Below are 144,179 nucleotides of genomic sequence, written 5' to 3'. Positions count from 1 at the left end.
CTCTCCGGTGTGAGCACATAAAGTCCGCTGTAAAAATCGCACCAATGAACAGTTCATGCCGAAATGTTCAGAAATAGAAAGTCCTAGCACATGCAAGTGGACCATTCCTTTCAGAGCCCCATTTAACTTTTTCCAGGGGTATCTGCGCACAGTGTCTTGCTCCCCTGAAGCTGGGATGCATCTGGGGCTTAGCTTCGCATGCTTTTTAAAATTCTTCTTTAAGATAGAGTTTCCTGCCAAGCTAACATGCATCGCTTTGAGGCTGAGCTCAGCACCCTGGCCATGGCCCAGAAGGAGGTTAAAATAGGACCAAGGGCAAGCCGGGCTCACTGTCATTCACAGGCATGGGCCCCAGGGCTCACGCCACCAGCACAGGGCCGGGCAGAGATCCAGAGAGGCAGCTGGTGGGGGAGGAGGGGGGTGCTACCAACTGGAACAAACAAAAAAAATTACATCTCTGATTTATATATTCAGGCCATCAATCAGCCCCTGGCATCAAGAGAAAGTGGTACCTGCTTCCAGGTATACCCTCATAGTGTCATTTGTGACTCCTTATCCCCAGCTCTGCAGACTTTATCTTAAGCAAAAGTTCTTGGGCTTTTTTGTTGCACGGGCCCCAGTGGCAATCTGGTGAAGCCCCTTCTTACAATAGATACATAAAATAAGATATACAGGATATCAAAGAAAATCAGTTATGTTGAAATAGCTATTATAATGTTAAAAAAACAAATTTACTGTAGAGTAAACCAATGTTCTTCATTATTAACATATTAAACAAGATCTAGCAGCAAGTCAGATAAATAACTACTATAACTTGAAGTAGTGGCAAGTGGAAATATTTCAAGATATCTGCAGCAAATGTAATATAATATCGTAAATCTGATTTCTGTGGGCGACAAATCCTGCTAATTCTACTGTGGCTTGTTGCCTGCATTCCTGTGGAAGAAAATGCTAACTTTCAGCCAAAGGTTAATTCTTTAAAAAAAATAAAAATAATTTTTCCCATCCAAGTTCAGGGACTCCCTAACCCCAGAATAAGAACGCTGTCCTATGACATTATAAAGATGTACTTCAGGGCATGAGGTTTTCTATACTTTCTTCTTTCAAATTATATAGTCTTAGGACCACAGGGAACTTGGACTATGCCATTGTGCTTTGTAACTGTCTTGCGTGATTACTTGTAGCAATTTTTAAATCTACTTTCTCTATTTAAAAATAGTGCATTGACTTTTATTTAAATCAAGAAGAATAAAAAAAAAAGAAAAATCATTCTACCCACGCCAGACCCCAGGTCCACCTCTATCCAGCACTCTCAGTCTTTTTTCCCAGGAGCAAACACTGTTACCAGATTGTGTATAGTTCCAGAAATATTCTATTTATCTGTAAGCATCCATATACATTGTATGTATGTGTAAATATTTAAGTGTGTATGTGTGTGGAATGTATGTTTACATCCTGTTTATTTTTACAAATGGTATCATTTTATAAACACTATAGTGGAGGTTACGTTTTACACTCAACGGCATATCTTGGGCATAGTTCTGTCAGAATGTATAGTTACTGCTTTCCTTTTCATGGCTGTATAGTAATCCATCTATGGAATATCCTATTTTATTTAACAATTTCCCAGCTCATTGACATTAGGTTATTTTTGGTTTTTCCATACTAAAAACAATGCTGCAGTGAGTACTCTTGTCTATGTGTCTGTGCCCACATATTCAGGATAAATTCCTAGGAACAGAATCACTGGAGCAAGAAATATTTGATATTTTAGGTTTAACCTGATTATGTTCAATTTTACTAAATAAGGAATTTTAAATATATTAAAATGTAAAGTTGTTAAAATAAATAGGTTAAATCTATCGTGTAGGAGGGTTGTCATGATATTTATGTGAAAAAGACAAGTCAGGGTTTTATATAATCCTATTTTTAAAAGCTATTAGTCACCTGCAGGGGTAGAGAGAAGTGAGGAGGAGTAGGTTATTAACTTTTTTATACACCTCTGTATTTCATATTTCACAATATTTCACGTGTGTGTGTGTGTGTATGTATACACAAATTACATCACCTAGTGCTTTTATCACTAAGTATCAAGTGTGGACTTCTTGCCGTTTCAATGAAACTGAATCATTTCAGTTTTGTTTTTTGGTTTTTTTTTTTTTTTGCGATACGCAGGCCTCTCACTGTTGTGGCCTCTCCCGTTGCAAAGCACAGGTTCCGGACGCGCAGGCTCAGCAGCTGTGGCTCACGGGCCCAGCCGCTCCGTGGCATGTGGGATCTTCCCAGACCGGGGCACGAACCCGTGTCCCCTGCATAGGCAGGCAAACTCTCAACCACTGCGCCACCAGGGAAGCCCTGTATTTCACATCTTTTAACTGATGTATTGCAATCCATAATAGAAGGTACCATAATGTATTATATATAACCAATCCACTTATGACAATAGTGGTCATGTTTATGTAAATAGATAAGACACACACAAGGTATCACATTCACAAGGCCCAAGTGTAGAATGAAAAGAATGTCCCTCTCAGTTCCTTGGTCCCCATGTATCGAATTCCCCTACCTGGAGGCAACTATTAATACCAGTTTCTTGCACATCCTTTCAGAGATATTCTATGCATATAAAAATATACGTTCTTTTTAACAGAAATAACATGCTATTCTGCACTTTGCTTTTTTCACTGAACAGTGCATCTTGGAAATTTTCCACTTAAGTATAAATAGAGCAACCTCATTCTTTTTGATACTGCATAGTATTCCTTTTTCTTCCAAAAAGACTTCTATAGAAGGACATTTAGGTTGTTTCAAATCTTTTATTATTACAAACAACACTGTAGTGAATATTCCTGTACATACTTCACTATTTCCCATGTTATACAATTAAAATCCTGAAAGTGGACTATTCTGAGTAAATTTTTTTTTAATTTTTATAAATACTGCCAAATCATCCTGCACAGAGATTGTACCAATTTTCATTTCCTTAACTGACATTTGAGAGTGCCCACTCATTCCCTAACAGTTTGTTATCAAACTTTTTGATCTCTGCCAGCTTGATACGTGAAATATCTGTGAATGAGGTTAAGCATCTTTTTGTATGTTTGATAATCCATCCCTTCTTGATGTACAATTGTTTTGAGTTTTTAGCTGTGACAGATTTTCTTATACATGCACTTTTTTCTTTAATGTCTTTTGTACACTTGCCCTTTAGGATTGCCTTAGGATAAAATCCACTTTGAATGGTTAGGATCAAAAGGTAGACTCATGTGAAAGGCCTCAGACACCTATTATCAAATTACCCTCTGGGAAGGATATAGCAATTTACACTCCCACTAAGCATGTTTCAGCACAGCTGAAGAAACCACTTTTTATGCTGACAGTTCCTCACTGCCTGGGGAAGTTTCAGACATCTGCGTGACAAGTCAGCTTCCCCTCAGAGGTGATAAGATGGCTTGAAAGCTTCAAATCCTTCCAACTAATTTGGTGTCAGCCTTCCAGACTTCAGGGCTAGCAAGCTGCCCTCTTGGAATGCAACACCCCATCCATCAGGGGAGCCAGAGCAAGCAGCAGCCTTGGAATGTGTGTATGTTACCCAGGATCTGAGAACAAAAAGCAGTCACCCACAGTGTGTAAACGGATTTGATCTTTCACATGGCTGCCAGCGCCACCACGATCCACATCAGTGGTTCGAGGCTCTGGGGCTGATGTACTGATTAAAAACCGTAACAAAATAAGATACTCCCCCCGCCCACCCCAGGAAAACAATCAACTTTGAGGCACTCAAGGATGAGTTAATAAGGAAGGATTCCTCTGGGCATCCAAGCTTGCCGCACCCGACCATGGGGGCCTGTGCTGATCCAGGGAACTCAGTGGACAGTCTATATTTAGACAAGGGCATGGCAAATGCACCACATTTTAGTTGCAAAATTCAAATTGGCTCGGAAGATGCCAGCCTCACGAATGGAAAATTTAATCGAGCACTGCTTAAGAAGCAAGGAGATGGCATGTTGAGCAGATTCTTCTGGGGAAGGAGGCTTTTTTGAGAGGCAGGCAATGAGCCCTGGTTAGTCAGGGTGGTAATTTAATCCCGACCTTGAACTGCTAGTCAGGATGGAGAGGCAGAGTTATTTTCAGACTGTACTTAACCTAGAGGTGTTGGAACCAGCATCCAGGACAGGGCAGGGAAGAGATGAACTCTGACCCGCTGCCACCAAGTTGAGAGATCAAGATCCTAAGCCAGGAGCTGAGATCAGCCAGGGAGTCTCAGCACCTCAGGAAATCCTTTCCTGCCACCTCTCTCTGTCACTGCCATCCCACCCCACTTCATCCAGTAAAGAGGGCTGGTACCTTCCCTTTTCCTTTCCTTTCCCTTTCCTTTTTTTCCTTCCTTCCTTCCTTCCTTCCTTCCTTCCTTCCTTCCTTCCTTCCTTCCTTCCTTCCTTCCTTCCTTCCTTCCTCCCTCCCTCCCTCCCTCCCTCCCTCCCTCCCTCCCTCCCTTCCTCCCTTCCTTCCCTGCCCTTCACAGGTTCTGTCTGGCTGGCAGCTTGGAGTACTAGAAAGAACAGGGACATTGAAATCAGGCAAATCCAGGTCTGAAGTCCTGGCTCTGCAGGTCATCTCTCTAAGCCTCAGTTAATACATCTGTAAAACGAGACTGAAATCATCTGCTCATAGGATTGGAGTGAGAAATAAATAGGAAAATGGATGAAAATGAGTCAGCTGGGTGCCAGACACGAGTAAATAATTCAAAAACATCAGCTATTAATGTATGTGAAGCCTCTAATATAATATCACCTTTGGAGGATACATTTAATAAGGATCTGTTGATAAATTGGGATTATGAGTAATTCTATAAATGGACTATGTCTTTGGGGGAAATAAAAATGGGACCAGTTCCTTCTCATTAAAAGGTTGGGGGATTGGGCTTCCCTGGTGGCGCAGTGGTTGAGAGCCCGCCTGCCGATGCAGGGGATGCGGGTTCGTCCCCCGGTCCGGGAGGATCCCACATGCCGCAGAGCGGCTGGGCCCGTGAGCCATGGCCGCTGAGACTGCGCGTCCGGAGCCTGTGCTCCGCAGCGGGAGAGGCCACAATGGTGAGAGGCCCGCGTACCGCAAAAATATAATAATAATAATTTGAGACACCCATGACTTGTCCACCCAGATTTAACCAATGTTAACATGTTGCTGAGTTTGCTACCTATCTTCTTTCTCCTCTTAAATAAAATGTTGCAAATACACCTAAAAGGCCCCACTCCTCATCCCATTCATCTCTGTCCTTCTCAGAGGCAATCACCAGGATGCATATGATTAAGCAGACGCTCTTCTCTACATTTTCCTAGATGTGTCCTCTTAGAAGGGCTGAGGGGAGTGGTGGTCCAAAATGAGGCCCTGGATTATGTCAGTCCTGAGTTCAAATTCCGCTCCTGCTCCTTTACTAGCTGGGTGGTCTTTGGCAAATTGCTCAACCTCTCTGTTCCTCCTCTCCCTCACTCTTCTCTAAAATGGGACAAATAACACCTACTTTACTGGGTTTTGTGAGAATGAAATAAGATTATTCATGTAAAGCAGTGGTTCACAGTCAAGGATGATTTTGCCCCGCAGGGGACATTTGACGATGTCAGGAGACATTTTTGATCGTCACAACTGGAGTGTGCCCCTGGCATCTAGTGGGAGAGGCCAAGGATACAGCCGAACATCCTACAATGCACAGGAAAGCCCCCCACAGCAAAGAATAATCAGTCCCAAGATCTCAATAGTGCCAAAGTAGAGAAAGCCTAGTATAAAGCACACTGTCACAAGGGCTTAAAAATACTTATTCAATAAACAATAAAAAATTATGATTTTTTTATTTGTTAAGATATTATGTTAGACCCTTCCACGTGCATTATCTCACTAGTATTCCGTGAGTTGCCCCTTCTTGGTAAAAAGAATGATAGAAGGCAAACACAGTTGCTTCTGCTTGTGTGAGACTATCTGTCCTGCTTGTTAACGTGGTAAACTTATTGAAAATATAAAATTTCAGGCAAATAGATTAATTGGAAGTTGTTACTTAGAGCCTAACCCCTCCTTGTCTCTGTGAAGAACAAATTGTATCAGCACTTTCAGCCATAAAATGGATTCATTTAAACCACAAATATCCCTTCAACATAAGCAGGCCCAAGGACTGGCATGGCAAAAAATTAAGGCATCATAATTAAGCCTTTTTGACCCCTGTTCACAAGGACTGGATCCCAAAACCTCAAGAAACTACAGAAGCGGGGTAGAATATGGGGGAAGAGGAGAGAGGCCAGAGCTCTGCTTCTCTGATTCACTGCAGGCTCGGATGGACTCCAAATGTTCTGTCCAGGGATTAGAGCCACTGTTAATGCACAGAGAGTACCCATTATGAAGGGCCTTTGCACTGAGTCTCTAAGTGTGGTCCCCAGCCCAGCAGTATCCACATCACCCAGGAACTTGGTAGAGATGACACCCCAGACCTACTGAGTCAGAAACTGGGGGTGCAGCCAGGCAATCTGGGTTCTCAAGTTCTCCAGGTGATTCAGATGCACACTCAAGGTTAAGAAGCAATAACCTAATAAGCCCAGATCTCACTTTCCCTGTGGGTCCATTTCCTGTTGCCCATGGCCCTGCCTGCTGTAACCACACAGCTCACCAATACCTATTCCGAAGTGGAGGAGCCACTCCTTACTGGCATTTCCCCTGGGCTGGAAGCTTCACACATATTCTTTAACTTCCACAAAAATATAAGGAAGATACCATTATTCCTTTTTCCAGATGAGAAAATCCCAGCTGAGAAACCTTAAACAGCTTGCCCAGGGTCACACCTAAAGAAAAGGGCTGGAATCAGGATCTGAATCTAGGTCAGCCTGCCACCAAATCCTATCCTCTTAATGATGACATCACACTTCCCATTTTTTGATGAAGAGAGACAGAACATGAACAGATCAGCCCTGCTGGGGCCAAATTGTAAGCCTTGCCAAGTTAGTCTTTAGTGCCCCTCAATCCTCTGTCCTGGGGTTCACCTGCCCATAGGTGATCCCCTGGAATGCTTAACCCCCAGTGACCTGATACTGCCCCCTAGAAGCCAAGGCTGCCCACACTTCAGTGCTCTTCTAGCCTTTGTCTGATGTCCTGGGACTTCAAATCCCCACTCTTCCTCTTACTAGCTATGTGACTTTGAAGCTGACTCAAACTCTCTGTGCTCCTGTTTCTCATCTGTAAGTCAGTTATAATAATACATTCATATCAAGGTTATTAAAAGGATTAAATGGGATAATAAATATGAAAATATCTAGCCCGGTGCCTCGTGCATAGTAAAAACTAACTCTTCATTTGTTTGTTTTTTCCCCCATGCTTTACACACTAACAAATATCAAAACTACTCAGTCCAGGGTTGATTCTACTGCAGTCTCATTTATTGGCCATTAGCTAATATGAGGAGCTAATCTTCACTAAGGTATTAATTCATAATAATGGTTTTCTGTGTTTGCCTCCAACATACCATTTGCACTTCAACCAGGGGACCTAAGTCCTTGAAATTGTACAGCTTGGGAGGGATTAATGATGGAAATATTAAAGAATATGGAAGGCCAGTGGAAAGCCTTTCCCCATCCTTCGTATTGTTCCAATTCAACTCTAATAGACAGGGAATCCCAGAGAAATGGGAAAAATGGGATAAGAAAGGGAAGTATGCCTTCAAGGTTGCACCTGGCTTTGAAGAGAAAAATGAGCTCCTGGCATCTGAATATCAGGATAGGTGGGAACAATGCAAAAAAACAAGTGAAATCAAAGACTAATGAGCCGGGGCTTCCCTGGTGGCACAGTGGTTAAGAATCCGCCTGCCAATGCAGGAGACACAGGTTCGATCCCTGGTCCAGGAAGATCCCACATGCCGCGGAGCATCTAAGCCCGTGTGCCACACTTACTGAGCCTGCGCTCTAGAGCCCGCGAGCCACAACTGTTGAGCCCACGAGCCACAACTACTGAAGCCTGTGCACCTAGAGCCCATGCTCTGCAACAAGAGAAGCCACCGCAATGAGAAGCCCGCGCACCGCAACGAAGGGTAGCCCCCACTCACCGCAACCAGAGAAAGCCCGCAAGCAACAAAGACCCAACGCAGCCAAAAATAAATAAATAAAATAAATAAATTTATTTAAAAAAAAAAGACTAATGAGCCGTTTGCCAACATCTAACACAATTGCTTGGTATCTGCATAGTTGAATGTAATAAAGCTTCATTAAAAAGTAGTTATAACAACTAATAAGACTCTAATTAAATTACCTTTCACTGGGCAAGCTGCTTGTGAAGTCCTAATTAGGTTATTTGCTGCCATTGGCCTAGCCTGGGAACAAAAGAAGATTCTCTTATGTCTTCAGGGATGCCTAGAAAGCCAGATCTCTAGACTCATGCAAGAATTGCTAAGAGGCTCTAAACCTGGGGGCAGCTGGTCTGAGACTGTCTTAGCTCTCCAAAAACCATGATGTGTGGCCAGAGTGAAATCCCTTAATAGGTCCCACTGCTCTTAGGAGCCAGACAGTTTAAAAGATGGAAAAGATATTTAAAGACGGAAATTCTAAGAATTTCATTTTACAGAAGAGGGCCTGAGAAGTGATTTATTCAGGGTCTTCCAGCAAGGGGCAATGTGCCCTTCCCCCAACCTCCTCCCACCATGGTCTGGAAAAGACACAGAACTTGGGCTGCTAGCATGGATTTTCATTTGGGAAGGGAGAGAGAAACAAAAAGCACTGGATTCTCAGGGGCTCCTATCTTTGAAGCCGTGTGTGTGTGTGTGTGTGTGCGTGTGCGTTGAGAGTGGTTCAGTCCAGGTAAACTGAAGACCTACTTACAGTGTGGGTTGAGCTCTCTCCAACACTGTCTTTGCATTGGTGCCACAGTGTCTTCCTAAAACATAGATCCGGTCACGCCAGCCTCCTGCTGAACTACCCAGCAGGTAACTTCTGAGTTCCTGAGTGTGGCAGAAAAGTCTCCTCACAACTGGGTGCCATCCTCCCTCATCACTCAAGACTGAACTTTGTGCCCAACAAACGGGAACCCCAGCTCTGCCCTCACTAGCTGGGCAGCCTTGAGCAAATTATTTCATCTCTCTCAGCTTCCACTTTCTGCCTATAAAATGGGGATGACATTTTACTTATCAGGGGAATAGGAGAATAAAATGACAATAAAGCAGGTAAGCCACTGTGACCTGTGCTGTTACCTCTCCAGCCACACAGGAGCACTCTCCCTTCCCTGAGCACACCTGGCTCCCTCATGTCTGAAACCTTTGCACACGCTCTTCCCTCTGCCTGCAACGCCCCTCACCCTCTTCTCTGCATCATGAATTCTCCCAATTCAGAGGTCCAGCTCAAATGTCATTTCACGTTTGCAGTCTTCCACAGCTCCCCAGGCAGTAGCTACTCCTGTCCTGTGCTTTCCCTGGCCTCGCTTCACCCCTATCAGAACCTTGTCACACTGGGATGAATGTCCTGCTCCCCCAGGAGTCTGTGTCTCACCCAGCACAGGCCTGGCACACAGTGAGAACACAGTAAGTGAATAAAATCTTATCACAGGTACTATGAGAAGGGACTGTGAACAAGGAACAAGATTGGTTCCACTGTCAGTGTTGCTCCTGTCCTCAAAGCTGAAATATAAATAAATTCCATGTATGTGCACAAACACACACACACACACACCCCTCAAGATATTAAGAGTCGGGCTTCCCTGGTGGCGCAGTGGTTGAGAGTCCACCTGCCGATGCAAGGGACACGGGTTCGTGCCCCGGTCTGGGAAGATCCCACATGCCGCGGAGCGGCTGGGCCTGTGAGCCATGGCCGCTGAGCCTGCGCATCTGGAGCCTGTGCTCCGCAACGGGAGAGGCCACAGCGGTGAGAGGCCCGCGTACCAAAAAAAAAAAAAAAAGATATTAGCAGTAACTACCTGTAATTGTTTTTGTTTTCTTCTCATGCTTCTCTGTGCTGAATATGTATTGCTCTTGTAATAAGAAACTAAACACTTCTTCAAATCGAGTGAGCTGAAAGCATAAAGGAGGTACACAAAGGGCTGATTTTCCAAACACATCTCTGAAAAAGTTGGGAATTTCCTGAATTTCAATGTGGTGTGGTTCTGATTTAAGGATTTGTGGTCTCTGAATTTCTTCTCTGTGATGTCTGTGACAGGAGCTAGTTTGGAGCTGTGAGGTGCAGACCAGAAGGCAAGTCACTTTCTCAGTATCTTTAAGGTGACCTTTTGGGGAACAATGAGTTTTTACAGACAGGAGAGAGTAAGTACTCTGCTGTCCAATATAGTAGCCATGGGCCACAGAAGACGAATCCAACTTATTATTCATTACAATTAAATAAAATTAAAGATACAGTTCCTAAGTCACAGGAGTCACATTTCAAGTGTTCAGTAGCCATATGTGGCTGGTGGCTACCATACTGGACAGCACATCATTGCAGAAAGTTCTACCAGACAGCACTAAATTAGTGTGTTTCTCAGCTTGCTCCAAACATGGTTGGTGATGTCTCAAGAGAATAAACACATCAATTTGCCCTATGAATATGTTATTTCTTGCTTAAATATACATAGATATAGATATTCGTGGCAGTGTAAAATGATGCAGTGACTTTGGAAAACAGTTTGGCAGGTCCTCAAAAAGTTAAACAGAGTAGCCTTAGGACCCAGAAATCCCACTTCTGATATCTACCCAAAAGAATTGAAAACACATGCTCATACAAAAATCTGTATGTGAACGTTCACGGCAGCATTATTCATAATAGACAAAAATTGGAAATAACTCAAATGTCCATCAGCTGAAAAATGGATAAACAAATTTGATATATACATACAATAGAGTATTATTTAGACCAAAAAAAGAAAGAAGTAGTGATATATGCTACATGGATGAACCTTGAAAAGCATATGCTAAGGGAAAGAAACCAAACAGGTCACATATTTTGTGATTCCATTATACGAAATGTCCAGAGTAGGCAAATCCGCGGAGAGAGAAAGTAAATTAGTGTTTGCCAGAGGCTGAGGAGAGGGGGAGATGGGAGTGACTGCCAGTGGGTACTAGGTATTTTTTGAGGGTGATGAAAATGTTCTGGAATTAGCTGGTGGTGATAGTTGTACAACTCTGTGCATACACTAGAAACCACTAATTGTACACTTTAAAAGGATGAATTTTATAGTGTGTGATAAGTCTCAGTGAAGCTGTAATTTAAAAAAAAATACTCTTCTAATTGGGAAACAACCTAAATAAATGTGCATCTATAGGCAAGTGAGGAAAAATCCCTGACACATCCATACAGTGAACTTCAGTGCAGCAGTTAGAAAGAATGAATTAGATGTAGGTAAGAAAGATCTTCAAGACAAATTGTTGCAGGGGGAAACAAGTTTCAGAGAGTTGCATAAAGTATAAAATGTAACATTAAAAAAAATCCCAAATATTCTATTTCCTATGAGTGTATGTATGAAAATACAGGCATCTCGTTGCATTTCTCTTTATTGCACTTCACAGATACTGTGTTTTCTGCAAACTGAAGGTTTGTGGCCACCCTGTGGCAAGTCTGTGGGCACCATTTTTCCAACAGCACTTGATCGCTTCATGTCTTCATGTCACATTTTGGTAATTCTCACAATATTTCAGACTTTTTCATTATTATTATATCTGTGATGATGATCTGTGATCAGTGATATTTGATGTTACTATAGTAATTCATTGGCGGGGGGAGGGCACAAAGTGTGCCTGTGTAATTAAGACTTAATCAATAAATATTGTATGTGTTCTGCCTGCTCCACCCACTGGCCACTCCCCCATCTCTTTCCCTCTCCTCAGGCCTCCCTATTCCCTGAGACACAACAATATTGAAATTAGGCCAATTAATAGCCCTACAGTAGCCTCTTAAGTGTTCAAGAGGAAGGAAGAGTCACACGTCTCTCACTTTAAATCAAAATCTAGAAAAGATTAAGCTTAGTGAAGAAGGCATGTGGAAACCCAAGATAGGCCAAAAGCTAGGCCTCTTGTACCAAACAGTTAGCCAAGTTGTGACTGTAAAGGAAAAGTTCTTGAAGAACATTAAAAGTGCTACTCCAGTTAACACAAGAATGATAAAGTGAAACAGTCTTACTGCTGATGTGGAGAAAGTTTTAGTGTTCTGGTAGAAGATCAGACCAGCCACAACACTGCCTTAAGCCAAAGCCTAATCCAGAGCAAGGCCCTAACTCTCTTCAATTCCATGAAGGCTGAGAGAGGTGAGGAAGCGGAAGAAGAAAAGTTTGAAGCTAGCAGAGGTTGGTTCATGAGGATTGAGGAAAGAAGACGTCTCCATCACATAGAAGTACAAGGTGAAGCAGCAAGTACTGATGTAGAGGCTGTGGCAAATTATCCAGAAGATCTAGCTAAGATCATTAACGAAGGTGGCCATACTAAACAACAAATTTTCAATGTAGAGAAAACAATCTTACGTTGACAGAAGATTTCACCTAGGACTTTCATAGCTAGAGAGTCAATGCCTGGCTTCAGAGTTTCAAAGGACAGACTGACTCTCTTGATAGGGGCTAACGCAGCTGGTGACTTTAAGTTGAAATCAGTGTTCATTTCTCATTCCACAAATCCTAGGGCCCTTAAGAATTATGCTAAAATCTACTCTGCATGTGCTCTACAAATGTAACAGCAAGCCTGGATAACAGCACATCTGTTTACAACATGCTTTACTGAATATTTTAAGCCCACTGTTGAGACCTACTGCTCAGGAAAAAAGATTCCTTTCAAAATATTACTGCTCATCAACAATGCATCTGGTCACCCAAGAGCTCTGATGGAGATGTACAATGCGATTAATGTTGTTTTCATGCCTGCTAACACGACATCCGTTCTGCAGCCCATGGATCAAGGAGGAATTTCTATTTCAACTCTTACTATTTAAGAAATACATTTCATAAGGCTGTAACCAGCATAGATAGTAATTCCTCTGATGGATCTGGACACAGTCAATTGAAAACTTTATGGAAAGGATTCACCATTCTAGATGCCATTGACAACATTAATGATTCATGGGAATAGGTCAAAATATCAACATTAACAGAAGTTTGGTACAGCGTGGTATTGGCACAAAAACAGACATATGAATCAATGGAACAGAATAGAGAGCTCAGAAACAAACCCACACACCTATAGCCAATTAATCTTTGACAAAGGAGGCAAGATTATACAATGGAGAAAAGACAGTCTTTTCAGCACGTGGTGTTGGGAAAGCTGGACAGCCACATGTAAATCAATGAAGTTAGAACACACCCTCTCACCATACACAAAAATAAACTCAAAATGACTTAAAGACTTAAATATAAGGCATGACACCATAAAACTCCTAGAAGAGAACATAGGCCAAACATTCTCTGATATAAATCATACCAATGTTTTCTTAGGTCACTCTCCCAAGGCAATAGAAATAAAACTGAAAGTAAACAAATGGGATCTAATCAAACTTACAAACTTTTGCACAGCAAAGGAAACCATAAGCAAATGAAAGAAAGGACAACCTACAGACTGGGAGAAAATATTTGCAAATGATGTGACCAACAGGGCTTAATTTCCAAAATATACAAACAGCTCATACAACTCAACAAAAAAAAAACAAACAACCCAATCCAAAAATGGGCAGAAGACCTAAATAGACGTTTCTCCAAAGACATATAGATTGTCAATAGGCACATGGAAAGATGCTCAACATTGCTAATTATTAGAGAAATGCAAATCAAAACTACAATGTGGCATCACCTCACACCAGTCAGAATGGCCATCATCGAAAAATCTACAAACAATAAATGCTGGAGAGGGTTGGAGAAAAGGTGACTTTAAGTTTACATTCTCACCCTCTTGCACTGTTGGTGAGAATGTAAATTGGTGCAACCACTATGGAAAACAGTACGGAGATTCCTTTAAAAACTAAAAATGGAGTTGATGTATGATCCAGCAATGCCACTCCTGGGCATATATCCAGACAAAACTATAATTCGAAAAGATACATGTACCCCAATGTTCACAGCAGCACTATTTATAATACCCAAGACATGGAAGCAACCTAAATGTCCATCGACAGATGAATGGATAAAGAAGATGTGGTCATATACATAATGGAATACTATTCAGCCATTAAAAAGAGAATGAAATAATGCCATTTGCAGCAACATGCATGGACCTAGAGATGATCATACTAAGTGAAATAAGTCAGAAAGGGAAACACAAATACCATATGGTATCACTTATATGTGGAATCTAAAATATGACACAGAGTTATCTGTAGAGACGTGGATGGGCCTAGAGTCTGTCATACAGAGTGAAGTAAGTCAGAAAGAGGAAAACAAATACTGTATGCTAACACATATATATGGAATTTTTAAAAAATGGTTATGTAGAACCTTGGGACAGGACATAAATAAAAACACAGACGTAAAGGATGGACTTGAGGACACAGGGATGGTGAAGGGTAAGCTGGGATGAAGTGAGAGAATGGCATGGACATATCTACACTACCAAATGTGAAATAGATAGCTAGTGGGAAGCAGCCGCATAGCACAGGGAGATCAGCTCGGTGCTTTGTGACCACCAAGAGGGGTGGGATAGGGAGGGTGGGAGGGAGACGCAAAAGGGAGGAGATATGGGGATATATGTATATGTATAGCTGATTCACTTTGTTATAAAGCAGAAACTAACACACCATTGTAAAGCAATTATACTCCAATAAAGATGTAAATAAATAAATAAAATATGACACAAATGAACTTACCTATGAAAGAGAAACAGACTCACAGACATAGACGGTTACCAAAGGGGAAAGGGGGTGAGGGAGGGATAAATTAGGAGTTTGGGATTAGCAGATACAAACTACTATATATAAAATAAACAACAAGGCCCTACTGTATCGCACAGGGAACTGTATTCAATATCCTGTTATAAATCATAATGGAAAAGAATATGAAAATATGTATATGTATAACCAAATCACATTGCTGTACATCAAAAACTAACACAACATTGTAAATCAACTATACTTCAATTTAAAAAAAAAATTTTTAAACCCAGAAGTTTGGAAGAAGTTGATTCCAGCCCTCATGGATGACTTTGAGGGGTTCAAGACTTCAGTGGAGGGAGTCACTGCAGATGTGGTGGAAATGGCAAGAGAATTAGAAGTGGAGCCTGAAGATGTAACTGAATTGCTGCAATCTCATGATAAAACTTTAATGGATGAGGAGTTGCTCTTATGGATGAGCAAAGAGAGTGATTTCTTGAGATGGGATCTGCTCCTGGTGAAGATGCTGTGAAGGTGGTTGAAATGACACCAAAGGATTTAGAATATTATGTAAACTTAGTTCATAAAGCAGCAGCAGGGTTTGAGAGGATTGACTTCAGTTTTGAAAGAAGTTCTACTGTGGGTAAAATGCTATCAAACAGCATTGCATGCTACAGAGAAATCCTTCATAAAAGGAAGAGTCCATCGATGTGGCACACTTCATTGTTGTCTTATTTTAAGAAATCGCCTCAGCTACCCCAGCCTTAGCAACCACCACCCAGATCAGTCAGCAGCCACGGACATAGAGGCAAGACCCTCCACCAGGAAAAAGATTATGACTCACTGAAGGCTCAGATGATGGTTAGCATTTTTTAGCAATAAAGTATTTTTAATTAAGGTACTGTATGTACATTGTTTTTTAGACATAATGCTATTGCACACTTAATAGAGTACATAATGTAAACATAACTTTTATATGCACTGGGAAACCAAAAAATTCGGGTGATTCACTTTACTGCATGTGATACTCGCTTTATCACGGTGGTCTAGAACCAAACCTGCAATATCTCCGAATGCCTGTACGAAGAAAAAAAAAAACTAAGGTTATTCACCAAAAAGATAACAGTAGCTACCTGTGAAGGAAGGGCCTGGAATTAGGGGCAGTGTTCAAAAGATAAGTTCTGAATTTTTACAAAGAAAAGTTATTCATTTATGTGTGTAATTAACAATTGTTAAAGCTCTCTTTATTAAAAATAAAAGCATAAATTAGATCATCCCTGTAGGAATAAAGAAAGATATAACAAAGAGCATGCTTCGAAGGAATAAGCTACCTAAGTATAATCAGATACTTTGTTAATTGACCTCATATATTCTCCCAGGAATACAAACTTACTCTTAAACTTTGCCTATCCCTGAACCCTCTAGAGCTGAAAATACTCCCGTGGGGCTACTTCCTCTGGTTTCCCTGCTGAGAGCTCCAGACCTGAAGGGCCTGAGCTCCAACCTGATTAAATTTGTTAGTTGGATGATTTCCTCTCTGTGTCACCTGTCATCACCTCTCACTAACCAGCTCTAGCTAGGTAAAACCTTGAAATTCTTTTATGCTTCCTGTAGCCTATGCCTCTGCTGAGATGGTTAAGACATTGCATGTGACCTATTTAGCAGATTTTTTTTTTCAGGGTTTGGAGAGAAGAAGAGATTTGCTTTTCACTTGATTTTTTCCAAATTTTTTCGATCTTCTCTTCACCAGATCACAAGAAAAAAGATAAAATGAAAAAGAGCACAAAGGAATACTTTCTCATTTTGTAGCTAAAATTCTGTGATGGTTTTCTTCCAATCAGTATATTATTACTGGGTGACTGACTTACACCCATGATTGGCTCTCATTCTCATTCATTCTCTCTCTCTTTCTCTCTCACTCCCCAGTTTTATTTTTCTGGGTCTTCTGTTCCTTTCGGATCAGTAGCTGTATATCATTCAATGAGGGTCTTTACCCAAGATTTGCCCATTTATTTACATCACCATCTTATAGAGACCACTCTTACCTTTGGGAACTTCTTAAAACAGACAGGTCCTATTCCCTGTGAACCATTCAAGCAGGCTTTTTTTTTTTTTTTTTTTTTAACAAAGCACTTCTAAAGATACCAATGTACTCGGGATGCCCCAGGAACAAATGATCCCATTTTTTACAGTGGAGAGCCTTGGCAATCTGCTTTCTCACCAGCCAACATTTCCTGGCCTGAGTGTCCTGCTCCTGTGTTTCCATTTCTTATATGTCTGTCCCTGGCGCAGTGTCCCACAGGCTGCTCATTCTTCTAGATACAAATTTCATCTGCCCTGTCTTTTGAAGAATGATCGGTAGCACAAGATCTCTGTTAATCAGTCAGTTATTGATTGACATGGAGAGAATGGCTAACAGCCATAGAAACATCAGAATGATGTTGGGAAATCTGGTCTCTCGACATGCCACGTTACAATTTTGTCCAAGTGTCCCTAACAAAAGATGATTGCTTGCTCATGATAAATGAATCAGAGGCCTCTAGTAGGTGTAAGATTAACAAAGCCCTGCAATTAGCACCCAGTGAGGACAGCCACCATTTGTACAACATTCTGGGTGCTGTGCTAAGTGCCTCACATACATTATCTCCTGCAATCTCCACAACAGCCCTAGAGATGAGAGGAGAGACTTATTATTAGCCTTATTTTACAGACATAGGCATTGAAGTTCAGAGGTTGAGAGACTGACAAAGATCCCATAGATAACATGTTAAATACCTACTACATGTCATGGTCTCTTCTAGGCACTACGGCTCCAAGAGTGATTGAGACAGGCAAAGCCTCCACTTTCGTGAGGCTGCCATTCTTGGGGGGTGGGTATGGACAAATACTCGATACATAAGTGAAAATGATATATAATTGCATGTACTAAAGAGATGGTGTACTAGAGGGGACAAGAAAATGGCAGCCAGAGTGCTGGAGTGAAGAGAAAGAGGAGAGAGATGACAAAGGATGTCAGGCAGAAAGATAGCATGGACATTCTGTACGGCCTGCTGGGTCATGATAGTTTACGGTTTTCCCTGAGTGCAGTAGAAAGTCATTGGAAGGTTTTGCAGGAAGTAATATAATCTGATTTATGTTTTTTAAAGACCTCTGTGGGTAAGTGGAGAATGGATTGTAGAGGCTCAAGAGTGGGGGCAGGGAGGGCGCTTGGGAGGCTATAGAAGTGGTCCAGGAGAGAGGTGATGGAGGTTTGGGATTGTGCTCTGTCCTTACATATAAAAAGCGAAACCATCCAGGAAAAAACATGATCTAGGCTTTACAGAGAACCCAACCTTCCTTACTAAGCTGACGTGAGATATCTTCAGGCCTTGTCCCATCTCATGCTGAATGCGTGCGAATTATGTGCCACTTGTTTTTCTTTAAACTTCTTATTTAAGTCTGACATACATACAGAAAAGTGCACCAATCATAAGGGTAGAGCCCTGTCAGTTTTCACAAAGTGAACACATCCCTGTAAGCAGCACCCAAAACAAGAAAGAAAAGATTATCCACACCCTGAAGCTCCCCTCATACCCCCTTCCTATCAGTCTCTGGCATTCCAAGTATGTTTTTCCAGAATGACGTTCTGTAAATCACTTTTCTCCATCTTGCTTAACCCATGACCCCTTTTTCCAAACTGAAAGTTGCATGCCCTCTGCAATCAGAGATTCTCTTATACAACCAGCCAAGAGATTTGAGCTTTGTATTCTGTGATGGGTAGTATGAGAACAACAAGTGTATTCATATTAAAAAAATCTAATGTAATGTTGAATGTGCTTTTTTCAAACTTGATATAAATTCCCACTCCCAGATTCTGTTAGGCCCCCCTCTTAAAAATCACGTGTGCAAATTCTGGAAAGACTGCAAGTTGCTGTTGTCTAGAAGAACAGTCTGGAAATCTAACAGCACAGACAGTAGGACTGGGATACACGAGTCTGTAATAGTACAAAGCCATGATTTCCGGGCTTTGTTCAGGGGACAAGACACTGGCAGAGAGCTAATATTTACTGAGCACTTATCATGTCTCTGTCACTGAGCTAAGGTGTTTCAGTATGTGATCTTATTTAACCTTCACAACCCTTTGAGGATACCATTCTCTTCATTGTATAACTAAGAAAACCAAGGCTAGGAAAGGTGAGATATTTGGCCCAAGTTCTCAGGACTCATAGTGACCAGACTTGGAAACAGCTCTGTCTGTCTTCTTATCCCAAGCTCATTTCACTCAACCAAAGCAACCTCTCTCATGTTTTTCTTCCTCTGATCAGTACTTAAGAAATTGAAAATGTTGGTCTCAACATTTGGTTCCTACAATAAGCCGCATTTCTGCTAGTGGTTTCCCATTTGCATTTTTTTTTAATGCACGGACTTTCAAATTCATGGTAAAGCTATTCATAAATGAAATGGGGAACCTGGCTATAACTTTGCTTCCTTCCAGAAAGCAAAGGCTCTTTAAGCCTGATGAAGTTTAATGCTTGCTGTAAATCCAGGGAAAAAATAAACAGGCACCATTTAAATCACCCAACCCAGAGCCTGGCCACGTGAGGGACACGGAAGCCACACTGTGTCACCATATTATCCATTATTGAGAAGGGAGCCAGCAATTAACAAAGCAATCTAGATTAACCACGTTAACATCTCTGGCAGAGTAAGTCATGTTCTCCGGCTTTCTGGAAGCTCTTCCAAGCTCAAGCTGTCCCTGGGTTCTTTGGCTTTGCATCATGAAGGGAATTGATTTGATTAATTACATTTCTGCTGCCTAATTAGTAAGCGTGGCCACACTTGCCAATCAGTTTCACAGAGATGAAACTTGGGATCCTGACTGCAGACCAATTTTCATAGCTGAAAGTCGCTGTGCCTTGCATCCTCTATCCATACCAAGTTCCCCAGAGTTGATCATAGCAGGACTTCAGTCCAGAGCCAGGGGCAGGTTTTCAAAGTTCAGACAGCTGGGTCTCTGGGGCCCTCCTGCATTTCAACACAGATTATTTTGTGAAAGCTTCTCAGGTTAAGAACCCCTGCCTTTCTGCACATGCCAGGTCTCACCCTACACAGAGCACATCCACCCTCACCCTTTCATTTGGGTTTCCCAGTTTCTCAAGAAGAAAGAGGTACAGCTCTCATTTTAGACACGAAGAAAGGAACCTTTGCAGAAATGATTACCCAAGGCCAAAAAGCATTTCTCAACTAAGATTAGTCATCCTTTTTTATTTTTTTGAATTTAATTAATTTTTTTATACAGCAGGTTCTTATTGGTCATCCATTTTATACACATCAGTGTATACATGTCAATCCCAATCTCCCAATTCATCACACACCACTGCCACCCCCCGCCACTTTCCCCCCTTAGTGTCCATACATTTCTTCTCTGCATATGTGTCTCAATTTCTGTCCTGCAAATCGGTTCATCTGTACCATTTTTCTAGGTTCCACATATATGCGTTAATATACGATATTTGTTTTTCTCTTTCTGACTTATTTCACTCTGTATGACAGTCTCTAGGTCCATCCACGTCTCTACAAATGACCCAATTTCGTTCCTTTTTATGGCTGAGTAATATTCCATTGTATATATGTACCACATCTTCTTTATCCATTCGTCTGTCGATGGGCATTTAGGTTGCTTCCATGACCTGGCTACTGTAAATAGTGCTGCAATGAACATTGGGATGCATGTGTCTTTTTGAATTATGGTTTTTTCTGGGTATATGCCCAGTAGTGGGATTGCTGGGTCATATGGTAGTTCTATTTTTAGTTTTTAAGGAACCTCCATACTGTTCTCCATAGTGGCTGTATCAATTTACATTCCCAGCAACAGTGCAAGACGGTTCCCTTTCCTCCACACCCTCTCCAGCATTTGTTGCTTGTAGATTTTCTGATGATGCCCATTCTAACTGGTGTGAGGTGATACCTCATGGTAGTTTTGATTTGCATTTCTCTAATAATTAGTGATGTTGAGCAGCTTTTCATGTGCTTCTTGGCCATCTGTATGTCTTCTTTGGAGAAATGTCTATTTAGATCTTCTTCCCATTTTTGGATGGGGTTGTTTCTTTAACATTGAGCTGCATGTTCATATATTTTGGAGATTAATCCTTTGTCCGTTGATGCATTTGCAAATATTTTCTCCCATTTTGAGGGTTGTATTTTCGTCTTGTTTATGGTTTTCTTTGCTGTGCAAAAGCTTTTAAGTTTCATTAGGTCCCAATTGTTTATCTTTGTTTTTATTTCCATTACTCTGGGAGGTGGATCAAAAAAGACCTTGCTGTGATTTATGTCAAAGAGTGCTCTTCCTATGTTTTCCTCTAAGAGTTTTATACTGTCTGGTCTTACATTTAGGTCTCTAATCCATTTTGAGTTTATTTCTGTGTATGGTGTTAGGGACTATTCTAATTTCATTCTTTTACATGTAGCTGTCCAGTTTTCCCAGCACCACTTATTGAAGAGACTGTCTTTTCTCCATTGTATATCCTTGCCTCCTTTGTCATAGATTAGTTGACTATAGGTGCGTGCGTTTATCTCTGGGCTGTCTATCTTGTTCCATTGATCTATGTTTCTGTTTTTGTGCCGGTACCATATTGTCTTGATTAGTGTAGCTTTGTAGTAGAGTCTGAAGTCAGGGAGTCTGATTCCTCCAACTCCATTTTTTTCCCTCAAGACTGCTTTGGCTATTCAGGGTCTTTTGTATCTCCATACAAATTTTAAGATTTTTTTGTTCTAGTTCCGTAAAAAATGCCATTGCTAATTTGATAGGGATTGCATTGAATCTGTAGATTGCTTTGGGTAGTAGAGTCATTTTCACAATATTGATTCTTCCAATCCAAGAACATGGTATGTCTCTCCATCTGTTGGTATCATCTTTAATTTATTACATCAGTGTCTTATAGTTTTCTGCATACAGGTCTTTTGTCTCCCTAGGTAGGTTTACTCCTAGGTATTTTATTATTTTTGTTGCAATGGTAAATGGGAGTGTTTCCTTCAATTCTCTTTCAGATTTTTCATCATTAGTGTATAGGAATGCAAGAGATTTCTGTGCCTTAATTTTGTATCCTGCAACTTTACCAAATTCATTGATTAACTCTAGTACATTTCTGGTGGCATCTTTAGGATTCTCTATGTATAGTATCATGTCATCTGCAAACAGTGACAGTTTTACTTCTTCTTTTACAATTTGTATTTCTTTTTCTTCTCTGATTGCAGTGGCTAGGACTTCCAAAACTATGTTGAATAATAGTGGTGAGAGTGGACATCCTTGTCTTGTGCCTGATCTTAGAGGAAATGCTTTCAGTTTTTCACCATTCAGAATGATGTTTGCTGTGGGTTTGTCGTATATGGCCTTTATTATGTTGAGGTAGGTTCCCTCTATGCCCACTTTCTGGAGAGTTTTTATCATAAATGGGTGTCGAATTTTGTCAAAAGCTTTTTCTGCATCTATTGAGATGATCATATGGGTTTTATTCTTCAATTTGTTAATATGGCGTATCACATTGATTGATTTGTGTATATTGAAGAATCCTTGTATCCCTGCGATAAATCCCAGTTGATTACGGTGTATGATCCTTTTAATGTGTTGTTGGATTCTGTTTGCTAGTATTTTGTTGAGGATTTTTGCATCTATATTCATCAGTGACATTGGTCTGTAATTTTCTTTTTTTGACATATCTTTGTCTGGTTTTGGTATCAGGGTGATGGTGGCCTCATAGAATGAGTTTTGGAGTGTTCCTTCCTCTGCAATTTTTTGGAAGAGTTTGAGAAGGATGGGTGTTAGCTTTTCTCTAAATGTTTGATAGAAGTCACCTGTGAAGCCATCTGGTCCTGGACTTTTGTTTGCTGGAAGATTTTTAATCACAGTTTCCATTTCATTACTTGTGATTGTTCTGTTCATATATTCTATTTCTTCCTGGTTCAGTCTTGGGAAGTTATACCTTTCTGAGAATTTGTCTATTTCTTCCAGGTTGTCCATTTTATTGGCATAGAGTTGCTTGTAGTAGTCTCTTAGGATGCTTTGTATTTCTGCGGTGTCTGTTGTAACTTTTCCTTTTGCATTTCTAATTTTATTGATTTGAGTCCTCTCCCTTTTTTCCTTGATGAGTCTGGCTAATGGTTTATGAATTTTGTTTATCTTTTCAAAGAACCAGCTTTTAGTTTTATTGATCTTTGCTATTGTTTTCTTTGTTTCTATTTCATTTATTTTTGCTCTGATCTTTACGATATCTTTCCTTCTGCTAACTTTGGGTTTTATTTGTTCTTTCTCTAGTTCCTTTAGGTGTAAGGTTAGATTGTTTACTTGAGATTTTTCTTGTTTCTTGAGGTAGGCTTGTATAGCTATAAACTTCCCTCTTAGAACTGCTTTTGCTGCATCCAATAGGTTTTGGATCGTCGTGTTTTCATTGTCATTTGACTCTGGGTATTTTTTTATTTCCTCTTTGATTTCTTCAGTGACCTCTTGGTTATTTAGTAACGTATTGTTTAGCCTCCATGTGTTTGTGTTTTTTACGTTTTTTCCCCTGTAATTGATTTCTAATCTCATAGCGTTGTGGTCAGAAAAGGTGCTTGATATGATTTCAGTTTTCTTAAATTTACTGAGGCTTGATTTGTGACCCAAGGTGTGATGTATCCTGGAGAGTGTTCCGTGCGCAGTTGAGAAGAAAGTGTAATCTGCTGTTTTTGGATGGAATGTCCTATAAATATCAATTAAATCTATCTGTTCTCTTGTGTCATTTAAAACTTGTGCTTCCTTATTAATTTTCTTTTTGGATGATCTATCCATTGATGTAAGTGAGATGTTAAAGTCCCCTACTATTATTGTGTCACTGTCGATTTCCTCTTTTATAGCTGTTAGCAGTTGTCTTATGTATTGAGGTGCTCCTATGTTGGGTGCATATATATTTATAATTGTTATATCTTCTTGGATTGATCACTTGATCATTATGTAATGTTGTTCCTTGTCTCTTGTAACATTCTTTATTTTAAAGTCTATTTTATCTGATATGAGTATTGCTACTCCAGCGTTCTTTTGATTTCCATTTGCATGGAATATCTTTTTCCATCCCCTCACTTTCAGTCTGTATGTGTCCCTTAGGTCTGTAGTGGGTCTCTTGTAGACAGCATATATATGGGTCTTGTTTTTGTATCCATTCAGCAAGCCTGTGTCTTTTGGTTGGAGCATTTAATCCATTCATGTTTAAGGTAATTATTGATATGTATGTTCCTATTACCATTTCCTTAATTTTGGGGGTTTGTTTTTGTAGGTCCTTTTCTTCTCTTGTGTTTCCCACTTAGAGAAGTTCCTTTAGCATTTGTTGTAGAGCTGGTTTGGTGGTGCTGAATTCTCTTAACTTTTGCTTGTCTGTAAAGCTTTTGATTTCTCCATCAAATCTGAAAGAGATCCTTGCCAGGTAGAATAATCTTGGTTGTATGTTCTGCCCTTTCATCACTTTAAGTATATCATGCCACTCCCTTTTGACTTGTAGAGTTTCTGCTGAGAAATTAGCTGTTAACCTTATGGGAGTTCCCTTGTATTTGTCGTTATTTGTCATTTTTCCCTTGCTGCTTTCAATAATTTTTCTTTGTCTTTAATTTTTGCCAATTTCATTACTATGTGTCTCGGCGTGTTTCTCTTTGGGTTTATCCTGTATGGGAGTCTCTGCGCTTCCTGGACCTTGGTGATTATTTCCTTTACCATGCTAGGGAAGTTTTCGACTATAATCTCTTCAGATATTTTCTCGGGTACTTTCTCTCTCTGTTCTCCTTCTGGGACCCCTATAATGCAAATGTTGCTGCGTTTAATGTTGTCCCATTGGTCTCTTAGGCCGTCTTCATTTCTTTTCATTCTTTTTTCTTTATTCTGTTCCCCAGCAGTGAATTCCACCATTTTGTCTTCCAGGTCACTTATCCGTTTTTCTGCCTCAGGTATTCTGCTATTGATTCCTTCTAGTGTATTGTTCATTTCAGTTATTGTATTGTTCATCTCTGTTTGTTTGTTCTTTAATTCTTTTAGGTCTTTGTTAAACATATCTTGCATCTTTTCGATCTTTGCCTCCATTCTTTTTCCGAGGTCTTGGATCATCTTCTCTATCATTATTCTGAATTCTTTTTCTGGAAGGTTGCCTATCTCCACATCATTTAGTTGTTTTTCTAGGGTTTTATCTTGTTCCTTCATCTGGTACATAGCCTTCTGCCTTTGCATCTTGTATATCTTTCTTTGAATGTGGTTTTTGTTCCACAGGCTGCAGGATTGTAGTTCTTCTTGCTTCTGCTGTCTGCCCTCTGGTGGATGAGGCTATCTAAGAGGCTTGTGGAAGTTTCCCGATGGGAGGGACTGGTGGTGGGTAGAGCTGACTGTTGCTCTGGTGGGCAGAGCTCAGTAAAACTTTAATCCGCTTGCCTGCTGATGGGTGGGGCTGGGTCCCATCCCTGTTGGTTGTTTGGCCTGAGGCGACCCAACACTGGAGCCTACCCGGGCTCTTTGGTGGGCTCTTTGGTGGGGCTAACACGGACTCTGAGAGGGCTCACACCAAGGAGTACTTCCCAGAACTTCTGCTGCCAGTGTCCTTGTCCTCACGGTGAGACAGAGCCACCCCCCACCTCTCAGGATACCCCCCAACACTAGCAGGTAGGTGTGGTTTAGTCTCCCCTGGTTTCACTGCTCCTTCCCCCAGGTCCCGAGGCGCACACTACTTGATGTGTGCCCTCCAAGAGTGGAGTCTCTGTTTCCCCCAGTCCTGTCGAAGTCCTGCAATCAAATCCCGCTAACCTTCAAAGTCTGATTCTCTAGGAATTCCTCCTCCCGTTGCCGGACCCCCAGGTTTGGAAGCCTGACGTGGGGCTCAGAACCTTCACTCCAGTGGGCGGACTTCTGTGGTATAAGTGTTCTCCAGTTTGTGAGTCACCCACCCAGCAGTTACCGGATTTGATTTTATTGTGATTGAGCCCCTCCTACCATCTCATTGTGGCTTCTCCTTTGTCTTTGGATGTGGGATATCTTTTTTGGTGAGTTCCAGTGTCTTCCTGTCAATGATTGTGCAGCAGTTAGTTGTGATTCCAGTGTTCTCGCAAGAGGGAGTGAGAGCACGTCCTTCTACTCCGCCATCTTGAACCAATCTCCAGTCATCCTTTTTTTTATTCAAGTAACTTTTACTGGGTTTGTTTTGTCTTATTGCAAGAAGTTATATATGCTCATTATAGAAAAGTTTAGAAGATACAGAAAACAAAAAGAAGGTAGTAAAAAAGCCATCCTTCACACATAACTACCGAAATGTTTGATGCATATTTATTCAGCCATTTTTCTATGGGAGTGATATTGTACATACTATTTTGTAACCTACTCTTTGTCTTTTGATATATTATGAACACTTTTCAAATCGTATTCACTAATTTAATCTTTAATGGTTGAGATATATGGATCATTAAACCAATCAGTTATGTTGGATATTTGGATTGTTTTAAAATTTTAGTTATGATAAATAATGTGGCAATAAAATCCTTGTATCTAAATCATAATAACTAACATTTATTGCGTATTTATTACTCAAGCACTGTACTGTTTTACATGTATTATCTTTTTTATTTATTTATTTTTTAATTGAAGTATAGTGGATTTACAGTGTTGCACCAGTCTCTGCTGTACAGCAAAGCAACTCAGTTTTATATATATATATATATATATATATATATATATATACACATTCTTTTTTTAATAATCTTTTCCATTATGGTTTATCCCAGGAGACAGGATATAGTTCCCTGTGCTATACAGTAGGATCTTGTTGTTTATCCATTCTATATGTAATAGTTTGCATCTAACAACCCCAAACTCCCAGTCCATCCCTCTCCCCCTTCCCCTCCCCCTTGGCAACCACAAGTCTGACCTCTATGTCTGTGAGTCTGTTTCTGTTTTGTAGATAGGCTCATTTGTGCCCTGTTTTAGATTCCATATGTAAGTGATATCATATGATATTCGTCTTTCTCTTTCTGACTTACTTCACTTAGTGTGATAATCTCTAGTTGCATCCATGTTGCTGCAAATGGCATTATTTCATTCTTTTTTATGACTGAGTAGTATTCCATTGTGTATATATATGCCACATCTTCTTTATCCATTTATAGGTTGATGGACATTTTGGTTGTTTCCATGTTTGGGCTATTGTGAATAGTGCTGTTATGAACATAGGGGTGCATGTATCTTTTTGAATTAGAGTTTTGTCCAGGTATATACCCAGGAGTGGTATATGCCTATGGAAATTTTACTTTTGGTTTTCTGAGGAACCTCCATACTGTTTTTCATAGTGGCTGGACCAACTTACATTCCCACCAACAGTGTAGGAGGGTTCCCTTTTCTTCACACCCTCTCCAGCATTTGTTATTTGTAGACTTTTTTTATTTACATCTTTATTGGAGTATAATTGCTTTACAATGGTGTGTTAGTTTCTGCTTCATAACAAAGTGAATCAGTTATACATATACGTATGTTCCCATATCTCTTCCCTCTTGCGTCTCCCTCCCTCCCACCCTCCCTATCCCACCCCTCCAGGCGGTCACAAAGCACCGAGCTGATCTCCCTGTGCTATGCGGCTGCTTCCCACTAGCTATCTACCTTACGTTTGGTAGTGTATATATGTCCATGCCTCTCTCTCACTTTGTCACAGCTTACCCTTCCCGCTGCCCATATCCTCAAGTCCGTTCTCTAGTAGGTCTGTGTCTTTATTCCTGTCTTACCCCTAGGTTCTTCATGACATTTTTTTTCTTAAATTCCATATACATGTGTTAGCATACGGTATTTGTCTTTCTCTTTCTGACTTACTTCAGTCTGTATGACAAACTCTAGGTCTATCCACCTCATTACAAATAGCTCAATTTCGTTTCTTTTTATGGCTGAGTAATATTCCATTGTATATATGTGCCACATCTTCTTTATCCATTCATCCGATGATGGACACTTAGGTTGTTTCCATCTCTGGGCTATTGTAAATAGAGCTGCAATGAACATTTTGGTACATGACTCTTTTTGAATTATGGTTTTCTCAGGGTATATGCCCAGTAGTGGGATTGCTGGGTCATATGGTAGTTCTATTTTTAGTTTTTTAAGGAACCTCCGTACTGTTCTCCATAGTGGCTGTACCAATTCACATTCCCACCAGCAGTGCAAGAGTGTTCCCTTTTCTCCACACCCTCTCCAGCATTTATTGTTTCTAGATTATTTGTAGACTTTTTAATGATGGCCATTCTGACCGGTATGAGGTGGTACCTCATTCGTATTATCTAATTTAACCCTCCCAGGAGTCCTATGAATAAGTAATATTACCTCTATTTTACAGGTGAGGAAACTGAGGAGTAGAGAGGTTGAGTAATTTGCCCACAGTGACATAGGTAATGACTCCAGAGGCAGCACCCTTAATCACTAAGATAAATTCTTAGAATTGTAATTTCAGGATAACTAAATACATAAAATTGTAAGGTCTCTGAGTCCTATCGTCCAATTGCCCTCCAGAAAGCATGTCCCAATCAATATTCCCACCGTCAGGATATGAATGCCCACTCACTTGCATCATCGCCAGCACAGGACACTATTAATTTGTATTGTCATTAGAGAAATGAAGCTCAGACTTCTGATAGCTTATTCATGCTCTTTAGAGCATGCGTGCAACCCAGTTCCCAACTGAAACATTGATTTTCTTTAAACCAATTGTTCTTATCCTTTTTTTGGTACATGGGCCCCTTTGAGAATCTGATGGAAGCTATGAAGCAGCTACACAGAAAATGCACATGTGCACATCAAATAACCCCATATTTTTCAGGAGTTCACAGACACCATTAAGAACTCCTATGCTTGCTAGAGGATCGATATATCAACAATACTGAAACTAAAACTAAAAACAGGGCTAATGAACCCAGTCAAATGCTGGTTTCACCAGACTGTTCTTTTTAACAATCCTGCAGTGTAAGGAACCAGATCAGAAGACGCTGGAATAAAATGCCTAGGCACTAAAATGGTTCATTTGCCCTGTGGAGTGGAGTTACCCGGTCAAAACTCTCTCCTGAGGTCATGCTGTCCTCCACCAAACCAGTAAGACCTCCGAGCAGATGGACAGGCCATCACTGGACCTGACCCCATTGGTGCGCTTCAGCAGCCTCCAAAGAACAAGGCTCCCTCTGCCAAATGCTCTTCTTCACACACTAGTGTCTTTCACGATCTCCCCTCGCATCTTGCTCCGTTATGGTCTGGAAAGCCTCATCCCAGATCAGTCAAGCCTCCGCCAACCCTACCCACCCCTCTCCTATCAGAAGCATCAGATGAAGACAAGAGGGGAGGGGAGCATGAAGGCCAGGACCTTGCCCATCCATCTGCTGTGATGCTGCTTTGCCAGGAAGATTTTTCTGGGAACTTTCCTTGGCCTGAGCGTGTACTTTGGGGGCCGTGTTTAATAATGATCCATTGAGGCTCAGTGGCATTTTCAGAATTGGGGGTGGAACATCTGGTCCCAGCCTGAGAGGAAGGAGGCGGACAGAGGAATTAGCACTCTGGAGTGAATTGCTAATTCACTGGGTCACCTTTTGGGTGACCCAGTGGAGAATTCAGCTCCATCTGGATAGACAGGCTAGGGCTACCAGACCGCGAGACACACACAGAGGATGCAGGCAGCTCCTCAGGCTGGAAGCTGAGCTGCCCTTTCCTTGCTGCCCATCCATGGCCACCTTGGGGTCTCATTTTGCACAAGACCACCACATCCTTGTCAGAAATGTGGGGAGGGGTGGTGATGGGAAAGGGGGCTGTTCTGCCCTTTCATTGTCTGGCTTAACTCTATCTTTTGATCTCTGTTTATTAATTTTTCTCCATCCTATGCCCTGTCCTCTCGCTTATGTTCTTGGCATTGCCCATCTACAGATGATGGAAGGATCTGTGAGTTAAGCATCCATTCTCCTCCCACCTTCTTGGGTCCCTGGGACTTACATTCACAAGGCCAGGAGATGGCAGACGATGACTTTTCAATTCTAAATAATTACAGTTCCTCCTGGATCTGGCTGGGAACATGAGTCATCTGAAAACTAGTATATCCACACCCAAACATGGCTCTTCTGTTTCCCCCTGCACCCTGTACTCCCTTGTGGAATCTGCTCAGTGTTTTTACATGTCCTTTTAGTCTTTGGTGTTTTGATGGCCTTCCTCACCAGGTCCAAATAGCAGAAGATGGGAGAGCAGAAACTCTACTACTTAATATCTCTGTGACTCTGAGCAAATTACTTCTAAGCCTCAATTTCAACATCTGTAAAATGGGGACAGTAACTCTACCTCCCACATTGAAATGTTTTGAGTACAGAGTTAGATAATGTATGTTAGGAGTTTGATACAGTGCTTGCCTCCTGTAAGCTCCCAGTAGACGGTAACTGCTATTATTGTTGTCGTTATTAAATTCAGATCACCACCATCTTCTGTATTTTCTTGGGCACCATCATAAACGTTGAGTCCATTTCTAACTATCACGAGAGTCAGCACGACTTCTCCACCTTCCTTGTGATCAGAACACTGCACAGGAAGTCAGGCCTCCTCTCTCAGGCTCTAAACATCCTGAGGTCACCAGCTCTCTGAGACACATTGCCCCACTGCCGTTGCACCCTCATGCACAAAGGGGATGCAATTCCCTGCCTTTCCAGCTCCTGTCTCCTCAAAATGTGCAAAGATGAAATCGTTTTTGCAGGAAAGTTCTCTGAAAGTAGCAAAGTCAAGTAACTCCTCCTTCCCAAACTATCACCCACACTTATCTCTCCATCCCAGCATGTAACCAGCACCTCCTGGTTTTCTTCTAGGTGCCTTCACACAGAACGTTCCAGGGATATAACAAGTCCCGAGTCTGTGGGAATCAGCACTGAGGTGCAGAAAGATCAGTTGCTCCAGGGTCAGACCTGGAATTGAATCCTGTCTCCACTACTGTGTAATCTTGAGCAATTTCTTTAATTGCACTAAGCCACAGTTTTTTTCATCCATAAAATGGGCATAATAATTGTATTCACCTCACCGGCTTATAGGTATGAATAAAATAATTGTTGAAATCTCCTTGCTTCCCCAGTCAATGTTAATCTCCTAGATTAAATTCTCAACCAGTTCCAGGTACCTAAGGGATGTTCGATAAAGACTCTCTGTAAAGTGGGACAAAGCTTGGGGACCTCCCACTGCAAGCAATAATCTAAAAACCTGCATCAAACTGAGAATATATTTCATGTATATTTACATGAAAGAGGTGAAGAAATTGTATTTTCTGAAAATCTAGTAATTTGAGGAAAGGAACTGTCTTTAGGAAAAATCTTAAATAGAGCTGAAGGTAGAAAGTGAAACCCATTTCCCCCTGTCACAACCTCCATGCCCCTCTTCCTCGCTGCCCTCAACAAGGCTGATGCCAAAGCTACCAGAAGAGAGAACAGAAATTATTGCCTAAAAAAGCAATAAGAATTTGGAACTCTTGGAGCAATCTGCGAGGAGAGGAGCTGAGGTGAGAGAGGACAAGGAGGGGGCCAGGGAGCCCAGCACTGAGTAGTAGTACCTTAAACACTTGGTGCAGGTAATTTTCCTCTTGTGGAATCACTGCTTCCAGGTGGTATAAGCAGAGCAGGCATCAAGAGAAATAGAGCCCAAGAAGCAGAGTGGTGGGAATGAAGTTATCCCCGCTGCCCCACTCCAGGAATCCAGAGACTTTGAGGGAGGGCTTTGGACATCCCAGGGTTATGGAAAAGGGACATTCACAGTCATCTCGCCTAGCTTTCAAGGGGTGGAAAGGCCCCCAGCTGATGTCTGGGCTACACATATATAAACAGCATAGGCAGTAAATACTGAATTACATCTTGTCCCTTCAGGGAAACTCTCAGAAAACATTCTCCCATGGCTACAGCAAGCCCAGCCAGCTCTCTGTCCTATAGGCCATCTCTGAGTTGAGCAGTAAATTGTCCCTCGGGCACTTGCATCTGCAAATTTCCCAGCAATGAGGAGCCTTTGAGCTATGAGAAAGGGTAGCAATTTCAGGGTTATTTTATGGCATGTCTGTGGACCTGGACTGAGAAGCAGAAGGCCCTGCTTTGCCAAAATCTGGACAGCGGCACGTATGCAGTGGCAAAGACTAATCATTTTCATCATACAATATTCATGACACCAGCGATGTGCCTGGCCCTCGGGATAAAGAAAGGCAGGCAAGGGCTCTGGTGAGAAGACAAGACGCCCTAGAGACAGCAGGCTGGCATCATTCACTCTAAGGGCTGCAGGTGACAAGGCAGGCATGACGCCCAGGTGTGGCCCCCAGAGGAGGAGTGCATCGCAGACCAGGCCTGACAAGTGGAGAGGAGATGCAGAGCTGTGCAGGGGTCCCAACCTGAACCTGGCAAGCCAGTGGTTATAGGAAAAAGTTTGGATTACCACCAGCCAGAGGACAGATCAGAGGGATGAGTCAGAAAGTGGAAGGCAGGGGAGTCAGTGGACAGCTGCTGAGAGAAGGGATGAAAGGTGTTGCATGGTGCCTAATGGCTTAAGTGGTCCAATCTCAGCGTTTTACCACCTGATTCCCCAAAGCCAGTAACTGTCCCTGTTCTCTCTGGAGCCTTTCATCCCAAGGTACCGAGCTTCTCAGCCAAGCAGCAGGCTCATCTGCTCCCTCTGAGGGCAGCATCCAGTATTGCACAGCCTTTTTGTTACAGGCTCAAAGACACTCTGGCCACAGGTATATCTGTAACTTTTCCCCTCATATCTGTTCCACCTCTGCAATGGAGTGAACACAGCTGACAATCCAAGAAGCAGGGAGCCCCGGTAGCTAATGCAACCCCCTCGTTTCATACATGAGGAAACGAGGCCCAGAACTGTGATGACCCTGAATAAAGGTCGGCCAGCTTCTAGCCCTAGGCTGGGTCTTTCCCCCTATATTCTCAACCACTCTCTCTCTCTTTCTCTCTCTCTCTCATTTTCCTGCCTGCCTCTCTCCCTGTTTCCCTCTAATTACAAAAGCAATGATTGTTCATTGCAAAAAGAATTTTAAATAAAAAATGAAAATCTTCCCATACAGCCATCCTCCAGAGATAACCATTATGAACAGTTTTTTTCACATTCACCCAGATTTTTTTCTATGAACACTCACACACGCGCACACACACAAAAAATGTTTTTTATAAAAATCAGATATTAGACATTCTCTCCTGAAATTTGATTTTTTTCTACTTAACTCTGGCATGGGCCTCATTCCATGTAGACCTAGCTTACCATTTTAATAGATGTATGGTTTTTCAATGCGTGGATGCTACGTGGTTTATTTCATAATCCCCTATGGCTGGAATTTAGGTTATTTCCCATTTGGGGGGAACATTACTGCAGTTTCCTGTACTTTTATCTTTGCTCCCTTTTAAGAGTACTTATGTAGGATAAATTCCTGGATGTTGAGTACTTACATCAAAAGCTAAAGTTGTGCTCATTTCAATTGTATCAGATAACACCAGTTTTCCACCCAAAATCTGTAGCCCCACACAGAATGCATGCAAATGTCTGTTTTCTCATACTTTTGCCAAACTAATAGACCTGAAATATTTTGCTGCTTTTTAATTCACATTATTTGCTTTGTAAATGATTTCATGAGGTTTTCATTAATTCACTGGCTGTCCATTGTACTTATTCTTATTTCCTCATCCATATGATTTGCTTTGTTTTCTATTGAGTTGCTTTGTCTTCTTGATTTGAAAGAGAGTTTTGTGTATTAGAAATATTCCTTTTACTGTCCTTTAATTTACAGATGTTTCTCTCAATTCTGATAAGTTTGTTTTCAAAGTTTATGACCTTATAGAATTGTCTAGGCAAACGCAGCAATACTTTTCTTTATGGATCCTGAACTTCTGTCATGCTTAAAAAGATCCTTCCTATTTCAAAATCATAAAAAATATTCACTTCCATCTTCTTATATCTTAATAATCTTTTAATATTTAAAATCTTAGATCCATCTGGGTTTATTTTAATGTAAGAAAGTAGAGATCCGGCTTTATTTGTTTCTAAATAGCTAGAGACTCTTGTCCTAACACCACTTAGAGAATAATCTGTTTTTTCCCCACAGGCATTGAAATGGCATATAAAATTCTCATGGATATTTGGTTCTGTTTATAAACTGTATAATTTCATTGATCTATCTGCATTTTCTTGCACCTCCTGCCCTGGTATTTTTTAATTACTTTTATGGTATGATATGATTTTATGATAGGTTTTACTCTCCGTATGGGTAAGTTTCCCCATCTTCCCACGCCACTCCCACCATTCCTCTTTATTTATTTTAATTGACCTGGCTATTTTTTCATGGTTATTCTTCTATAATCTATATTATTCCATATATTTAGTTTGGGATCATTTAGGTTCCCCTGTCTACCCCCCCCCCCCGAAAAAAACCTGGTGGTATTTTAATGAGATTATCTTGAATTTCCAGATGAATGTGAGGAGAACTGAAGTTTTCTTGGAGGCTTTCTATACTAAAGCAAGCTATGTCTCTCCATTTATACATGTCTTCTTTTTATGCCCCTTCATAAAGTTGTATCGCTTCCTTCACATATGTTCCCCCCAACACTCAGTTTTAAAAGGGTTCTATGGGGAAATTGCCATTGAGGTCAAAGCATGGAACACACTCAGTTTGGCATCAAAGATAGACCCTTAAGTGCTGCAGAAACTCCTCCATCCCATCTGCTCCCAACTCTGGGCCTAAGCCAAGAGGTCGCTTCCCTCTTTGAAGTTGGAATGGGTCCATCAAGTAACCAGCAGGCAACTGATGGCACGGACCCCATGCCCAGTCCTGTGCTAGAAGTACAGAACACAGACTCCGTCTTCAAAGAGCTTTGATGCTGCCTAAAGAGACAAGTGGCACATCTCTTAAGAATGACATTCCATATGAATCCATGTGGTATGGCCTTTGTTTTGATGGGAAATATAGGAGAAGAAGCCTGGAGCAGTCAGGAAAGATTTCAGGAAGAAGATGAAAACTGACTGGGCATTGGCCTGTGGTTACCATTTAAATAAAGAAGAGGAAGGAAGCACATTATAAGCAAGAGAATCACTCCACAACCATTTACCTAGCACCTACTATGAACCAGATACTGAGCCAGGCACATGAAGAGGAGGTTATGTGCTCAACAAATAGTTTTACACATTCACTATAACCCAAGCTCTGTGTTTGGTGCTAGAGAAACAGGAAAAGTAAGGTTGACCCTGGCCTTGAGGAGCTTGTAAACAAGGGAGACAGACTCTTAAATAAATAAGTTCAACAGCTGTTGTGATAGAATTCTGTGGAGAGAATAGCAGAAGACTCTTAATCTGGTGACTGTGCACCTCCTGGGTACCCATGGATGGGATTCAGTGAGTCTGTGAGCCCCTGAAATTATATGATGCTAAATTATTTGCATAACCAGCATTTTCAGGTTAAGAACCATATAGGTAGAGTGCCACAAAATTCTTGGCTTCTGTGTTTTAATGACCATATAAAATATATAGAAAGACCATTATAAATAAGAAGTAAATAATTCTAGCCTTCCCCCAACCAGAACTATTCTAAGAGTTGAGAGGCAGTATCATCTGTTGTGAAAACTGCCCAGCTTTGAGACCAGGCAGATTTGGGTTTGAATACCAGCTCTACCATTTAATAGCTGTGTAACATCGGGTGAGTTCCATACACTTGAAGACTTTATTTCCTCATCTGTAAATTGAAAATTGAGAATTACAGAACCCAGTTCTCCCTCATGCCTTATTGTGGGAGTGAAATTAGCTAAGGTGTGTCGGGTTACCTGGATCTGAGCAGGTCTTCACAGCCTGCTCACTCCTTCCTTCTGCTTTCACACTTCACAGGAAGCTCTGCATCATGGGCTGTGGTTATGACAAGGAGGAATCTGAGCCAGGCCTGGAAGGGATGGAGAGGAGGAGGGGAAATGAATGGGCATCTCAGACCAGTGGACAGAGTAGATACAGGGAAAGGAGCCGGAAAGGTCAGCTCGTGTTGTGAAGAATCAGTCCGTTGCAGCCAAGTTGAGCAGGTCTTCAATTCCAGCCGAAGCAGTTTGAACTTTATCCTATAACCTACAGGAACCACTGGAGGGTTTGGAACAAGCAAGTCAATCCCATGGTGAGGTGGTTCTGAACCCAGCCTTTGCCCATCATGAAGCCCAAGACACCCAGGAAAACAATTTTTACAATAAAATTATAATGTGGACTAAGGCAATGCTTCTCACCTCAGGATTTTGTTAAAAAGCAGCTTCTGATTCACTGGATCACTGAGATTCTGCATTTCTAACAAGCACTCTGGTGATTTTGATGCTGTTTACCAATGAACCTCACTTTGAGTAGCCAGAGGCTAACGTATTTTTGGTTTTGTCATTTTTATTACTAATATTATTCTTGTAACACATGTTGGCTGAGTGCCTGTCCTGTGTCAGGCACTGTGCTAGGCCCTGAGCAGAAAGAGAAGAATCAGACATGAACTCTTTTTTCTAGAAGCTCACAGTCTAATCTGAGGAGATGTGGCATGGCCCTAAGCAACTGTAATTCAATATAGAAAGTAATAAATGCCATATTTTAGCCTCAGATAAAATACTATGACAATTTGGTGAAGAGAAAGATTGTTCCCAGTTGAGGGAGAAATTGCCTGGTGCTTAAGGAAGTGAATAGTAGCTTCTTTTTCTTATTATTAAACAATGAGTAAGAACCAGTGAGTAGACTTCAGAGTAAGACTTTAATCCTAACTCTACCACTTACTAGACATGTGACTTCATTAATGTCTTAAACCTCAGTTTTCTCATCTGTAAAATGAGATATATTAATAGCAAGGTTCTGGAAGGATTGTATGAGAGAATGTTTATAAACATAGTACCTAATAACTGGTTCCTAGTTCATTATAAATGGTAGCTCTGGTGATTATTATTGTTTTCAGTATTTGCTGTAAATCTTAACATGTGTCTCTTTGGCCCCAAGGATATTGTATTTGTTAGACAATTTTGTGATCTCATTCCAGGGTTAAGCAGCAAATGAAAATGGAAAAACCTCGAAGGGAATTTCCAAATCCAAGGAAACTTCCTTCACAAAGCCAGTGCTGAAAGAATTAGCAACTAGTGTTTTCAATTTTTGAATTGTTTTTGGACCAGACTGTTTCCACTGGGGAGACTTGGCTTGGCTAAAGGTGTAGCCAAGTGCTCCTAATAACAGCCACATTGAAAGGGAGCTCCACTCTATTTACAAGCTGATCGAAATGGTTTCACCACCCACTGGCTCCCTTGAGATGTCTGCTTGTGTGATGCTGACTGTGAAATAAGTCAAATCAAATTTATAATCCTACAGACCCAGAATGTCAGAGCTCAGAGGGATGTTACAAACCACCCAGCCCTGGGGGGACCAGATAAATGATGCTTTACATCCCTCTATGCCTTGCTGCAGTCTCCAAGCCCACCCACTGGTCATTCCTTCAACCGGTATTTAATGAAGGAATATTAAAGAGCCCTATAGTAAGAGGATAAGGCACATCAGGGAACCGACAGGCACATCAGGAACTAACAGAGGAGGCTGCTGGGCTTAACAACAAAAAATCTCATTTCCAACCTCTCTCTCTCTCTTACCTGTGGAGGACCTTGTGCAAGTGTTGCCTTCTAGCTGCAGGTCCATTTCTTCATCTGTAAAGTAGGGATAATCCCACTTTGCTCATAGAACTGTCAGGGGGATTAAATGAAATAGAACATAAGATAGTTGGCTGACATATAACTAGGACCCCATAAACACAGTATCTTTTGATTCATTTTTCATTTTTTAAAATAATATTCATTGGATTTTTCCCAATTACAAAACTGATTCGTGTTTATGGAGAAAATGTTGGAAAACACCAAAAAGCCCAGAGAGGGAAAATTCATGCATAATTTCACCAACCAAAGATATACATGGTTGATGTCTACTTTCATGTATATTTTTCCTGTCCTTTATACACACCAACATGTGTATTTTGTTTCCCCATGAACTGTATTGGAAGTGATTGACAGCTTCTGTTAGGGCTTCCTGGATTCATATTCAAACTCTATCCCCCACTAGGTCTGTGACCTGGAGCAACTTGCCTTCCATTCCCCCAAGTGTAATAGTTGTGGCCTCCAGCGGGCGCAGCAGGTTGGACCCAGTCACCAGGAACGCTATAGAAGGAGTGCGAAATGGCGCCCCCTAGAGCCGTGTCAGGCGCAGTCATGCTGGGCTGACTTGGGAACAGACAGGTTGAAAGAGTAATGGGCGTAAAGATGTTTAGGCATTTGGCCAGTGGCTGACACAGGATAAGAGCTTGTTAAATAGTAGCTACTACTCCACAAACAAACCTTGGGGTTTTGAAGAGTGTTCAGATCTGTTCAGATCTGTTAAATAGCACCTTAAGGTGACCCATTGGGACCATGGTCCAGCCAAGAAGTCCCTCTCCTTGTGCTGGTCCTGCTCCGCTTTAGCTTTTTTTCAAAAATATATTTATTTTATTTATTTGTTTTTGGCTGCGTTGGGTCTTCATTGCTGTGTGCGGGCTTTCTCTAGTTGCGGTGAGCGGGGGCTACTCTTCCTTGTGGTGCGCGGGCTTCTCATTGCGGTGGCTTCTCGTTGCAGAGCACGGGCTTCAGTAGTTGTGGCTCGTGGGCTCTAGGGCTCAGGCTCAGTAGTGGTGGCGCACGGGCTCAGTTGCTCCGCGGCACGTGGGATCTTCCGGGACCAGGGCGCAATCCTGTGTCCCCTGCATTGACAGGCAGATTCTTCACCACTGTGCCACCAGGGAAGTCCCCACTTTACCTTTTGATCCTTGCACTTCACCATGCCTCTAAGTCGCCCTCAGGCATGCAAAGCCCAAGTGATGTGAGTGGGCTCACTGCACCATCTGCTTGCTGCATCATCCCTCCATTCTCAAGTACTGCCTCCTGCTCACCCCATCCAGGTGTGCAGCTTTCAACCCCTCCAAGCCCTTTCAGAGGTGTTGTCTCATTTGACCTGTTTAAAAAACCTCAGTAAGAGGCTAGCAAGAGGCAACCGAGTGGAGCCATGTGGCCTCCCGCAAGTGGTTTCCCAGGGCTGCACCCATAGTGCTACTCAAAATGACTACAGATCTGAGTGATGTGCAAGATAGCTTGAAGTGACAGCTAGAGATGGCACAAAAAACTCTGAGTCACGTATTCAATCGGTCAGTCGGTGAACAGATATTTGTTTAGCACTACTGTGTGCCAGGGGCTGGGTTCTCCAGTGAGAAAATATCCCCTGTTCACTTCTCTTTCAATCCTTCGGGTCCTCAAAGAGGAATGAATTCCTCTCAGTTTAGGGCCAGCAAGTCTTCAACACCCCTCAACCCCAGCTAATCTCCCTTTCTGAAAAAGGGAGCAGGCTCAGACCCACTACTGTATGGAGGCATCCAGAGGTACTAATATTGTTTAGTTTTCATCTTATTTTTCTCTACCATTGCATTCTGTTTATAGCAAATGATGCAGGTTTTTAAATGATGATAGAAATCTTCCTTTTTAAAAAAAAAATTTAGCTTAGATACCAAAAGTGAGTTGATTTAAAGAAAAGCATTAAGTAACGGGTGGTCCGGGTGGTAGAATGACTGATGCTTAGGAAGCCCTAGACTTGAGATGGGTCTAGCCTAGACTTGAGGCTTAACCCTTTCAGGTTTGCTGACCCAAGCCCATGATGACAGCTATGGATTCTCCCCCAGAAAAATGCATGAACATCACGTACAATTTCATCAAGTTCCAGAACTACCTGGAGTCCCATTCCTGGGCCTGTATTGGAAAGAGCAGCAGGGTGAGAGTTCCGAGGCCTGGTCTGCACGGGAGATCCTGTTTGCCACCTGCCTCATCTTCTTGGCAGTAGTACTGGCAGTGATAGCAGTGTTGGCAATAGTAACAGTAGTTGTGTTTGAAGCAGTCAAACTGTACTTTGAGTACAGCTTTGCGTGCTTTCAACATGCCAGGCACTTACCAAGCCTAAGCTCAACTCATCCATGCAGAAAAGAATTATCACCATCCCCACTTTCTGGGAAACAGAGCTCCAGTAGTTTCCCCAAGTTCACTCATCTGGGAAGTCAGGGTCAGCACTTGAACCCAGCTGTACCTGCCTGTGATGTCTGAACAGGTCCTTAACCACTGGACTCCATTGTCTCGATAAATCTCTGTTGGATCAATTGAAGGACATTTGAACAGGTTCTGGCCATTGTTCTGCCATTCACCAGCTGAGTGACCTTGAGCAAGTTACTCACCCTGACTGACCTTCTATTAAGGAAGAAGGTTTCGGAGTCCTGCCAAGCCATGATGCTAAGACACAGGGCAAAGAGCGTGGGACCATTTCATGAGCAAGAGAAGTGGAGACAGGCTCAGGGACATGCACTGCAAGTTAGTGGCCCTGGCAAAGAGCAGGCATAGCCCTGGCTTCCAGCAGAGAGAGCAGGCTTCCAGGAACCCACATTTCCCATTGGTATTTGCTTCCTCTCCTGGCAGCTTCATTGGCCCCCAAAGGTCTGTTTGGGTGCCCAGAGAAAAAGATCCCTGTCACCAATCCGCTTTCATGCCCCAAGGGCCTCAGCACCTTCCCTAATTAACGAGGGCTTCTTGGCTCCCCCCCCCCCCCCCAGGGCAGGCTGGCGTAGCAAACAGGGCCGCTAATCCATGTGGCTGCTGTGCTGCTGGCAGGTGAGGGAGGAGGGAAGGGTCCAACATATGTGTGGAATCCAAGGCAGCTGGCAGTCCAGTCCCTGACCCGCACTGCCCCTCTGTGGTGGGTCTGGAGATGGGCAGGGCTTCTAGCTCTGGCCTCGTGGAGACTCTGAATGTTAAGGCTGGACAGGACTCAGATCAAACCACTCAACTAAAGGAGAGAAACCATGTCAAATTATTATGTAGTGCACCTGAAACTAACATAATATTGTCCGTCAACTCTAGTTCAGTAAAATAAAAAAATACATTTTTTAAAGGAGGGAAACTGAGGCCCGGAAAGGGAAAGCAACCTACCCAAAATGATACATCAAGTTATCAAACAGGTTTCCTGTAATTAGATTTCCAGCCCAATGAGTGGTTTACAGGAATAATTATTATTTGGTTAATAAGCATTAATGCAGAGTTGATTGAGGCGGCAGGAACCTGGTACCCAACAAGCTAGTAAGAACTTTACATGTTTTACCATGTAAAACCCAGGGAAGGTGGTATTCTTATTAGCTCCATTTTACTGATGAGGAAACTGAAGCTTAGGTATAGTATGAAACTTGCCCAGGGTCATGTGTCTGGTGAGAGAACCAGGATTCTGTCCCAGGAATCGGAATCTAACGAGAAAAGGGCAGTCGTTGTCAGAAGTCACTGAGGGCTTGCTCAGGGTGCGAGAGTCATGCTGGGGTCTGCAGGAGGACGAAGCAAAGTAGAATGCAAATGGAACAAGAGGGTAGGTGAGGTCATTAATCAGCTTCCAAACACATGAGGATTAAGAACTGACCACACCCAGAGTTGTGGAGGTGTAGGGAAAATATCACATTCATACACAGTCGATGGGAGGAGGGTAAACTGGTACGACCAGTTCAGAAGGCAATTTGGCTAGCTGTCGGGACTTAAATGTGGAATTGACCCAGTGATTGCTGGTGAAGGAGGTTAGCCTGCAGAAACACTCAAACGTGCAAAAAGCAAAATGCATGAGGCTTGTCATTACTGCAGTTTGTAATAGCCAAAAATCGGAAATCACCTACTTGACTATCATCAGGAAAGAGTTTAGTGAACTACTATATATCCAGAGGACAGAATGTAATGCTGTGACATGGGGAAATATCTTTTATGTATTCTAAGTGAAGAAAGACATTTGGGGAAAGGTATGTGTATGACGCCATTAAAAAAGATCCGTCTGAAAGGATAAAAACAAAACTGTTAACTCTGGTCCTGTCCACTTAAATGAAGAAAGGATTTTCACTCTATATTATATAGATTTTTTGTAATGTGTAATTTTTTAATTTAGCAGGTGTAAGTGAGGGGTTTTTTAGTTGAAGTATAGTTGATTTACAATATTGTGTTTCAGGTGTACAACAAAGTGATTCGGATATATATATATTCTTTTTTTCAATTCTATTCCATTATAGTTTATTACAAGATATTGAATATACTTTCCTGTGCTATATAGTAAATCCTTATTGTTTATCTATTTTATGTACGGTGGTATGCATCTGTTAATCCCCTACTCCCAATTTATCCCTCCCCCACTTCCCCTTTGGTAACCATAAGTTTGTTTTCTATGTCTGTGAGGCTGTTTTTGTTTTGTAAATAAGTTCATTTGTGCCACATTTTAGATTCCACATATAAGTGATACCACATGGTATTTGTCTTTCTCTTTCTGACTTACTTAGTGTGATAATCTCTAGGTCCATCCATGTTGCTGCAAATGGCATTCATTTTGTTTTATGGCTGAGTAATATTCCTGTGTGTGTGTGTGTGTGTACACACACACACCACATTTTCTTTATCCATTCATCTGTTGATGGACACTTAGTTGCTTCCATGTCTTGGCTATTATAAATAGTGCCGATATGAACATTGGATGCATGTATCTTTTTGCATTATAGTTTTCATCTTTTCTGGATATATGCCCAGGAGTGGGATTGCTGGATCATAAGGTAACTCTATTTTTAGTTTTTTAAGGGTCAGTGAGGTTTTTTTTTAATAGACTTTAGTGTTTTTTATTTTTTTAGTTTTTTGCGGTACGCGAGCCTCTCACTGTTATGGCCTCTCCCGTTGCAGAGCACAGGCTCCGGACGCGCAGGCCCAGCAGCCATGGCTCACGGGCCTAGCCGCTCCATGGCATGTGAGATCTTCCCGGACCGGGGCACGAACCCGTGTCCCCTGCATCGGCAGGCAGACTCTCAACCACTGCGCCACCAGGGAAGCCCAATAGACTTTATTTTTTAGAGCAGTTTTAGGTTCACATTCAAATTGACAGGAAGGTACTGTGATGAACCCATACTGACATATAATCACCGAAAGTCCACAGTTTACATTAGGGATCACTCTTGGTATTGTACATTTTATGGGTTTTGACAAAGGTATAATGACATATATCCACCAATATAGCATCATACCGAGTAGTTTCACTCCCCTAAAAATTTTCTGTGCTCTCCCTATTCATTCTCCATTGTGTCACTTTTGTAATAAAAACATACAAATCTAGAAAGGAAAAGAAAAGAAATAAAGATATGGTTTCTGCCCAGAAGGAATTTACAGTCTGGGTGGTAAACAAGGACTCAGCCAGCCCTGAGATGGCTTAATTAATAGACAAACAATAAAATAACAGAATAAGGTCTGATTGTATATGTTCTGTGGGGTACAGAATGAAGAATTCAGTCTGAGTCGGGTAGGGTTAATCAGAGCAGAGTTCCTGGAAGAGGGCAATGAATGGGCCAGGATATAAAGTATATTTGGAAAATGGCCACCATTTATGAATTTTCAAGGTGCCAGACCCTGTGTCACGTATGTTTACATGGATATTTTCATGTATTCAGAATAACCCTGTGAAGCAGATGTTATCCCCAATTTATGGATAAGAAAATTTAGCCTGAGAGAGCCAATTAACTTTTCAAAAGTCAAACAGCCAATACACCAAAAGGATGCAAAACCAGGCCTCTGTGATCCCAAACTCTGAGCTCAAGTCACCAGGCCACATTGCCTAAAGCGGCTGAAAGCAAAGAATGACCTTCTTCTCAGAGGAACAAGTAACTCGGGGAGCCCAAACTCAAATTGTGGCTGTAAGTAAATGCCATGAGAAAAGTCAGCATCACCCCCTTCCCTTTGGCTGAGCACATCTCAGCCCCATGGTCCTTGGAGAGTGCTTTGTAAGAAAATAAAGACAAAGATCCAGACTGTCTTTATCCCTGACAAGGTGCTTCCGTTGTGATGGAGGTGAAGAAGAACCTAGAAAGAAATGCCACGTGGTACAGAATGATATTTATGCCCCTATCATAAAGCCATGTGTGTTCTGTGGCAATGAACTGTGAATGCATCAGCCTTCCCACAAGCCTGTGGACTGCCACAGGGCAGAGCCCACCCCCCTGTTTGTCTGTATCCCCACAGGTTGGCCTCATGCCTGGCACTTAGCAGAGCTCCGTATTTGTGGAATGAATGAATGAACAAATGAATGAATGAATGTATAAAAATGTAAAAAGCTACGACTCTTATATGCTGGTGTCCTGATCCATAAAATAGGACCAACTGGGGGCTTCCCTGGTGACACAGTGGTTGAGAATCTGCCTGCCGATGCAGGGGACACGGGTTCGAGCCCTGGTCTGGGAAGATCCCACATGCCGCGGAGCAACTGGGCCCGTGAGCCACAATTACTGAGCCTGCGCATCTGGAGCCTGTGCTCCGCAACAAGAGAGGCCGCAATAGTGAGACGCCTGCGCACCGCGACGAAGAGTGGCCCCCGCTTGCCGCAACTAGAGAAAGCCCTCGCACAGAAACGAAGACCCAACACAGCCATAAATAAATAAATAAATAAATTTAAAAATTCACGACATATGTCAATATTAAAAAAAAAAATAGGACCAACTATAGTCCCTTCATCTAGGGATTACTGTGATCATTAAATGGGCAAATGGTGTAAAGGATTTAGTGTAAGATGTGTACAAGAGCACACACAGTGTGATTGACGGTTCTGATATTAGCTATTAGCACTATTGTTATTTGTGTATCCTTTAAAAGCTGGTCCCTCAGGATACACACCTGTTAAGCCATTTATTGACCATTTTACTAACATCTTCAACAGGATTGGCAAGCAGAGTTACAAGTTTGTCTTCAGCAAGTATGCTTTCCTGCTCTGGATCCTGCCCACCTTTGCCACAGCTGTCTGTGCCTCCCCAGCCTCTATCCCAGGCCTTAACATGTCCTCATGGGTGGTGTGCCTACCTGTGCACACGCTCACCAGCATTTACCGTCCAGGGCAATTCACAAGGTTTCCAAGTGTTACCTCCCTCTCTCCACTTCCCCAAATTTATTCTCCAGTTTCCCATTTTTGTCAAGACCAGTTTAACTATGCCCTTTAGACTCAGTGACAGAAACAAGACCATCCCCCTGGGCAGAAACAACTCACCCCATCATGGGTACTAGGTGTTCAAACGTCATATTTGCATTTCCACTGGGGCCTTCTGTCCAGTGTCTTATTCCAAAGGAGAATCTGGGACAGTGGGACAAAAACCTAATGGTGCAAGCCTTGTCACAAATCAGACCACGAGGTGGCGCCCTCATTGGCTCCCGCCTAGAGCTAACCCACAGTTGAGAAGAGTCAGCATACTTATATGTATAGTTAGCACTTACCCGGATTATGGATAACCTTCTTTCCAAGTTAACCCCTCTTTGGTTTAACCCCGCACCAGGAACTCTGGCCATCTCCCCCCAGCCACCACCCCTGCATTGCCAAGCAGAGAAGTTGGAGGCTCCCTGTAACAACAAGCTGAAGCTCAAATAATCAAGAAGGGCAAGTGCTACAGGGGGAAACTCAAGGGCAATACAAAATAGGGATTCTTGTGGCATCTGTGCCACAACTGTGGGATCTTCAGCCACTTTCTGGGTCTCGGTGTCTCCATCTGCCAAGCGAGGAGGTTGGACTTCATGATTTGCTAAGATTTCTCCCATTCAGATGTTCTTCCTTCAACAAATGGATTCAAAGGTGATCCCAAAGACCAGGCCCTCAGGAAGCTCACAGTGTAACAGAGGAGATAAGACAGGAATACAAAAGTCACTGTACTGCAGGTGGATTGGCTGGCTTAGGGCCATGGTTTGAAATTACGAAATGTTCTGTAAAGTATATTTGCATTTTTTAAAGCATTTACATACATATATACAACAGGAAAAAAATCTGAAAGTTTATGTACCAAAATGTGATGTCTCTGCATTATGGGTATGTGTGCTTTTAAAATATTTTTTCTTTCCTTTTTGCTTTTTAATAGTTTCTCATTTTTCCACAGAGGGTATGATTAATAGCATTAAAAACAGAAAAACAGAATTGTGTTTAAATCCCAGCTGTATTACAAACATGCTGCATGGCCTGGGGCAAGTCATCTAACCTTTCCAAGTCTCAACTGCCTCGCATTTAAAATGGAATTGTTTTTAACTTAATATTGCCATTAAATGCTTTGGGACCTCAAATTCACAGGGATGAGTTAATCATGTTTCCCAATTCATAGCACCTCATTGTCATCGATCTAAGCCAGGCCTCTCTCTTACTTTATTGATTTATTTCCTTTTATTCCCATCCCTTATTCCCCTTTCCCTCTGCCTCACCCTTAGGCACCCATTTTGTATTTGATATGTATAATATTTTTTAACTTGAAAATGTTTTTGAAAATGTGTGTGGTTGTATCTTATAACAAAAGATATTACGCTATAAATCTCATTGTTTCCTACTTTTTTCACAAAGAACAATGTATTTAAGATCTTTCCATATTGCTTTTTGGACATGTCATCCAGGACTTCTAAGTACAGCATAATTGCTGTGCTATGCATGTACTCCACTCTACCTTTCCATAATTCCCAGTGAGGGGCACCCAGGTGTTTTCCAACTCTCTGTCACCATAAACACCACCCTGAGCATAGTCGTACATGGCCCCCATGGACCTGTGTGAAAATTCTTTGAGAGCTCTGCCCTGGAGCAGAATTGCTGGGTCAGGAGGTATCTATATTCCTAATGGGATCAGAAGGTCTTCACAGCCTCTGCCTCCACCAGCAGGAGACTTCCCATGTCTCCACACCCTTGTCTGTACTTGGCACTATCGAGTTTTCTAATTTTTGCCAACCTAACAGATGTTCTATCACTCTGTGGTTTTCACTTTATTTGACTGCCTAATAGTTTGAGCATCTTGGCATATGCTCATTAGACCTCGGGTTTCCTATTTTGTAAATTGCCTGTTCCTTTTCTTTGCCCACTATCTACTAGGTATGCTGTCTTTTTCTTATTGACTTTCAGGATTCCTTATATATTCTAAATATCAATCCCTTGACTGTCTTAGACATTGTAAATAACCTTCTCCCATTCTTGCCCCATAGTTTATCTTTTTGAAGTGTTAAGCTGTTTTTCTTCACCTCTCCATCAATAAGATCATCCTTTACCTTGTCTTCTTTTACCTTATAAAGGTTTACCTTTCACCTTTAGGTCTTTAATACATCTCATATTTGCCATGGAAATACTTCATGGCATTTTGTGAAGGATAAAATAATACAGGTAAAGCACCAGTACAGTGCCTCAGACCCAAGAGCTGTACAATTGTGGGTGATTATTATTATCATTTGAGTAGAAAGTGGTAAGCACTGCCCTAGGAAATCTAGAGATACGGGAGTTTGAATGCTGTTTTAGCTAGATCAGAAAAGATTTTATGGGCAAAGGTTAAGTGATGGAGATTGGCCTGAAAAAAGAATGTAGGAGTCATTTATTTTGAGATGTAAAGGGCAGTATTCCAGGTAGAGGAACTGGCCTGGGCAAAGGCCTGGAGGCAGGAATGCCACAGGTTGACAATGTTTGGGCCGATCCCATCGAAGAGAGGGGTCTGACTACTCACCAACTGCTGTCTGTCTTTCTGCCCATACCCACCCCACCCCTTCCCCCTGCAGGCTCCCTGTTCTCCACCCTGAAGCCCCCCGACGCCGTGTTCAAGGTGGTGTTCTGGCTGGGCTACTTCAACAGCTGCCTCAACCCCATCATCTACCCGTGCTCCAGCAAGGAGTTCAAGCGCGCCTTCGTGCGCATCCTCGGGTGCCAGTGCCGCGGCGGCAGCCGCCGCCGCCGCCGCCGCCTCTTGGGCGGCTGCGCCTACACCTACCGGCCGTGGACGCGCGGCGGCTCGCTGGAGCGGTCGCAGTCGCGCAAGGACTCGCTGGATGACAGCGGCAGCTGCCTGAGCGGCAGCCAGCGGACCCTACCCTCGGCCTCGCCGAGCCCCGGCTACCTGGGCCGCGGCGCGCCGCCGCCCGTCGAGCTGTGCGCCTTCCCGGAGTGGAAGGCGCCTGGCGCCCTCCTGAGCCTGCCCGCGCCCGAGCCCCCGGGCCGCCGCGGCCGCCACGACTCGAGCCCGCTCTTCACCTTCAAGCTGCTGGCGGAGCACGAGAGCCCCGGGACCGACGGAGACGCCAGCCACGGGGGCCACGAGGCCGCAGCCGACGTGGCCAACGGGCAGCCCGGCTTCAAAAGCAACATGCCCCTGGCGCCCGGGCAGTTTTAGGGCCCCGCGCACTGCTTCCTTTCCCTGGGGAGCCAATCATCGTGGGGGGCGGGCGGGCGGAGGGGGGGAGGGGAACGTTGGCGCCCGGTAGACACGGGCCCCACGGGGAAACGGGGGGAGGGGGGCGGGGAGAGGGGCAGCTGCTTTTCTGGCAGGGGCATGGGTGCCAGGTACAGCGCGGAGAGCTGGGCCGAGCATGCTGAGAGCCTGGGAGACCCGACGCCAGCCGGGATTTCCGTCTCTCTCTCTGTGTATATATCTAAACGAGTCCCTCTGTACATGTATTTAACCGTGGGTGCACGTGCGTGTGTCTGTGCGGTGTACGTGTGGTCTGCGTGTGTGCGTGTGTGTGGCCGCCCGCGCGGGGGCAGAGCGAGTGGCTGCCCAGGAGGCACCCAGGGCATTGTTTGTATCGTGACTTCGTACCTCGCAAGCCCCTCCTGTACTTCACTGAACGGTGGCACTTTGGCGGGGTTGGAAGCAAAGTCGGACATTAAAGGTCATTTCTTCTGTGCGGCTTTGAGTAGTTTGTGAACGGGGTGGCAGGCAGATCTTGAGTTGCCTTTTCGTTCACATTAAGGTGTGCCCCTGTCTCTGCCGCCGGCCCTGTGGGCAGTGGTTGTGCCGGCCCCCCTTAACCCCGTTTCTGCCTTTGCCATTCCTGCCCTTCAGGGCTAAACAAATCTGACCCTGTGGCCGAAAGTGACGCCCTGGACTTGTCCCATAAATCCTTCCTGCCTGCTTTTGACCGTTCCCATATCCAAATCTTCCTGCTGTGGGCAACATAGGGCAATGTCTGGCCTGGCCCTGATCCCCAGGACCCCGATCCTAGTTGGAGCTACCAGGCCAGCACCCTAGGTGGGCCTGTCACCTGTGAGGGGACTGGTCCCTTACCTCCTCCAGCATCTTCTGACCAAACACTGCATTATTTGCCTGTGCCCATGGAACCTGAAAAAGAGAGCCAGACTGCAGAATTTTCTGGACAAGAAAAGGATCCATATGTCAATGCAACACCTATGGGCACAGGAACCCTCCTAAGCTCGGCTAACTGGCCAGCCTGCCTGGGAAAGAAGCACTGAGGAAAGTCACGCAGAGAAGAGGAGCATACCTTGAAGAAGGTAACTTCCGTTCTAGTCTCAGCGCTGCTACCAATTTACTCTATGACCTTGAGAAGGTCACATCTCTTCTGGATCTTGGTTTCCCATCTATGTAATGACAAGATTGATTCTAAGGGGCTTCCCTGGTGGCGCAGTGGTTGGGGGTCTGCCTGCCGATGCAGGAGACACGGGTTCATGCCCCGGTCCGGGAAGATCCCACGTGCCGCGGAGCAACTGGGCCCGTGAGCCGTGGCCGCTGAGGCTGCGCGTCCCGAGCCTGTGCTCCGCAACGGGAGAGGCCACAGCAGTGAGAGGCCCGCGTACCGCAAAAGAAAAAAAGGTTGATTCTAAGGTCTTTTCTGCCTCTAAAAGTCACCAGTTTGCTAAAAGAATAATGGATAGGGAACAAAACAGGGAGCATTTTTCTTCCCTGAAATTAAAAAAAAGAACCTAAGAGGAAAACCCCCACCCCAGTCCCTTTCTCTTCCTGCTTTGCTTTTTCTAAGTTGAAATTCATTAATTTTTCAAATGGTGAGAGCTTCTCCCAGTAATATTAGCACATCAGTCATTTATTCTATAGGCGATTGAAATAGAAAATCCCTTAATGGGGGAGGGGCAGTCATTCATTTAGCTGAAAAGTGTAGGGGTATCAGGCATGGCTGGATCCAGGGGCTTAAACAGTATTGTTAGCTTGCTCACTGGCTCTTATCATTCGTCTAGCTCCCATCTTTTGCTCTGCTTATCTTTATATGTTACACTTGTTTCCTTTCTGCAAATAGCTTTCTCACACCATTCTTACAACTTGAGCCCCCTCCCCAAGGAGAAGTAAGATTTCCCAGCATATCTGCCAAAAAAAGAAAAATAAAAAATCCAGAGAAGCTAGATGTTCTGTATCACAGACCCCTTTGAGACTCTAATGAAAGCTATAGATATACCTTCCAGATAAAAAAATGCACATACAAAAAAATTACATTTTCATACAATTTCAAGTGACTCACCTCTGTTTAAGATCCTATGAACTAAACATGATACCCCAGATTCACTAGTTATTTGAAAAAACAATGTTCAGAATTATCTAGGCCAATCCCCTCATCTTTACAGATGGAGAGACTGAGGTAAATAACTTGCCAAGTCACACTAACCTAGGACTAAGACCTGGATCTGCTACATCCCTGTGAAGTACATTTTCTCCTCCCTTGTGCTGCCATCTTGGGGTTGAGTATATCCTCCAACAGAGAGTAGGTTTCTTCTTGCTGCTGTAGAGAAAAGGGAGTCCTAGGGAAGGAAGAGCCTGCACCCAATTCCCAGAGAAGAAGGAACAGTTTGGGATAGTCCTCTGGAAACATTTGCTTAGCAACACAAGTCTTTCAAACAAGTCTGACACAGAATCCTGATACAAGTGCAGTCTGCAGTGAAGTGAGGAAAAGAGGACAGAGCCTTGCCCCCTTGGCCTCCTCCTCCATGTCTTCAGCCCCTTCCCCTCGCCTGCCCCAAGCACCTGAGGGCTCCACGGCGTGAAGTTTGAAAATCCCTGGTGAATGGGACTTGGAGTCAGTAGGACCTGGCTTCAAGTCTTGGCTCTGGGTGACCTTGGGCAATTTACCTGCCTCTTCTCATCTGTTTCTCCATCTATCAAATGGACATGACCTTCACAGCCTAGCAGGAAGCACAGAGGATTCGATGAGATCACTGTGGCATAAATACTGAACTGCGAATCACTGGGCAAATTCAAGTTATAATTTGGACTTCAGATATCTGAAGCCACAGTCACCAAAGGTATTTCCTGAGGTGCTCAGTTACAATGACCTCACACATTACTGATGCTTGGAGGCCACCCAGGCAGCACAAAGAAGCAGTGGCAGCCTCCTACCTCTTTCCAGAAGGAAGGTTGGCCAAGCAGTGGCTCACATCCCTGTAGAGGGCTAGGTTCCATATGTGCCCCCAGCCAGGGCCTGCATTATGCTGACCTCTCCAGGCTGCCTCACTGTGGTCTATCTACCCCAAGGAAGGCCTCGAGTTCCTCAGGAGCCCTTGGAGTGAACATGTCCTCTCTGCTCTGACCTCACAACTGGCCACAAAGCAGCCTACTTTATCATCTCTAACTACACAAATACTGCTGGGTCGTTTGTCACCCCTGAGGCATGCACAGGGATACATCTTTACACCAACCGAAGTAAAGAAGGAAGTGGCTTGGCAAGGGTAGTAGTTAATCCTGCAGCTCTGGGCTCAAATCCCACTCCTGCCATGGGTTCTAAACCTCAGTTTCCTTAACTGTAAAATAGGGATAATAATAGTACTTACTTCATAGGGGCATTAGGAGGATCAAATGAGATCATGAGGGTAAAAATGACACCATGCCAGTCACCTGGAGAACATCCAATACGTGGTAGCTATTTGCAGAGGTATTAGTTATTTAATTCATTACTTTGATATATGAAGTTTAAAAAGTCTGAGTAAAAAGACAAAACAAATTTGGTACTGTTCATCAGATATCAGGGTTTTAGGACTCAGGGTCCACCTTGAAGAAGAAAGACACAAGTTTATGACAGAGTAAAAGAATTTTATGTCTTACAGCATGAAAAAACATATTACTCAAGGTGATGATCAGCCCAAACTAAAAGGAAAAGTGAAATTTAATCAGTAATGTTATAGAACATTCTAGAGTGACAAAGCCAGAATAGGTGTGTGAGAGAAGTCTGGATGTCTTAGGGATAGTGCCTCCCGTGACGAAGTAGTGGGAGGAGGGGACACAGGGCTGCTCTGAGCATGTACCTGAGTTCAAGGCCCAGCTCCACTGTCTGAACCAGCTATTTAGGCCTGAGGCTGATTGCCCTGTGTGGAAATAGGGGATGTGGTTAGCACTGACCTCACAAGGTTGGGATGAGACAACATATGAAAGAGCTTGGCCCAGACTGGGCATTGTTTTTATTACCTGTGGGCTACCTTACATATCCTCCTTGCCCGCAGTTCTCAACTTTCTTAAACCAGAAGCTCCTTTAAGAATCTGGTGAAAACCAAAGAAAAGTAAGCATAACAGCCCAAATGTCACCTACAATTCATGCCCCCCAAATCTCCCAACAGACATATGGAACCCATAAACTTTTCAACAGATTTTACTCCCTTGATATACAGAAGTAGCCAAATCCAGAGAGAAATATACACACAAGATATGCTAGCCCTCAGGGAGCCCAGCCTGGATGAGAGGTGGGCAGGTCACCAGGGAATTTGAGTGTGTGACAGGAGCTGGGCGTCTACCACCACCCTCACTTGGTAAGACCCCAAGTGTCAGGCTCCATCTTCCATTTGGGGCATGGAGGTGATGGATAAGTGCCCTGGGATCTTGGGAGTGGGCTGCATGGGACCCAGGCAAAGTACTGAGCATCACTCCTCCAGATGAAGAACAGGCCTCCTCCTGCCTGCTGTCACCAAGAGGTCCTCACCAGATGCCAAAAAGTAGAACAGCAACCACTCCTCAGCTCAAATTAGGGGTTGACTTCCACCCAGCCCTGGAAACAGACATGGCAGCCTCTAGCTATCCCACCTCCTCTCAGCAGATTCCTTCAGTAAGGTCTTCACCTTACCCCCCCAGTCCATGGAATCTTTATTTAGTCTGGCTAAGGGTGAGAGTCAGGATACAAAGGCATGGCTGGGTCAACTTAGAAGAAATTGCGTCCTTCCACAGCCTTCCCACATTACACCTGGACCTGACTTCTGAAACTTAAGAACAAAGCATTGGCCATGTTTTTCTTTGGCTTCCCCTGGAAAACCTTTCCCTTAATCAATGGGACTAAGCTGGCTTTCCCTTAGTCAATGGGACTGGCTGGCTTGGCTACAGTCAGAGCCTCAGTGTATGAGTTAGTTCGCTGAAGTGTGGGTGTTGGGAGGTGGGGAGGGGACAGATGTTCAATCTGCTCCCATTCCTGCTCTAACCTCTCAGCCCTCTCCTTCCCCGCTCTGCTCCAGCCACACTGGCCTCTGCTGTTCCTCAAACTGGGGAGCCTGGCTCCCCACTCAGGGCCTTTGCACTTGCTGGCCCCTCTACCTAGCTCTCCTTCTCTCCACACGGCTTCCTCCCTCACCTCCTTTGCATCTTTGTTCAAGGGTCACCTCTCAGGGGTCATCTGATTCCTCTGACTGTCCTATTTAAAACTGACCTCCTCACTGCCCACATCATCTAGCCCCTCCTATAGCCCTTTCCCACTTTTATTTTCTCCATAGCACTTATTGCTGCCTAGCATGCTTTATATTTTATCTGTTTTTATGGTTTTTTGTCTGTCTCCCCATGCACACTAGAAATACAAGTTCCATGAGGGTGGGGATTATTTTTCTGTTTTGTTCAGCATTGTATCCTCAGCATCTAAAGTAGTGCTTGCCACCTGGTTAAGTGTTCGAATATTTTTGAATGAACGAGTGTATGTTACCTCACCATGAGTGTGGGAGTGCTATCATAGTAGGAGGACAGAGTGCCAGGGGAGCTCATGGCAGGGGCTCCTACCTCTAACTTGATGATGCGAGCTGGGGCAGGGGGCAGTTCTGGTCAGGGAAGGCTTCCTGTAGGAAGTGGCATCTGAAGAATGTCAGCTGGGCCCTGCCTACCCAACACCCACTGTGGTTCCGTTGTTAGTGCTTTCATACACCACCTGGGTGGAGATGGGAGTCTAAAGGCCAGGTATCTGGTCATAGCCCAGCTCCTAAGTCTCCACCCTCTTTAGGCTTCTGTCTACCGTCTGACAATCAGAAGCACTGAGCCAAAGACACCCCTAAGCTCTGCCGATCTATGATGCCGCTTTTGTTCTCTCCTCAATGCACAATCCCCATAGACAAGCTACTTTTTGGAGACAACGTCATAGTGATTAGTAAGATAAACAGCATTGGCCCTTGCTGATGGCCTCATTCAGAAAAGCAGCATCTATATAAGAAGCTTCCAGAACTGCTCGGGAGCAGAGGAAAGTGCTAAAACCTGGTGACTGCCCTCACATATAGTGCCAGCTGCTTCTGCTGAAAGCATGTTTGTGTCTCCGCCAAACCCCACCCGAAATCCGGCAACCACTTACACCTGTATGTCACGCCCCCGTTTGTTCTTTCATTTAGTCTACAAATGATTGTTGATCTGGGAGCCAAAGAAACAAAGGCAAATAAAACGCAGCCTTTGCACTCATGAACGTTTCAGTCTGTAAGAGGAGATTGGACATTCCCTCCAAACAAGAATTCTGAAGGGACACAGACATCGTCAGTGCCATTGGAGGCATGTAAGTAAAGGGCTTTGGGAATTCAAGGGAGAAAGGATGCAGGTTGAAGCCCTAACCTTCCATGTGATGGTGTTAGGAGGTGGGGCCTTTGGGAGGTAATGAGTTTAGCTGAGGTCATGAGGGTAGGGCCTCCATGATGGGATCAGTACCCTTATAAGAAGACGGAGAGGGCTTCCCTGGTGGCACAGTGGTTGAGAGTCCGCCTGCCGATGCAGGGGACATGGGTTCATGCCCCGGTCCAGGAGAATCCCACATGCCACAGAGGGGCTGGGCCCATGAGCCATGGCCGCTGGGCCTGTGCGTCCAGAGCCTGTGCTCCGCAACGGGAGAGGCCACAGCGGTGAGAGGCCTGCATACCAAAAAAAATAAAAGAAGACGGAGAGACACCAGCGCTTCCTCTCTCCACCATGGGAGGACACGGTGAGAAGGCAGCCACTTGCAAGTCAGGAACAGGGTCCTCACCAAGGACAGGGTCTGCTGGCACCTTGATCTTGGACTTCTAGCCCCCAGAACTGTGAGAAAGAAATGTCTGCCACCCAGTCTGTGGAGTTTGTTTGGCAGCCCAAGCTGACGAATACAGGAGGCTCTAAGAGGTCAGAGATGAGAACCTGGGCGAGGAGGGGTCTAAAAGAGGTGAGAGATGTGAGAGGTGACACGGTGAGTGTGTAAAGGTCTGGCCCAAGCAGTTGCATGTCCAAAGTGATGCCAGAGCACAGTTTTCCTACGACAGGCTGAGCAGGTACGGGAATCCCCACCTGACAGACCAGGAAGCTGAACCGCTAAAAGTTCCTTTCCCAGGTCACATGGCTGATGAAGGGGAGAGTCAGAACAAGACTCCACACTGCCTGGCCCCAGCCTAGAATTTGTTCTCTCCTACTGGATCTGTCTGTGAGATAGATGTGTTTCAAGCCTAGATTCCAATCAAAACATAGCTTGGAAAGTGGCGGTACACCCTGGTCCTTAGGGCTGAGTTCAAACCCTGGCTCTGCTCTTCATCAGCTGTGTGGTCCCAGTGAAGTGATTTAACCTCCTTGAGCCTCAGTTCCCACACTAGAAAGACTGCCATGATAGAATCTTCTTCACACAGTTGCTGTGAGGAATAAATGAGCCAATGCTTGGAACTGAGAAGTGTTGGGCATATAGGAAATGCTCAACTAGTAATAGCGGTTACGCCAGTATCCTCGCTGTGAGGAAACGGGGAAAAACCTAGGGTCTCAGCATTAGCCAACAGGAAAGTTAAAAGCTTTTGTCTGAACCAGGGTTAACAGGTGTTAGAGGGTTCTCTTCTAAAGCTACATTATGTCCACACTCCAACTCTTCTGAGAGAAGTCCTATCTGAGGAGAGCTGAGAATAAAAGAAAACCAGGAGAAAATGAATAGTGCGTTCAGATCATCCGAGTAGGGGCAGATGCTACCAGGGCCTGGTGAGCAAATCTCAGTGGCAGAACTAGATTCAGGAGCTGGACTCGCAAGGAGTCTTCTAGTCTAGGGGCTCTCACACTCTTTGCAACCCACAGGATGGAACACTGCACATTGCAACTCAGTACATGTAGATATAGATATACAGATGTCAAGGTTTCTCAGTCTCCTCACTGTTGAAATTTTGAGTTGGATAATTCATCGCTAGGGAGTGGGGAGGGGGCTGTCTTGAGAACTGTAGGATATTTAGCAGCATCCCTGGCCTCTACCCACTTGATGGCAGTAGCATTTCCTGCCCCCTTCAGTTGTGACAATTAAAATTGTCTCCAGACATCTCCAAATGTCTCCTGGGAGACAAAATTGCCCACAGTTGAAAACCACTAATGCACACAGATATAAGGAACAAAAGTTTCATAAAATTTATCCTTACAAAATGTACTCTGATATTTCTCGTTTTGTATTATTAGATGTCACTTGTTTAAAAGTGCCAATTGTGGCTCACTAACTTAATTTCACAGTGCAAGAACCGTAGTTTGAGGAACACTGTTCCAGGCGAGGCTTTCTGCTTATCCCTGGCCTTCAGAAACTCAGTTGTAACTGTTTTCCAATGTCACCTGTCCTTCCCAGAGGGGAACCCGTATTGAGAATTGGGAAGATGTTTGGGCTGGGAAAGTTACATATCATCTTAGGATCTCTGTCCCACCCTCTGTAAAATGGAGATCAAATGCCTACCTCAAAGGCTTGGGTGGACAGTAATGAGATAATCCCTAGAATAAGCACTATCTCTGAGCAATTGCTATGTGCCGGGCACTGTGCTAGGGGGTTTACACACACATTTTCTCATTTAATTCTCGTAGCATTTCTATGAACAAGGGACTATGTTTACCATTACTTTATAGATGAGGAAACTGAAGCTTGGAGAAGCTAAGGATGCAGACTTTGGAAGATGTGGTGGTTTTAAAATATTTCTGCAGGTTCTTCTTATTAAGAGCTGAAGTCTAATTATTCACTCCTTGAATAGAATGCAGCAGAAGTGACCCCGTGGGACTTCCAAAGTCATGTAACATAATTCAATCCTCATGTCTTTCTCTCTTGGGATGCTTGCCCTTGGAACCTACCTGTCATTTTATGAGGAAGCCCAGGCCACATGAAGAGGCCACAGTAGATGTACCTGCCAGCTGAGGTCCAGCCAACAGCCAGCCTCAACCACCAGACATGTAAGTGACCCTTGAGTGAGAACCACCCAGCTGAGCTCAATTAACACCCAGCAACATGATAGATAATAATGAAGGACTATTGCTGTTTTGCACCACCTATTTTGCTTTACAGCAACAGATAACTTGTAAATAAGGGAAGACCTAAGATTTCTACTTAGACAGTATGACCCTGGAACCCACACTTATAACCATTACCCCTAGGGCCAGGAAGGGTTTGTACTTTGTGGTTTGATTTTTTTTCCCCCCAGCTTTATAGATGTATAATTGACAAGTTAAAATTGCATATATTTAAGGTGTACAACATGATGTTTTGATATAAGCATACACTGTGACATGCTTACCACAATCAAGCTAATTAACATATCTATCGCCTCACATGTTACCTTTTTGTGTGTGTGGCAAGAACACTCTCTTAGCAAATTTCAAGTATACAATACAGTATTATTAACTATAGTCACCATGGTGTACATCAGATCTCCAGAACTTATTCATCCCGCATAACTGAAACTTTGTATCCTTTGATCAACATCTCCCCATTTCCCACACCTCCCAGCCCCTGGCAACTACCATTCTACTCTTTGGTTTTGTAAGTTCAATGTTTTTAGATTCCATATGTAAGTGAGATCATACAGTATTTGTCTTCTGTGTCTGGCTTATGTCACTTAGCATAATGTCCTCCAGGTTCATCCATACGGTTGCAAACGGATTTCCTTCTCTTTCAAGGCTGAATAATAGTCCTGGGTGTGTGTATAAATTGTTTTCTCATTGTTCTGGAAGCCAGAAGTCAGATCAAGATGTCAGCAGGGTTGATTTCTTCTGCGGCCTCTCCCCTCGGCTTGTAGATGGCTGTCTTCTCCCTGTGTCCTCACACAGTCTTTCCTCTGTTCCTGTCTGTGTCCAAATGTCCTCTTCTTCTGAGGACACCAGTCATATTGGATTAGGGTCCACTCTAATGACCTCATTTTATATTGCTGACCTCTTTAATGACCCTATCTCCATATACAGTCACATTCTGAAGTGGTGGGGGTTAGGACTTCAATATATGAACTTGGCGAAGGGGGCGGGCAGCAGCGGGGAGTACACAATTCAGTTCTTAACAGGTATCCCAAGAGCCCTGGGACTAAAGCCAAAATGTTAGAACACATCAGTGAGATAGACATTGTTACTGTCTCATTTTTAGGCTTAGAGTAGTTTAAGTAACTAGTCCAAGATTAGGTGGTTTCCAGGTAGCAAAGCCAGAATTTGAATTGAGCAGCCCCTCTGACTTTGCTCTACACGCCCCTTACCTGGAACAACCTTCTTTGTATGTTGAAGGAAGCACCTCTCACCTTCCTGCTTCTCCAAGCTCCCTACTCCTTCCCTCTGACTCTGTCTGCCCGTCTCTGGTCTTGAGCTTTTAGAAAACAAAAGCCGGGAAACCTTGCAAGCTTCTCCTGCTTCCGCCATCCATGCCTCACTGGAAGGAATGAAGCACAAAGCCTACTGTCTGCTTGAATGAAGGGAAAGGGCAGAAAGGCGTGGGGCAGAAACATGAGTGAAAATCACAAATATCACCCAGTCACTCACGACCCAAATGTCCAATGAATCCCCATCCAAAGGGTGAATCCAGCCACTTAGATGCTCCGCATGCGTGATACACGTCAGGATGAAGCTCACTGACTCCACACCTGGCTGAGGAATCCAGTCCACACAGCTAATCTAGCTCAAGACCATCCCTTATGAGCGTCCGCAAAGCAGGGATTGATGAGGAAGCACCTGCTGCAGCATCAGGGTTGAAGCTGCCTCCTTCCATCCCTCCCTAGCTGACCCCAGGACAAGCCAGCAGGTTTCACAGGAAGGGGCTCCCAGGGCAGAGACTGGTGGCTGTCCTGACACAGCAGAGTCAGCAGGGCTTCCCCTTCCCAACAGGAACACTCTGCTGCCCCAGAGAGCCCGAGAGGCTGGCCAGCCCCTGGCTGTGATGCACCCAAGGAAACACCTGAGCAGGATTCTCCCCCTCACCTGCCCCCCACTTGAAATCACCTACACGGAGATGTCAGAAGGCACTGGATCTTCCCCACTGCAAGGTTCAAGCCCCAGCTATTCCAGCACAGCTGTCCTTGAGCATTGTCCCTAAGGTCTCCGAGGGACCGGTGTTCTTTCAACCATTTGCCACATATTGCTGAGGCCTCCTCCAAGCCAGGCATGCTTAGGATACAGTGGTGAGTAGACAGAGCCAGCCAGCCTCTCTGCCTCGGCGAGGGGGATGTGGCAGGAGTGCCAGCCGAATGGAAACTGGAATTCACAGTCCAACTGTGCCTCCTGCGCCGGTGGCCCAGGGGCCCTCCCCAGCATCTGCTGGGCATGAGTTGACATGCAGGAGATCAAAGGAGTCTACAAGGGCAGTTTTGTAGGTGGGCATCAGGGAACAGAGAGACAATGCTCTCTTTTTCCCAGCATCACTGGTCTCTACCGCTCTCCCTCTGCCGACCTACTTTATTTCCCTTGACAGAACCCCCCTTCGTGTTTACACTCCATGTCTTCACTTGCTCTCCCCCGTTTCCTCTCCCATCCTTTGTAAACAGGCTTTCATCCCCACCACTTCCTGGGAACCATGCCTGTCATGAAGGGCCTCGATGCTGCCAAAGCCAAGCCTTTTCTCAGTCCTCATCTTCCCGCACCTCTCAGCAGCATTTAGCACAACTGATCAGGCTCCTCTGTACTTTTAAGCACTTCTTTTGCACAGTTTCCAAGCTCGCTGACTACTCCTTCTCAGCAGAGAGCCTTCTCATCTTCCCATCTTCTCGGTGTTGAAGGTCCCCACTGCTCCATCCTTGGATCTTCCTCTTCCCTCCCTGGTGACTTTATCCACTCCCGTGGCGTTAAAGTCTATCCACACCGTGATGACTCCCAAATCATGTCACCAGCCCAGGCCTTTCATAGGCAGCTCAAGCTTCCCATGCTCCCAGCTGGCCTCTTGGTTCCTCCCGAATCCCAGTAACTGTATCACCATTCACCTGATTACACAAACCAAATATCCCAGAGTCTCTTTGACTTCCCTGTGGATCTCAAACCCCACATCAACCATCAATAGGCTTGATGGCCTCTTTTGCAAAACGTATCTGGAATCCATCCACTTCTCACCACCGCCACCATCACCTTCTCCAGCAGTTGCCTCCCAACTCAACTCCCTGCTTCCCCCTTAGAAAACTGTCCATCTGTACCACCCTCCCCAGCGGCAAGAATGGCCCGTTGGAAAAGTAAATGAGACCATGCCCCTGCTCAAACACTCCAATGAGTTCCCACTACAAGAAATCCACATTGCATGCAATGCTCTGCTCCCCCATTTCTTCTCCCACCTCCTCTGCTATACTCTCCCCTCCCTCTGCTCCAGAAACACACTGGCCCCCTTGATGAACACACCAGGGATACGCCTTTCTTAGGGTCTCTGCCCTTGCTGTTCCCTCTGCCTGTGCTACTCCAGATGTTTACAGTTTTCACCCCTTTGGGACTCAACTCAGATGTCACCACCTCAACGAGGCCTTTGCTGATCACTGGTTGTAAAATAGATCACCCATCGCTGTAGCTCCTTACCTGGCTCTCCTTATTTTGTAGCACTTATCAAGAGCTGGCCTGTTTGTTTACTTATTTATTTATGGGCTGTCTCCTCCACTAGAAGCTGAACTCTACCTGGGCAAGAGCTTGATCCCTTGTATTTACTTCCGGATCCCCGGATCAGAGAATAGCAACTGGCATATAGCAGGCACTCAGTAAATAGTTGTTGAATGAATGAATGATGTTTTGGTATCTGGTCCCTGGCCAGCCCTCAGGGAGTGTTGTGCCAGTGCCGCCTTTTCCCAGCTGTGACACTGATGATGAGCGCCTCTTTCCAACTTTGCTTAAAATCTGCAGTGATGGGAATATTTATACCACAGGAATCGGTAAACGTGACAAATCAGGGCTTTGATTTTTCTTTTTTGGAAAGCAGTTTACCAGTACACCACTTTTAATCTCTGAAGAAGCTCTTTCCTCAAAGAACTTTGGGACACTGGGGGCCCAAGCAGCACTACCTCTGGGCCCTGATGACAAAATCTGATCCTGAGTTAGAAACGGAAGTATTCTGTTTGGAGCAAAGCTTGGTTTGGGTGCTGTGAGACCTAAAGGGAAGACACCTCCATCTGGCCTTGAGGGTTTGCAGCTTTGGGCGGGTGGGGACTTAACCCCACAGGAGAGGGTGAGCTCTGGAAGCACCAGGTGAAGGAGCCGCACTGGTCACACTTGCGGCTACTCTTTCATGCAACTTGCGGAAAGCAGTTATTACTGAGGTGGGGGGAGAAAAGGAACTCACAGGGGCTCCAGAAATATTGGGGGAGACTCAGAGGGCCTGAGGCTTGATAGATGGGGGTTTACTAGGCAGAAATATTGTATACTTATTTGTATGACCAAATTTGCACCCTCTGACCGGTGGGACTAGAGCTAGCCCAGTTTGGAAGGACATGGGCACTCAGAGGCTGGTTCTTGTATCTGAGCTGCCAGCTTTTAGTACACAGAGCTGGGGCTGTGGTTCTCTGACTCAGAGAGTAGAAGAGCTTCTCAAGGGCTTATTAGAAACACAGACTCAGCACTACCACCTCTGGCCTCCTCCATCTGATTTAGTAAAGCTCCGCAAACTGCATTTTTAGCAAATGATCTAGGTGGTCTGTAGACAACATGTTAAGAAGCACTGTACTTTAACCTGCACCCCGTCAGGAAAAGGATCAGAGTTTACTCCCCTCCAGATCCCCTAGAGGGTCCACTGTCTTCGGGGACCCACTTGGGTAAACACTGAGTTGGAAGAGCCATTCCTCTCTCCCCTAGTCACTGACTTTTGTCTGCCACCTGCCTTAAGCCCAGGTGGCTTCAGAGAAAGGGAACCTCTCATCTGACCCTTCTGCCCCAGATTGTTGACCTCCCCACCCCTGCCTCCAGCGAGGAAGAAGCTAGGCCAGGGGGTAAAAGGGCGATGCTGTAACAAGCTCGGAGACACGGTTTCCAGAAACCAAACAGCAGCTGTTTTCATGCCTTTCCAGTCACACCAGGAAGTTTCAATTTCCTCCTCTTGCAGGCTCATAAACATTTGGCGTTCGGTTTCTGTGTTTTCTGCAACTGCCGGAAGCTACCTTCGCCATTCCGGGCGGGGGCGCAGTGCACGCCCAGGTGCGCAGGGCTCTCCTGCGGGCGCCCGGAGCGGGCGCCGCCGCCGCGTCTCCGTCTGCGCGCAGCAGAAATGAAGCCTTCCGGGGCCTCTCCTTGCCACCCAGAGCCGGCCTGCCTTCCTCTGTACGTGCAGAGACGGGGAAACAGTTCTTTAGACCGCTCCGCTGCCCCTTCCCCTGAGCTGGTGCTGGGAGTGGGGCAAGCTCGGCGCTGAGGAGGACCCGGGCGCCACCTGCCGTCCAACGCGCCTAAGCGACGGGAGTGTGAACGCACCAAGTTGCTTTGCAATTCCCTGGCCTCCCCAGAATTCAAGTCAAAGAGACGGAAGTGCACCAAACACCAAGGGAGTGGATTTACTGAACTTCTTCCCTGTACCCGACAGGTAGGTGTACATCTGAGTCCCTTTCTGGAGAGCTTTGGGACTAGTGAGGAAGGTCAGATTCAGACTGCATTTTTCTCCCTGGGCTTTACAGAGGCGTGCCAGGGACTTCACAAAACTATGGGATAAATGTGGGGCATCTCCTGGAGCGCCAGTTTTATGGGGTGAGACAAGAATTAAAACACTTTTAATATAAAACTAGAATTTTAAGATAAACAAGGGACTTGAAAGAAATTTTCCTCTCCCTATAGCCACTTGCAATTGACCTCCCCAGACATTCTGGGTTCTGCATTCACTCTCTCCTGCTGTTAGGGATTTTTTAGTGGGAAAAGCTGAGAAGCTCTAGATAAAGAAACAGAAGCTGTTGAAGAAGAAGTGGAAAGTGCAGTTAGGTAAGCCTTAACTACATGGAGGCCTCCAGGGAGAAGGTGAGGCAGGGGCATCCAGGAAGACTGCTGAGGAGGGGGAGCTGCAGCCCACGTGGAAGGATTTGGGAAGGCAAAGTGGAGGGGAAGTGAAGGGAGAGGAAGGGAGGGTATTCCTAGAGGGAGAGACAACAGAAACACAACCTAGCTGGTCCCCACTGTCAGTGGAAAAAGTGGGCGGCGTGGCTGTGGTGTTCTGGAGGCCTCTGAAAGCACAGCAGGAAATATTTTTTAAATTGATAATCTGTTGAGAGTGTGAAGACAAAGGCAACCTCATACAGTGCTAAGGGGTGATCTTAGTGCAGACATTTTGGAGGACAGCTTGGCAATATCTGAAATATTTCAAGTAAACATTCCTTCAGCAGAGCATTTGTAGGCCTCTGACCCACAGGGAGACTCTTACAAGCCCCCAGGGATGTACAAGGATGTTTACTGCAGCTTTGTCTGTAGAAGGGAAAAATGGAAATGATGCAACTGTCCATCCAGAGAAAAACGCTTAGATAGATTATGCACATCCCTGCTGTGAAATGCAATGTGGTGGTTAGCAAGAATGAGGTCCCTGGCTGTATACTGACATAGAAAACCTCTAAAATGAGGTGGACACTATGGAAAAGGCAGATTACATGACCATATATATAGTTTCATTCCATTTACATACATTTTAAAGCTGTATGTTTGAATGTATGATTCTCAGCCGGAAATGGGAATGAGAGTATGTACTAGGGAAAAAAAGAGGAACAGAGAAGGTCTTCTCTTTTTATTTCATATATTCCCTATCTTGGCTTTTTTGTATATAGAAAATATATATATATATTCCTAAAGTACTCTAAGGTTTTTTTTTAATTGTGGTCAAATACACATAACATAAAATTTACCGTCTTACCTATTTTTAAGTGTACAGTTCAGTGGTGTTAAATATATTTACATTTCACACTGTTGTGCACCAATCTCCAGAACTTTTTCATCTTGCAAAACTGAAACTTGGTCAACAACAGTTCATCCACCCTCCACCTCCCCGCGCCTGCCCCTGGCAACCACCATTCTACTTTCTGTTTCCATGAGTTTGACTAGTCTAGATACCTCATGTACAGTATGTGTCTTTTTGTGATTGGCTTATTTCACCTACCATAATGTTCATTTTGTAGCATATGTCAGAGTTTCCTTTTTTTAAGGCTGAATAATACTCCTTTGTATGTATATACCACAATTTGTTTATCCATTCATTCATCGATGAACATGTGGGTTGCTTGCATCTTTTGGCTTTTGTGAATAATGCTGCTATGGACATGGGTGTATAAATACCTCTTCAAGACCCAGCTTTCAATTCTTTTACATATATATATCCATAAATGGAATTACTGAATCATCTGGTAATTCTAATTTCTTGAAGAACTGCCATACTGTTTTCCATAGCAACTGCACCATTTTACATTCCCACTAACAGTGCCCAAGGGTTCCAATTTCTCCACATCTTCACCAACAGTTGTTATTTTCTGGTTTTTCTTTCTTTTTTAAATAGTAACCATCTGAATGGGTATGAGGTGATATCTCATTGTGGTTTTGATTTGCATTTTCCTAATGGTTAGTGACGCTGAGGATCTTTTCACATGCTTGTTATCCATTTGTATATCTTCTTTGGAGAAATATCTATTCAAGTCCTTTGCCCATTTTTAAATTAAATTATTTTTTATTGTTGAGTTTCAAGTAAGTTTTTTTAATATAAATTTATTTATTTTTTAATTTACTTATTTTTGGCTGCGTTGGGTTTTTGTTGCTGTGCACGGGCTTTCTCTCTAGTTGCGGTAAGCGAGGGCTACTCTTCGTTGCAGTGCACGGGCTTCTCATGCGGTGGCTTCTCTTGTTGCAGAGCATGGGCTCTAGGAGCACGGGCTTCGGTAGTTGCGGCACATGGGCTCAGTAGTTGTGTCTCACAGGCTCTAGAGCACAGACTCGGTAGTTGTGGCGCACAGGCTTAGTTGCTTCGTGGCATGTGGGATCTTGCCAGACCAGGGCTCGAACCCGTGTCCCCTGCATCGGCAGGCGGATTCTTAACCACTGCGCCACCAGGGAAGCCCCTCAAGTAAGTTTTTAAGTCAGTTTTATTGGGGTATAATTTATATAAAATAAAACTCACTCTTGGGGGAGATAAACTAGGAGTTTGGGATTAACATATACACACTACTATGTATAAAATAGATAACAAGGACCTACTGTATAGCACAGGGAACTATGTTCAATGCCTTGTAATAACCTATAATGGAACAGAGTCTGGAAAGGAATATATATATATATATATATGTGTGTGTGTGTATATATGTGTGTATATATATATATATATATGAGTCACTTTGCTGTATACCTGAAGCTAACACAACATTGTAAATTAACTATACTTCAATTTTTTTTAAATGGTTTAAAAAAAATTTTTAACTCTTTTTTTAAGAGTATGGTCTGATAAAATTTGACAAACGTATGCATTCGTGTAACCAATACCAAAATCAAGATGTAGAAGATTTTCAACAGTCCCCAAATTTCTCTCATGTGCCTATGCAGTCAATCTCTTCCCACTTTCAGTCCTAGAAACCACTGATCTTCCCTACAGTTTTCCCCAGTGTCATACAGATGAAATCCTCCCTGGAGGAACTAAATATGGGAAACCTGAGTCTTAGTCCCCTCATCAGACCCTGTGTCTCTCTCTTTTTTTTTTTTTTGAATTTTATTTATTTTTTTATACAGCAGGTTCTTATTAGTTATCTATTTTATACATATTAGTATATATATGTCAGTCCCAATCTCCCAATACATCACACCGCCACAACCCTACGCTGCTTCCCCTCCTTGGTGTCCAGACCCTGTGTCTCTCAGAGTGGGATCTTGTGAGCTGTTTGGAGGTCTTTCTAGCATCTGAAACACAAAACTTTTTCATATGTATATAACCTTCTGTATCTGGCTTTGTCCACTTAGCATTATGCTTTTCATTCATGATTTGCATGTATCAGTAATTCATTTCTTTTTTATTGATGAGTGGCATTCCATTGTATGGATAAACCACAATTTGTTTATTAATTCCCCAGTTTATGGACATTGGGTTGTTTCCAGTTTGGGGGTATTATTAATAAAACTACTGTAAACATTTGCCTACAAGTCTTTGTGTGTGAATGTATGTCTGTTTTCCTTTCTTTTGGGTAGATACCTAGCAGTGAGATTGCTGAGTTGTATGGTAACTTTATCAAAACTGCCAAACTGTTTTCCGAAATTGCTGTACCATTTGCATTCCTGCCAAAAATGTGTGAGATTTCTAGAAGCTCCACATCCTCACCAACATCTGGTATTGTTAGTCCTTTCAAATTTAGTCATTCTAGTAGGTGTATAGTTTCCCTTGTGGCTTTAATTTGCATTTCCCTAATGACTAATGATATTGAACATCTTTTTTGTGTTATTTGCCCGCTGTACATCTTCTTTGGTCATGTGTCCAAATCTTTTGCTCATTCTTATTGTTTTTTTAAATCTTCTTATTCATTTTTAAGAGCTCTTTATATATCTTAGGCCCAATTCTTTTAATATATACGTGCTTTGCAAATATTTTCTCCCAGTTTGTCTTGTCTTTTCATTTCCTTAACAGTGTTCATGCTTTTTATTGTCCTATAAGTAAATTTTGAATTTAAGAATCAAGCAAACCCGGCAGACAGCTCTGCATTGTTGATGAGGCTTTTGGGGAGGAAAAGTTGGTCTTTGAGCAAAGGAATGCAGAGAAAGGAAAAATTTGTCCTTCTTCATTGGGAGGACTGAATGGAAAAGAGAAAAGACAATTGCTCCAGGTTCAAGCAATGTCCAAAGCTTCGTTGGCTGACTCTGCTCTGCAAGCAGAGTGAAGGTGGAGCTCCCCGACAGGATGAAATAATGACATGAATAAATGTGTAACTGCAGACAGGGGTAGGTGTTAAAAAGGCAAGATGCACAGTGCTCTGGCAGCTGAGGACCAGCCCCCTGGCCTGGTGGGGGGCGGCTTTCCTGAGGAAATGAAGCCTGAGCTAAGCTTTGGAAGGGTGGGAAAGGGAGCATTCCAGGCAGAGGGAACAGCCCATGCTCTGGCAAGAGGATGCTTTCTGAAAGGCCGGGGTTCATGGTGCTGATTGAAAGGCAGACAGGGACCAGACCATGCAGGGTCTGGAGGACTTTAGGTGGGTATTTTTGTCTTCATCCTAAGAGATTGGGATCAAAAAAGTGGGTGATGTGATCAGATGTGCATTTTGGAAAGATTAATTTGGCTGCTGAGTGGAGAATTAATTAAAGAAGAAACGGAGAATTAGTGTTCCATCAAAGTTAGTTAGTTAGTCAGTCCATCTCTCTAAAATGGCCATAATTAAAACAACAACAACAACAACAAAAAAAACCCAGAAAGTAACATGTGATGACAATGATATGGAGAAACTGGAACCGTTGTACATTGCTGGTGGGAATGTAAAATGGTACAGCCCCTATGGAAAACAGATTGGCAGTTACTCAGTAACTTAAACATAGAATGACCATGTGACCTGACAATTCCACTCCTAGGTATATACCCAAAATAATTGAAAACAGGGACTCAAACAAAAACTTGTACATGAATGTTCATAGCAGCACTATTCACAATAGCCAAAAGGTGGAAGTAACCCAAATGTATGTCAGCTGATGAATGGATAAACAAAATGTGGTATATCCATACAATGGAATATTATTCAGCCATAAAAAGGAATGAAAAGTACTATTACATGCTGCAACATGGATGAACCTTAAAAACATCGTGCTAAGTGAGAGAAGCCAGATACAAAAGGCCAGATGTATGATTCCATTTATATAAAATATCTAGAGTCAGCAAATCCATAGAGACAGAAATCAGTTACTGGTTGCCAGGGCTAGGAGAGGAGGAAATGGGGAATGACTGATAATGGGTACAGGGAGGCCTTTGGGGTGATGAAAGTGTTCTGGAACTAGATAGCGGTGATGGTTGCACAAAATTGTGAATATACTAAATGTCACTAATAGTAAATTTCATGTTATGTGTATTTTACTATAATAAAAAATTTTAGTGTGTTCTCATATCCCCTCATCTATGCAAGAAGGAAGTTGATTTCATTACATGCTTCTGGTCCTAACTTTTTAAGATGCCATAACTGCTCAGCTAGTGTACGTTGCTCTCTGACCACCCACAGGATGACTTAAGTAAAACACTGAATAGGCAATAATATTAGACCATAAAATGAGAAAGTACTCTTTTCAGTGTCTTTTAGTCCTTCCCATTACGTCAAATTGAAAGTCTGACTTTGATACTAGTAAAGCCCTAACACCCCTCTAACACTTTCTCTCAACCTCTGTCTCTCTCTCTTCCTCCCCCCCTCTCTTGTTTCAGTACAGAGAAAGCACACCTCAGGCACAGCCCTTTAGATAGGCAGCCTCGGAGCTCAATTTTAATCATATTGTTTTGTTTTCCTTGTATTTACTTCTGTTGAACACTTCTCTTTGGAGCAAGTGGCACTAGTATTTCAACTATGCAGATTACATAAAATTTTTCTTTTAACATAGATTTTAGGGCTTCCCTGGTGGCGCAGTGGTTGAGAGTCCGCCTGCCGATGCAGGGGACACGGGTTCGTGCCCCGGTCCGGGAAGATCCCACATGCCGCGGAGCGGCTGGGCCCGTGAGCCATGGCCGCTGAGCCTGCGCGTCCGGAGCCTGTGCTCCACAACGGGAGAGGCCACAACAGTGAGAGGCCCGCGTACCGCAAAAAAAAAAAAAAAAATTATTAAGTGGGGAAATTATTTTTAAATATATATTTTAAAATAATAGAGGACCACAGAAATAGCAAAAATCATGGTGTGGCTATGCTAATGACTGAAGTCTGGGAAACAGTACAGTGTTCAATTACTGCTGCTACTTCTCAGGATCTAGAGGCCATCAAACCTGTGTAAATTATGGGCTGTGGACAAAGTTCTGGCTAAGACTCGGCTAGTACCAGCCCTCACCCATCTCCCACCCTGTCACTGTGTCACTGTGATGGAGCGAGGGGAGTGAGCCAGGGAGGCCTGTGGCTTGGAAATTAAAGCTGAGGAGACAGGAACTGGCTTCTCATCCAAGGCCCTTGAAGCTGACCTTGAGGGTAACTGGGGACTCAGCTGTGACTCCCTCACAGAAATCCTCAGCAGGGGAAGGGATGGATGAATGGTGAAAAGAATCAATCAACCTGATCAGACTCACTGCTTCTCAAACCCCACCTCATCCTCCCGAAGTGAGAGGATCTATTAGAAACAGGTCTTCATGAGTTGTGCTCACCCTGCTGGTCCCAGTTACCCTCCCAAGAGGATGCTACTGGCAGAGTCCGTTCCTGTGAGAAGAGGTCATAATAGCTCTCCAGGCAGCCTCCACAAGCACTCAGACTTCTTCTCATCATTCATCCTATTCAAGGAGCCCCTCAGAGCAGGGATTACTAAGAAGCCCCCAAATAAGTACTGTTTCTAAATCTAAGATCTAAAGGGCTGTTCATTTTAAGGTATAATAAAAGCAGCTCTCTGTGCTTTAGTTCTTAGAAAAATCTTCCTAGATAAAACATTTTGAGGAGTTTCCAATGTCCTTCAAACTGATGCCTTGAGAGCCCCAGGACTTTAGCATAGACAGCTGGGTTAAATAGCAAACCAGCTCTGTAGCTTCCTGAGGGGAGGGAGGATCTATAAGAGATGCTAAAACATCACTGGGATAAATTAGTGGACAAGTTAATTGGTCTCATTCCTGCTCTAAAAGGCAGTTCTTGATGGGGAGATTTTTTTTAGAATCCACTCTTTCCTAACATAGACCTAACTCTGTACAGTGCACGTGTTTGGTCAGAGTCAACAAAACATTGGTAATCATGGCAAAGAGTATGTTTCTTAAAGCTCTAGTTCTGCCTGTGCCTGGGAACATTCTCATACAAATGTTTCTTCTCCCTTTAAAAACAGAGTTTAAAAAAAAATAGGTATTCAAATGATGATTATGTTTTGGCTCAAAAGGTATCACAAATCAAGATATAACTTTGTACAACTCCCCAGCAGAACCCAGACAAAAGAAGAGCCCCCTTAACTGAACTCAGCTCCTAGAGTAGAAAAGTCCTGTTTACAAACTTGGAAGAGATGGGTGGTAGGAAGCTCAGGGACAAGACTGGAAGGTCAGGCATGGGAGGGGTCCTTGTTGAACCCCGGGACTGTTTGTATATATCCATCAGCACATGGCCTCACAAGCAGCCCTGTCCTGGGACTCCCAGACACAGGAGGGGGAGACCCAAGTTCTACGCACTGATCCAGGAGTGTTAAACTTTCGGTAAGAGACCTCCACCTAGAAAATAGGTCTCAATCTGTGGGTGTCTTCTGCCCTGAAGTCAGGCGAAAGAGGAGTGGAAGGTAGACAGTTGACGTTGCTTCTTGCTGTTCCTTTTTGCCCACGCCAGAAAATAATTAATTTGTTTTCTTCCTAAGTGCCTGGTGGTAAAGAATGATTAATTCATTTGAACCATGCAGATGGGGTAGAACTAAAGTATGCTGAAAATAATTGAAGTTAGCCTCACAAAATCAGTGGGCACCTCACCAGAGGTGAAACTTTGAAACTAAATAATGGACCTGTTTATGAGGACTGGATAATTTGTTAAATAATCTTAATTTTGTACCCTTTAACCTTCCTCCCCAAAAGTTGTCTGATTCAGAAAAATCACAAAAGAGAGTTAAGAGAATAAGTACATGGAACAATAAGAGATGCTCCCCTGGATTTTTTCTTAGAACATTAATAGGCCCTACTGGGTGGTTAATCTATTTCTATGTGTTTTGGTTTGGTTTTTTTTTTTTGGCCGTGCCGCGTGGCTTGCGGGATCTTAGTTCCCTGACCAGAGATTGAACTCATGCCCCCTGCAGTGGCAGTGCAGTCCTAACCATTGGACTGCCAGGGAATTCCCTATGCATTTATATTTGTAGAAAATCTGTTCATCCTCATCCCCACTAAACAAAATCTGAAGGGCAAAGTTTGACAATATACTTTTGGAGAGAATGTTGGCAAACATGTATAGTACTCCTGGGAATGGAAGTAAAGAAAACCGCTTAAGGAGGAAGACACTTCAGCCACACCTGAGCTAAGGAATTGCAAATGCCGACTGCCTCCTTAGTAAGAGGGGGAAGGAAGAAATAGAGAGTTTAAGCACAATGAAATATTTTGATAAATTGTCCTGCCCATATACTTACATAATGAAGTCAGAGTATTAGTCACCCCAGGCGGCCATAACAACATACCACAGTCTGGGTGGCTTAAATAACAGAAACTTATTTTCTCACAGTTCCAGAGGCTGGAAGTCTAAGCTCAAGGTGTTGGCAACGTAGGTTTCTCCAACGCCTCTCTCCGTGGCTTATAGATGACTGCCTTCTCACCATGTCCTGACATGGCCTTTTCTCTGGCCTACGCATCCCTGGTGTCTCTCCCTCTGCTTATAAGGTCATCAGTCTTATTGGAGTAGGACCCTACCATTATGATCTCATTTAATCTTTATTACCTCCTTATAGGCTCTATCTCCAAATATAGTCACATTGGGAGTTAGGGTTTTAATATATGAATTAGGGGGGAAACACAATTCAGTCCATTACAGTGTATGAAAATTTTCTGGAAGGATACACAGCAAACTGTTGCTAATATCACTTCTGGGGAGTGGTGCTGGGATTCCAATTTAGTCTTATTTCTTCTACCGGCATTTTTTTCCTCCTACCTGAATTTTTTTAGTGATATTATTTTAACAGATGATGATAAGAGGATATTAATTGGAAGGGGTGCCAAATTTTAGCCTGCCCAGTACACTTACAGAGGCCCAGGCAGCCCTGAGTGTAGAGAGCCATGTGCCTCGCTTCTAGTCCCCATGGCTCGGGAAGCCTAGTTTGGAAGGCATTAGCATCCCAAGTGGTCCCCAGTCCATCAGTGCTGGGGAAAGGGGTGTCCAAGGAAGGAAAGGACCAGGTGGGGAAATAGCACCGTCCTGTTGACAAGACCATAGGCCAAGAGTACCACCCGTAGGGCCCCAGCTCTGATGGTAAAGGTCCAGCAGAGTGGCCACAGGAGCAGGGTTGAAGGGGTGTTTGGAGCAGGGTGGAAGGGGTATTCACAGCCCCCTACAACCACTCACTTCTCATCCCACATTCTTCCTGTGAAGTCAGCATTGCTGGCAGAAATAACATCTCAAGGGCTTATGCAAGAAATCTGAGGAATAAATGAGAAGTTGCTTTCATCCCCTGAATTTATATAAATCTCCTAACTGCTTCCATGTCTGTGGTTGTTAGCCACTAATTATTAGGTGTTCTGCCTCTGTCAGCATTTTCATAAACTGTTCCTTTCTGTGAGACATGATAAGCATTTAATCAAGGCTGAATTCGAGGCATTTGTACCAGAGGGAGGGGAGAGGGGTGCTGGGGGTAGGTGGGGGGTAGATGGGAATGGTGAGTGTGGTTTTGAAGCTGTGAGCCAATACGGAAGAAAGAGCACTGAACTGCGAGACACTGAAACAGAAATAGTAGCAACAGCTGCCTTTAACTCTGCACTTGAAATTGGGCCAGGCACTGCGTTAAGTTCTACGTATCGTCTGATCCTCACCAGAAAACCTTGGTGTTGCGCTTACAGAGTGAGAAGCTCAGAGACAGTCAGCCACCCAGCCAGCAAGAGCTGTGTGTCAGTGAGGGAGTTGGCTGCACATAACAGAACACAAGTAGCAGTGGCTTGAGCAAGTCAGATTTTTTTCTGTCATGTGAGAAGTCTGGGGGTAGGTGACCCAGGGTTAATGCGGCCGCTGCATACCATGAGGAGAGCCCCGTGTCCCTTCTAGCATTTGCCTGTACTGTCCTTCTAATGTGGACGCAATGTCTCTCTTCCAGGCAGGAAAAGGAAAGGGACACGGGCAAAAGGCACATACAGCTGACTCTGTCCTCCTTTTATCTAAGGAGATTTCCAGAAAGTCCCATCTCTGTGGGCTTCCACTGCATCAGGTGGCCATGTTTTTTGCAAGATGGCTGTTGTGTGCCTGATATTGTGCCAGCATTTACATATATTATTGTATTTACTCTTCATAATAGCCCTGTGAGGAAGGCCTTTTCAACCCCTGGGTTCTAGTTGTTGTTTTTTTTGTGTGTGTGGTACGCGGGCCTCTCACTGTTGTGGCCTCTCCTGTTGTGGAGCACAGGCTCCGGACGCGCAGGCTCAGCAGCCATGGCTCACGGGCCCAGCCACTCCGAGGCATGTGGGATCTTCCCGGACCGGGGTACGAACCCGTGTCCCCCGCATCGGCAGGCGGACTCTCAACCACTGCGCCACCAGGGAAGCCCTGGGTTCTAGTTTTATGCCTGCTATTACATAGCTAAGCAATCCTAAATAATCACTTTTTCTCTCTGGCCCCCAGTTTTCTCACCTGCTTTATGAAGGACTAGACTAGAGAAGGAGTTCTTAACTTAAGGTCTACAGAACCTTGTCGGGACCCTGGATAAAATTCAGGGAGAAGGGTTGTGAATTTGGATGGGGAAAACTATTTCATTCCTATTTTCCCTAACCTCTACTTGAAATTTAGCATTTCCTTCTATTATGACTGTAGGCAATGGACCACAGTAATATTAGGAGAATCTGTGACTTTTTCACCAAAAGAAATCACGGATATTTTAGAGCATATTATAGTTGCATATTATAGTTGTTTCAGACATGTTAAGTTATCATTTATGTTTATCACTACCTCAAAATTATGGTAGTTATTAGACCTGCCATATTTAATGTGTTAATAAAGAGACATACATTTATATAGATCTACCTTACAAATTTTTTCTCATATTTTAGTAACTATATTTCAAAATAATTTATTTTCTTCATAATCCTGTGTATTTTGCTTTATGCCTTTAAAAACATTTTCTAAGAAGGGGTCCATAGCCTTCAGCAGACTACCAAGGAGTACATGGAACAAATGAGACGAAGCTTCTGAAATATGAGATCTCTTTGTCCCTCTGGCTGTAAATGAAACTATGCCACTAGCTATCATGGTCATCCTGAACAAGACCCTTCAGCTCTCCATTTCCTTAGTTTTCTCTTCTGTAAAATGAGAATAATACTTGCCTTATCTAATTAAGAACTGCTAGGAGAACCAGAGAAATCTGCACGTGAGCACACACAGATGCAGAGCTTGTGCCTTTTCAATTATGCACAGTCAACTTCTGAAGTACTAAGTAAATGATAAGGGTTATTAAATTATCCAACCTTAGACCTATTTCCCAGAGATGCTGGTGTTTTTCTATCACTTCTAGACAAGTGTCCTGAGACAGCCGTATATTTTCCTAGTGCCAGAGTGGGATTGAACTGGTATAAAATTCAATAATAAAGGGGAAATTGCACATTAAATGCACTCGGATGGAACTACTTATGAACACAAGGAGATAAAATGAGATTTCTCCAATGGGTCATATAACTCCATAACTTAGGCTCTGAAAAACTTAAGCCAATGTACCATAGTTAAAAGAAAAAAATCATAGATCAGCCAGTCATTTCCTCTATAATCTCTAAATACAGGGATAATTGGACAACTGACAGGAAAATTGAGAAAGTTGGTTTGTTTCATAATCTGTGCCTTTAAAATACCTGTGAATATTTATCAAATATTTATTCATCCAAGAAATCTGCTGAGGTGACCATAATTAATGTTTTTTTGTTTGCGGTACGCGGGCCTCTCACTGTTGTGGCCTCTCCCGCTGCGGAGTACAGGCTCCGGACGCGCAGGCTCAGCGACCATGGCTCACGGGCCCAGCCGCTCCACGGCTTTTGGGATCTTCCCGGACCGGGGCACAAATCTGTGTCCCCTGCTGCATCGGCAGGCGGACTCTCAACCACTGCGCCACCAGGGAAGCCCCCATAATTAATGTTTTAAATAGCAAAGTAAATATCTAGAAATATCTTAACTTGCTAAATCATATTTTAGGAATGACCTCAAATTATGTTTGGGGTGTTACTTAGTGCTTTCACAGTCTTAAACTCAAAGACACAGGATACTGGGAAGTAGTCAGCTTGGCCAAGGAAGATGGTTCCTAAACAAGCTGGTATTTTGATTGGTTTCCCCAAGGATTCATGGAAATACTTTGGGATGTTTTTGTCACAGAGGATGTCTGGTTTGCACAATGGAAGCTGCCCTTTTTTTCTGGCTTTGAGAAAATGTCAGTCTGATTCTGGTGTCTGAGCCTCATAGAGAAGAACCCAGCTAAAAGTTAGGATTAGGGGAAATTTTTATGCTACTAAAAACGAAAAAGAAAAGCCTACTTTTATATATATATATCTAAATAAAAACAGAGAATAAACCCTGGTTTTCTTATGATCCTAGTGAGAGATCATTCATTCATTCATTCATTTACTCATTCATTTGTTTACGAGTGTTCCTTGACTGCTTACATTTTGCAAGGCACTGTGCCAAGCACAACTGATGTGGACTTTGCCCTCCTGACACTTAAGAGTAATGTCATTAACATTAAAAATTTTAAGAGACAGGCTCTGTTCTAGTATTTTACTTATGTTAATTCATTTATGCTTCCCAATCACCCTAGAAGGAAAATACTGTTACCCTATGTTACATTATAGATAAGGAATGGGGAGTTTATTCAAGTTAAGGAGCTTGTCCAAGTTTACAGGACTAGTCGAGGGCTGAGCTGGGATTCAGTCTCAGCCAGTCTGATGCCACAATCCGTGCTCTAAAACAGCGATTGGCAAACTACAGTCACTGATCAAGTCCAGCCCAATGTCTGCTTTTGTAAATAAAGTTTTATTGGAACACACATGTTCTCATTCATTTACATGGTGTCTTTGGCAGCTTTCAGGTGATAATAGCAGTCTAGTAGTTGCAGCAGAGACCACATGGCCCACAGGCCCTAAAATATTTACTACCTGTCCCTTTCCAGGAAAAGTTTGCCAACTCTTGCTCTAAAACTGCTATGCTTTATCTGTAGCAGAAAAGACAAGAAGTAAGTAAAATAATTGAAAATAATTTTTTAACGTGCCATGATTCATGAAATGGAGCCCTGTGAAAGAGAATCACTGGAGTGGTGGGGTGTGGTTAGAGGCATCCTCTTTAAAATGTGAGCCCCCAGAGAGGGGACCTCCAAGCTGAGATCTGAAACCTGGGACAGAGCTTCTTGCTGTGGAATTTGTAGGTTATTTAGCTCCCCCAATATCCACTGGCTCTGCTTTGACCTGAACAAAGGATGACAAAGAAACCAGTCTCCTTTCAAGAGTGAAAAGATTTCCTCCCCCTTTAAATGGGAGCCTGGGAGGATTCAGTGAGGGGAATGACAGATGAAAATGTTCAGCACGGTGCCTGACAACCAGTTGGCACTCAGCAAACAATCCCTTCTTCCCTCTGACTCCCGTCCTTGACACCTGCTGGACCAAAATTGGCCTGCTGCCTGAACTTGCAAAGGTTTATACATCCTGAACACAATGCTTTATGCTTTAAAATGGGCATTGACATTTAATATAGTAAAGTGAGGGTTGGAAGTATGTGTCCTAACTCAGAATAAATTGTTTGGTCCAGCGGATGAGTCCCAGGGGAAAAAAATGTCCTAGCTCAGTCATTCCATTTGTGGTTGGGGCACGAATTCCCTTTCTTGATCCAAATGACCGAGATTGAGGGCAGAGGGGGGTTGGGCAGTAGGGCAAGTGGGTGCAGAATGCTTGCCTTGGCAGTCTTCTGCATGACTCCCTCCAAGACTGTCAGACTCCATTTTATATGGTACCTTCATCCATCCATTACCAGCATTAAAGACCTCATCTTTAACCAGGCTCTGAGCCATTAGCTTGACAATGAAAAACTGCTGAGTTTTCCTGCCAAGTATATATCCATATTTTTTATAGATATAAATCACCTTCAAAGCCACTTCTCCTTTAACAGTTAAGGTGACTATATCTGCCCACCCCTTTTGTTCTTTAGAAAAGCACAGACTTTGTGGTTAGACCCAGCTTTATGTCCTTGTTCTGTTCGACTAGCTGTGTGACCTTGGGGAAAACTTTTAACCTATCTGAGCCTCAGTCTTATCATTTGTAATAATAATACCTATCAATGTCATCCATTTATACAATATTTGAGTTTCTATTGTGCAGCAGGCATTGTGCTGGGCTGTGTGGATTTCACAGCAAAGAAGACAGACAAGAGCTCAATCCTTGTGGCTCTTACAGTCTAGTAGAAGGAGTTATTATGATCAAGTAAATAAATACTCAAGATTGTTACAGATGTGATAAATGGTATGAAGGAGACCGGGTGATGTAATAGAGTGAGCTACTTAAGTGGTATTTAGGCAAGACCTGCAGAATGAGAATGAGCAAACCATGGGAAGAGCTGTTAATGGCATCAGGCAGAGGGAAAGTGGAACAGAAAGGTCTTGAGATGGGGAAAATATTGTGTTTTAGGAAGGAAGAGAGTAGTCAGCACCCAAGAGGGACAGTGGTACAAGATGAGGTCAGAGAGGTAGGTAGAGATCAGCTTACATGGGCCTCATGGGTCATGACAAGGAATTTTAGATTTTATTCTAATCAGACTGAGAAGCCAGTGAAAATGGTTAAGACTTGAACAGGACTCATGTGTTTAAAAGATCAGTCTGGTTACTACTGCATGGTGATGGGATCATAGGAAGAAAGGGTGAAAGTAGGGAGGCCAGGGTTGTTGTAAGGATTACCTACAATTACAAATGTAAAATAATGCGCACACCCCCTGACACACCTAAGTTCTCTATGAATGTTAGTTAGCTGTTTTTCTGGAAGATCTAAGCCTCTCTTATCTGGTACTGTAGACATTAGCTTCATGTGGCTGTTGAGCATTTGAAATGTGACTAGTGCAACCATATTAATGGTTTTATTTCATATTAATTAAATTTAAATTAAACTAGTATTTGACTCAGTCATTTGGGAAGTATTTTTGAAAATTTTGGATATATGAATCTATTTTTTTAACTGTAAATTTTATGAAATCTGAGTACAGATTCAAGTTTTTTTTTTAATTAATTAATTTATTTATTTTGGCTGCGTTGGCTCTCCGTTGCTGTGCGCGGGCTTTTCTCTAGTTGCGGTGAGCGGGGGCTACTCTTTGTTGCAGTGCGCGGGCTTCTCATTGCCGTGGCTTCTCCAGTTGTGGAGCACAGGCTCTAGGCATGCAGGCTTCAGTAGTTGTGGCACGTGGGCTCAGTAGTTGTGGCTCGCAGGCTTACTTGCTATGCAGCACGTGGGATCTTCCTGGACCAGTGCTTGAACCCGTGTCCCCTGCATTAGCAGGCAGATTCTTAACCACTGCACCACCAAGGAAGCACCCTGCTAGAACTTTAAAAATTGCATACATTACCAAATCCAAGCTTGTACTGCTCACCACACAACAGGCCAATAAATCGAGAGACGAGGGGCAAGGAATAGTGACTTTATTCAGAAACCCAGCAGACCGAGAAGATGGTGGACTAGTGTCCCAAAGAACCATCTTACCTGAGTTAGAATTCAGGCTTCTTTCATACTAAAAGGGGAGGGGGTGTGGCTAGTTGTTGCAAACTTCTTATGCCAGAAATCCTTTATTCTTGCAGCTGTCCACATAGATGTGGTCACAATGTTCCTATAAACCTCCAACAAGCCAAATGTTATTCTCTGTTCTGCAACTTTTTAATGGGAAAGGGTTATACCTTTAAAGGTCAGAGCCTTGAGAACGAGCTGTCTGGTCTATCACAGGCTATAGGCAACATTCTTTTACAAAGGTACAGAGCCAGCATGACTAAGCACAGGCGACAGAGCACAAGGGTTAGAGCTAAAGGAATAGATCTAACATGGGGTCAGGTTTGTTCTTCTCTGTTACACATACATGTCTCACATCTATTACTATTGGACATGCTGATCACAGGGAAACAAAAATCTAGAAATTTAAATGCACAGGATGTTAACTCTTGATTATGTCTCCTATCAAGAAATCTCAATTTGAAAATTAGAACTGGAAAAAAAAAAGCCATAGCATCCCTTGGAAACACTATAAGAATACAGGATCTACCTGTTAATTATATATTTTTATATACATCCCTGACTATTCCTGGATATTGGACCCTGCTGTAGCAAATTCAAGCACCCCAACTCTGGGAGAAGGAGCCCAGGACTTAGAGGATACCAGAGTGTAAAGCTTTGTCCCCAAAGCTGGGCTCAGTAGCCTTGTGGTATTAATATATTCACATTGAGCACAAAAAGGACTGAATCAGTGTAGCATAGACTTAAATCTCTAGCTCCAGGGAGCATAGATGCACAGAGCCTCCTAAAGTTTTAGTACAGTGTGTATATAATAAGTCACTGGGAGAGGCAGGAGTGATTTCCATCTCTGCCTGCAGATTCTCCACAAAGCAATTAAAATAAATTGCTTTAATTTAAAATACAGTTAAAGTTTGAGCTGGGGTCTGTACAAAGTGTTTTAGGTTCGTTATCCCATTTAAGCTTCATGAAACTTTCCGAGGTAGGTGTTAAGGTTTAGTGACTTGTCCAAAATTATATCACACAGCTGCTAAGAGGCAGAGCAGGGATTCAAACCCAGGCAGTCTGACACTAGAACTTACACTCTTAACCACCATACTGGGCAACAATCCCGTTGCCATGCCAGTGACCCAGAGGAGCACCCTTGAGTATAAGACTCCTTCTCTAATATCTTCCATCACTTCTACCCATTGCTGAGACTTGCTTACCCCCTTCCTAGTCCCTGCTCTGCTCCCAGCCCAGAGCTAGCTGGCCCAGACAAAGTGGGCAACTCCTTATTATTGAGAGATGGACATGTGCCACTAAGAAACCACCCAGCTGCTCCCCCCCAGGGAGAAAAGCAAAGAGTAAATGATTATTTTACTACTCTCCAGATTTATTGCTATACCCACCACAGGGTCTAGTATGCTGCCTAGCATTCATTCATTCATTATTTATTCATCCATGTTCAGCTTCCATTCTTTCAACAAACTTAGGTGCTCAGTCCCTTGTCTGGGGGGGTGTGAATGAAAACTTCACACATATTATCACTATTAATAATATTATTGGTTATCATTAGTAACACAAGTAATAATTAAATTACTATTCATAATTGGTCATAATAGTGGTAATACTATAATATCCTCGTTAATAATAATGATTACAATAACAGCAAATATTTATTGGGCACTTGCCACGCTAAGTGCTATTAATATTAAAGTATTTTTTTCTATCTTAAGCCCTTCACTTTCTGTGTTTAATTCTCACAACAGTGGTATAAGGAAGTTCCAGAAGTCTCAAAATCTTCTTACGCAACCCATCAGAGCACTGAGTTACTCAGTGTTTTGGCCATAAATTCCTGAAAGAGGTTCATTCACCCATGTGATAACAGGATGTTCACTGACCCCTTACAACTGTAAACAAGACAGACATGGTCTTTGCGCTGGGAAAATAACAGAACTGCCCTCTAGATGAAAAACATTTCTTTTCCTTTTACAGAGGGGTTGTAAGCACAAAGAGACAAAATCTCCATGGTTCCCAGAATTGACTGGTGGGCTTGCATCTCTAAAAATGTTTCTTGCTTTGTGCTCTCTACCTCAGCAACATCCGACTGCTTATCATTCCCCAGAATGCTCCTAATATTTTCAAGATGTCCTTCAGCCTCTCCAGTTTTTGTCCTCTTAATGAATTATTCCTCTTTCAACAGACTAACTCAAATATCTTATTAGTGAAGATCTACCAAATTGGTCCAACTGGATGTTTGTTCTTCTTGATGTTAAAAGAAAAGAATGGATTGCTTCTTCCTTTAGGCTCAGTAGTGCCTTTATCCCCCCCTTCAGCTCCCCCACTAGCCTGTGCGTTCCTTGGGATGGGGGAGGGCAGGGACTGTTTCTTATTAGGTTTCCGGTACACAGCTATTGTCACAAGCCCTGTCACATATTATTATTGTCTCTCACATTAATTAAATATTATGTGCCAAGTCCTGTGGGTCCTTGTCTTCTAGATTATATCATTTCTTTCTGCCAAAAAACTAAAGAGGGAGGAACCATTGTTACCCATCCCAATTTTTACGTATGAGGTAAATTTATATATTAAGCTTAGAAGCATTAAGTAATTTGTCCTAGTGTCACACAGCTAGTCAAGTGGCAGAGCCAGAATTAGAAATCAAATAATCAAATAATCCATCTAAAGCATTTTTCACAGCATGTAGCACCTAATAAGCACATAATCAATCAAGGTTAGCTACTAGAATTATTGTCCAAAGTTGGACAGCTAGTAAAGAAGCTGACATTGTAATGCATTTATTTAACTTATATACTTATTTAGTTTGCTCTGAAATTTATAGCCTTTCTATCACACCAGAATTTATTAACAGGACTTCTTAAAGATCATAAGACCAAACCACTTACCTTTTTATAGTTCTTGCTGTATTTAGAAAATTAAGAAATATTAAAAGGTTTCCAAAATTCTGATATATTTTTAATGTTTACTTTAAGTATATTAAAGCTTTTGATTTACACAAAAATATAACTGTATGCATAACCTCATTTAGACATAAATTGAAGAAATAAATTTGATATCCTTCTGGAAAAAGTCCCTCCCAGCTATCTCTGCAATAGATTCTGTGAATTATAGAAAACTAACTAATACCCTGCTGTTCTTGCTGGTAACATGTCTGGCTACCTTAAGGGATATCTCAATTCTGTATTCCTAGTGGGCAATGCTTGGGGTCTAATAAACATTCAGTAAACATTTCTTGAATGAATGTATAGGCCAACAGTTCACTTCTGGTTCCAGGACCACTTAACACTCTCGAATATTATTGAGGACCACGAAAAGCTTTTGTTTATGTGAGTTATACCTATCAATATTTACTAGTAGAAATGAAAACATTCTAATGTTAATTTGTCCATTAAGATAACAATACACCCATTATAGGCAACATAAATAATCTTTTTATAGATACTGTGTTTTCCAAAACAAAAAAATATATATAGTGAGAAGAGTGGCATTGTTTTACAGTTTTGCTAACCTCTGCCTTAATAGAAGACATCTGGGGTCTCATCACTCCTCCTGCGTTCAGTTCATCGCACTATCACAGGACACCTTTAGAAAAATCCATTGTACGTGCATGAAAGGAGGAGTATGGAAAAAGGAGATAACAACTTAGTATTATTGTCAACACTGTTTTTATCTAGCGGTAGACCCCTTGAAAGACACACTTTGAGAAACGTAAGAGGGAAAACTTTATTTCTGGACAAGGTTCATGCTTCAGGTTCATGCTACTATACACAGCATAGCTGACATGAAAGAGGTCGTAACGGAGGTGTAAAAGGAACATCATAGAAACAGCCTTTCTCTTTTCCTTTTTTTCCTGCAGCGCGTAGTAGCGCGGACTCTTGCCGTAACCCAAGACGGTAACCGTCGCTCATATTTAAGCCCGTACAATGACGTCACACAGCGACAGCAACGCCCTGTCACCCTGAGGTTTTACTACATTTCCCAGGATGCTTTGCCAACAGCGACGCTATTGGTCAGCGCCGACGGAAGAGCATCTGACTGAGCGGAAGTAGAGGATCTCAGAGGCGAAGAAGGTGAGGACGAGAGGAGCTGTGAAGCTGTGAGTAGCCCCACAGGTCTCTTTTCTTGGCGGTGAGGGACACAGCTACGGGACGAACCTTTGAGAAGGAAGGGTGGGGTGGCCCTATGGGGGCCCGAGGCCCCCCACAACTCTGAGGCCTCAAACCCCTGTGTTTTTCCACTAGACCTGGGAGCGGGGAGAAACAAAACGTTGCTGTGGAGGCAAAGTCTCCGTAATAAAATCGTGCTGTTTTAAGTTTTCTTGGGACGAGCTGGAGCGAATTCGGGTTCTTGTCGCAACGCAAGGGTCGTTGGCGTGATTTTACTGCGACCGGAGGGGCGGCGGTGCTGACGATCTGACTCAGCTTCTACAGCACTGGTTCTCAATTGGCTGCACGTGAGAATCACTTGGGATGCCTTTTTAAAGATACAGGTGCCCTGGCCCCACGCCAGAGCAACAAATCAGAATCTGTGGAATATAAGATCTGGGCAGCAGAACTTGCTAAAGCGTCCCAGGTGTTAACGTTGTGCAGCCAGGGTTGAGAGCCACGCTTTTCGTGGCTGATTCTGACCCCCTCGGGAATGCTGATTAGGGCCACCTGAGCCAGGGCCTCCCACTATAATCTGCGTTGGCTCTACCACACGCATGTGGGGGAAGTTGATGATTATTCTTTTGGCACGGATTGTATTTTTAGCTCCACCAGAAACTTATTTTTGAGCTTCGTGTGGTGGTGCTGGAAAGACAGGCCGTGGTTCCTTATTTATGATCTGGCTATTCGTTCTGAATAAAAATGATTAGAGACGCTTCATTTTTCTTGCCATTGTTTTCGCTTCTGCCTATTTTTTGCTACCCCGACAAACTGAGAGCAGTGGAAAGTGGAAGAACCACATTAAAATCGGTGTCTCGTTGCTTATAAGAAGTTCTGAGAAGGGAATCAGTTAAAATTACATTTGGCATTATTTATGGGCGTATGATACCCTTTATATATGAATATATAAATAAATTAGTTCCAGTGAAAGGAAGTTAGGGTGTGATTTGGGCTTTGTTTGTTTAGGTGTGATAGGTAGGATTTGATAGATAGATACCATTACCTAACATGTTTTCTCTTTCCCAGAGTTTCACCTTCACCTCCCTCACTGATTCAGCATGGGGGAGAAGTCAGAAAACTGTAGGGTTCCAGAGGATCTGTTCAATGGTTTGAAAGTAACAGAGCTCCAGGAAGCAGAGCGTGTTGACCCTCCAGTGTCTAATGCCAAAGATCACCATTCCCAGAGCAAGCTGCTTAGCGATGTTGAGGCCCATCCCCAGGAGGACCAAGAAGAAGAGGAGTGCTTTCATGATGCAAGTGCCTCATTTGAGAAGGAAGAGCCAGGAGTGGGCAAGGTTGAGAACAAACCTGATAATGATGTGAATTCCTCTGAACTAGATGAAGAATACCTAATGGAACTGGAAAAAAACATGCCAGATGAAGAGAAAAAGGTAAGTGTTTTGTTTATTGTGCATGATCTGTCATATAAACTGCTTTTTAAAGTGAATAAATGTGACTGATGCTCTATCATAGACTGCTTCATTTGTGGTAAAGAGTGACTTGCCCATCTGTATGTTTATTGTTCTAGTAGTGATGGATCTGAGATAAATCAGTGGCATGGTGGGGCAGCATTGAGTGTGTCTGCATAGCAAAGAAATTTCCTTTTTTTCCTGTGAACTTTGAGTTCTCACGTTCATCTTGTGTAATTGTTTCTAACATATATATATACCTTTTAGCTTTTTTTAATGATCTATGGTTGGCTGCTGAAATTCCTGTAATGGCTATTTTTTTGGTCAGACTTTATAGAATTATGGTATGCTGCTTGTTTATGCTAATCCATTGTTAGCAAAAAGACTGCCTGGATTTCCTGGTGGTGATGATTTGGCTACAGAGAGCAGTGACTGGGACCTGTGTCATTTACAGTTCGTTCTTGAGGAACAGAATTGTGTGTGATGGTAGCTGTCATTTGTTAAACACCAGAAATGTGCCAGCCACTGAGCTTAAAATGTTACTTGCGTTTTAATCTTCACAACATGCCTATGACATATACTGTTAACATCCCTATAAGAGAACAGCTTAGAGTAGTACAGTAACTTGCCTGAAATCACATATCTAATAAATAGCAGAACTGATTCTCAAACCCAGATCTCCTTGATTCCAAAGCCAAAATATGTAGAACTTAATAACAAAAACAGCTGTCTTCCTACAAAGCAGATGTCCTAATAAAATGCACACTTTCCTGCTACTTTGCCCTGGGCTTAGTAACTGAGCAAGCCTTCACTTTGGGAAGGAGAGGCTTAGTGTCCTCCATATATCCTTCCTTCTGATCCCGTAAGCAAGGTCGCATGAAGAGTTACTGTAATATCTGAGTTTGCAAAGAACGTGAATGAGACTTGTGGCTTATGCCTCTGAAGAGCTCACTCAGTGAACAGGTTATGATGGATTGGTGCTGGACTGAGATGGTAAATGTGCAGTGTAAGAATGGGAGTGGGGAGGTAGTGGAAGGTGAGGAAAACCATCTTGTCTGTGTCCTTCCTTAGGCACTTTTCAAGATCAAATCTGTTGGTTTTAACATGCATATGTTAGCTTTTGTGTTAGTGTGTGCTACCAGAAGCGAAGGATAAAGGGCAGAAATGAGCCCAGTTCATGAATGACCTCACCAGAAATGGCTCGGAAAATTAAATCAAGTACCGTACAGTAACACCAGGGCAATGATTTTCCAGAAAGTGAGTGTTTGGTTCAGCTTTCACATCACTGGTGCAGGCTTTTTAGAAACATTGACAAAACGTCAATGTTAAAATGTTAGCAATGCTTTTCTAATACTTTAATATATTTTGCCCTGATATAGAGGATTGCCATCGGTTTGACAATTGAGTGGTTTGCCTCAAAATGTTACATACTCTGCTCTCCATTCCCATTATAAAAATTAAGGTATAATTTACATGTTGTGAAATTGTTTAAGCTCTGATGTGTACAGCTCAGTGAGTTTTTTGTTTTGTTTTTTTTTTGCGGGGTGGCGCTGCGTTGGGTCTTTTGTGACTGCGTGCAGGCTTTCTCTAGTTGCAGTGAGTGGGAGCTACTCTTCGTTGCGGTGCGCAGGCTTCTCTTGTTGCGGAGCATGGGTTCTAGGCGCGCAGGCTCAGTAGTTGTGGCATATGGACTTAGTTGCTCCGTGGCATGTGGGATCTTCCCAGACCAGGGCTCGAACTCATGTCCTCTGCATTGGCAGGCGGATTCTTAACCACTATGCCACCAGGGAAGTCCCGCTCAGTGAGTTTTGACAACTGTGTACACCTGGGTAACTCACCCCAATTGTAGTATTAGCTATTTTTATGCTGCTTTAATAAATATCTTTGTGAAATTAATATTAGGAAACCAGCGAAACAGATGAAGAAATGTCTCTTTGCTGCACATAAGGTTTGGTTTTATGGGTCATTGGGAAAAGGATATGTTTAAGCTTGATTCTTTTAAAGTAGACAAAGTTCAGATAATTCAACAACAAAAATAAACACAAATGGCCACAAAATGTGCAGACTTTCAGCCTCACTAATAATTTTTAAATGCAAATTAAAACATGTCTCATCTCTCAGATCAGAACATTGATCTGATGTTGACAAGAAGAGGAGGTAGGAATTCATGTACTGATATTGGGAGTTTGGATTGCTACATCATTTCTATGGGGTACAGATATCAAATTTTTATATGAACATTTCTCTAGATCAGGGCTACCAGTGGAACCTTTTGCAATGATGGGAGTGTTCTGTATCTACCCTGTCCAGTAATGGTAGCCACCGGCCATTGGCTGCCACATTTTAAGTCATCTGGCTGTTGAGCAGTTGAAATGTAGCTAGTACAGCTGATAAAATGAATTTTTAAATTTTTTATTTCAGTTAATTTAAGTGGTCACACGTGCCTAGTGAGTACCATATTAGACAGTACAGCTTTAAACCTGATTCTCTTCTAGTCACTTATTTTAAGGAAGTTATTAAAAATATGTATAGGTGTATATATAAAGATACATTGCAGGATCATTCATAATTTTAGAAATTTTAGAAAACTAGAACTAATGTTGAACAGAGGGTATTACTTTAAACATTTTTGGCATATTTATGTGGTAGTGTACAATGTAGTCATTAAAGAGATAAATATTAGTATTGGCATGGAGTAATGCCTGAATGTTAAATGTATTAATAAGCAGGTGTGATAATATGATTTATAATAAACATGTATTTGGTGTTTGTCCAGTTCCTGGCACCGAGTTCCTAAAACCTTTGGGATTTCCTAGGTGGAAAGAGATAAAGGTTCATTTTGTTACTCATAACAAGCCTCTTTCAACCACACCTGAGTTAATGTTAATGCGATGACTTTTGGAAAGCCCCTAAGGATGAGGTCTAGTTGTCAGAGTTTGGAGCTCTCAGCCTCACCCCACTCCACCCCCATCTCTGGGGAAGGGAGAGGGGCTGAAGGTTGAGTTAATCACTAATGACCAGTAATCACTAATGACCAGTGATTAATCAATCATGCTTACTTAATGAAGCCTCCATAAAAAACCCAAAGGATTGGGTTCAGAGAGCTTCGTAGTTGGTGAACACATATAGGTGGTGGGAGGGTACACATCCATAGGGCATGGAGGCTCAGTGCCCCTTCCCACATACCTTGCCTTATACATCTCTTCCATCTGACTGTTCCTGAGTTATGTCCTTTATAGTAAAGTGGTAACCTAATAAGTAAACTGCTTTCCTGAGTTCTGTGAGCCCCTCTAGCAAATTAATTGAACCTGAGGAGGTGGTCGTGGAAGCCGCCAACTTATAGCCCATGGGTCAAAAGCAGAGGTGACTGCAACAACATGGATGGACTTGCAGGGCATTATGCTAAGTGAAAGAAGTCAGACAAAGACAAATACTGTATGATATCACTTATATGTGGCATCTAAAAAGTAAAACAAACTAGTGAATATAACAAAAAAGAAACAGACTCACAGATACAGGAAACAAATTAGTGGTTACCATTGGGGAAGGGAAGGAGGGAGGAGCAAGATAGGAATAGTGGATTAAGAGGTCCAAATTACTATATGCAAAATAAATAAGCTACGGGGATATGTTGTGCAACACAGGGAATATAGGCAAAATTTTATAATAATTATAAATGGGGTATAATCTTAAAAAATTGTGGATAACTATGTTGTACACCTTTTATGTAACATATAATATTGTACACCTTTTATGTAACATATAATATTGTACATCAACTACAGGAAAAAAAGAAAAAATATATAAACAGACCAAAAAAAGTAGAAATGACAGCCTGGACTTGCAGTTGGTATCTGAAGTGAGGATGGAGCCAGTCTTGTGGAACTCAGTGCTTAACCTGTGGGGTCTGACCCTATCTCTAGGCAGATAGTGTCAGAATTGAGTTAAAGTTTAGGACATTGGCTGGAGTCCACTGCAGAGCTGGAGTTGCTTGGTGTGGGAGAAACTGCTACACATTTGGTCACAGAAGTGTTCAGAGTGAGTGTTGAGAGTAGAGGAGACACCCAGGTGTTTTCTCTTTATAGAGGGTTATGGAACAGTCAGTGATGATTCCTTTTACGTTAAAAAACCTGTGTGAAAATATGTTTATACATGAAAGTTTGGCAGGATATACACCAAATTATAAAAAGTGAGTAGCTCTAAAGGGTGTGATTATTGGGAAGTTTTCATTTATATTTAATATAATTTTGTAATGTTTGCTTTTTTTATGGTAAGCATGTATTACATTTATGATCAACAACAATAAAAGTTATTCCAATTTGAGAATATAAATAAAAACTTGATTCTTTACAACCAGGGTGGACTTTCTACTAAAGAAAAAAGCACATAAAGCTGACCTTTGAGGATTTGGGAAAGATATGCTATCATAGGATATATGTATTACTAAATGTATCAAGTATTAATAGCTAAAGTCTGGGGCTTCCCTGGTGGCGCAGTGGTTGAGAGTCCACCTGCCGATGCAGGGGACACGGGTTCGTGCCCTGGTCCGGGAAGATCCCACATGCCGCGGAGCTGCTGGGCCCGTGAGCCGTGGCCGCTGAGCCTGCGCGTCCGGAGCCTGTGCTCCGCAACGGGAGAGGCCACAACAGTGAGAGGCCCGCGTACCGCAAAAAAGAAAGAGAAAAAAAAAAAGCTAAAGTCTGTTATTTAAGCTGACTTGACTTGCCCTGTGGCTGAGAAGATGATCCAGGCTCAAGAGGGTGCCGGTTCTCAGCAGATCAAGAGTAACAGAGGAGGAAGGCAGTTAAGATTCATTTAAAACTGGCAAAATCTCTTAAGGAAAGCACTATGTGTGTGTTTGTTTCAGCAGCAATCTTAACTGTTTGTGAAACCTTAAATGTAGCTATGACTACCTAGAGGAATAGGATTTTAGCTTACATTTGAGATGTACTAGATCTGCAAAGCAAATAAGTGATTCTTTTTTTAAAATTTATTTATTTATTTTTGGCTGTGTTGGGTCTTCGTTTCTGTGCGAGAGCTTTCTCTAGTTGCGGCAAGCAGGGGCCACTCTTCATCACGGTGCGCAGGCCTCTCACTGTCGCAGCCTCTCTTGTTGAGGAGCACAGGCTCCAGACGCGCAGGCTCAGTAGTTGTGGCTCATGGGCCTAGTTGCTCCGTGGCATAGTCGGATCTTCCCAAACCAGGGCTCGAACCCATGTCCCCTGTATTGGCAGGCAGATTCTCAACCACTGCGCCACCAGGGAAGCCCCAAATAAGTGATTCTTAAAGGCTTGGCTGAGGAAGACATATCTGGTAGCAGATGAGAATTATTGCTATAATAATATTCTGATACAAAGATGCTTATAGTTTGGGGACCTATGGAATATACTGCATTGTGGTGATATTGATGTAAGAGAATCATCTTTTGTGGGCTGCTTGTCAAAATGGGGTTCTTATGCCTCACGTATAAATTCTCTCATTCTTGTGCACACACTAAAGTTTGAGGACCACTGTCATGGGGCCTTGCACATAGTCTTCCTTCATTAAATAGCTGAATAATGTTTTCTCTCTCCCATGAGGGCCAGTAATTGGTCTTACAAATTACAGAGATTTTATCATTCATTTATTCAAGAAATGTTTGCATTTCTTCCACATGCCAGGCATTGTTTGAGGCACTTAGGAATACAATGGTGAATAAGACACACAGCTCTCATATGTATATTCTAGTTGGTATGGGTGGGGTGGGGGGAATGATAAGATGAAGTGAAGTAGGCATGGGAGTTGGAACCATGGGCAGGACTACTTAAAATTGGTTGGTCAGGAAAGGCCTCTCTGGGGAGGTGCCATTTCGGGAAAGACTTGGACGGGAAAAGGAGTCAAATGTGTATCTGAGAGGAAAATATTCCATAGAAGGGGAGCAGTTAGTATAAAGACCCTACAGGTGTGGCTGTATTCTTGGCATGCAAGGAGTGGAAGGGCCATTAGTGGGAGCATAGTGATTAAGGAAGAGAATCGGGGGATGAAATAAGAGAGGGTCTGATGATGGAACACTTTGTGAGCCATGGTAAGGGATTTGAATTTTTTTCCAAGTGCAGTAGGAAACAGATGGGTAGTTAAGCCAGCGGAAAGATGAAAGTTATTTCCATCTTATTAAGAGTATTCTGGTGGTTGTGCAGAGAACGCAGAGGGTGGGGGCAGAGGGGAGCACGGGGACCAGCTAGGGCCTAACATGGCGAGCTGGGCGAAGATGATGGTAGCTTGAACTGTGGATCGAGTGAAGGTAAGTGAATGATTTCAGGCTGCATTTTGGAAGTGGAGTTGACGAGACATACTGGATTCAGTTGGGAGGGCTGGAGTGAGAAATAAGCTTGATTCCTTGGCTTTGGCTACTGGGTAGCTGGTGATGCCCTTTACAAATACGGAGATGATGGAGGGACTTGGAGTTCGTCAGGGCTCTGGTGATTTAATTCTTGCTTGCAAATGAAAAAGCTTTTTTATTTGTAAGCCCAAATGCAGATTTCGTCCTTTTAATGGATTTGCTCCCTGGTGCCAGTTGTCGGCACATAGTGTTCATTTACAAATGCGTAGATCCAGTTAAGTAATAGATACAAAAGTCTGTTGCTTGGTGAACGTGGGCTCACAACATATGGTTTCTGGGATTTTAAAACGTTTTCCTTAGGTTCTGAAACTGTAAAGGATTGTTTTTTCCTTTAAGGCTGTGTAGTCTTTAAACAGGAGCCATTATTGAAGTATTGGTTTAGTGCCAAAGTTCTGTATCAGTCTTTCCCCCGTCGCTCTCATTTTTCTTAAATCCCACATTACTTAATCCTTTTGATTTCCATGTTTCTCCTGCCTCATTGCAATATTTTCATAATCTTATCGGTGTTGTAACAATGGACATGTTTGCAGGGAACAATTCTCTTGGTTGCTTCCAGAAAGTTTTCAGTAACTTTTCTATAGTGGCCTGCATATTCTGTTAACCTTATGAGAAAACCCTTTCTGATTTGTTTCCCTTAATGGGCATCCTTTTGAACTAAGGTTGCCATATTTACCAATTTCTTAGAGTTTACCAGCATTGAGTTTAATGAATGCTATTGGCAAGTGATTAAATAAAATCCTAGAATTTAAGAACTGGAAAGGACCTTAGATTTTTTTTAATTTAATTTTTTTATACTGCAGGTTCTTATTAGTTATCTACTTTATACATATTAGTGTATATATGTCAATCCCAATCTCCCAATTCATCCCACCCCCACCCCCACCCCCACCCCCACCCCCCCCACCACCCCCCAGCTTTCCCTCCTTGGTGTCCATATGTTTGTTCTCTACATCTGTGTCTCTTATTTCTACCTTGCAAACAGGTTCGTCTGTACCATTTTTCTAGATTCCACATATATGCATTAATATACAATATTTGTTTTTCTCTTTCTGACTTCACTCTGTATGACAGTCTCTAAGGAAGGGACCTTAGATTTCTGATTCTGTGTTTAAACCAGGGGAAGTAAGGGTTGTTTTAACCTAAAACATTTGGAAGTTATCTGCTGATGGAGAAGTTAAAGTGGCATTTACTGTTTCCCGTGTTTATTAAGGAAGATCTCTTTGTGTAGATCAGTGGTTCTCAAACTTAATTGTGTCTAAGAATCACAGGAAACTTACTAAACATGCAAAGCCCTCAGAAGTGTTTGATACCACAGACTTGTGAGGTGGCATCTACTTTGTTAATAAGCATCCTCAGGTTTTTTTGGTTTTTTTAATTGAAGTATAGTTGATTTACATATTGTGTTAGTTTCAGGTATACAGCAGAATGATTCAGTTATATTTTTTCTTGATTATATTCCATTATAGGTTATTACAAGATATTGAATATAATTCCCTGTGCTATACGGTAAATCCTTGTTGCTTATCTCCCAGATCATTTTGGTTCAGGTAGAACTGTGGCCACATTTTGGGAGACAGAGGGCTAGATGGACACAGATGACTAAGCTTCCAAAACAAGAAGTATTGATTAACCTGTATAGTGACTCCATCCAGCATCCGAAGAGCTTAATAATAGGATATTTTCTTTTACCCTGATCTGTGCTCAAGGTCTAAAAAACTTAAAGAAGGAGTTGGGCAGAATTTAAGCAGCACCAAAATAAGAAAATTTATTTCTGTTAAATTGAGTTTTGGGAGATGGGATTTTCTCACTTAAGAAACAAGGAAGTATTTTCAATATCAGTCATCTTTCCTCAGAAGGGTAAGGCTTAATGAGAGTCAGGTTCTAGCTACAACTGAAATCTAGAGATTCTCCCTCCGATCTCCTAGAGGACTAGTAAAAATGACTTGTGGAAAGAGCAAGTGTGTCTATATCTGTAAAGCAAGTGATGTCAGATTTCAAAGAAAACAAAACTGAAGCTTTTGTTCCCTTTTTAATGATAAAGAATTCCCTTCAGAATAATTTGTAGGACTGGTGTCCCTAGGCGTTTCAGTTTGAGGTTTCCTTATCCCACCTAAATAGGACTGAAGCAGAAAGTTTTATTGCATATGCTTCCACTTTCCAGCCTTTTAGCAAGTGTGTAGCTTTTTTTAATCATCCTTTTTACCCAGGTGTGATTGATCTCTGCTTACTGTGCTTGACTAAGTTTGTGCCAAGTTTTATTTTGTAGCAGTTACTTTACAAAGCTGCAGGGGGAAGCAGATAGCTGCTGATAGAGTTACAGTATGGAAGTTAACTTGCTGATGTGAACCTCTTGTTTTTCTCCCTGTTGTCTATTAAACACATGCTCACTGTAGAATTATTTAATTAACACATTATTGACCAGAGACATATTAATACGTTTTTGTTACCTGAATGTTATTGACCAGAGACGTATCAATATGTTTTTAGAGAATGATACAGTTAATTAATATCACCATGCTAAGTTGTTAGAGCTTAAATTGATCAAGGGTTCATTACACAACTTATGATTGCCGTTATCATTCACATTTTCCTCCGTTAGGTTTTTGTTCCAACCTTGTGTATATTATAAATGCAAGTTTATTACCATAATATTTTCTAAAATGACGCATCGTGAAGTTTTGAATGAAGAAGAATTTTTCAGTGAATTTTATGCAGATACTTTCTCTGATTGTCCGAGCGACATATATACTAGTGTCTCAGAAGATGATAGTTCTTCAGAGTATAGTTCTGATTCAGAGGATGTGAGTATTAGACCAATAAAAAGAGAAAAAACCTTAGTGATTGATTCTAACACGGAAAGTGAAAATGAAACTTAGGGTGCGGGAGAATGCTCCGTTGCTTCTACAGAAGAGTGGATTGAAGACAACATTTCACGAAAATTAGAAGACTTTACAGGTGTGTCAGGTGTAACTGTTAAATATAACCAGCCACAAAGTGTTAGTGAAATAACAATTTTTGGTGATGACTTTTTCGAGTTGGTCGCTTCTCAAACAAACTTGAATCACCAACAGAATGAAAAATCATATAAAAGTATGATGAGGCTTTAAAATGGACTGATGTGACCAATAGTGACATGAAGAAGTTTCTTGAATTAATAATTTTGATGGGACAAATAAGAAAGTCACACTGGAAAGAATATTGGTCGACTGATCACTTAACATGAAATACCTATCTTTCCAAAGATTATGACGAGAAGGTTCAAACAAATAATGACGTTTCTTCACTTTAACGATACCTCGGAAACTCCACTTCCTGCAGACAGAATTTCAAAAGTTAAACCTCTTTTGGATTATTTTCTACCAAAGTTCCAGTCAATCTATATACCCAGACAAGAGCTATCACTTGATGAGGCGATGAAAGTGGAGAGGATGATGCAGATTCAAAACCTATAATCCCAGAAAACTTACAAAATAATGGAATTCTGGTCAGCATGGTTAGGGAAAGTGAAACTGGATATATATGCAACCTTGGGATTTACAACAGTGTGTCCACATCTGAAATATTGTTGAAAAATAAAACCAGAGTTTTTGAGGCTATAAGAGAGAATCGTGGTCTACCAAACCAATTAAAGGAGATATCTAAAAACCTAGAGGGGAGAAATGACATTCTTACTGAAGGGAGAAATGATTCTTCTATGGAAAGACAAGAGGTTAGTCTACATGGTGACAACTATTCATGACGCCTCCATGGCATCTACAGGAAAGGAAGACAGGAGGACTGGCTATCAGATAACTAAGCCCACTTGTATATCAGAGTATAATAAATATATGAAAGGAGTTGATCAGCCTGATCCATATCTGGCAAACTTCAGTATCTTCCAGAAAACTTGAAAATGGTATAAGAAAGTGGGTTTCTCTTTGAGTAATTGTGGTTTATTCAATGCGTTTAAGATTTATTGTAGCTTTAATGCACAGAATAAAATGACTTACAAGCAATTTTTGTTAGCAGTAGCTAGGGAATGGGTAACTGACCATGCTGGTGAATGTAGTGGTGGTCCCGCACCTAGTCCTTCTTGTGGCATTTCTAAAAGAGCCCCCCGCAAATATCCACCTTGTCGACTATCAGGTAAAATAAAAGAACATATTCTAGAGGAAATAATACCCACAGGACTGAAAAAAGAAAAATGCTGCCAGAAAGTGTAGAGTCTGCTCTTCCAGGGGAAAGTGCAGTGAAACCCGGTATATTTGTAATAGATGTTCTGTTCCCCTACACAGAGGTGCCTGCTATACTGCCTATCACGCGCTAACAAAATATTAGAATGCTTTAGTAAGACGTACAAAGTTTCAAATAAAGTGCAAAAATTTGTTGATACTTACTCAAATGTGGCTGTTTCAGTGTTCACTTACATAACAAATTGCTGGCCACAGGCGTTAGTTTCTGCAAAAATCCCCCGGTCAGTAACGTGTTAAGAGAAGATTTTTTTTAATGTAAAAAATTTTTTGCAAGTGCAAATTTTTATCATTTAATAATGAAATAATGATAGAAGGGATATACACTTTTAAGTTCCAAGTCAAGTGTGTTTATGTTGTGTTCACTGACCTAAAGTATAGGGAATATCCCTAGCCAGCCACTTCATTGAGTGGGTCTCTGGTGGAGAGTGGTTGTTTTATGATTGATAAGGGAATGGTTGAACACCTGACATTTTTGCCAGGTTACGCCAGTATTTAAAGTTATATCAGTTGGAGTTCTCTAGGATTTTGAGTCACAGAAAGCCATTCCAACAACTAAGCTTAAAAAGGAATTCACCTGTTTTTTTCTAGTACTTATATGGGTTCACTTTTTACATTTAGGTCTGCAATCCACTTAGTGTTTATTCTTGTGTATGGTGTGACATAGCAATCTAATTTTATCTTTTTACAAATGACTACCAACTTCTCCCAGCGCTGTTTTTAAAAGTCCATCTTTGCCTCAGTGATCTAGTTAAATTTTAGTATCAACTAAGACCAAGTTTGTATCCTTTCCGAAATGCTTACCTTCTTCCTGTTTGTCAGATAATCATTTAAAACCTAACTTAGTTTATAGTGGCATTATTTGTCAAAACAGAGAACCTCATTTAGACTCAGACTGGGACACCAGAGATTTGTGTGGTAATAAAATTTCAAAATAACTGGAGAATTGATTAGTATAGAAGTAAGAAGCATGCAGTTGAGATGGTTTTCTGTGATATATTTCAATACTTTCATCTTTAAGAAAGTACTGTTCCCCATGTCATGTGAATTTCTTTTCTTTAAAAATAAATTATTAGTTTGGCTCACAAAATATAGGGAAGACTAACACAAGGGCTATGCCTGTGACCCCTTGGGCTGTACTTCCCTTCCATAAACACCTTTTAGAACCCCAGACTCATGCTGCCAAAGCATTCTCTCACATCTTAACAGCTGCAGAGTATAGTATCCGACCACGTGGGAAGCTTAAACAGACTCCCTGTAAGCGATACAGGGGGTCCCTTCCAATTAGGTCTTCCAGCTCACTTTTGCCGGTATTAGGACAGCACTGGTTGTTCCAGCTGCCCATGTCCTAAAACTCTCATGAATGAACAGGTCACAGGCAAATTACGCCTGCACAGCCCTTATAACTTTTTAAAAGTTTTTAAAAAGGCCTTTCTTAAACAGGAGTGGCTAAGGCCCCTTCGCTATATCCAGTCTTCTACGCCCCAGGCTGCCTGTGGCACCTGGATGGCAACCCCTGGGGGTCCCCCACATCCTAGGGTGGCAATGGAGGAAGGGCAGGCCAGGCCAAGCATGAAGAATAAACAGTCAGTTTTATTGGGCTCAGACTAGGAATCCATGGGTCTTGAGGACCTCTGTGAATTTGTCAGTTTTCTTCTCTATGTTCTTTTCGGCCTGCTTCCGTAGCCTCGTGACCTGCTTCTTTTTCCGGTAATGGATCTTGGCCTTCTCCTTTCTCTTCTCCCCCAGGGCAGCTGTTACTGCTTGGTACTTCCAGCCAACCTCATGAGCCAGGCGCCCTAGGTAGGCAGACTTCCGCGTGGGCGTCAGGCGCACAACCTTGAGGGCAGCGGGAACCGCCAGCCGCTTTTTCTTGTCATAGGCTGGCGGGAACCCTTCAAACATCTTGAGGCGGTCCAGAGTGGCCTGGCCTCGCTTGGTCTTGTGGGGCAGCATGCCTCGCACTGTCTGCCCGAAGATGCGGCTGGGGGCTCGGAAGTGGTAGGGGCCGCGGGAGGGGTTGGTGTTCATACGCTTGCGGAGGAAGGCCAGGTACTTCCACTTGTTTCTGTAGAAATTGCCAGAAGTGTTGATGCCCTCACGGCGCACAGCCACCACCTTTTGACCCAGAAGCACCTGCTCGGCCACGATGGTCGCCAGGCGGCCCAGGAGATGGCCTCGGCCATTGAGCATCAGGACCTGCCCCTCTGCCATCTTCAGCAGCCACCTGGGAAAACATGTGAGTTTCTTTTACCCGATGACGCAAGAAAATAATTTCCTGGAAAACATAATAAAATAAAAGATCCCGGGCATCCCTGTATTTGTAAAGGCAAAGAATAAGTTTTAAACACTTGCAGATTGAATTCATCCCTCTGCAAGGAATCCATTTTGCTAACTCAGTGAAAAATGGCCTTGGATTAACTATAGAAGAATAACCCAAGACCTGTGGTGCAAGTCCCTGATTCAGTGAGGTAGAGGTTTATTTTTAACATAAACCTCTACCTCAAAATGACTAAACATCAGATCTCTGGGACTTGATGACATGTTCTAGAGCAGTGTCATCTTCTTTTCAAGTGCCCTAATTCTTGGTAGCAAGGGAATTTAAAGTCACTTTTTCTTTAAGACAGTGAAACATATAAGCTCTGTGCTTATTACCTTTTTATAGCAGTTCCTGTGCCTTGCTCAGTTACTTCCTCCTGTGAACAATTCTTTATTTCCATACCTGTGGAAGAAAATATAGTCTTGTGGTTAAAAGCATAAAAGGTTAGACAGATCTGTCCTAGCTCCATCATTTAACTTGATGTAAAGTGGGATAATAATAGTACCTGTCGGGCTTCCCTGGTGGCGCAGTGGTTGGGAGTCTGCCTGCCGATGCAGGGGACACGGGTTCGTGCCCCGGTCCGGGAGGATCCCACATGCCGCGGAGCGGCTGGGCCCATGAGCCATGGCCGCTGAGCCTGCGCGTCCGGAGCCTGTGCTCCGCAACGGGAGAGGCCACAACAGTGAGAGGCCCACGTACCGCAAAAAAAAAAAAGCATAATGAATATTACAAATTTTTAGAACTATGCTAACCTCAGTCAATAATCCATAAATTATCCTTCAGGTTAATTTATGAAGAACAAATTGAGTGTTTGGCTGGGGATATGAGCTTGGGGTGAGAGAGAGGGTATTACAGATTTGGAAGGGGCACATGGGAAGTTTCTGAGGTTCTGGCAGTTTGTCCTCTGTGTATTTTGTAACTGCCGTTAAGTGCATATACATTTATAGCTGTTATATTTTCTTGAGTTATTGACTCCTTTATCGTCATGAAATGTTCCTTTTTTGCTCTAGCAATATCTCTTTTTTTAAAAACTATTTTGTCTCATACTTCTATAGGCATTGCTATAGACTAAATGTTTTAATCCTCCCAAAATTTACATCTTAAAAACTAACTCCCAATGTGATGATATTAAGAGATGGAGCCTTTGGGAAATTATTAGGTCATGAGGGTAGAGCACTCATAAATGGGATTAGTGCCCTAATATAAGAGATCAAAGAGAGCTCCCTTGACCATTCTGGCATGTGAGGCTATGGTGAGAATACCCCTATGATCCAGGAAGCAGGCCTTCACCAGACAGTGAATCTGCCAGTCCCTTGATCTTAGACTTCCAGCCTCCAGAATGTTTGTTGGTTATAAGCCACCAGTCTTTGGTATTTTTGTTGATAGCAGCCCAAACTGACTAAGACAGCTACTCTTTCTTTTATGGTTAACTGTTTGCATGATATATTTTTTACATCCTTTTATTTTCACCCTATTTGTGTCTTTGAATCTAAAGTGTGTCTTATAGATAGCATATGGTTGGATCTTCTTGATTCCAGTCTGACAATCTCTGCTGTTTGGTTAGAGTATTTAGTCCATTCACATTGTGCTGTTGACATGGTTATACTTATATCAGCCATTTTGTCTTCTGCATGTCTCTTGTCTTTTTTTTTTTTTTTTTTGCAGTACGCGGGCCTCTCACTGTTGTGGCCTCTCCCGTTGTGGAGCACAGGCTCCGGATGCGCAGGCTCGGTGGCCATGGCTCACGGGCCCAGCCGCTCCGTGGCATGTGGGATCCTCCCGGACCGGGGCACGAACCCGCGTCCCCTGCATCGGCAGGCGGACTCTCAACCACTGCACCACCAGGGAAGCCCCTCTCTTGTCTTTTTTATTCCTGTTTCTTTCACTGCCTTCTTTTGTGTTAATTTTTTTAGTGTATCATTTTAATACTTCTGATTTTTTAACCATCTGTTTCTTAGCCAAAGTTTCCTAGTGGTTGCTCTGTGGTTTACATTACGCATCTTATTACAGTCTACTTTAATGCTACGTAATTCCAGTAAAAAATAGAAACTTTGCCTCAGTATAGCTCCATTTCCTCCCCCCTCCTTTGTGCTACCATCATCATATATTATATCAATATATTTTGTAAACCCAACCATATAGTGTTGTAATTACTATCTTATAAATCTTTCTGCCTTTTAAAGAAATTAAAAGAAGAAAGAAAATAACGTATTTATAGAACCTTTGATGTATTTACCATTTCTAATGATCTTCATTTCTTCATGAAAATTTATCATCTCCTTTCAGTCCAAAGGACTTCTTTAGTATGTCTTGTAAGGCAGATATGGTAGCAGCAAATTCTCTGTCTTTATCTGTGAATGTCTTTATTTTGCTTTTGTTTTGAGGTATGGTCTTGCTAAATATCTAATTGTTGATTGACAGTCTTTTTTCTTTTACCATTTTGAATGTGTCGTTATGCTGCCTCTGGCCTTCATTGTTTTTAGTAAGAAATCAGGTATTAATAATTTTGCTGTTCCCCTATACCTGATAAGTTGTTTCTAATTTCATTGTGTTCAGATTTTCTTTGTCTTTGAATAATTTGACTCTGGTGTCTCTAGATACGGATCTACATACTTGGGGTTTGCTGAGCTTCTTGGATCTTTAGATAACATTTTTCACCACGGTTTTGAGATTTTCAGTCATTGTTTTTCAAATATCTGTTCTGTCTCTCTTTTTATGGGACTCTTATCACATATATTAATGAAGGGTCTGTTCATTTTTTTCCATCTTTTTTTCTGCCTTTAGTTCTTCACACTGGATGTCTGTTGCTCTAACTTCAAGTTTACTGATTTCTCATGCCAATTCAAATCTGTTGAGCCCATCTGTGAATTTTTTATTTCAGTTATTGAACTTTTCGTCTTTGTTTTCTTGTTCTGTTTTTTAAAAATAATTTCTGTCCCTTTTTCATGATTCTCTTTTTTAATCGTTGCCATCATGCTCATTTAAGTCTTTAAACACATTCCTTTTAGTTTTTCAACAAATTGTTTGTAGCTGCTTTATTTTATAACATCAGCATCTTAATTTTTTAAAATTTTTATGGAGTTTAGTTGATATACAATGTTGTGTTAGTTTCAGGTGTACAGCAAAGTGAATCAGTTATTTATTTATTTATTTATTTATATATATCCATTCTTTTTCAGATTCTTTTCCCATATAGGTCACCACAGAATATTGAGTAGAGTACCCTGTGCTATACAGTCAGTCCTTATTAGTTACCTATTTTATATATAGTAGTGTGTATATGTTAACCCCAAACTCCTAATTTATCCCTTCCTACCCCCTTTTTCCCTTTGGTAACCATAAGTTTGATTTCTGTGTCTATGAATCTGTTTCTGTTTTGTAAATAAGTTCATTTGTATCATTCTTTATTAGATTTCACATATAAGTGATATCATATGATACTTGTCTTTCTCTGACTTCACTTAGTATGGCTATCTGTATGTCTTCTTTGGAGAAATGTCTATTTATATATTCCACCCATTTTTTGATTGGGTTGTTTGGGGTTTTTTTGATAGTGAGCTGCATAAGTTGTTTGTATATTTTGGAGATAAATCCCTTATCGGTCACATTGATTGCAAATATTTTCTCCCATTCTGTGGGTTGTCTTTTCATTTTGTTTATGGTTTCCTTTGCTATGCAAAAGCTTTTAAGTTTCATTAGGTCCCATTTGTTTATTTTTGTTTTTATTTTCATTCCTCTAGGAGGTGGATCAAAAAAGATCTTGCTGTGACTTGTGTCAAAGAGTGTTCTGCCTGTGTTTTCCTCTAAGAGTTTTATAGTGTCTGGCCTTACATTTAGGTCTTTAATCCATTTTGAGTTTATTTCTGTGTATGGTGTTAGGGAGTGTTCTAATTTCATTCTTTTACATGTAGCTGTCCAGTTTTCCCAGCACCACTTATTGAAGAGACTGTCTTTTCTCCATTGTGTATTCTTACCTCCTTTGTCATAGATTAGGTGACCATAGATACATGGGTTTATCTCTGGACTTTCTTTCCCGTTCTATTGATATATATTTCTGTTTTTGTGCCAGTACCGTACTGTTTTGATGACTGTAGCTTTGTAGTATAGTCGGTGGTGTCAGTTGTACCTTCTCCTTTTTCATTTCTAATTTTTATATATATAAGGTAATTATTGATATGTACATTCGTATTGTCATTTTCTTAATTGTTTTTGACTTTTGCAGGTCTTTTTGTTTTTGTAGGTCTCTTGTGATTTGATGACTATCTTTAGTGTTGTGTTTGGGTTGCTTTTTCTTTTTTGTGTGTGTATCATAGTTTTTTGGTTTGCAGTTCCCATGAGGTTTTGATATAGCAGTCTACATACATAAAAGGTGGTTTTAAGTTGCTGGGCTCTTATTTTCAAATGCAGTTCCCATTTTCTGCATTTGTACTCTCATCTGCTCGTGGTTGCTGGTTTTGATATCCTATTCGTGTGTGGATGATTTCCTGCTGTTACTATATGTTTACCTTTACCAGTGAACTTTCCCATTTGTGATTTTCTTGTTTCTAGTTATGGTCCCTTCTTTTGTTGTTTCTTTTCCCCCTACCTAGAGAAGTTTCTTTAGCATTTGTTTTAAAGCTGGATTGGTGGTGCTAAATTCTCTTAGCTTCTGCTTGTCTGTAAAGATTTTGATATCTCTGTCAAATCTGAATGAGAGCCTTGCTGGGTATTCTTTTTTTTATTATTATTATTTTTAAATTTATATTTATTTATTTTTGGCTGCATCAGGTCTTAGCTGTGGTACACGGAATCTTTCGTTGTGGCACACAGGCTTCTCTAGTTGTGCGTGGGCTCTGTAGTTGTGGCACATGGGCTCTCTAGTTGTGGTGCTCGGCATGTGAGCTCTTAGTTCCCCGACCAGGGATCGAACCAGCATCCCCTGCATTGCAAGACAGATTCTTAACCACTGCACCACCAGGGAAGTCCCTAGGTAGAGTATTCTTATTATACACATCAGCATATACATGTCAGTCCCAATCGCGCAGTCATCACACCACCATCCCCAGCCGCCCGTGGCTTTCCCCCCTTGGTGTCCGTACGTTTGTTCTCAACATCTGTATCTCAACTTCTGCCCTGCAAACCAGTTCATCTGTACCATTTTTCTAGGTTCCACATACATGCATTAATATACGATATTTGTTTTTCTCTTTCTGACTGACTTCACTCTGTATGACAGTCTTTAGATCCATCCGTGTCTCTACAAATGACCCAATTTCTTTCCTTTTTATGGCTGAGTAATATTCCAGTGTATACAATGAGGTGATACCTCATTGTAGTTTTGATTTGCATTTCTCTAATAATCAGTGATGTTGAGCAGCTTTTCATGTGCTTCTTGGCCACCTGTATGTCTTCTTTGGAGAAATGTCTATTTAGGTCTTCTGCCCATTCTTGGATTCGGTTGTTTGTTTTTTTAATATTGAGCTGCATGAGCTGTTTGTATATTTTGAAGATTACTCCTTTGTCCATTGATTCGTTTGCAAATATTTTCTCCCATTTTCAGGGTTGTCTTTTCGTCTTGTTTATGGTTTCCTTTGCTGTACAAAAGCTTTTAAGTTTCATTAGGTCCCATTTGTTTATTTTTGTTTCTATTTCCATTACTCTAGGAAGTGGATCAAAAAAGATCTTGCTGTGATTTATGTCATAGAGTGTTCTTCTGTGTTTTCCTCTAAGAGTTTTATACTGTCTGGTCTTACATTTAGGTCTCTAATCCATTTTGAATTTATTTCTGTGTATGGTGTTAGGGAGTGTTCTAATTTCATTCTTTTACATGTAGCTGTCCAGTTTTCCCAGCACCACTTATTGAAGAGACTGTCTTTTCTCCATTGTATATCCTTGCCTCCTTCGTCATAGATTAGTTGACCATAGGTGCGTGGGTTTATCTCTGGGCTTTCTGTCTTGTTCCATTGATTTGTGTTTCTTTTTCTGTGCCAGTGCCATACTGTCTTGATTACTGTAGCTTTGTAGTATAGTCTGAAGTCAGGGAGTCTGATTCCTCCAGCTTGGTTTTTTTCCCTCAAGACTGCTTTGGCTATTCGGGGTCTTTTGTGTCTCCATACAAATTTTAAGATTTTTTGCTCTAGTTACATAAAAAATGCCATTGGTAATTTGATAGGGATTGCATTGAATCTGTAGATTGCTTTGGGTAATATAGTCCTTTTCACAATATTGATTCTTCCAATCCAAGAACATGGCATATCTCTCCATCTGTTGGTATCATCTTTAATTTCTTTCATCAGTGTTTTCTGCATACAGGTCTTTTGTCTCCCTAGGTAGGTTTACTCCTAAGTATTTTAATCTTTTTGTTGCAGTGATAAATGGGAGTGTTTCCTTCATTTCTCTTTCAGATTTTTCATCATTAGTGTATAGGAAGCAAGAGATTTCTGTGCCTTAATTTTGTATTCTGCAACTTTACCAAATTCACTGATTAGCTCTAGTAGTTTTCTGGTGGCATCTTTAGGATTCTCTGTGTATAGTATCATGTCATCTGCAAAGAGTGACAGTTTTACTTCTTCTTTTCCAATTTGTATTCTTTTATTTCTTTTCCTTCTCTGGTTGCTGTGGCTAGGACTTCCAAAACTATGTTGAATAACAGTGGTGAGAGTGGACTTCCTTGTCTTGTTCCTGATCTTAGAGGAAATACTTTCAGTTTTTCACCATTGCGAATGATGTTTGCTGTGGGTTTGTCGTATATGGCCTTTATTATGTTGAGGTAGGTTCCCTCTATGCCCACTTTCTGGAGAGTTTTTATCATAAATGGGTGTTGAATTTTGTCAAAAGCCTTTTCTGCATCTATTGAGATGATCATATGGTTTTTATTCTTCAATTGGTTAATATGGTGTATCACATTGATTGATTTGCGTATATTGAAGTATCCTTGGATCCCTGGGGTAAATCCCACATGATCATGGTGTATGATCCTTTTAATGTGTTGTTGGATTCTGTTTGCTAGTATTTTGTTGAGGATTTTTGCATCTATATTCATCAGTGATATTAGTCTGTAATTTTCTTTTTTTGTAGTATCTTTGTCTGGTTTTGGTATCAGGGTGATGGTGGCCTCATAGAATGAGTTTTGGAGTGTTCCTTCCTCTGCAGTTTTTTGGAAGAGTTTGAGAAGGATGGATGTTAGCTCTTCTCTAAATGTTTGATAGAATTCACCTGTGAAGCCATCTGGTCCTGGATTTTTGTTTGTTACAAGATTTTTAATCACAATTTCCGTTTCATTACTTGTGATTGTTCTGTTCATATTTTCTATTTCTTCCTGGTTCAGTCTTGGAAGGTGATACCTTTCTACGAATTTGTCCATTTCTTCCAGGTTGTCCATTTTATTGGCATAGAGTGCTTGTAGTAGTCTCTTAGGGTGCTTTGTATTTCTGCGGTGTCTGTTGTAACTTCTCCTTTTTCACCTGATTTTATTGATTTGAGTCCTCTCCCTCTTTTTCTTGATGAGTCTGGCTAATGGTTTATCAATTTTGTTTATCTTCTCAAAGAACCAGCTTTTAGTTTTATTGATCTTTGCTATTGTTTTCTTTGTATCTATTTCACTTATTTCTGCTCTGATGTTTATGATTTCTTTCCTTCTGCTAACTTTGGGTTTTGTTTATTCTTCTTTCTCTAGTTCCTTTAGGTGTAAGGTTAGGTTGTTTTTTGAGATTTTTCTTGTTTCTTGAGGTAGGCTTGTATAGCTATAAACTTCCCTCTTGGAACTGCTTTTGCTGTATCCCATAGGTTTGGATCGTCGTGTTTTCATTGCCATTTGTCTCTAGCTATTTTTTGATTTCCTCTTTGATTTCTTCAGTGATCTCTTGGTTATTTACTAACGTATTGTTTAGTCTACATGTGTTTGTGTTTTTACGTTTTTTTCCCTGTAATTCATTTCTAATCTCATAGTGTTGTGTTCAGAAAAGATGCTTGATATGATTTAAATTTACTGAGGCTTGATTTGTGACCCAAGATGTGATCTATCCTGGAGAATGTTCCATGCGCACTTGAGAAGGAAGTGTAATCTGCTGTTTTTGGATGGAATGTCCTATAAATATCAATTAAATCTATCTGGTCTATTGTGTCAATTAAAGCTTCTGTTTCCTTATTTATTTTCATTTTGGATGATCTGTCCATTGGTGTAAGTGAGGTGTTAAATTGTTGATTGCCTCTTTTACAGCTGTTAGCAGTTGCCTTATGTATTGAGGTGCTCCTATGTTGGGTGCATATATATTTATAATTGTTCTATCTTCTTTTTGGATTGATCCCTTGATCATTGTATAGTGTCCTTCCTTGTCTCTTGTAACATTCTTTATTTTAAAGTCTATTTTATCTGATATGAGTATTGCTACCCCAGCTTTCTTTTGATTTCCATTTGCATGGAATATATTTTTCCATCCCCTCACTTTCAGTCTGTATGTGTCCCTAGGTCTGAAGTGGGTCTCTTGTAGACAGCATGTATATGGATATTGGGTCTTGTTTTTTGTATCCATTCAGCAAGCCTGTGTCTTTTGGATGGAGCATTTAATCCATTCACGTTTAAGGTAATTATTGATATGTATGTTCCTATTACCATTTCCTTAATTTTAGGGGTTTGTTTTTGTAGATCCTTTTCTTCTCTTGTGTTTCCCACTTAGAGAAGTTCCTTTAGCATTTGTTGTAGAGCTGGTTTGGTGGTGCTGAATTCTCTTAGCTTTTGCTTGTCTGTAAAGCTTCTGATTTCTCCATCGAATCTGAATGAGATCCTTGCCGGGTAGAGTAATCTTGGTTTCTAGGTTCTTCCCTTTCATCACTTTAAGTATATTATGCCACTCCCTTCTGGCTTGTGGAGTTTCTGCTGAGAAATCAGCTGTTAACCTTATGGGAGTTCCATTGTATGTTATTTGTCATTTTTCCCTTGCTGCTTTCAATAATTTTTCTTTGTCTTTAATTTTTGCCAATTTGATAACTGTGTGTTTTGGTGTGTTTCTCTTTGGGTTTATCCTGTATGGGACTCTTTGTGCTTCCTGGATTTGGGTGGCTATTTCCTTTCTCATGTTCGGGAAGTTTTCGACTATAATCTCTTCAAATATTTTCTCGGGTCCTTTCTTTCTCTCTTCTCCTTCCTGGACCCCTGTAATGTGAATGTTGTTGCATTTAATGTTGTCCCAGAGGTCTCTTAGGCTGTCTTCATTTCTTTTCATTCATTTTTCTTTATTCTGTTCTGCAGCATTGAATTCCACCATTCTGTCTTCCAGGTCACTTATCCGTTCTTCTGCCTCAGTTATTCTGCTGTTGATTCCTTCTAGTGTAGTTTTTATTTCAGTTATTGTATTGTTCACATCTGTTTGTTTGCTCTTTAGTTCTTCTAGTTCCTTGTTAAACATTTCTTGTAGATTCTCCGTCTGTGCCTCCGTTTTTTTTCCGAGATTTCGGATCATCTTTACTATCATTACTCTGATTTCCTTTCCAGATAGATTGCCTGTCTCCTCTTCATTTAGTTGATCCTGTCAGGTTTTATATTGTTCCTTTGCCTGAAACATATTCGTCTGTCATGTCATTTGGTCTGAATTTCTGTGTTTGTGGTCTTCTTTCCACAGGGTGCAGGATAGTAGTTCCTCTTGCTTCTGGTGACTGCGCCCTGGTGGGCGAAGCTGGATCTTGTCCCTCTGTTGGGCAGGGCCGTGTGAAGGGGTGTGTTTTGAGGTGGCTGGGAGCAGCCTGTCTGCTGATGGGTGGGACTGTATTCCTATTCTGCTGGTTGTTTGGCCTGAGGCATCCCAGCACTGGAACCTGCAGGCTATTGGGTGGGGCCGCCAGTCAATATTCCCTGCTTTGTGCTGTGTCCCAGCGCTTGTGAGACCTTGTGTGCACCCTCCAAGAGCTCCTGGCCCTGTGGAGCTCCTGCGCTCAAGCCCCACTGGCGTTCAATGCCAAATGCCATGGAGTTCTTCCTCCTGGTGCCAGACCCTCAGACTGTCTTAGAGGGCTATTTTTATGTGGGAGCATCCCTGTGTAGCCTGTGTGGGTTTAATATTTTTTGGTGCAAGGGCTTTTTTTTTGTATGAATGTCTGCCACCTCTTTCCTCAGTGTATGCTGGCTATTATCCCCTTGATAGGAGGTGTGACTGATGTTGTGGTGGCCAGAGCCTGCACTGGATATTGAGCAGGGCCTCCCCTTGGCTCTGTGGTTGTCACTGCCCTGTCAGGGGCAGGGTCTGCTACCCATTTGTTGAAGTAGAAGCCCCCAGATCCATTTCTGAGGTGTGTTTCTGATCTGTGGTGCAAGATAGGCAGGATTGGAGCACTCCCATTGGGAGAGAAGCCACTGAGTATTCCTCCTCTGGAGCTGTTCACCTGTGAGTGTGCTCTGCTGCGTCACCCTTCACCAGTTGTGCGCACTCACAAATTACCCTGTTGTTGGCACTGCTCTCGGCCCCGCCTTAACTGTGGGTATGCTGGCAATTGGCTCTGGTGTCTCTGAGGCATTGTTTTCACCAGGACACCCGCAGAGATCCACTGAAGTCAGGTCATAGGACTGCAGTAATCGTGCACCTGGACCCTCTGTGGGAGCTAGGGAAGCAGCCCAGACTCTGGCCTGGCCCAACCCCTTGTGTGTATGTGCCCACAAAGCCCACGGCTGCTAGAGCTAGACGTGGCTCAGCTGCAGGAGCCCTCGTCTGTTTGGATGTTCTGCAGGCGCTGAATTTACAAAGCTGGCAGCGGGAGATATAAATCCATGGTTCACACAGCCGTGAGGAGAGATTTCAGCTCTTCTTTCGTAGTTGCACGGCCTCTGGGGCTCAGCTGTGGTTTCAGCCCCACCTCTGCGTGTGGGCTACCCACCCACCTGCATCTGCTCTTGAGGCTGCCCCGGGGCACATGAGCCTGCCCAGGCGGGAGGGGGCCAAGGTGGCAACCAGGGCAGCAAGTCCACCCAAGTGGGAGCCCCTCCTAGTGCCTGTGGAGGCAGGGGCCGGTGCATGGGGAAAGGCTGCAGTGGCAGCCCCACCCTTGATGCACCACTCAGCCATGGAGCTGCATCTCTGTGGCGGCCCAGGTTTCTTCCACAAACATTCCACGTTGCGGAGCTCCTCAGTCCCATCCCTTCAGGCTGTCTCTTCGCAGCCAACAGCAGTCCTCTACCTGGGTCTGCTCTCCAGACCCCACATTCCAGCACCCAGCCCCCATCTGCACCAGCAGACACACGTCTCAGGCTGGGGAGCTCAGGGCTTTGGCATGCACCGTCTGTGTAGATCTCACTCTGTCCTGCCTGCCACAGACCGGTTGCTGGGCTCTACCTCCAAGCCCCCAAAGCTCCCCTTCTGTCCCAGCTGATCTCCCCACTGGTGAGGGGGCTTCCCCGGATGATCTGTATATACTCATGTTTCTGTTGACTGCTTTTTTCCCCCTGATTGTGGGTCAAACTTTCTTGCCTCTTTGCATGTCTTACAATTTTTTTTTTGTTGAATCTGGGCATTTTAAGTAATATTGTAGCAACTCTAAAGTCTGACCTTCCCCCACCCCCCAATTATTTTTGTTGTTGCTATTTTGCCTGTCTGCTTATTTGTTTAGTAATTTACCTGGACTTAGCTGTGTGATTCATTTCCTCTGGGATGTATGGCCACTGATGGCTCTGCTCAGTTGGTTTTTGGTTTTGTTCCTGTTTTTATTTTTAAGTCTGGCTTTCTTGAGGTTGCTTCTGTTTCCACACAGTTTAGTGGCCATGCAGTACTGGTCAGAGATTATGTTCAAACATGTCAAATCGATACGGCTTCCACCTGCTGTCATTGGATCTATGTTTGGACTTATAAGTGTGTTCTAAGTTCAGATAGTTTTCAGGTCTGCCCCATTGGACCCTCTTGCATTTCCTCAGCACATGTGCACAGGCTTCTAATAGAACAAGGATGCATGAATAGTTTCAGCCCTCTCCATCCTTCTCAAGTGTGCACACCAACTCCAGTCAGCCAGGATATTTGAAGAGCTTGTCAAGTGCCTCTATGACTGTCTCTTTGTATCTTGTTACATTTGTCTGACCCATGGGTCCCTTATTTGCCCAACCAGGACTGCTACTACAGATTAGTAGAACCCCTGGCCTTCCCTGTTTGCTAGCCACTCAGATTGCAACACCACTGGGCATGGATTATTTCACCTTCTTTGAATCAAGTCAGTGAAACTGCTGGTTATTCACAACCTACCTTGCGGTGTTAGAATTACCACATTGAATGATGGGAGGAAAAAGGGGAGCAGTCTCTAGCAAGTATGCCACAGATTTTCATTGTTATTTCCTAAATGAGTTTTTCCTAAAATAAGTGTTACTCACTTTGTTGTTAATCTTGTAATCAATTTCCAGGACACTGAAATGGTTGTTTTTTATCTTTCTGTCCAGTTTTGTAGTTGCTTTTGGGTTAGAGGGTTTGTAAACCTCCTCATTTAGACACATCAGAAGTCCCACCTAGGGACTTCCCTGGTGGCACAGTGATTAAGAATCTGCCTGCCAATGCAGGGGACACGGGTTCAATCCCTGGTCCCTAGGCATGCGGGAAGATCCCACATGACACAGAGCAACTAAGCCCATGCACCACAACTCCTGAGCCCGTGCTCCACAACTACTGAAGCCCGCGTGCCTAGAGCCCGTGCACCGCAACCAAGAGTAGCCCCCGCTCGCCGCAACTAGAGAAAGCCTCACACAGCAACGAAGACCCAACGCAAGCAAAAAATTTTTTAAATTAAAAAAAAAAAAAATCGTGTCTTTATAAAAAAAAAAAGTCCCACCTAGTATTGAGTTTTGAACTGTTTAAACATTTTACACATTCAAATGTTAAAATTAAATCAGAAAGGATAAGGAAAATTAAGCCTAAAATGGATTACAAAGAGGAACAAATTAATGTAACTATATCAAATTGATTACATGTTAACATAACTATATCAAATTGATTACATAGAGAAGATAATTCCAATAACTTTGGACATAATATTCTGACTGTATACCCTTAGTAGAATATATCCTAAAGTCGGAAAGAACTGCAATGAAATCTTGAACTTTACGTAGTAGGTTATAGGTAGTGATAATCATATAGTAATTTTGAACATTTTTGTTTATTTTAGGATAGAGCAAATGAGTAAATATATTGCTGTTACTGGGAACTAGAGTTTTCACTGTGGGAGTTGGTGTGGTATTCACTTACTTGAATACATACATAGAAGATTTCACTTGTATGTATTCTCTGACTCCTGGGATTTTTGTTTTATTTAAGATGTATTTTCATGGGTATCTTCACTGAGAGGGCCTAAAAGCAGTGACTCCCTAGTAACACCTAGATCTTGGTTTCTAAGTGCCATTCCCCACTAAAAGAATCCAGGACTCCTTGGAGAAATGGCTGATTCCAGGTATGGGGAAGGCAGAGTACAAAGTATTGCACCTGGAATATAATGTACACCTGCAGCAAAGTTCACCCTTGGGGGACAGATCCAAGCAAAGGTTTACGCAGATCCTAGAAGTGGGCTAAGAAAACTTAGGTAAAAAATCTGGAGCATGGTCTAAAGGGGCCCCACGGGAGGAAGGATGCGGTCAGAAGAGGACCTTGACGGGCCCCTCTTGCCCACGCCTAAGGAATGTACAGTGTTCTTCAACCCATGAAACCATCTGAGCATTTTATAACGTTCCAGACTTTTTGCAGTGCTTTTTTTAATTCTCTTATAATTTTTTTTTTTTTTTTTTGGCTGCATTGGGTCCTCGTTGCTGCTTGCCACCTTTCTCTCGTTGCGGTGAGCGGGGGCTACTCTTTGTTGTGGTGCACGGGCTTCTCATTGCAGTGGCTTCTCTTGTTGAGGAGCACGGGTTCTAGGTGCACAGGCTTCCATAGTTGTGGCTTGTGGACACTAGCACAGACTCAGTAGTTGTGGCGCACGGGCTTAGTTGCTCCACGGCATGTGGGATCTTTCCGGAGCAGGCTTGAACCCGTGTCGCCTGCATTGGCAGGCGGATTCTTAACCACTCCGCCACCAGGGAAGTCCTCTTATAATTTTTAAAAATAACCTGTGAGGTAGAATTGAGTTACCCAATTAGAGGCATTATGTACAGTCTACATTCAAAGGAAGATCATGTGGGGAAGGAAGTGAAAGGTAGTCCTGGGGAGGAGATATGGTTTTTGCTAGACTTTGAAAACAGGAAAATTTGTTTTGGGCAGCTGGAAGGGAAATCTAGAAGAAAAACAATGGCATTCCAAGGTGGGTAGGTAAGCAAAAGAATGGAGTGAAGAATAAGAGAGCCAGCTGTCTAGAAGAGATGACTTGTGTAGTAATGGGAGATTAGGTTGAGTAGGTTGGAATAGAAGTTTGTTGCAAAGAATAAAAGATTTCTGAATCTTTTTTTTTTTTAACCTGTAAAATATGTAGATACCTCCATGCCCATCTCTCAGAATTGTCTTGGGAAGCAGATGAGCTGAGCTAATGTATGTGACAGCAGGTGTTAAGCAATGAAATTCTATACTGGTATAAGTTATAGTGAACTTTGAGTGCCAGGCTGAAAAGTTTGCAGTTGTGGTAATAACTGTTGAAATAAACTCCATTCATCAAGGGCATTGTCTTTTTGAGGTTTTCCTTGGCAGTTCCTGTGATGATTTACAGTGCAAGGTAATGTCACTATTTCTCCCTGAGTTTTTAGTGATGGGGAGGACTACTGAGTTAAGAGCCCTGTAAGAATGGTCCCCATTCTTATGCAAATACAATTCTAGAACAGATGTTACCGTGTGAGGTCTCTGCAATGTGTTAAAAGGCATTGTGGAGGAATGTGAGAGGGCTCCTAAACACGTTAGACGAGAACCTGGAAGATTTGCACCCAGTAATGCAGCAGGATACCAGCACTACCAGTTCGCTTATGTGTGAATACTGCTGGCACTTAGCATGCTAAGTAAGACTTACACACGATGAAATCTGTCCTTGGATTCCGTAATATTACAGTGTGCGTGCCATCCTTTGGAAAAAAGAGTATGTTCCGGCAGCAGAATAAATCCTAGTCTTTGTACTGGGATCAAGTTAGTCTCCTGGCACAGCTGGGAGATAGTGCAGCTTTCTCTTCAAAGTGCTATTTTTAGCTGTTGCCAAGGAGATACTCAGCGTGATATTGATACTTGAATTAATCCTCAATTTACACAATCTGTGGAAGCAGCAGCTATTTTTCCGGGGTTTACTGCTTAATGGGTCACTGAGTTGTGATTTATCAGACCAAAAAATAAAATTCCTTCCTTAGAATAATTGGCCTCTGAAATACGTTCTGGAGCTCACCTCTTGGCCAGTTCAACTTTTAGGCCTAGTTATAAAGACACCGTGAGCTTTTCTCAGGCTCCCTGCTCAGGCTGCCCCTTATCAATAATTCCTTCTGGGTGTACCTTGGATCTAGGCTTTTCTCATTGAAATGTTAATGTTCTAAATTTACCAAATAATGATTAAGCTCTTAAAACACACACACACACACACACACAACACAGGCACACACGCACGCACGCATACACGCACGCACATGCATGCGAGCTTCACGAGAGCCTGATCTGGCCGTCTGAAAGACTCATCTGTGTTCATAGAACATTCCTGGTAACTTGGCACTGGATAACAGATTATAGACCAGAAAGTAGCTTGAAATTAGAGTTAAAATAGATTGAAATTGTTAATGTATGGACATTAAATTCTAATAACTTGATGAGTTGCCCTTCTCTAAAGAATTTTTTTGATATAACAGTTTTTTTAAAATATATTCCAGACCTTTAAGACCTGTGATGCATTTATTCATGTGATCCTATAATTTTTTCTTTTAACTTATTAACATGCTACCTTGCATTAATATATTTTCTAATGTGAAAACAACTTTTCATTGTTACAACTTTATTAGCCAGTGATACATGGGTGTGTGTGTGGTTTTGAGTGAATTTAAAATTGATCGAATGAATTCCCTAATATTTATAGGGTTTTGATTTTACCCTAATTGAAATTGTTTTAGAATTCAAAAATGTTTTTTAGTTTTTCTTAAACCCCTTCACCCATTCTCCCACCCCCACCCCACCCCCACCCCCCGGCCCCAACCTCTGAGCCTGGTGTTTTTTGTTTTGTTGTTTTGTTTAGATTCCACATATAAGAGAGATCATGTGGTGCTTGTTTTTCTCTGACTGATTTATTTCATTTAGCATAATGCCCTCTAGGTTCATCCATGTTGTCACAAATATGAAGAGTTCATTCTCTTTTATGGCTAAATAATATTCTGTTGTATGTGTGTGTGTGTGTGTGTGTGTGTGTGTGTAACACCACAGTTTCTTTATCCATTCATCCATTGACGGCCATTTAGGTTGTTTCCATATCTTGGTTATTATAAACAATGCTGCAGTGAACATGGGGGTGCAGATATCTTTTTGAGTTAGTATTTTCATTTTCTTCAAATAAATACCCAGAAGTGGAATTGCTGGATCATATGGTAGTTCTATTTTTAAGTTTTTAAGGAACGTCCATACTGTTTTCCATAGTGGCTCTACCAATTTACATTCCCACCAACAGTGCACAAGGGATTTCTTTTCTCCACAGTCTTGCCAATGCTTGTTATTTCTTGTCTTTTTGATAATAGCCATTCTAACAGGTGTGAAGTGATATCTCATTGAGTTTTGATTTGCATTTCCTTGCTGATTAATGATGTTGAACGTCTTTTCATGTACCTGTTGGCCATGTATGTCTTCTTTGGAAAAATGTCCATTCAGATCTTCATCCACTTTTTAATAAGATTGTTTGAGGTTTTTTGCTGTTAAGTTGTATGAGTTCTTTATGTATTTTAGATATTAATGCCTTATCAGGTATATGATTTGTAAATATTTTCTTCCATTTATTTTGTTGATGTTTTCCTTTGCTGTCCAAAACTGTTTATTTTGATGCAGTCCCACTTGTTTATTTTTGCTTTTGTTGCCTTTGCTTTTGAATGTCAGATTCAGAAAATCATTACCAAGACCTATGTCAAGGAGCTTACTGCCTTAGTTTTCTTCTAAGAGTATTATGGTTTCAGGTCTTACGTTCAAGTCTTTAATCCATTTTGAATTAATTTTTGTGTCTAGTATAACATAATGGTTCATTTTCATTCTTTTGCATGTGGTTGTCCAGTTTTCCCAGCACCACTTATCGAAGAGACTGTCCTCTCCTCATTGTATATTCTTGGCTCCTTTATCGTAAATTAATTGATCGTGTGTGGGTTTATTTCTGGGCTCTCTGTTCTATTTCATTGATCAATGTGTCTGTTTTTATGCCAATACCATACTGTTTTACTTACTATAGTTTTGTAATATAGGTTGAAATCAGGGAGCATGATGCCTCCAGCTTTGTTTTTCTTTCTCAAGATTGCTTTATCTATTTGGGGTTGAAATAACTTTTTTTTTTTGAAATAACTTTTAACTGGATTTGTTATGGGGTTTTCTTGGCCTCCAGCATCAAATCCCCTTTCTCATGTAGAGGAAATTCCCCTGTGCTGTAATGATGTTGAGTGCCAGTCAATCCCCCAATTCCCTCACTCTGTTTTCTGACAGCCAAGGCATGTGACCTACGCTTGGCTCATTGGATGCTTCTGACCAAAACTTTAAATCTGGATCAGGACAAAGAAAGGGGAATGGTTAGGATTTATTGGCTGCTATTAGTCCTATCTTGGCCAGATTTTTCCACTAAAAGACACTTACGTTTTCTTGCTTTTTGACTTAACAGAGCTGACTTGAGTCCTGCCTGTTTTCTAAGTGTGTATTTTAGGCCTCCCTTTGATTGTGTGAGCCCCACAGTAGCTTTCCAGTAATTTTTTTTTTTTTTTTTTGCCTAAGATAGTCCTTTTGCTAGCATCCAAAAATCCTAACCAGTACAATAGAGGATATTATAATTCAAGCACCTCCTTCCTGGGTAGTACTAGGTAAATGTGGCCACATTTTTGTGTTTTGATTGCCATCACCACTACCCATTTTATTTTTTCCTGTATTCCCTTAGAGTAGTCCTTCTTCAGATATGTTGTATCTTAAAATGAATTATTATTGTGTCTGCTGAACATTAATAGATGTCATAAAAATTAAATTCAGTTTATACCTACCTTTTAGTTTCTTTATTGAGATTCATCAAGTGTTCTGTTTCATCCAGAGTATAGTAATAAGGTATTTGGAAAGCACCCTGGTCTCAACAGCTCATTTACAGATCTTCTCCAGAGACATAACATTTTTAGTTTAGTTCCTAATCTTAAGAGTACCAATTGTTTAGGCTCCCAGTTTGTACTGTAGATGAAAAACCCTGCTAACTTTATTTCTTCCCTTTGAAGTTTTTATTTAGTCAGAAGCTTCAAGAATGAAGGAAGAGATTTTTGGAGATTCTCTCTTTTTTAAAAATGCTGTCAAAAGGTGGCAGGCAGGGCTTCCCTGGTGGCGCAGTGGTTGAGAGTCTGCCTGCTGATGCAGGGGACACGGGTTCGTGCCCCGGTCCGGGAAGATCCCACATGCCGCGGAGCGGCTGGGCCTGTGAGCCATGGCCGCTGGGCCTGTGCGTCTGGAGCCTGTGCTCCGCAACGGGAGAGGCCACAACAGCGAGAAGCCCGCGTACCGCAAAAAAAAAAAAAAAAAAAAAAAAAAGGTGGCAGGCAGACACTGCTGCCAGTTCTGCTTCTGCCGACCATATTGCTAAGATGTTCAGGGCTGAAAGCACATAGGGACTCGGCACGTGTCATCTTTGCTCTACAGAATAACATTCACTCTGCCTTTGAGTTCAAAGAGTGCTTGGCCATCTGTGTTAATTTCTGAGTTGTTAGAAGAAGCTAAGAAAAGAGAGGTTTCTCTGGGTTTCTTCAGATTTCCCTGTGTTAGCCTGCTAACTGCATACTGCCTGACCCTGCAAATAAGACTTGTCCTCCATAATGCGCTCTGGTGGCTACTGTATGTCTCCTTTATGACACAAACTGCAATTGTAGCTAAGTAAGTATTACATTATTTATTTTACAGAAAAATAATAGCTCATATTTATTGAGCCCTTATTTGCCAGTCGGTGTATTGGGAGTTTTACATAAATTATCACATTAATCCATAAATCTATTAAAGCCTTAATTTTTAGATGAAGAAACTAGGCTCAGAACGATCTGGAACTTGTCCAGGATCTTCTACAATTAATAAGTAGCAGACCTAGAATTTGAACTTATAATGGTAAGCGTACCAGTGGGTATACTTAGTTTCATTTTTAGTAAATAGAAATTACTGTTCCGTGCAAAAGCTAGAAACATAGAAAACCTGGGTTTTATCTTTAAAACATCAAGAATTCACTTGATGATTATCCAGATGTCATGTGTTTTTTTCTGTATGTTTGAGATTTAGATAAAACTGACCCAGTTCTCAAAAGTCAAGCTGCTGCCTGTTGAATAGCATAATGTGTAATGAAAGCTGACCTTTTTGTTCATTTATCATAATATTGTGAGAATTTATGTCATTCTCTGATCTCTTTCAGAGAAGGAGAGAAGAGAGCTCTAGACTAAAGGAGGAGGGAAATGAGCAGTTTAAGAAAGGAGGTAAGATACCTATTTCAGCACTGATGCTGGGCGTCTTGACTCATTCTTTTGTATATTCTGTGAAGAAACACCAAAGAACATTTGGAAACAATTAGCAGATCTAAACTGCTAATAATACCCTGTTGCCTCCCAACACCTTGGAATTTTGTTTTTTTACCAGGTCCAAATTATTCTCAAGTGACAGTGACCAGTTACCATGTGTCTCTAGGCACAGGCATAGTTTTTCTTTTCTGTAATCTACTGTCTATAAACCCAGAGATTAGAAGGAAAAACTCTTGAGTTTTTGCTTTGGGAAACTCTAAACTGGAATGTTAAAAGGCTATTTTGCTACATTGCTGTAAAAAGAGGGTCCCCGTTACTTGTGACAGTGCTGTGAATACTGGCCCAATGCATCCGGTGTGGCCGAGGGAAGGATTTTCCTTGTACTTTGGTTGCTCTTTCATGTGCCTTTTTCTGTGGATGCCTTAAGTAGAGAGATGTTCCTTCTGCGTTTCCTATATTTGCTTAGGAATAAGTGGGGTTCGTTCTTATAATTTGGGGGAACTATTTGATCTTATGATCAAATTCTGTCACATCTCAGAGTGTGCATGCTTTAGAAATCTAGGAGTAGTAACATCTTCCCCTAGTTACTTTTAGGTTAAAAAATTTTTTTTTCTTATATCCTGGTTTAGCAATCATCACTTCTTTTTTTCTAAGAAAACTAAAGCTTCTCTGAAAGCGTATCTCCTTGTATTTTAGTATTAAATATTTCAAACCTGAGAAAGGAGTGAGTAGGCAATTTTTCTTTTAGTACCCTGACCATAATTCTTTGTGTGGCAATGAATATATAAATTTATCACCATTTTCTCTTTTAAGGTGTTTAGTCAACTGCTGATTTTTACATTGTGCTTTTGGCTCTATAAAATGTCTCTCCAAACATTTCATGGAAGCAGTTTTAGCCGGGTTGACTCCATGAAAGCACAATGTCTTTAATGAAAATATATACATAGAATTTTTTTCTTCATTCCGGGCCATTAATCCCAGATTTCAGTCTCTTTCATCTGTCCAGTTCCCTAATCCCGTTTCAAAACTCTTTACTAAATTGATAAGCCAAATTAAAGGTGAACATATAGAGCATTCTGTTGGAGACCTTTGTCCCGTGAATGGAAAGCGATGCATTCTGAGATCTTTTGGAATACAGTGATATCAGGTATAAAATCATAACGACCTCTCATATTTTACCTTATCCTCAGATTATATAGAAGCTGAAAGTACTTACAGTCGAGCCCTTCAGATGTGTCCATCCTCCTTCCAGAAAGACAGGTCTATCCTGTTTTCAAATAGAGCTGCCGCAAGGATGAAACAGGTATGTATCTTTGACCTTTTCTTTTTAAGAAGCACATGAACTTACAGTGTTTTCATAGGATAGCTTCTCTCCAGAAACAAGCATAGGGGCTCTAAAGTTGCTGCCTCTCTTTTCCTACCCATATATTTCCCTGATTTAAAGGGCATGGGGAAGATAGAAAAAATATTTTGATAAACTTCAGTCAGATTACTGTTCACATTCCTCATTAAAGTGGCTGAGTGAACACTTCCATGGAAGGAAGCCTGGCAAAGTTTCCGCCAAACTAGGGCAGGTTAATGAAGCAAAGAGCCTAGTGCATCTCCTAGAATAGCTACAGCTGCTTATTTTAGGCCTCTGGAACTCTAGATAAAGACCCAAAGGGACAGGAAACAGTGCTTAAAACTGAACTTCAAGATGCTTATCCCTGAGATTCTGATTTTCTGTTGAAAGTGTGGACATAGGGAGAAACGTCCGAGAGTTGGGGTGAGAGGTACGCTTAAATGCAAAGTAGGTGTCAGGGAAAGTTCAAAGGTATTTTATATTTCCAAAGGATTGAGAACCTGGTGTAACAGGGTGAATTTAGGACAGATGAGAGTGTAAATATATTTGTTTGGTATCGTGCTGGATACCAAAAGTTAGATTTGTGATTTGTCTGATATTCCTATTTAGTCAACATAGTAAAACTTGCCAGATTGAAATGATGAGAGCTTGAAAAAAACAATACCACTTGTTTAACTGTGACTACTTGTATTCCAAGCACAAAGGATAGGTTTTTTAACACACCTCTAAGCAGCTACGAAGCAGGCCCAAGACTGGGTGGAGTGGTTTTCTGTTCTTTTAGATCAGGTATCTACATCACTTTCTTTTTTGATGTTGACTGGAATTCTCTAGTGCTTCTACCAAAGGCACTTTGGATGGCCAGGGTTTTTAAAGGTGGGTGGGGGTGTGCTTGAATATTCGGACATGCAAAAAGTTTTATTTCAACCCAGACTCATACGTTTTATTATTGGATTCAGTGTCTAGGGTGAAGTTTTTTAGAGTGATTCATGTGGCATGAGAGAAGGAATAATTCTAGAGTATACAAACAAACATTTTGTATTAGGGGAAATAAAACAACTGTTTTAAGTTTATTTAAAACAACAGTCATTAATATATTCTACCATTGATCAGAATTCACACCTAATAGTTTTTACATTTAGCTGGAAAATTCTGATCTTTCACTTTTGCCTCTTGGAAACATCTAGCCACATTCTTAGACTGGAAATTGTCATTGTGAAGTGAGATCAAGGATACCTTCAGTGTCAGAGAAAACTTTGTACCATACCCATTTGGCTCCTGGGTTTTGGGATTCTTTGTTCCCACAATTGCCAAGTTACTGGCATTGCTAGTGTTGGGCTGGTATGATCAGCTGGTTCTTGAATTAGGAAAATGTATGGCCTTGCTAGTCTTCTGTCTGTCACAGCTGAGGAGAACTCAAAAGAGAGTTGCTCTGTGACTCTTTCCTGAACAAAGGATAGGTTTGTTAGTGGGGTTTTTGTTTGTTTTGTTCTTTTAACTTGCATTCCTAATATTTTTAAAAGATCCTAAAATTATAGACTTGGAGACTTTCAGAATTAATGTACTGAAGTGATTTAAGGAGCATGTTCTGAGTTTAAGGAAGTGATGGGTTAACTGCTTTAAGAATTTCTGAAAGGCAAGTTTGCAGGCTCAGCATCCCTGACTGGGTGTGCCTGGGCAAGCTTTATGTTTCATGTCTGGAGAGGGAAAAGGCAAACTGGAGTTAGGACAGCGTTTCAGCTCTAGGCCTGACTACACAAGAGCAGACAAAGCCCTAAAAAAATAGGCTCTAAAAGTAGTTACTTGGGGGCACAAAGAATACCACCACAGCAGTAGTAAACATAAGTTATAAAGATTTGGGACTTCCCCGGTGGCACAGTGGTTAAGAATCTGCCTGCCAATGCAGGGGACACGGGTTCGAGCCCTGGTCAGGGAAGATCCCACAGGCCACAGAGCAACTAAGCCCGTGCGCCACAACTACTGAGCCTGCACTCTAGAGCCCATGAGCCACAACTACTGAGCCTGCATTCCACAACTACTGATGTCCGTGTGCATAGAGCCTGTGCTCCGCAACAAAAGAAGCCACCGCAACAAAGAGTAGCCCCCGCTCACTGCAACTAGAGAAAGCCCGTGCACAGCAACGAAGACCCAGTGCAGCCATAAATTAATTAATTAATTAATTATTTTTAAAAGTTATAAGGATTTACTCCTATTTCAGTTTAAAATATGAAGTTGTATCTTAGATTTATAGAAATCTAATAAGTTGGGGAAATACTGACTTACAGATTTCTTTACTACAGGACTTCTTTCATGTTAGAGTTTTTAATATGTGAATTGCTATGATAAACACTGGAAGAGATAATATAGTTAGTGTTTCCCAAATGACTCTGGGACCTTTTTTGCTTATTGTGGGTAAAATACACATGCTACAAAATTGACCATTTTAACCATTTTAAAGTATACAATCAGTGCCATTCACAGTGGCACTGGATACATTCACAGCGTTAGGCAGCCGTCACCACTGCCTGGTTCCAAAGTTTTTTTTATGACCCTAAAAGGAAACCCATTAAGCAGTCACTCCCCATCCTGGAACTGTTTCTGATTGAATCCTGAAACTCAATTTGGTAGACATTGCTCTAAAATATTCTGCAAAATATTTGGCATTTCCTACAGTAGCCATTATGGAAGTATTGAATGTTTATTTGAACTCACATTTCTCTAACATTGTAGAAAATTTCTAATTTGGGGAAAATAGACATTTAGAGCTTAGAAAAGTTAAAAAGCAGATTAGTGTCAGAGCTGAAACTAGTTCTTTTGATATCCTGTGTTCTTTCCACTGTGCCATGCTTCGCAATTCAGCAAGTTATGTTAGTTAGATATCTTATTTAGTGAATTGTTTGGTATTTTTGTTTCATCAGTGGATAAATTAAGGTTCATAACTGAGACTACGCGACAAACCATACAGTGTCTGTAGATGGACCATCTATACATTTTCAAGATACCACTTTGGGTGCGATATATAACAGCTAGCCAAAGAGGAGGGTTATTAATTCAGTTATTCATATATCAGTCATTTGCCCTGTTAATTGATCACAAAGTTTTCTCACTGTAACATTCTAATGTAAAGTGTCTTGCAAATATAACAAGTCAATTGCAACAGTCTTTAAAGATACTTTAGGAAGAAGCTACTTGAATAATTTGTCACCAGGAGGCTTTCAAGTTAGAGCTGTGAGCATAGTTTGAATTTTAGCTTGGAAGTAACACGCGTGTTTTGGTGTTATTTCCTTGAAAAGCATTCTGCATCTCCATAAGCAATTATTAATGATTAGCATATGTCATTGAGCCTTTGGGCTATTGAGACAGAATTAGGGTGACACATTAATGATCTATTTCCTTTTAGGACAAGAAAGAGATGGCCATCAGTGACTGCAGCAAAGGTACAGCTTTTTGGTCTTGTTGCATGTTAACATACAAAAGCATTACCTCAGCTTGACAAGCAAATAAGGAGGCTCTCAGTCAGGTGTTTACTTGTACACATGTACTCTTCTTCTGAGGCAGTTAAAGAAGAAGCTCTCGGCCTTTCTTAGAGGTACTGCACAGTAGTTGTCTTAGTGTAAGCATGCTTTTGATGGATAGTTCAGTCCGTTTATCCTGTATTGGTAAATATGTGGAGAATAATTCCAAGCTACCTTGGCCACAGAAACAGAGTTTATTCCCTGTATGTCCAAATTACTCTCCTTTGAAACTGAAGTTGAAGATCTTAGTTAGCTGCTGTTGGGGCACCTGAATCTGTGTGTTTGGAAGGGCAGTTGCTGTTAGGGAATTGGTACTCTCTTCAGATGTAGTACTTAATCCAAACCTCCTTGCCATCATTTTAATTATCCTTTCAGGTTCCACACAGTGAATCAAGCCTCTGCTATCTGAGTTCCATCGTGGTCTTTTTGTTCTACCAACTGATAGAGACAGCCCCAGACATAGGATCACCATTGTTTTTTCCACAGATTTCCTGATAGGTCAGACGGTTGTCTTGTCTTGGTGTGGAGAACACGCAGTCATTTTCCTTGCATCTTGCTACTCTCATGAGTCTTTCTAGCTAATTACTACTCTTGTAATTTGTGGGTTGTTGTTGGTTTTTTTCCATTTTCCTCCTTTGGATAATATTTTCTCTGAGAGAATCATAGAGTTAGAAAGAACCTTATATATTATCTAATCCCACTCTCAGACCAAGCATGAATTCCCTCTTCTGTTTTGTTTTTTAGGTTTTTTTTAACATGAATTAGTCACCCTCTCTACTGGATTTCTTTTCTTTATCCTTGGTATTTCTATAGAGTATCTGAAGGAACTTGTTACTACATTAGAATCTAACAAACTTCTTCTGATCTATTTATCTTGGACTGCAACTAATTCTGAACGTACTGTTTTGTTTGGAAGAAGGTGTTCAACCTTATTAATGTGAGATGTGTGGGTTTGAAGAGTTTAAATTAGGAACAAGATTCTGATTTTCAGTTCTTTTCTCTGTAACCAAACGGTGAGAAAATGCCTTGTAAGCCTGATTAGCAGGGTATACACTAGGAAAGAGAATTCATTTCTAGCTGTAACCCTCAGTGTAGGAGCCAAGAAAATGGGAGGAAGGGGAAGGAAAGTGTTTCCAACCAAAGTGTTTTCCAGATTTGTTTTTGGATTTGGTTAAATCAGTATTCATGTGCTTATACTTAGTTGTTATGGGCTGCATATGGGTTGTTGAACCCATAGGCCAAATACGTTGACACTAGTATGGTTATTTGTATTAAGGACCCTTCTCCTCCCACTAACCCCCCCAAACACATGCCCACTCAGTGCATAAACCCTGGCAAAGGACTTAGCTTATTTCTGAGGTCATATTTGGAGCTCATTACTACCAGTTATATGGAACAATATTTAATGCTAGTCACCTTTGGTCTTTTAGCCTTGGCATAAATAAAGTTTAAGTTAATTCTGTTTATATGGATTGAGAAAGAAAATCACAAGTTACAGTGAAAAGTTGACATTTGAGGTTTTTATAAAGTAATCATGGGGAATTCCCTGGCTGTCCAGTGGTTAGGACTCGGTGCTTTCACTGCCGGGGCCGGGGTTCAATCTCTGGTCAAGGAACTGAGATCCTGTAAGCTTTGAGGCGTGGCCAAAAAAAAAAAAAGTAATGGGAAGAATTCTTTTTCTTCAATACATATTTGCATTGTTAGAAGCTATCCACTAGTTGAGAAGGGGGCAGTATCTGAGTTAAAATGTAAATTAGGGGGTTCCGTTTTTTAAAAGATGTAGTAGAAGTCACTGGAGTATTTTTTTTTTCCTGTGAGTATTATGTAGTTGGGAATATTTTAAGAGAATATGATGTGCTGGACTAAGCGGAGATTGATAGCATGTAAAGTTGAAATGTTGAGGTTTGGGTTCTTTCAGAAAACCTTCTCTTTAACCAGTATCCCCCTCCAACCCCTGTCCCATTTCTCTGGTCTGCTTCATTGAAAGATTGTCTATACCTACTGTGTCTCCTTTGTCTTCTCCCATTCTCTCCTCACACATCCATTGGACTTCTGTTTCATTCATGCCCCTTTACAAGACCATCTTGTAAAAGTCACCAACACCCTCCTCTTGTTCAGTAGTTGCTTCTCTATCCTCATCTTACTTGACTTCCCAAAAGCATTTAACACAGTGTGTCATTCCTCATTTTCTTCTGTTTCATTGGCTATTCCTTTTTAGTCTCTTTTGCTGGCTTCTCTGTCAGCCGCATCATTTTGGAAGTCCCTAGTTCTTCATCTATAGGGCCCTCTTTTTTTTTTCCCTCTATATTTTCTCCCTATGTGATCTCATCTAGTTCTGCAACTTTAAATAACCCATCTCTATGCTATAGTTTATATTTTTGGCTCTGCCCTGTAGTCTGGAGCCCTGTATCCCATTGCAAAGTTGACATCTCCTCTGGGATGTCTAGTAGGCATTGCAGATTTAACGTGCCCAGAGCAGACTCTGGTGCCTCCGCAGGGTCCACGTACGCATGCATGCGTGAATACAACTTGAGGTTAGTTTTTTTCATTCTAATGAATGGCATTTTTATCCATTATTTACTTGCTGAAACTAAAACCTTTGGAGTCATCCCTGATTACTCTTTCTTTCATTCCACATGGCTTAAGTAATTAGCAAATCCTTTGGGCTCTGATTCAAAGACATTTCCTTAATCTGGCCTCTCCTTTTCATCTCCACTGTTAGCAGCTTAGTCAGCATCCTCTCTCATCTGGACCATTGCAGTGACATCCCAGCTGTCTCTGCTTCCCCTCATCCCCTCCACACTGTAGCCAAAGTGATCCTTTAAAACTGTAAATCAGATTATGTCTTGATCTGCTTGAAGACATTCCAGTGGCTTCGTATCACACTTAAGAAAAAGTCCAAGCTCCTTTCCCTGGCCAGCAAGGCCTCCATGACCTGCTTGTTGCGTATCTTCAACCTCATCTCTTCCGCAGCCCTTACCTAGTCACCAACAAACACGTCAAAGTTATTCTTGCTTTAGAGCCTTTACTCTTGTTAGTCCTTTTTCCTGTATGCTCTTCCTCAGCTTTTCAAATGGCTGGCCTCCCTCAAATAATCCTTTTTCATATTTGACCACTCTCTAAAGTTACTTATTCCCCTCTTCACCTGAATTTACATCACCTTGTTTTATTTTTCTGTACAGCACAAAACTATCTGAAATTATTTGTATGCCATCTTCTCTTGCCTCCTAGAATAGCTTAAAGCTTCATGAGAATGTGGACGTAGTCTGTTCTGTTTGCCACTGCTATACTCCAGAGATACACTGCACTAGGTGCATATATTAGGTACTAAATAAATAGTTACTGGAAGCATGAGTGAATTTAAAAATGAGTATATCACTTGAAAAGAAAAAAGTTCTAGAGCCATGATATTGCTTTCTAACAGAGAAAGAAACAACTTAAAAAAGAATACAAGAATGTAGTATACTTGAACCAAAACGCAGGCACTGGATTATTGGAAGGGTTGTTGTTGGAAAAAGGAGAGGATATTATGTGCCAGTGATCTAAGGGTGTTAGAGCAGGAGTTTGAAGGAACAGTGAGGATTTAGCTAAAAATGTAACCTCAGGAGTCAAGGCACGACCGCAGTAGCTGAGGCCTAGAGAAGAGAGAATGATAGCAGAGTCTGCCACCAAAGTTCTCCCTCAATTTTTTAATATGTGCCTTCAAATTCCCTCTTACGTTTTCACTGTGCCTTGAGCTCTGTGTTTTGGTCTGTTCTGAAGTGGGTGAAGGACAAGTAGGTGGAAAGCAGGACTTGGGTATGGACCAGGGTTTGGTAAACTACAGTCAACAAGCCAAATCCAGCCTGCATGCCACCTGCTTTTTTACAGCCTACAAGCTAAGAACGGTTTTTACATTAAATGGTTGGAAGTAAAAGAGAAGTAATATTTCAAGACACATAAAAGTTATGTGAACTTCAGACTTCAGTATTCATAAATAAAGGCTTATTGTGATACAGCTAACCTTATTTGCTTATGCATCGTCTATGCTTGCTTTCGTGCTACAATAGCAGAGTTCAGTAGTTGTAACCGACAGTCTATCCCACAAAGTGTAAAATCTTTACTATCTGCCCTTTACAGAAGAAGTTTGCCAACTGTAGGTATGTCCTTTGCCAAAAACTTTTCCTTATGGACGCATGGAGAATAATAAACTTGATATAGCTGAGGATGTATAGGCCCTTTTTCCTCATGGTGACAATTATTTCTTCTCTTTTTATAGCAATTCAATTAAACCCCAGCTATATCAGGGCAATATTGAGGAGAGCGGAGTTGTACGAGAAGACTGACAAGCTGGATGAAGCCCTGGAGGACTATAAATCCATACTAGAAAAAGATCCGTCAGTACATCAAGCAAGAGAAGCTTGTATGGTAAACCTAATTTTTTTACAAAAATATTTTCTGTTCCTTGTGTTGCTACTCGGTGAATGTTAAATGATCCTTAGAGACACAACTATATGCCATTTCTAAGCTTTTGAGAAGCTTATCAGAATATATGGGAGATAGAACTTTGAAGTGGTGGCCACACACCCACTGTACCATGTACTATTTAATCTTCATTCTAAAAGTGTTATCTGTGTAAACCTCTAACCTCTAGGGTTGACAAGAACTTTATTTCATTGTTGGACTGGGAAATCTTGTCTACTTGTAGGTGCCTGGTTTAGTTGAAAGTGAGTCTTAATATTATAGGTAACACATTTCTGGTTTTCTTGTCATCCTTTTCCTTACTCAGTCACCAAGTTTCTATTCATTGTTATATCCAATTGAATATATCCTAAACTAACTTTTTCTCTCTCTTAAAATGACTCTAGTTCTTGTCCTTGGCACTAACAATCCTTTTGCTTCTAAATGACATAATATTTTTTATGTCAGTTGTAAGTTAACTAAATGTTACTGGTTTTCCTCCCTTTAAAAATAACTCCAGATTTGTCGTCTTACCTTTAGCACCACTCTTTGATTATCTCTAACGCACAGAGCAACATACACTCTGAAGGATATACTGCAGTATTGGATGTGTATATCTTATTGCCCCAAAATAATGCGTGTTCAAGTAAGTTCGACAAACACTGGCTTTAACCAAACAGGTTTCTTTGCTGCCAGACTTTTCAGAGGGCCATTAGGATGGAGAGGTCCATTCCGAACCCAGTATGCCACAGAGGTGGCAGGAGCCGGGGAGCTACAGGAGTCTTTTATTTAAGCCAGACTTCTCGGTTTTGTTTTTGGAATTGAGGGCACTTGCCAACATTTACAAATGGAAAGATTTTACTAGATGAAAATCTAAGTCGGGCTTCTCTTGAAATTGGAAGATGCGGACGTGCTGGCTCCTCCTTGAGCTCCCACACGCTGGCGCTCAGCTGGCGCTCTCGATTCCACACTGAGCATGCCCGTACTCTTGCCTTACTTACTACCTTTCCCCTCTGGCCCCTGAGGGCATCTGAGCCCCTGCTATACAGGTTCCTGTCTAGTTCACGGGACTGTTAGTCCACCAAGCGGACCTGAGAAATGTTGACTCCTCTCCCTGCACTAATATTCTAGGTGGTTTGGGTTTTGTTTTGCTTTGTTTTTATACCCACTTGAGGTGAATTCCTTCAGTAACAACAGATCTTTTGAATAATGGGAGAAGGGCTCGTTTGGGTAATTAAAATACATAAGCAATTTGAAAGCAGTTTATCTGACTTTTAACGTATCTCTGAATGGTGTTAGGATTAACTGAAATTTGACATGAGGAAAGGGAATAGAGTTCTTAAAATCTTGGCTAAATTCTTGGTAGCCTTTATCCTTGTCAAATTAGTTTTAAGAGTTCCATGAAAGGGAGCCTTTTTTTAAAGCTAGCTGTTATATGCATAAAGAATTTATTTTATCTTGAATTATTACAACTGAGTTAATACTGGACTCCCAGAGTACTTGGGGGCAATTACAGAGCTAAAAGTGACCATAGAAGACTCTAATCTAGGTCAGCTGGAGGTGATTTGGTTCCAGGGGGCATTTGGCAGTGTGGGGAGGCACTTTGTCATGACTGGGAGGGTACTGTTGGCATCTGGTGGGTGGAGGCCAGGGATGCTCTAAACATTCTACCATGCACAGGACAGCCCTACAGCAGTTACCCAGTCCAAAATATCAGTAGTGCCAAGGTTGAAACGATCTGATGCTTTCTCAACAAATTAGATTATATAAAGAAAGGACTTCAAGTTAAAAAATACAAATGAGCAAAAAAATTAATAATATAAATATCACCTATAATCCCACCACCTAAATATACTCCTGTAAACATCTGGTTTGTATCCTTTCAGACATTTTCTGTGTGTGTGTGCGTGTGCGTGTGTGTGTGTGTGTGTTTTTCACCAAGTTTTTATTGAGGTCCTCCTTGGGCCACTTTGCTAAGAACTGGGAATATAGCATTGAACCAAACCAAACTCCAGTCTCTGTAGCTCCCCCACAGACAGACATTCGTTCTTCTCTATGTTTAATAGGCTCATGTATATGTACTTAACCTGGTCTCACTTTCACATGAGGTTTTTAATGTTTCTCAAATTCAAAATAAAGCCAAAAGATTTTCACAACCCATGTTTTGGTGCTTTTTCCCTCAGAGGTTACCTAAGCAAATTGAGGAACGTAATGAAAGACTAAAGGAAGATATGTTAGGTAAGTCTGCTTCCCGTACCTTCTCTTGACCATAAATAGCTAGGAAGCCGGGGATGGGGCCATCAGTACTTTTATTCATTAGAGGAGAATACAGCAGTTAGAAATAGCTTTGGGGCCCTTTGTTTCTTGTGGGCACCAGTACCGTGGGGCTCGTGAGTTCTTAGCCATTTTTAACTCTAGAAGGAGCAGTGTGGTTTAGAGTGGATAGCAGCTTTTCAAAAACTAAACTTCCATTTTGTGGGGTTGTTTTTTTGTTTTTGGAAAATTTTCCTCCCTTCAAGAATGCAAACATAATTAACTCCCAACCTGGGCTGCCACCAACCTCTATTTCAGATCATGAATTTCTTAAAAACAGTTGAATTTCTTCATTTGAGTAAACAACTTCAGGTTTTTTGGTTTTTGTGTTTTTTATCTATTTATTTATATTTGGCTGCACTGGGTCTTCATTGCTGTGTGTGCGCTTTCCCTAGTTGTGGCGAGCGGGGGCTACTCTTCATTGCGGTGCGTGGGCTTCTCATTGCGGTGGCCTCTCTTGTGGAGCACGGGCTCTAGGCGCCCGGGCTTCAGTAGTTGTGGAGCATGGGCTCAGTAGTTGTGGCGCATGGGCTTAGTTGCTCCGTGGCATGTGGGATCTTCCTGGACCAGGGATAGAACCCATGTCCCCTGCATTGATAGGCGGATTCTTAACCACTGCCCCACCAGGGAAGTCCCAACTTCAGGTTTTACGTTCATTAGGATGCAGTCAGTACAAACCAATACCATGTCAAAACCAAGGGGACTTTTGTTTTGAAAATGGCGTTCAGGGTCCCTTTAGTGTTTGAGAACCCATGCGAGGGAAAGAATTAGTAGTAAATAGGAAGGGGGAAAAGACTGTGGGTTGGGGGGTCGGGGAAATGGTTTCATTTGACCCATGTTTTAGTTACTTCTTGTATTTGCCAAAGCATGTTTATAGTTGGAATTACAGAGTTCCTCTCATGAACAGTCTGCTTGATGTAGGGGAGTAAAGGTTCCTGGACAGAGACCTGCCCAGCATAGTCTGCTTATAACCTGTCTGATAGTTCTCTGTTCAGGATCTCCTATATATTTTTCCTTATGAATATTTTCTAGATCTATATGGTGAATTGCAATCACATGGGACTAAAGGAAAATCATTTAAAATAAATTGAGCCTGGCCATTTATGGCCTTTAGGCATCAGTATCCGGAGAATGAGACAGATTTCCCCAAAGATCACTCTGATAGCAAAGTTGATTGAGAAGAAGCCACTAACCTAGTCGATCCAAAGCCCTCGCCCCTGCTGGATAGACTCAGACCCCAAGGGGAGATGCTTCAGACTTGGGGAGATTTCTGGAGCCTTCCTCAGTTTTTCCAAAATTGGCTCTTTCCCTAATTTACATGTTTAATTAAATTTGACACCATATTTGAGCAGAAAAGTTATTTTGGAGGTACTTTTTCTTCAAAGAAGAGGGAAGAGAGCATTTTCTTACCTATTCACAATGATGCTTTATTTTAGCAAAAAAAAAAAAAAAAGGAAGGAAAGAATTTGCATTTAGCTGAGCTGGATTTCATGCTGAAAGAGATGACTTGGTGAATGAGCATAGTGGTTTTGGAAAAGACACTTAGGCACTGGTCCCTGGGTCCATTTGTTTTGAACCAATATGGAAAAATAAAGGGATAGGTGTAAATTGAATCTTACTGCCATTGTCAGTTCCAGATGGAATCAAAACTTCCATCTGTCCTTGTCACTCTAAATTCTAATGAGCTGATGTTTCCTGTCTTATGGGTTTGGCTTTTACTTATGTTGTTCCCTTCATAAACAACTTAAGTTGCTTGGTAAGTAATATGTCAGTTTGTTGTTACACATCAGTAGTCTGAATGGCTGGACTCTTTTATATTCTTTTTTTCTTTTTTTTATTATTACTTTTGTCTGCATTGAGTCTTCCTTGCTGCACGCAGGTTTTCTCTAGTTGCAGTGAGCAGGGGCTGCTCTTCATTGCAGTGTGTGGGCTTCTCATTGCAGTGGCTTCTCTTGTTGTGGAACATGGGCTCTAGGTGCACGGGCTCCAGTAGTTGTGGCACATGGGCTCAGTAGTTGTGGCACATGGGCTCAGTAGTTGTGGCTCACGGGCTTAGTTGCTCCACGGTATGTGGGATCTTCCTGGACCAGGGCTTGAACCATGTCCCCTGCATTGTCAGGCAGATTCTTAACCGCTGCGCCACCAGGGAAGCCCCTTCCTTTATATTCTTAATGAATATAAGGATCATGAATAAAAATTGGTTCTGGGTGTCACCTCCCGTAGGAGAGCCTTAAAGGGAGAAATCACTCTCAGCCCCACAAGAGCTTTCTGGTGTTCTTCCTTCCTTGTTACAGATGAACCACCTTTGATTCGTGTGCTTTGAGATTTTTGGAGGCTGGTCCCTCTAGAAGCGCAGAGTAACGTCACTTGCTTAGAAGTTCTGAGCAAGCTTTTTGCAGTGGACTGCATGATTTTTAGTGCTAAGTTTCTCTGGGAATGATGGCTTCTGCTGGAAGATTGGCAGTTAAAGATTTTTAAAACTGCTTAACACCATTTGTCACTGGCATTTACTACGTTATGTGATAATTTAACAAAATGAGATTGTCTTTAAGTTTGTTCGATAATCTTGACTTGCTTTTCCTTTTCTCTCTGTAACTTGACTTCCTTTTTGTTAGAAAGAAGAGCTACGTACCCCCCTTCTTGGGGAAAAAAATCCTAATTGGAATTATAAATGGGTAGAACATACTTGCTCCTCTCTTCTTAGTCTGTCATTTATAAATGTCATCCTTAGAGCAGGAGTGGAGACCCAGGGTGGCAGTCACTCATAGTGCCACAGTCCTTGCCAGAGAGCGACAATCATGCTGAGTTTAGATTTGAGGAAAGGGGTCAGTAACTGGAGTGTTTCCTTTTGTCCTTTTCTCTGGGAAGATAGCCTGGTGGCTGTTATGGCCAGGGAATGACTTAAGGGTATAGTCAGTGGTGTGATGAGGCGGGAAAGATGTCCTAGACAGAGCACCCCAAGAGACTCAGAGCATTTAGCTTCTGTTCCAACAATTCTGGGGGATCTGCTCTTCCTTCCTCAGTCGAGAGGCTGTCCTGACCTGGAAAACCTAGAGCTGTGACATGAAACTCTTTGATTCCCCCAAAGGATCAAGAGACGTGGGTGAGGCACTGCCCCAGAAACCCTACCTTCCTTTCACTGGCACACAGCTGCTCGGCACACACAGGGGCCTTGTTCCGCATCCAGCCCAGGTTTTCCACTTGTACCATGCCCTCCTTCCACCTTCTTGGAACTTGTTGCTGGTCTCCTGATTCCTGAAGTTACTCAGGTGTTCACTCCTGGCCATTAGCCTCCTAATGAGTGTGTAGTTGTGAACTGAGTTAAGAATACCACCTTGTATGTTCCATGTTCAAAAGCTAGATTTGGAGCCGGAAGTAACTTGTTCATTGTCATTGTGAGGATGCAACAGGTCTTTTTTGGCTATTCCTGTGCATTGTGTGCCTCTCTGCAAGTGATAGAGGGGCCTAGAATCAGCTCCCTTGCCGAATATCACGAGAGCCTCGAAATTGTTACTGTCCCTTAAAACTGCTGAAGCCATACATGTGGGTATGGAAATCCAGGCTCTTTTTTCACATTTCTCTTCCTGCTGCCCTGCCTGATACTCGTTACAGACTGTACACTTGCCATGCCGTGTGCTCTGGCCACTGGAGACTCTCTCAGCCAGTTCCGTGTTGCTGTCACCCCCTCAGTAGGGAATGTCAGTTTTGGGTTTTCGATGCCCTGCTTTTTGCTTCATTACCTAGTTGCTGCTCCTGTAGCTTCTCCTCTTTGATAGTTCTTGGTAAGGCTTCCTTCCACTTCCACGTTCACCCAAGAGCTGACTAATATATAAGCATTTGAATTGAGTGTGAATTTTATTTTCTCTATTCTGTGCTCTCTTAATTTGCCTTTTGCTCAGAGGAAAGCAAGAGTCACAGCTTCATGGCTTAGTTTTCTGCCTCATAAGAGGAAATGCAGTGTCAGGATTCACTTGGATGCAATTTGGTTCTCCTAATAGGAGAAAGTCCTAAAGGATCTATTCCACTGGTCCCAACCTCAGTGATCTTAAGGAGGTGAAAACAACTGGCCTTCCAGGCTCTCCTGATGCTAAACTGACTACTGCACAGTCAGTATCTCTGAAGAGAAATTATGTGTAATGAGTCAGTTGGGTTTTTATAATACAGTGTTGCTTGGAGACGCAGAAGTTAATATTTATCAGAACTGGATCCAGTGCCAAGCCTTGATCTCTTGTCATAACTGTTCTTGTCTGAGCACAAGCAGTGTTGGACTCTTCTCTTTGCCATGGGATCTCTTATAGATGAGATCCTAACAGTTAGGGACATGTGGGCACATTCAGGCTGAGTCATGGTGTCAGATTGGCTACAAGTGGAAGTAAAGGAACCTAATACTGCCCTGCTCGGGGGGGGGGGCGGGATTTGGCGGCCAGTGGAAAGTGTGGCAGATAGGCTAGTTTGGCAGATGGTCCTGTCTTGGGTTCAGCGAAGCTGCCCTTGTCTCTGAGCGCCCACCCTGACTGTGAACAGCAGCAGGAAGATGGTGAGTGTGTGTGTATAGAGCTAGGAAGGAGCATGACCTCTGCTGAAGGTGCTTCTCTGCCACCATCATCAACAGTAAAAGGTGAATCTTGCAGACACCGAAACTTGTTGGTTGTACCTTAATGTTGTGCTGTTTCCTTATGTTCCCATTGGCCCTACACTAATTTCAGAGCTTTTTCTAATTGAAACGTAGTTGATTTACAACATTGTGTTAGTTTCAGGTGCACAGCATAGCGATTCAGTACTTTTGCAGTTTATACACCATTTGAGGTTATTACACGATAATGGGTATAATTCCTGGTATATCCTTGTTGCTTATCTATTTTATATATATAGTTTGTGTCTGTTATTTCCATACCCCTAATTTCAGAGCTTCTTCACCTGACAGTGTAAACATCAGATGTTTGTTCAGTGAATAAACGGCCTCTTTCCCGTTATGCCTCACCAGCTTTCTGTCAGAACCACCTCCAGGCTCTCCTCTTGTGGTTTATTCTTCACTTTGCCCCGTAGCATTATTAACCCTGAAAGCTGTTCTCAAACCATCAATGGCCTTTGCCGCGCCCTGCCACCTCCCTTTCAGCCCTTTGGGCACACTGCCCACCCTTGCCTGCCTGTCTCCGTACATTTGATCCTACCATTTTTGCCTGCACTGCCCACTCCCTCTATCTCAAATGGTTGCAGTCCTGCCTGTCCTTTGGTGGTGATTGAAATGCAGACTCTCACACACAAAGCTCCTCCCTGCCCAAGCTGGAGGGCATCTTCTTCTTATTGACTCTCATAGCATTTTATATCTCAGCTACATGTGAACTGGCTTCTGTGTGTGTCTTATCTTCTGTCATATCTAAGCTTATTTTGGTGTAAAGACAGTGTCCTGTATCTTTGCTGCGTCCCCGCCACACATATGTACTTAGTACATGTTGGTTGAATTAATTCAAGTCAGGTTAACCTCAGGTCTTCTCTAATGGGGAGACTATTTAATCATGTGTCTTTTTTACGTGTCTGCTACCTTCCAGGGACTTCATGTACGTTGTCTATTTAGCAAGCAGACTTCCCATCTCCTGTTCTACTGTTCTGGCGATAATAGTCAAGCTATTGTGGAATGTTATAAAGGCAGAGATACGAGAATAAAAGGAAAAAAGAATGATGCCATATGTGTTAGGTTGGGTCCTTGGAGAAACAGAAGGCAAGATTTGATTAGAAACACAAGAGAGGACTTCCCTGGTGGCGCAGTGGTTAAGGATCCGCCTACCAGTGCAGGGGACACGGGTTTGAGACCTGCTCCGGGAAGATCCCACATGCCGCAGAGCAGCGAAGCCTGTGCGCCACAACTACCGAGCCTGTGCTCTAGAGCCCGCGAGCCACAACTACTGAGCCCAGTGAGCCACAAGTACTGAAGCCCGTGCAGCTAGACCCCATGCTCCGTAACAGAGACAAGCCACCGCAATGAGAAGCACGTGCACTGCAACAAAGAGTAGCCCCCACTCGCCTCAACTAAAGAAAGCCCACGCGCAGCAACGAAGACCAAGCACAACCAAAAATAAATTAAAAAAAAAAAAAAAAAAAGAAACACAAGAGATTTATTGGAGGAAACACCTGCAAGGGAAAGTGAGGCAGAGGGGCAGGAGCTGGACGTGAGTGGGAGCCGCGTCAGGTCCCTGGGAAGAGGGAGGACTTGGTTCGGAGAAGTCCTGCACTGCAGGGTGGTGCCAGGGACGTTTCAGCAAAGCCACTGGGGAGCCACAGTTACCTGTCACAGGGGCCCCTGCTCTGTCCCTGCCCTGCTCTGCCACTGACTGTGGACAGCCGTGGGACCCTCGACCTCTGCATGGAGGGAACTGTGCTCCCTGCATCTAGAGAAGCACGTGTTCACGGCTGCCACTCCCCAGAATCAGCCAAGCGAAGGTCCAGGGCTCCTTGTGGTGGACAGGTCCTCCAACCAGTTAGGCAAAGTCCGGGCCTGCGCAAAGCCCCCTGCCCCCTCTCCATCTGCAGTTTGAATACTTGTGCCCTTGCTTTGCCGCCGTCTCCAGGTGCAGCGGCCTCCTCACCACCTTCAGTAACTGCTCCCCGTCCTTCAGAGCCTTGTCTCTCCTGAAACGCCTTCCTCACACCCCTGAACGGGCCTGCGAGCTCCTCTGCGCTCACCTCAGTCTTGTGTCTGGGTGCCCACTAGGCTGTGAGCATCTCAGAAGCCAAGAATAACTTGTATTCTTTAGATCCCAGTGCCTCCTATAGTAGATACCAAGTCATATGTACATTTGCCTTCAAATTGTTGTTCTGGCAGTCGAGGTGGACTTGCAGTGATTCCCTCCAGCCCAGGTGGTGGCCCCTGGCTTGGTCGACAGTCCACAGTGGCCCTGGGACAGGCTCTTCCTGGGGACTGTGACGTGAGTGGCCCTTGAGGCTCCTTCTTACTTTTTACTCACTCCGTGTCAGAAGAGTCAAGAATTGTGCCAGCAGTGACATTTTATTGGGCTTCTTTAAATGATTGTTTCCTCGCTGTCCTCTCTCCTCTCTCTTCAGCCCCAAGACAGACAGACTGCCCAAGTTCTGGCTGACTCACGCTCTCCTGGTGGGGGGCCCCTCTGTTTTCTTGGCTTGTTGCGATCCCCTATTCACACATTCATCTACCTGCAGCAGTGCTCTGGGCCTCTCTGTGCTGCCACCTGTGCGCAGGGGCAAGGTCTGTGCCGGTGATTCTCCTTAATCAGCAGCACTGAGCATATGTGTTCCAGGTTTAAGTTTGGGAAGCCTGCCTGGAGAGTGGTCAGTCTGAGTTTTGGGAACTTACTGTGAATATGGTGAGCTGCCAGGGGGCTAAATCTTAGACTGAGTTCAAAAGTTGCCAAGAGTTACTAGAAAAGGTCTTGACACTTAAAGGCCATGCATCTTTAAGTTCTTTACCTGGGGTTTATTTCAAGGTGGGAGACCTCAGAGGGACAAAGCTGCTAACAAGGGCAAGGTGGGAAGGAACCTGTACCTCTGATGATCTGGGGTTTCTTTCCCTTTTACCCTCATCCTCATCTCCATTGGAAGCAGACCTGGAAGAAAAATTAGAACAGTGTAGAAATGGTCGAAATACGTATTCACCCATCCTCACCAAGATTTTCCAAAACACTCCTAGCTTCAGATATTCCATCCTGTTGCCCACATATCCCTGTAAATCTCTCAGATGTCCTGGAAACTCCAACTTCTGTATAAACTCCGTGGCCCTCTTGTATGGAGAATCAGCATAAAAATCCATGGTTATACTGTGTGTCTTCATTTGGTCTTTATGACATGAACTCACTTGGTGATTAACAAGGAAAGCCTGAAACTTGGGGAGGGAGACTGGGCTGTTGAGGTGATGGTGCTGTGCAAGAGAAGAAGATCTCCCGTTTCCTGAGAAATGATGAGTTCGGTGTGGAAGCTAAGACTTGCAAAAGCAGGAGGCTCTTGTGTTTGAACCCAGGTTCAGTAGAAACCCGCAGAGTGGAATTAGATTCAGCAAGTCGCTCTGCTGTTCCATGGAGAACAGACTTGGGGGGGGCTTGGCCCTCCCCGCCAGGCTTGGCCTTCAGGCCCCAGGAAGAGCAGCCCATCGCTCATCCCAGAGCCTGTCCCCTGGGGCGTCTGGACAGGAGGCTTTGCTGTCGCGGCAGGGCTCCCGTGTGCTCCCCTACGCAAGCCATGGCTCAGGGTGGACAGCGCTGAAGTGATTGCTCTGCTGTACATTGGGGGCTGAGGGTTTCATGATTTTAAAAGCAGGAGTTTCTTTTTAACTGCAGAGAATCTCTTTTTATCTTGTAATCAGATAGTGAGGCACTTGGGGTCTTCCTGCTTCTGCTGACTCCCTGTATTTACTGGACTTTTTGCTTTTACATTGCAGGTAAACTAAAAGATCTTGGGAACTTGGTTCTTCGGCCTTTTGGACTCTCCACAGAGAATTTCCAAATCAAACAGGATTCCTCTACTGGCTCCTACTCCATCAATTTTGTTCAAAATCCAGATAATAACAGATAACAAAGATAACAATGGCTTTTAAAGCTGGCTTGGAAATTGTATGCTGCCTGTGTTAGCAAGGGGAAAGGCCCTGCCAGTGTTTAACGTTTAACAGCATCTTATCTCAAAGACAGGCTATCTAGTAGAGGCCAGTGCTCCCTTCTCCCCCTTGTTTTATGATCAGGGTGAAACGCAGTTCCTGATGTAATGAGCCTAATTTGATTTCCATTTTAAGGTGGTGTCTGTGCAGCTGTTGCCTTGGTTCTGGCTGTTCTTTGTTTTGTCCGGGAGAAAGCCTGCTTGTCAAGGCTCACCTCCCCGAGCTCCACAAAAACAAGCCCAGCTGGAGTCTCCTGGGCCGAGCAAACCTGCTGGTCGGAGACTGCCCAACCACGATCGATGGGGTCCCCACCTGCTGTTTCCTCGCCCCGATCACACGCACTGCCCAGGCTGCCCTGCGTGGGCTCCAACATCTCCTAATTTCCTCTGTGGTAATAAACGCTTTCTGTGACAGTCTGAGCTGGGTTGTGAATTTTGTCCCCGTAACAACAGCTAAAGCAGTGTTGGTTTTGAGCAGTGTTACTGGATTCCACAAATCTGCCCAGAGTCTTAGTTGCCACCTTGAAGATGATCTTGAAGAGCTGACCATCCTACCATGTATTAGGATTCAGAAACTCCACCTTACAAGCTGTCCCGGGCCTCTCCAGGTTTGTGCAGATAATTATGAAATCAGTGTTTTTGACCAAGTATCAATCTTAGTAATTTCAACTTAAAATAGCTTCATTCAGGAATGGTGGTATGTGAATCCCAGAACAAAACCATATTCTTTTAGACTCCATGAACCCAGAAGTTTCAAAGGTAGATTTTTTTTTTTTTCCCCTAGTCATCAGTGCTGGTGAAAAGCTTTTAATTGTGATGGTTTGAGTGTCAAGGGCAGTGACGTGCAGGTTTCATCTTAGAAATGAAGTACACGTATAATTCTGTAAGTGACATGCAGTAGGCATGCTCCCAGTGTTAAGAATCGTGCTGTTGTTTTGCTCTGTTCCTCAGAGCCCCTCAGCGTGTGTTGGTAGGCAGTGGAGTCATATGCTGTATCCACACTTTGTGATTTGTGAAGCCTTTATCCCAGATTGAAATGGAATTCCTCATACACTTTATAAGGGGAAAGGGAGAAGGAGAATGTGGTTTTTAATTTTGCTTTGCTATCTTTATGATAAATCCGGCATCTGATTTTTCCCGAAAGGTATGTGTGAGAAATCATACAAGTTGTACAGAAAGCTTAGCTGAAAGCCGTGTGGCCCACCCAGCGGTGATGAGTGCATCCTGGGCAGCCGGTGCTGTGCACTCCTGCTCCAGCAGGAGCAGCCCTTCTCAGACCTCTTGATCTCAGGACCCCTCCACACTCAAAACAATTTAAAGAGCGCTTTGGTTTATGTGGGTTACATCTCTTCATACTTACTGTATTCGAAATTAAAACAGAAATTTCTTAAATATTAATTCCTTTAAAAACAACAAAATACATTTTATGTTAATACAAGTATTTTAGAAAAAATCTAAAAATCACATTTTAGTAAGAAGAGAGACATCGTTTTACATTTTTGCAAATCTCTTTAACGTGTGGCTTGATAGATCTGCTTACGTACTCGTTTTGTCACGATATCACATGTCATGTAGCCTGGAAAATTCTGCATACCTGTGTACTTGTGACAGAATGAGGCAAATAACCTCTTATGAAAGGGTCTCAGGAACCCCTGGGGAGCCTTGGACCACCTTGAAAACCACTTTGTCAGATTATGACTTTTGACCTCAGTTGCTGAGACTAAGCAATGGTCAGGGCTGAGATTCCTGAAGGCTATCTGAGTCTCCAAGGAATAGGAAATAAACCTGTTTGCCTGGAAACAGCCTTTCTTAAGACAATACCATTGCTGCAGGGGGTAGAGGTTTTGCTTCTTAGGCATCCTTCCTCCTCCTCCGCACTTCCTCGCTGAAATCTTAAAGGAGGCCAAACAAGGCGAATATTAAGTGCTTCTAGTGATTGGGCCAAGTAATATACCTGGAAAGGTAAGGAAGGAAACCTAAGTAGGTGTGAGTTTGCTTAAGAACCAAGGGGTTTATGTATCACTGTTACTTTTCTGCTTCCAAAATCTGGAAGAAAAGATAGATTCAAACCTTTTGAAAATGTTCAAACCTACAGAAAAATCCTGAAAGGGTTGAAAAGTAGGAAGAGTGTACATACGAGGGAGGAAGGTGGCCTGTTGCTAAGATGTATGATTTAAAATTCTGTGATGCCTTCCTTCCCTCACACAAAAAAAAAAGGTATACCAGAATTTACTTTTAAGGTAATCACACTGTGACATCGTATATACACTTATGCCAGTGACATTGCAATGGATCAAAATAATTTTGCAATCTCCTTCTAGAATTTCCTTGAAGGCTCAAACACATGTTTAAAAATACTATGATCTATTCCCTATCTGCCTCCATGAATAGACCAAGAGCTTCTGGAAGGTAAGGGCCATATTTATATTCTTAATAGCACCAGCAGCTACTGCTTTACTAGAAATTTAGTAAATTGGTATTAAAGGATGTTCCACGAGAAGTGGTCTCAAAGTGAACAACCATTCTATCCAAACGTCTCTAGATTCTGTGGCCTTTATTTGGTACCTGTTTTTTTGACGCTTAAAAAGACATAGAGTCCCTTTAAGCTGGTCGAGCGCATCTTGTGCAGCCACGTAGAATGTCCTCAGATGGTGATCATTCAACCTGGCCTGTAAACATATGCCTCCTGTTTTCTTGTTTGTTTTTGTTTTTTTGGCTGCGTTGGGTCTTCATTGCTGCACGGGCTTTCTCTAGTTGCGGGGAGCGGGTGCTACTCTTCACTGTGGTGGCTTGTTGTGGAGCACGGGCTCTGGAGCACAGGCTCAGTAGTTGTGGCGCACGGACTTAGTTGTTCCACGGCATGTGGGATCTTCCCGGGCCAGGGCTTGAACCCGTGTCCCCTGCATTGGCAGGCGGCTTCTTAACCACTGTGCCACCAGGGAAGCCCTGCCTCCTGGTTTTTAAATTCTCATTTTTGCATCTTGTATATTTTCAAGGATTTGTGTTGAGACTTTCAGAAATCCCCAACTTTTCCTCTAGTTTCAGGCTCCCCTCCTTCTCCCAGGTCATCTTGTGTTCTCCGTGTATGTTTCCACACCGTCTCCCAGTTCTCACATGAGCAGCTTTTCCGTTCATGGGAGCCTCTGCAGAAGGCTTGCCCAGGAAATGGCACTGTCACTACAACAAATTCACACTTGAATGGTAGTTTTTCTGTGCAGAGTGTACTGTGGATTAGTTCATTTTCCACACATCATGGTTGAATCCTAGTCTTAAAATCCAACCTGTTTTTCTAAGAACTGTGACTTTCCACACGCGTCTTCCTCCCATCACAAGCACTGCAGCTGGTTTCTCGTTCCCCTGCCCTTTAGCTCCTCGTCCCCCCCCCCCGCCCCCACCCACCCAAACGTCTCTTATTGCGTTGTTGTGCTTATAGGCCTAGAGAATGTTAACACCATGCCGAGATGTGGAGGCTGGGAGTGGCCAAGCCTGCTAGCTAATGACCTGAACATTGCAGCCCGGGGCCCGCGTGTGAGCTTCAGTAAACTGACAAGACTTCACACACTGGACCTCCAGAGTTACTCAGGTACAGTCAAAGGTGTGAATGTTTGTTGAGTCCTACAACACTTTGTATAGGTGAAGGTAGGGAACTGCTTTAGGAAATGTTGCTGGGCCTGGTGATTATTTCTGGTGCTCCTCAGGTCTCTGTGGTGGTTTCCAAGCCTATTGCTGTTAACATCTCACACAGCTCTCAAGCTAGAATCCAGACTGCTTTAGGAAGACCAGGCACAGGGACTTACGGAAGCGTGTTCCAGTCTGATTGGACTGCTGTGGAATGGGGAGCCGGCAGCGGCTGTTAAATGTGAACCTGATTGGAAGGTGTATTTGGAAGGTTGTTCCCAAGAGCTAAATAAGCAGACCTGCAAATTCTGTCTTTTACAACTGGTTTAGCAAAACTTGGAATGTCAAAAGGGAAGGCTGTGATAGGAGACCAAGGAGGATGGGAACAGCCGTGCAAGTTAATGGCTGCTTTAATCTTGAGAAAGATCTTTAAAGGGAAGGGCCCAATAACCCTCCAGACCAGAGTGCAAATCTGAGACACGGCACAGGACAGGAGAAATCAGCAGCTTAATTAAGCGCCTGCCCTTTCCCTCTCGGCTCTCTGTGCGTTTTCGCTGTGCGAAGGGAAAGCCTGCAGCTGCCCGAGCTCAGTCTCCTTGGTGCGACTGAGCCTGCAGCCCAGCGGTCGCCACCAGCCCACTGTTATGTCGGTGTTGCTCTCTGTTCACTTCTGCTTTTGACCCTGCCTTTTTCACCTCCCTGCCTCGTCCCTCCAGTATTCCTTAAGACGCTGTACTCTTCTACTCCTGTGGGTGTATGCTGTGTACTCGATACACACCCCACACCCTAGTAGAATCTCCTGGAAGCAATTTCAGTGAGATGTTTATGACTCTTTTCAGCCTGCCCCCTCTGCACTTCAGTCAGTACTAACAAGCTTAGTCCTTCCATCACTTAGATTTCCTTTAAAAAAGGAAGTATGTGGACATTCCACCACATACTTCCAGAAGTGGCTGGAAATTCTGTTCCTTCAGGGAGCTGCACAGCTACACAGAGAAGGGAGGTTTCCAGTCACTTTCTGTTGTCTGGAGAGCGGCCTTGAGCCCACACTAGACCAAGTCCATTAATATTGCTGAAAATGAGAAATGGACTACTTGCTACCAGCCAGTCCAAGAGGTGGGGCTAAAATAAACCGCAGAACATCAGAGTGACTGCTTAAGACCCTTCAAAGGGCAATCAAAGAAACTAATGATAAAATCAATTTATGAAAACTAGTGAGGATGTCCTCATGTTTCAAAGTATCAAAAATTTCAGTCTTCCTGGCTAAGAGCTGGTAACTGTTGAAGGGAGGGATGGGTATATGGGGTTTGTTGTACTCTACCTTTACAAATGTTTGAAATATTCTATGATAAAAATATTCCATTTTCTTCTAATTTCTCAACCCTCTGAGGGCTATAAGCTAGGAATAAGCTCCATCACACAGAAGTTAATTCAGCCAGACTAGAAATATGACTCCCTACACCGTTTCCTTTCACTCAAGGGGAAACTTTGTAAGCTCACATTTTCCCCTTAGCTAAAGCATGGCAGAGCCTGCTACCCCACTGCCAAGGAAGCCCACAGCTAATAATCTGGCCATGATTCAGTCCCAGCTGCTAGTTCCGGCTTGCTGAAAAATACAGCCTACCCAGATGGCAACTCCTATCAGGCACTGGGACCCCTCAGCCATCATGACAGATGTGAAGGGAGTCAACCCAGAGGCTCCTTAGGAAGCCCTTAGTTCCAAACGTGTGAGGAGCTAGATCTGCAGATAGTGAAACCTCATTGTTCTTGGTGTGGTGCTTTGCTAGGCTGATGTCTGTATCAGACACCCCACCGACTCACACCAGGCAGCTGCCCTGTGCCGCCAAGCACACAGGTGCCCTCCAGCTCCCAAACTCAGCAAGTCGGAAATCCACAAACGTGAAAGTCGTCAAGCAAACTGAAGACAGAACGAGGCCAGGGATGGGGAAGCAAGGGAATGGAGTGAGGTGGGGCGTGTTTATTGATAAATTTCAAAGGATATAGGCTTTGGTGGACGCTATGGTCCTTGTTGTCAAGTACACTAGACTGTTTTGTAGGGACGGTCTGACTGCCCCAAAGGAGAATACGCCGTCTGCAACTTTGCCTCAGGAAGTTAACTGGGAGGAAAGGTCTCATAATTTCCTAGAGCTCTGTGACACTGACTGGATTCTGCCACTGGCTGGCTGGCATCAGGCCAGGAGTTAGAGCTTCAGCTTGTGCATTTCCAGCCGCTCCCTTTCTACAGGCGTTAATGCAAGGTGCGTTTAAACATGTGAATCACCCCCATCACCATCTTGTAAAGTTGCTTTGTGTCTCACTGAAGCCCCTGGCTGTGCCTTCCTAGGGCAGTGACACATCAGGCTCCCCTTTACCTCAGGGCCCTTCCCATTTCGGAATTCACTCACCTCCTTTAGATCACAGGTTTGAGCGGTCTGCTCAGTGTCCAAAGGAGTGCAGACAGAGTTCAGAAACATAAGATTATAGAATATTTCGCTCGGGGAAGAAGGTTCCCTGATGTTGCCCATGTTTTTGGCCTTGGCTGAGTAGGAACTAAAGAGCTAGTTGAGTGAGACACTTATTTTCCATACCCCATTTTGGCCAGTGTGGCCACTAAGCGATTCTTCTGTTGGTAAGGTAACTGATAGAACTAAGATTAGAGTCCATGTCTCTACCTTAGACTAAATAAAGCAAGTTATTCAGATAAAAGCGTCATCATAATATCACCCACTCTCTTTCCCTCCTTTATGTTAGAAAGTTGCTTCTACAAATGGGCTTCAGGAGGGAATGAAGAAAGGTCTAACCCTAGAAGTATTAACTCTCCAGGTCAGTGACCTAGCATTGGGTTTGGCCAGCTCTTTCTTTCTCGGGCACAGGATGCCTTCCTTAGTCGTATTCTCTTTCATCCCAGGGTCATCGCCTTCTTGATATCAAAGGAGTTAGGCCGTGAAATTTTTTTGTGAGTAAGGAAAGATTTGGCAGGATGCTCATCACTAGAAGAAAGTATGCTTAAAAAACACATAGTATGCTCTATTCAAAGCTCTGAGGGAAGACTCTTTACTTAAAAGAGTAGAGACGAGCTGTCAGGTATAAAAGCAAGAAAACGGCTAACTTTTACGTGCAGTGACACGCCCAGCGTGTGCAGGGAGACACTGATACAGCCTTAACGTGATTTGAGGGCATGGATCTAAATTATGCTGTTATCTGAAGACAGCACCCAAAGTTGCCATCTGTGGCTTTTGTTACTCATTCCCTCTATCTTGTAGGAGTTGTATCTATAAATATACTGACATGTATACAAGATGGTTAGGAATGGTATTGCAGGGGGTCTCGAGGCCTTCCCAGATAATATGCACATGACTTGTTTACCTTCCCTGGTTCTCTCGTTCCATTTTCATTTGTGGGAAACATGAGGGAAAAAAAAAGATATTAACGGAGCCAGGTTTCAGTGGCCTCCTTCTTATGCTCATTTAGATAAACTGAAATGGGAGAATGTTTGCGATTAAAGACTCCATGATACTCTGGAATAACAGGCAGCCTTCTAAAGGATAGCTCTACTCAAATGGGGAAAGAAAAAAAAAAAAAACGTACACTGACTGAAGTTTCTGGGTCAGCCCTAAAAAATCTCAACTGTCTGGTAGGTATCAAGAGGCTAATTTTTCCTGACAAATGAGTGTTTCTGGTCAAACACTTGACCTAACGTTGGATGTACTGGGCTTTTAAAGAAGTAACCATTTATCCATAAGGGCAAGGCTAATT

At 42.5% G+C, this 144,179-nt stretch overlaps 3 protein-coding genes across 4 annotated transcripts in view; 2 read left to right on the top strand and 1 right to left on the bottom strand.

Annotated features, from left to right (window-relative positions):
• Positions 1–48,031, top strand: part of ADRA1B (adrenoceptor alpha 1B) — a gene marked incomplete at its 3' end in the record, with an annotated part of 59,805 nt that extends 11,774 nt beyond the window's left edge. The window contains exon 2 of the mRNA XM_082835284.1: positions 47,424–48,031. Within this exon, the coding sequence (XP_082691410.1) occupies positions 47,424–48,031 (608 nt within the window). The remainder of the gene's footprint in view (positions 1–47,423) is intronic.
• Positions 48,032–56,983: 8,952 nt separating this feature from the next.
• On the top strand, positions 56,984–137,240 carry TTC1 (tetratricopeptide repeat domain 1). Of its 2 annotated transcripts, none has more exons than XM_082837334.1 (9): positions 56,984–57,013; positions 82,375–82,614; positions 83,690–84,054; positions 116,483–116,543; positions 117,776–117,888; positions 121,325–121,361; positions 125,698–125,846; positions 128,063–128,117; positions 136,597–137,240. In XM_082837334.1, the coding sequence occupies exons 3-9, from the start codon at positions 83,722–83,724 to the stop codon at positions 136,728–136,730; spliced, it is 882 nt and encodes a 293-aa protein (XP_082693460.1). In that variant the 5' UTR covers positions 56,984–57,013; positions 82,375–82,614; positions 83,690–83,721; the 3' UTR covers positions 136,731–137,240. The 2 variants fall into 2 exon arrangements, with proteins under 2 accessions (XP_082693460.1, XP_082693459.1); XM_082837333.1 differs by lacking the exon at positions 56,984–57,013 and adding an exon at positions 62,490–62,570.
• LOC309960500 (large ribosomal subunit protein uL13-like) lies at positions 96,263–97,086 on the bottom strand. The gene has a single exon (XM_082837335.1). The coding sequence runs from the start codon at positions 96,892–96,894 to the stop codon at positions 96,283–96,285; it is 612 nt and encodes a 203-aa protein (XP_082693461.1). The 5' UTR covers positions 96,895–97,086; the 3' UTR covers positions 96,263–96,282.
• Positions 137,241–144,179: the final 6,939 nt, after the last annotated feature.

The sequence above is a fragment of the Leucopleurus acutus genome (assembly GCF_964270905.1).
Source record: "Leucopleurus acutus genome assembly, chromosome: 3".
NCBI classification, from domain to species: Eukaryota; Metazoa; Chordata; class Mammalia; order Artiodactyla; family Delphinidae; genus Leucopleurus; species Leucopleurus acutus.
This window is presented reverse-complemented; position numbering and strand designations above follow the sequence as displayed.

Bases quoted from the DNA above. Each gene is read 5' to 3' on its own strand.
- TTC1 (XM_082837334.1), top strand. From the start codon at position 83,722: ATGGGGGAGAAGTCAGAAAACTGTAGGGTTCCAGAGGATCTGTTCAAT. The intron at 117,889-121,324 runs GTATGTATCTTT...ATTTCCTTTTAG, and splicing joins CTGCCGCAAGGATGAAACAG to GACAAGAAAGAGATGGCCAT. The intron at 125,847-128,062 runs GTAAACCTAATT...TTTTTCCCTCAG, and splicing joins AAGCAAGAGAAGCTTGTATG to AGGTTACCTAAGCAAATTGA.
- LOC309960500 (XM_082837335.1), bottom strand. From the start codon at position 96,894: ATGGCAGAGGGGCAGGTCCTGATGCTCAATGGCCGAGGCCATCTCCTG.